Source organism: Styela clava, chromosome 6, assembly GCF_964204865.1.
Source record: "Styela clava chromosome 6, kaStyClav1.hap1.2, whole genome shotgun sequence".
Lineage (NCBI taxonomy): Eukaryota > Metazoa > Chordata > Ascidiacea > Stolidobranchia > Styelidae > Styela > Styela clava.
In genome coordinates, this window is record NC_135255.1 from 10,936,282 (window position 1) to 11,067,192 (window position 130,911).

General features: G+C 35.3%; 5 protein-coding genes and 1 long non-coding RNA gene across 11 annotated transcripts; 2 read left to right on the top strand and 4 right to left on the bottom strand.

Moving 5' to 3' along the window:
- Positions 1 to 17,309: 17,309 nt before the first annotated feature.
- LOC120331328 (uncharacterized) lies at positions 17,310 to 31,655 on the top strand. Its single transcript, XM_078113826.1, has 17 exons — positions 17,310 to 17,436; positions 18,279 to 18,380; positions 18,699 to 18,776; positions 18,907 to 19,026; positions 19,339 to 19,422; positions 19,548 to 19,757; positions 20,489 to 20,581; positions 20,715 to 20,792; positions 20,934 to 20,993; positions 21,076 to 21,117; positions 21,572 to 21,631; positions 21,849 to 21,908; positions 22,374 to 22,448; positions 22,668 to 22,739; positions 22,959 to 23,033; positions 31,129 to 31,209; positions 31,515 to 31,655. Exons 1-17 carry the CDS (start codon positions 17,317 to 17,319, stop codon positions 31,653 to 31,655), a joined length of 1,551 nt encoding a protein of 516 aa, XP_077969952.1. The 5' UTR covers positions 17,310 to 17,316.
- A 17,361-nt stretch (positions 31,656 to 49,016) lies between these two features.
- LOC120331800 (uncharacterized) lies at positions 49,017 to 55,477 on the top strand. Its single transcript, XR_013476640.1, has 3 exons — positions 49,017 to 49,038; positions 51,334 to 51,460; positions 55,327 to 55,477. It is a non-coding gene; the product is annotated as an uncharacterized LOC120331800 (long non-coding RNA).
- A 150-nt stretch (positions 55,478 to 55,627) lies between these two features.
- Positions 55,628 to 69,360, bottom strand: LOC120331799 (uncharacterized). Of its 5 annotated transcripts, none has more exons than XM_039398953.2 (19): positions 69,232 to 69,360; positions 64,504 to 64,608; positions 64,100 to 64,177; positions 63,852 to 63,971; positions 63,462 to 63,545; positions 63,210 to 63,335; positions 62,455 to 62,562; positions 62,189 to 62,266; positions 62,023 to 62,082; positions 61,896 to 61,937; positions 61,654 to 61,713; positions 61,415 to 61,474; positions 61,086 to 61,160; positions 60,799 to 60,870; positions 60,501 to 60,575; positions 59,910 to 59,990; positions 59,556 to 59,607; positions 59,240 to 59,395; positions 55,628 to 59,107 (listed from the first exon to the last, which is right to left on the bottom strand). In XM_039398953.2, exons 1-19 carry the CDS (start codon positions 69,349 to 69,351, stop codon positions 59,076 to 59,078), a joined length of 1,584 nt encoding a protein of 527 aa, XP_039254887.2. In that variant the 5' UTR covers positions 69,352 to 69,360; the 3' UTR covers positions 55,628 to 59,075. The 5 variants fall into 5 exon arrangements, with proteins under 5 accessions (XP_039254887.2, XP_039254888.2, XP_039254889.2 ...); XM_039398954.2 differs by lacking the exon at positions 69,232 to 69,360 and adding an exon at positions 65,857 to 66,344; XM_039398955.2 differs by lacking the exon at positions 64,100 to 64,177.
- A 1,582-nt stretch (positions 69,361 to 70,942) lies between these two features.
- LOC120330879 (claudin-7-like) lies at positions 70,943 to 74,007 on the bottom strand. The gene is made up of 4 exons (XM_039397850.2): positions 73,779 to 74,007; positions 72,890 to 72,981; positions 72,158 to 72,352; positions 70,943 to 71,508 (listed from the first exon to the last, which is right to left on the bottom strand). Exons 1-4 carry the CDS (start codon positions 73,918 to 73,920, stop codon positions 71,230 to 71,232), a joined length of 708 nt encoding a protein of 235 aa, XP_039253784.1. The 5' UTR covers positions 73,921 to 74,007; the 3' UTR covers positions 70,943 to 71,229.
- Positions 74,008 to 77,346: 3,339 nt separating this feature from the next.
- On the bottom strand, positions 77,347 to 93,744 carry LOC120330900 (uncharacterized). The gene is made up of 13 exons (XM_039397886.2): positions 93,591 to 93,744; positions 91,773 to 91,929; positions 91,006 to 91,250; positions 89,486 to 89,571; positions 89,010 to 89,099; positions 88,023 to 88,167; positions 85,512 to 85,603; positions 84,332 to 84,573; positions 83,268 to 83,374; positions 82,525 to 82,672; positions 81,816 to 81,916; positions 80,609 to 80,877; positions 77,347 to 79,861 (listed from the first exon to the last, which is right to left on the bottom strand). The coding sequence occupies exons 2-13, from the start codon at positions 91,895 to 91,897 to the stop codon at positions 78,665 to 78,667; spliced, it is 2,847 nt and encodes a 948-aa protein (XP_039253820.2). The 5' UTR covers positions 91,898 to 91,929; positions 93,591 to 93,744; the 3' UTR covers positions 77,347 to 78,664.
- A 559-nt stretch (positions 93,745 to 94,303) lies between these two features.
- Positions 94,304 to 120,628, bottom strand: LOC120331960 (uncharacterized). Of its 2 annotated transcripts, XM_039399143.2 has the most exons (22): positions 120,490 to 120,628; positions 119,852 to 120,076; positions 119,037 to 119,180; positions 117,817 to 117,991; positions 117,016 to 117,197; positions 116,067 to 116,156; positions 115,069 to 115,215; positions 106,583 to 106,756; positions 105,852 to 105,981; positions 105,249 to 105,332; positions 104,740 to 104,793; positions 104,519 to 104,564; positions 102,658 to 103,807; positions 101,647 to 101,715; positions 100,686 to 100,830; positions 100,054 to 100,244; positions 98,840 to 99,009; positions 98,368 to 98,515; positions 97,625 to 97,730; positions 96,905 to 96,953; positions 96,556 to 96,649; positions 94,304 to 96,077 (listed from the first exon to the last, which is right to left on the bottom strand). In XM_039399143.2, exons 1-22 carry the CDS (start codon positions 120,544 to 120,546, stop codon positions 95,928 to 95,930), a joined length of 3,780 nt encoding a protein of 1,259 aa, XP_039255077.2. In that variant the 5' UTR covers positions 120,547 to 120,628; the 3' UTR covers positions 94,304 to 95,927. The 2 variants fall into 2 exon arrangements, with proteins under 2 accessions (XP_039255077.2, XP_039255078.2); XM_039399144.2 differs by lacking the exon at positions 101,647 to 101,715.
- Between the last annotated feature and the right edge of the window lie 10,283 nt (positions 120,629 to 130,911).

Here is a 130,911-nt window from a genome sequence, read left to right on the forward strand (position 1 = left end):
AAGATCACTGTTACTTTACATTACCTCAATATGCTTGCTATTGTGAATCAGATGGTGAGAAATACCTCTTAACGAAAACTAATGATGTGCTTGTGTGTTCTTAAGGTACCATTTATATTTTGTAAAATTAACAGTAACTTAGTAGTGCTTATTTTCAGGCATTTGTGTAACCAAAATGGCGATTTAAGCGCAAATTTTTTCGTTTCTCAGTAGCTGGAATGCTACTTATTATAGGATAGTCCATATTTTTCCGAACACGATCACAAGTATTGAAATCACAGACTTGTTATACTTTCCAAAGTCATAATATTATTTGTAACTGCTGTTATTACCCGCTTGCATCATCTCTGGGGTACAAGGATAAATTTATCAGTATTAGAAAATTTTCGTGCACAAGTGACGTATTTAGAACACGTTAAATGACCTCGTCAGGAAAAATGTTTTATCTGAAAATTTCAACGACAAAAAAAATATTTGAAAAAATCAAAATCAAAATTGAAAAGTACGATGTATGTGACTTCATCGACTCTTACTCGTAATTGACTTGACAAAAGTGACGTTGCAAATTTTTGGTCAACAAAAATTCGTATTGATTTCAATTAATTTGTCAGATATCCAACTCTGTTTAAGTGCACAAACTTGTAGATACCATCAAATAAACAATCTTGACCGTGATTGACACGTGTGCACATTAATAATTCAACCGTATCTTTGGTGTGGCGCGATTTTAACTATTAATTAGCATCAGTATACTTCGGAATGTCTGCCTAAAGACCGATTTGAGTTCTCAAAATTTCAAGAAAATTTTGAATTTCGGGTAATGGCGGTACATTTAAAACGGCTTTACGTCAATCAACTGTACAAATAACGGATATTCGTTTTGTAGAATTGAGACGTTGGATTTATTTTACACGTTTTAACTAAATTTAATTATGGACAAATTGTATCGAAATTGTTATTTAAAATGAGTTTTCGTAGAAAAAGAGTTGGATTTCAATTTGCTGCGTACATAGATGTTAATACTATTTTCCTGATGGAAATCTTCGCATAATTTGATTCCAAAAATATAAAATGCTTCGATATTGAATCTGTATTTTATATTATTGTCTATAGAGTAAGGGTATATCGATCGCAAATACGTGGTTCATTGATATCATACGCTTGGCAAATGGGACAGTCCTGGAAATGTGTAAAGTATTGGGCATATAATCAGTATGAAGTCAGAAACTCAGTCCGAAATATCAAACGGCAATACCGGCAACCTATCAATATCACAAATATATCACAATTTTCTATATGAATAAATATATATAGCAGAAAAAAGTTACAAGATGCAACAATCTCAGTTTTTCAAAATAATGAAGTTATAATGAAGAAAAGTGGAGTTATTTAAAAAAAAACGTTTCTGAGACGGGTATATCAAACCAGTATTTGATATGTTTCGATAATGAAAATGATTACAAACACCCATTGTCATAAAAATTATGCTTAAATACCATTCAAATAACGATTGAGGGCGCTCCAGAAGTATGTGTACCAATAAGGAGGTAACTAATTTTGTTCGCCTATTTTACATCAAGTTGTGTAAAAGGACTGAAACCCATGGGCAGGGGGGTATATTCACTCGGCTAACACAGTTACACACACAAAGGGAGTACCCAAATGAGGGTCAAATATAATATTCCTTCCACTAGAAATAGTGAAATGTACGTGTGAAGCCCTTTATAGTTGTTGGCATTTGCATTGTCTTCCCGACTTAATAAAATGGATACAAACTCAAGGATTTCAGATTGCAACCAATTAACCTTATTTACCCAAATATGATCAATGGAATTTTGTAAATGATGCCTTAAGTTGTCAAGGGTACTGAGAATCTGTAGCAATAAAAAATTGTTATCACAACATAGTAGATTTAGAAATAATAGAGTTGTTATTTTTCATTGAATTTTTCATGTATTCTGGTCCAACGTTATATCCCTAAAATATTAAGAATGTAATAAATATGAAATAACAGTGATATTGATCGATTTTTGTGCAGTGTTATCTTGATATTTAATTAGTTAGGCCATTGACAAAATAATTAATCCAACTCCCGATAGTCGGACAGGTTTAGTACTCTAGTTTGAAATGAGTAATGTGTTTGGTTATTGTTAAACATTAACTAGCGAATAGAATGATTTTAAACCCCGTTCAAAGATAATAATGTGTATCCTCCGACTCGTAAGGTTTTTCTCTAAAATACACATTGACTTTAATAAGTTGCACAAAAAAATTACCTTGTATTTTACCGTAATTTGATACAACAAAAAAGAATGAAACTCTCCATGAATTGAACTTATTCAAGCACGGACTACCCTTCGGGACGTGATTAGCCCATAGTCAATACTTGACTGTATCAGTGAAACTTATCATTTTTTTATTATAGGATTTTCAGACTAGACGTCATTAAAAAGTAAACTTATGGGGCTACACATAATATTATCAAAAATTGTACGAGAATAACCAATTTCAACAATTGGTGTAGTGGAAATTTCCGATATAATGCTGCAGTCGGATGAGTCGCCATTGAAGCTGAACACTGTAATGTACACAAATTGTGACATCTCACAAAGAAATATTTCTTTGTCGACATCGCAATAAACATTTATTGCAGCATTCTGGGGGGTAAGTTTACCGTTTACGAAGGGAAATATGTTGTAATCATTAAAAACTTTAGATTCCCGTTTAGGGTTTCTCCATACCAATAGACGCCACAAAAGGGACACAAATGGGCTGATTCATATCTGGAAAATTTTTGAAAAATCATTTTGTAATGCCAGGGTGAGGGTATATTTTGATATCTAAAAAAAAAGTTTCTGATTGGGACTTCGCCAAGTAATTTTTACTTCAGGTCGAATTCGGGATTAAATGATTAATCGTACGGCTACGATAGCGAAATTAATGCTTGGATATTTAGGTATAAACAGTCAAATATTCAGATCTGGACCACGCGAAAAAACTGTCAATTAAAATAAAGATCGCCATGATATTTCAATTTAGTATCATGTAAAATAGTAAGGTATATATATATGGGAAACTCTGTGCCATATAGTCCGTGATAAATCTACTCGTCGACATTCGCCGAAACCTAACGCTTACTGCTTTTTATTCGGTCAAATATTAATAACGTTTGTTTGAAGTCGATTTGTTGATTTACTGGTCGATGCGATGTATATATCTCTCTCGACAAAGCAAATATAATGTGTTTAGAATTTATTGCTATGATGCTTAAAAATGAAAGAACTGAGAATCGAACAGGAAATAAAATAAGGCAAATAATCATAAAACCTGTGGTCTAGTATTCGGTCACGTAGTATATACATATTTGGCATTGCAAATCTTCTATGTTATAATTTAAAAAAAACGAAGCAGTAACAATATAATAGATCGGACTGAAATATAAAAACATTCTAAATCATTATTTTCACGAATACTTTGATATATATTTGTTTGTTTGCGATAGGAGTAGGAAAATGAGTTGTCTCGTGATTGTCTGTTCGATATTGCTTATTCAATTTCAATGCAAGCATGTAAATTGCTCACGCTTCTAGTAAGAAATGCATGAATGCAGCGAGTTTTTACAAACGTTCACAGCGCCGTATTCGATCTATGTAAAGTTTTAATTTAATGTACCTCGTTAGCGCCACGTGGCGACTGAAGGAAAAAGATAATTATGATGGTGAAACAAGCAAACCAGCAACGCAGTTATGATTCGGAACTACAGCGCCATCTAAGGGTTAGAAAATATAACAGAAAAGCAATGCTCACTTATATAGATACGAAAGCAAACACGAAATCGTGCGGTAGTCTTCCCATCTCGACTGGTCACCAGATCGCGAACGCGAGCGCGGAATACAACAATATTTTTGTTTTTGATGAACTCAACACACAAAAATTCAAAATGAAAAACGAATTCCATGGAACCCACAGGAAGTTTTGGAAAAAAATAAAAATAATAGCCTTCTAGCGACAACAAAAATCTTTAACCACTGAAAATTTCAAGCAATAGTGATCCAATAGTTAAAATGAAAAGCGATTTTTGCACAACAACCAAAAAAGAATACTAACAACAACATAATGATATTAATAACGAAACGATATAAGTAACTTCGTGTACAATGGGAAATAATGCATAAAAGAGGCCGCAAGTCGAAGAAGCAAAGTATAATATTAAATCAATTAAGTCATATTTGTCAAGATAACTAAAGTTAATTAGGTGCCTCGCTAGGGGCTAAAGATGGATATTGTTCAACACCTTAAGTAGAGTCGTTCTACAAATCGGTGTATATATTATTGAAACGTAGAAAAAGATCCGATATTTTGCTAAGACTAAAAAAACGCTAAACAAATTAAAGGCGCCAGTTTATATGCGATTTTGAATCATAAAAACCCTAAGTGCAAATAAAATCGTATTGACAGTTTGATTACAATACAGTCTGATTTCCAACTATCACCATCACCATGTTTAATTTATTTTATATTGAGCGATTAAGCTTGCTAACTTATAAAGTCCGTAATTCATAATTTACTTCTGTTAAGGTGACTGTATCACATGTAGTGCAATCTTAAGTTACAACTAGCAGTTTGATCATACTTTCCACCTCAAGTATTACATCATAATTTCTAGTTTTTAAATTTAATTTCAGATCAACAAAAAAGTTAAATATTTTGCAAATTATATTAGTAACCGTTCACACGTATCCTCATTTTAATTCACACGATAAACGTAAGCGCAGCTATGAAAATCTTCTTGGTTTCTTTAAAACACAGTAAGGCCTAGAAACACCTCCTATGATTGAGTATAACTTACCTTCACTCCTATTTTTTGGTAATTTCTTCTGTTATATCCATTTTGTGGTTGAATTTAAAAAATATATCCATCATTTCACTCTACTGGTAGTCCGTAATTCATTTGACTAATACTATTCGTTTTTTAAATCTGAAAAATATACAAAATGATGCCACACGCTGGCGGTAGTAACTGAAATTTTACAATTTCAAAGTAGGAACATTACTAATATATTTGAGTTAGTTTAAAATTTAGGCCAGTGGTCCCCAAGCGGTACGTTGAGAAATCTTAATGTATTGTCAATCATAACAGATCGTCGCATAAAAAATTTCACCCACATACGTGCCATTTTAAAAGCGCAGGTGGCGGCCGAGACCTAAACGTACCACACGCAAAAATCTGATGATGTTTTCCCGTATTTTCGTTGTCATTTATCACTGAAAACTAAGTTGCTGGTGTACTGAACTAAACTCGTATTGATGTATAAAATGTTGCAAATGTTTTAGATCAGGGTGATCTAAGGTTGTGGGCTCCGCGGGTCACAAAATTATTTTGGCATTGGTCGCGGGCCACAATAGTACCAAGAATTGGTAAACAGTGCAATACAAAACAAGCACGTCTATTGTGTAAACACATAGTTATCAGGCATTGCCAATCTAGGCTAATGGAATCCGCGTCCGATGTTTAGTTTTCTATCATACCTATATTGTTAGCATATATTCCCGACCAAAACGATAGAAATCCGGGTAACAATTTAGACTGCCCATCACATCTTCAACTTCGCTAGTTGCTTCAGCTAGCCATCATACTAGTCGATTCAGTCAATTCAGTCATAACAACAATATGTCAAACGATTTTTCTAATTCATTTTATGATAAGCAATTTAAAATACGATATTTTGATTACTCTCCGAATGCGCCGCGGGCCACAGATAATGAAGCGGCGGGCCACATGTGGCCCGCGGGCCTGGGTTTGGACCACCCTGTTTTAGACTACTTTAACGATGAGCCTTCCTGCACTCTTACATTAAATGATCTGAAATTTAATCAGTTTCAAGTTTGGTCCTCTTCAAAAAGTCATCGTCGCAGTTGTTGTCAGAGTAAATAGCATTCATGACTGAATTAAAGTCAAGCGAGGCCCCTGTTTAAAATTTTGGGCCTACTGAAGTATGCGCACCAAGATGGTGGTTAGGGTTCAGGTTATGCGACATCTTGGTGCGCATACTTCAGGAGTACCAAAATTCCAAATAACGCGCTTCAAATACGTTAAACACACAAATTCCATTGTCAATACATACATTTTTAGCCATTGAAGAGATTGTATTATTCGGCGAACACAAGTTTTTGGAGACATCATTATCCTTGAAAGTCAAATTTATCTATTCGTTTTAAAGATAATCGTGCGCGCAAAAACAAAACAGTCGCCTATTACAGCTGTCTTCATCAAAATAACGATTAAGTCACAACAGATACCAATCACTTCAAAGAAAGAGGACATAAGAACTAAATTTTTTACAAATTCAAAATTCAGCGCCCAGTAACAAATATCACCAGAAACAATTCATTGATTTGTCATTTAAACATGAGCCTTTTGCTACTTCGGTCAGCACATTTTCAAATGCATATATCCATATATCCCACTTATAAATAATTTGCTCTTCGCTACACGTTTATACGGACGACTAACATCAATCATGCTAAATATTACAAATTAACAGAATCTCTTATCCTCACTAATCCCCTTAACATTTTGTGACATCCTCACTGATATTGAACAAGTAATATAATAAAATTTTCGAGATAAATTCCGCAAATCAAACCTTATTTCAAATTAGCTCACAAATTAGTTAGAATAAACAAGAACCAGAATGACAACTCCTATCTCCTTTCCTGCCCTTCTACTAAAAAAACGGATACGATACCAAAGGAGTTATAATCCAAGTTTACGCAAAACCTGTCCCGGCAATGGTATAAATATTTAGTATAAGTCTCTTGTAATTTTGCGAGTTTTTTTTACTGTTTCGTCTTAACAAACTTAACCACCAATAAGTAGCCTAACTATGATTTGCTTATTTCAAACGAGCTTTGGCTAGCGAAAGAGTCAAAACAATAAATGACCGCCCATGTCGAAACACGAAAGATATCAGATGGTGTATATATTTGTATTTTCACACCAAATATGACTTTAAACTAAGGAAGCGAATGCAGAAGAGACGACAAGGACGACAACTAAAGATTTGATATTTCAGTTTATATATTACCTCCAACAACATCGAATATGTCTCAGTTTCATGTGGTGACATTCGATAGAAATTTAGATTCAATTACAGCATGGTAGAATCACTCATCTCCCACTCTACGCTGAAGCTCTGCATCTTGAACTCATGTCTATAAACTTGGTAATGCCTAGCCAAAATCAATATAAATTTGGGTTTAATACACAATTGCTAAATAAAAAAAAATGCCTAGAAAATGGCGGCCAATAATCTTATCTTATGCTAAAAACCAATATTAAAACTGATACAGAAACAAAATATTAAATTTCACCGAATTTTTAATACAAATTTCAACACGCTACCCTGGCGTCATCTTTTTCAATCGCAATGCTTCATTGATGTATCAAAAATTCTAAATATCAACAACCTGATAACTCCCACGGAGTTTATCGTTTGAATACATCATATCATCTGTTGCAAAAAACATATGACAGACTCATAAATACCCCGGACTATCCATGACGTCACTTTGTTGCCTCGTAGAGAGAACTTTGTTCTCAAAGGTCGGATCGTTCGCCATCTATTGTGCATTTACACGAGAGGAGACGTAACAAACATTGACACTACCAACCTTATTCAAACATTTCGAGAACGATATCGCACGCGGCAGGGGAAATTACGGCGATTTTTCAATCCAATACCGAGCGCTTCGCACGCGATGTTATTGGGACAGTGATCGCCTTGTTTGGCGCCATGACTTTTGCGCTTTTTTTCGTATGAAATTCGTCACGTAAATGACCAACTGACTTCGGATGATGGTCAGAAATTCGTTCAATGATAAGGTGTGCTATTTTTCTCCGAGTAACTGGGTCAAAGACCTTTCCACTTTTTTTGTGAATCGTTGTAACTGCACGCTTGCGCGCTAACCGTATATTTCCTAATTTTTTACGAACGATATGGCGGTAAAATGTATTGTTTCGTGAAATGTGCCCGGGAAAATATATATGCTAAGAAAAAAATGGTGAGAATGATGGAAATAATACAGAAAACAAACATATCACAACTATACAATATGTAATGAACAACCGAGCTTCTGGCATAATTTCAAGGTGTGCCAATTTTGTGTTTGGGATATCTACGAATTGGCCACGAAATAAAACAGCAAAGTCTCTGGCATTGATTTTCGCAAATTTAAATAATTCGGGCAATAACAATCTCTAAAAATATTTTATCATCGTACAGCAACAAATGTTTTAGCGGGATAAATGAATGCTAACATGTACAGGTTTATAGAACGTTCTATGACGGGGATTTTCATTCCTCCCGTTTCTAAATTTTAGGCCATGCAAAAATAGAATTTCAGAGTAAAAATACATTATCAAATGTAAGTGCCCCATATTAGTTCATTATAAAGAAGAATAGTTTCCAAATCATGTTTTGTCAATTATAATATACGCTGAGTCATATTGTTTTATTTCCGTGTGGTAGATAAGACAACGTGTTGTTCTGCTAAGATCAAATAACTCAATACACAATGATTTCGATTGATTGTAAAATCCACGTCGCCGCCCTCACACGCAATCTTTGTTTGCTAATAAAACACAGCCCAGTGGCGCACGTTCACAGAATAGCACGAAACATGCATGGCCCATAGGATTAAAGAAAAAGAACATAATAAAATTAGCACACATAAAATTCAATTATCTGACTGAAAATTGACTCCATGACAGATTTAGGCTTCATCTTTAAATGTTAAAATGTATCAATTCAGTTGAGTGAATATCCTCCGAGTGCATGCCTCTCTTGTACAAATCGTTGATATCTCCTCGCAGGGGGATATTGATATAAGACATGGACGGTGAACCTCTTTATTTAATGGGTTAAAAAATTCTATTTTCATTATGGAAAAGAAGACTGTGTTCATATCCATTTAAACAATATCTGCATCAATAAGGAACTTGCTGTTGCATCGTTTCCTTAAATCTTATAATCCTTGGTTTGTATTATGAAGTTCCGATCTTTGCTAATGTAGGACAGGACTGAAGCTATTGTGCTGGTACTCGATTTTGCGATATTTATTCGCCGCCAAAACACGTATATTTAAGCATATGACTTACTGAAAAACGTGTATAATGATGATTTCAAAAGAGTTAGCAAAAGAATTCCGCATGGGCCACCAAAAAACATGGTTGGTCACTTGTGACCCGCGGGTCAATGGTTCGCCCTGCTATAGGATTTGGACTGGTGCTCTTATGGCCGTAATGAGCCTGCTGGAGTGAATTCAAAAATATATTTCAAATATAATTGACTTAATATAAGCTTGTTACAAAGCTCACAATTAGCCCTTTTCTTCCAACGCATGCCCCGTTTTTGCGGAGTCAATTGTCAGTTCTAATGTCGGCTGACCATTTGTGAGGCAACAAGCATTCTCTAAATAACGATAAGGATATTCCATATGAAATACACCACAAAGTGCCTCACTCTCACATATGGCTTAGCTGATTTTCGACTTTCAATAACGACAACAACAATTGGTCGCTAGTCGCTACACATTTGCGATATACAAGCATATGCAGACCCAGAACTGTTTTCAATCTATAATTTTTCTCTAGCCTGCGGTTTAGCAAAACAAAAAGTTTACAGCTTTCATGTCATCCAACGAAAAACACAGTTCACACATACTTGATTCTCCCTTATTAGTTATGTGGTCACTCATTAGCATCAAGGATGTGAGCCTCAGCTAAATGCAGGATGCGAACTGACCAAACAATCAACAAATGATCCCACCGTATATATTTATTTACATAACCTATCCTTATTCAATATAGGATTGGATAATTCAATTTTTTGTATTCTAAAATACAATAAACGACACGAAAAAAAGTTCATAAAAACATAACAGTAGTTAAGCTAACCGCAGATTAAATATGTTTTGTTACACCACAATTAGGAGTTCGGATTTTCGTGTTTACAGAGATATGTACAAGCAAAGAAAAGTCGCGTTCTGCCACGAAAGCAAATTTATGGGTAGTCAACAGAGGTTTGGAGATAAAATGATCTTCACTCTTTTTGCCACACAGACCGAAGAGGTCAAATTTTGAGAATACCACGAGAACTCGTAAGTCGGAATATCCGATTGATGGAGTTTTCCGGGAAAAAGTACATCACATCGGAAAATCGTGGTTCGAAAACACAGTACACATCAACTAATGAATGATATTGATTTATATCGTCACGGTAAGGTGAATATGGCAATATTGGATTATCTCGGATTACGGCTGCAGGTATTACCAGTGATTTGAATGGCTACGGTGATGTCATTTAATTTAAATGATGAAATACCAGATTCGTATGTAGGTCTGGAAGGAAGCTACTCTAGCTCTATACTACTCTACTCTATGTGCATATGTTTTTTTTTACATAGACTTAAACATTGTGTTCGATACTACATGAGGTTGCAAAGCACGAATAGTAGAATAACACAAAGTCTTACTACAAATAAAGTGGTATCATGGTGGCAGATACGATAAATAATATTATATTCGACTTTGCGCATCAGGTACTCAGATTAAGTCCAAATCTGAAACTTTTACTAGTTGGCTTTCGCTTTGATCATTTTTTTTTTTCATAAAGAAACATTATATTTTGCTGTAAATAAACGGCAGTCAAGTTGAGCAGACATTTGTATGAATCGATTAGAAATGAACACCAGTAAAAAATAAAGAATAATATTTGTAATCTTGTTTTAAATTTAAATCAGCGATCTTGAAAATTATTTTATATCTAGAATGCTGAAAAATAAATCAATTCGACAGCATAAAGATGTAACATTCGATACTTATTGATTATCTACCTCTACAACAGGGGTGACCAAACAATTTTGACTGCGGGTCAGGTATGACTCAAACTGTGTTGAAACGGGACGGACAAATATTTTTGTTAATGCAATACAATAAATTCCTAAAAGTTGGGAAATCCATTCAATTCATTCAACAATATAAATTCTACATTTCTGAAGGCTTAAATTCTATATCGCAGAATAAAGATCAAGAGCACCATAGCAAAACAAATATATATATACAACATTTATAGACAACTACCCTGTGGTTAGCTGTTAGCAAAACAATTGCTATCATTAATATCCGCATGTAAGCAGTACAAAAGTTAACGTGACGTTCGACATTCATTTTAGTACGAGAAACGTACACATCAACAGTTTCGCCGAAAGCACGCGTCACGAGTGTACGAGTGCATCCTTCGCAGAAAACGTTGCGTACCGGTAGAGAATTTTAGCCTATTTAGCCACAGCTATTTCTAGACAATTGTTGATTACTGCAATTAAACTACAACTTCTAAGAAGGTAAAATGTTGATTGACTTATTTGATTCAGACTTAAATTCCCGAAACACAACTGAAACCTAAACAATAGCATTCACAATTGCGAAAACGAGGTAATGTTAGAAACCACGACTAAAAATCTGTCCTAGCGACCAAAGTGTCTGGGCGGATGCGAAAGGGTCTGTTGTTACGTGATTTTTTGCAACCTGCAGATTGGCCAATGTTACAAAATGAAAAAGAAAGTCGATGCTCGGAGAAACATCTCTTGGAAGAAAATTCGGCGCTACCGTAGTATGTGAATCAAGATGGCGGACATCGGAACGTAGTATGTGTACCAGGTTAGGGTTAAGTCATAATTTTATTCCAATTTTTCTTATTTTATTTCTATTACGAGTTCGAGGACTAGCCAGCTGACTCCCGAGTATTTGCACCTGAAATTATGGCGTAACCCTAACCTGGTACACATACTACTTTCAGGTGTCCGCCATATTGGTCCACATACTACGGTAGTATCAAAAATTCTCCATTTTTTCGTATTATTGTGGGCCAGATGAAAGGACGCCACGGGCCGGATCTGACCGGCAGGCCGTAGTTTGGTGATCCCTGATCTACAATAACAAGATTATCTACATAACAAACAGTGTGCTGCATATTTCTTCAATTCATAGCAATAAAAATGAACTAATTTTCCAGGCTATAATGACGTAGGGCGTAGGCAATAGAATCGTCTCATTTTATTCTCAATGACATAGATCAGTGTTTATTTCGGTTTCACCCATAACGACGTAACAAACAAACAAAAACAAAAAGGGAGAATTCGGAAGAGACAAAACAAAGTAAAATTTAAGGCGCGCAAAGCACATCTTCCTCACCGAAAAACAAAATAATTTTGCATTCCAAATGGATGGATATTAAAAAAATTTAATTCCTTTAACCTCACCCAAACGAGTATTACACAAAGGTGGATATGGGAAAATTACATGATGCAAGAAAGCCATTTTATCAGCTTATTTTTAAATGATTTCATACTCTCTTGAATTATTGAATAACCCTATTTATAGAAATTTTAGATTACCCCAACAATTGAACAATACAATAATGATTTCGGAAATAAAATGTATCGAACATCCGTGAAAAAATCCTTTTTCGGTTGCGTACGACTATATATTTTAGTATTCCTAGTTCTCTCGTGTAAAGATATTCACACCAGTAAAACAAGGCGAACCAAAATATTGGAATCCTAGAGTGTATACACTGAACTAATATCGGACGATACACATCCATGTTCGGACCAAGCCTGTGTTATCTATCCACTTTCTAGAGCACGTAATACTCTGGTGTTCTATATATAAAAAGTAATGGTACTCCCGTAGTAAGTGTACCAGGCTAAGGTTAGGCCCTAATTTCATTCGGATTTTCCTTATTTTAGTTTTCTTACCAGTTCGGGGACTGTCTGGATTAGCCAAGTGAATAACCATCCTGCCCATATGCTTCCGTCCCTTTACACAACTTGATGTAAAGTAGGCGAACAAAATTAGTTACCTCCATATTAGTACACATACTTGGGGAGCGCAAAGTAATATATAAATATGTTCTTCAGTGTGCGGGATGGGATTAAATATTTGACAGTAAACAATATTTGCAGTGATTCTTATCTGAACTTGAAGAATAGATATCCCAGAAAACAAAAAAAATATTTGTGAATCAGTAATCATGGTTTCAGAAGACTCACCAATAGTTTATGATATACTTGAATTACATACACTGTTGATTGGTTTACAACTATGTACTTATGCAAAGATGGGCTTCAACAATTTTATTAAATAAATTATGATATTTTTTCAGCCGGTTTCCGGTTGTGCACAGAAGTGGTCCCCAATTTATAAACTCCTAGCAGGTACAATATATGGTAAAATGCATTTCTGTTCATATTTCTTATGAAAACCAAAATTCACAATGGCGTATACGTAGAATTTTGTGACAATATAATGCCGTAGATTAATATTTTTATACATGTTTACCATCTATTATTCAAAATGTATATAACAAAATGCTCTTGGAAAAAAATAGCAAAATTAGTTTAGATAGAAAACTAGTTGAAAAACACATGAGTTAATTTATCGCCGAATATCCACGCCTGGTAGGTCAAATATGATGCTAAAAGGGACTCGGTAAGAGGAAGAAAATCTGTATAGAAAAATATTTTATTTAGAATTATATTTCCTGATTTTCTACCAAAATGCGTCCTTGATTTGATTGTGTGATGGCAGTGCAAATACGTTATTGATAAAAATATTTTTCAAAAACACACGAGTTCCATAAGATGTATGTAGCTTACTAGATTGTAACGATCAGAATTATCGACTTATTACGCTAAAAGGGGTCGTATTTTTCAATGTGTACTGTAAAAATATATATTGAAATTTCCATTCTACAATGCAATACAAATCCAGTGGTCCCCATAATTATGCCGAGAGTGAACTAACTCATTTTCAAGTGTGTACTGTGAGTCCTGGAAATTTTTTTCGTTATTTTTCAGCTCATTAAAATAATGTTTTTCTCATTTAAATTTGAGTATAAAGTTGGGACTACAAATACAAATGTCGCGCTAAAATACATTTGTGCAAAGCGCATTTCTGGAAAACTACATTCCCACAAAACCGTTTTCTCATTAAATGGTCTATTTCCTCATACCAAATCTCCACAGTTCTTTTGCTCGTAAATTAGTTCATAAAGTTGACGCCCAACAAATCGGCTTCTCGAATTCGCGATTAGTTGAAACGGGTTTCTTTATTATGACGTCACAAATTACCTATTTTATATTTCATTTGTGATCTTGTTAAAGAAAATCGACTGATCTTTGATTTGCTGATTTGCTTGATCTTCGCTGTTTATATCATGAAGCTTCGCCGGAATAAAGTGGGAGTCTTCCCACAAGGAGATGGCGGAGGACAACGCGTATTACTTACCGGTAGTACGAAAAAGCGGAGCAGAAGAAACCGCAAAAAGTTGGATACAGTGAGTTAATGTCATTTGTTTAGATATTTTACATGTATATTTTCGCATTGGTTAGCGAACAGAAATTGTTTTCATTCGTATTCATTATGTATAAGGTTCTACGTAAATTTCGTATTGATGATGCTAATCATATATTCGAGTACACTTTACAGTCGTCGACAAAACGCAAAAAAACTCAGGCGCCGATCTTTTGGGGAGCAATTCAAAATACGCGTAGAAAAGTTTGAGGTTCACTCACGCACTTGCTCGCCACTAGGCTCTATATGTGAAAGTACTTAAAACAAGGAAGTGACTATTTACATTCTTACTCTGCATATGCAACGGCTATAGAGTATGGGGATGTTTTTTCGCTCTTAACTGGGCTCTGTACAAGCAACTGCACTGTGTATTTAACAGTTTTTAATGATTAATGATTTTAATAACTTCGAACCAACGAACTTTTAGGCCGCCCTATATATTCAAAGTTACACTAGAGTTCATTCAAATATTTTCTATGAATTGGGGTTTGAATAAACAGCTAGTGAAAAGTATTGACTTGGCTTGAGTATACATTCATATGCTTTGCTACAAGGTGAGGCACAGGGTGTTTATAGGACGGCCTAAATGAACATATTTTTTTAGTTTTTGATCTACAGTCTACATCAGGGAATAAGTTGTGAATTTACACTACCGTACTTTCGGGTGATATTTTTTTCGGCCTGTGGAGTCAGGGACAATTTACACCTGCCTCAAGTCCAAACTTCCAGCCATTTGAAAAATGTCTCCCGACTCCGGATTTACAAACAATTTTGACTCTTACTCAAATTTCAGAAAATTTTTGATAATACAAACTTTGTGTATGCAAGTCTTCTCTTATTGTCTGTTGGGAATGCTTTGTAAACCTGATGCTTTTGTCGTGAATTTCATTTTCAATTGTCACCATTATGTCGCAAATTCTGGCTCCGCACTCCGGATAATTCAGAAGTTCGATCTCAGACTTCAAAAATTAGACTGAAGTTCCTGGCACCATACTCTGGAAAATTTAAAGTTTGGATCTGGTTCCGATTCCGGGGAGTTAGGAAATGCGACTCCGGTTCCGACTCCGGGGAATTTGGAATGCGATTCCGGATCCGGAAATGTTTGTATATTCACCCCAAGCTTGTTGACTTGGCTGCTCAACAGAGAATAATTGAGGTGGAATGTATGGCTGTATAGTGTACACCGGATATTTTTTATAGTTAACTGTACATACCATGTGACCATGTTTATGATAGAATGTGTGAATAAATTGCATCGTGATTTTGGGAATTGTGTGAAGGGCCGCAAACAGTTTTTGATACATTTTGATAGTGTATACTTGAAGCATATTTTTAGATAGGTGTAGTTTGAGACATATATTGTGATGCAATTAAACAGCCGAATGAAGTTTTGTTTTTTTCCTAATTTTCGTATTAATTTTTGCATTTCACTATTATTGCAAATTACTGTATTTATTATGAAAAATCATAAATTTTTGTGTACAACTATACAAAACATTTTTGAAAATGGTTTTGACATGGAAAAATAATGCATACACTAAAAATGAGTTAATCTAAATATATAACCTATAATTGACAAAAATACTACAGAAAAAACTCAGTGTTTTTTTTTATTACATATGTCCTAACGTTTGGCATCTCTATTGTGCCGCCAGCTTACTAATATCAGGCTGATATGATTTTACAGCATCAACTCTAGTTAACGAGGTTACATGATCATCGGTTAATCTAGATTGTTGAAAACGTTTGATTAATTTCAGTAACGCAAAAAAATTACGGTTATCATTTCATGTATGGATCAGTAAATAAATAAATTACTGACTTTACGGACCAGACATTTCGCGACATTTCCTACGATTAGGTGGCATAGGACCGCTTGAGTTATGATTGATATTGATTTTCAGTAACTAGGTAGTTGTATAATAATATACAAACACATAAAAATAGTTTGTTCAAAATTGATCTTCAAATTTGTCATATTGACTGCTGAGCTTATTCTGATCATGTCTACTTATATTGTATTCTTTCATTGTACTGATGAAAATGTGGCAAATTAAACAATGTGCTTCAGAATTTTGAGACATGTAGAAATATTGCAACTCCCATTTTTCTTCAATAATGCCAACTTCTCCGTGTACTTTGCGTTTCATTTAATTTCTGTAGTGTTTTTTTTTTTCAATTATTCTTTTGATATCTAGAGGTGTATCAATAAATGGGTCAAATTGAAAACAAATTTTTTTTTTAATTTTCCAAAACTACTTTCAGTAAATTGTCGTTTTCTGTGTGGAAAACCAGTTTCACTTTAAAAGGTTTAAAAAATGTATCACATTTAAATAAAAAAAAACTTACAAAATACAATTACAATTATTGTTTCAAGCATTTAAGGGTCGCACTGGAATTTCTCTCTTCCGGGTTCAAATCCCAGAGTGTAATGCGAACGGGCGATGCAATCCTCCAAAATATTGTAGCTGTTTACGTATTAGTGGTCGCTTCTATAGAGCCATGTTAAGAGAAAATGAATGCAAAACCGCTTGAAATAAAATTTGATTCTCAGTCAGAATAAGAATCCAATCTAAGCAAAATAATAGGATTAAATTTGAAGTTAGATTCATGGCCGAGTTACTGGTGCGCGCGCGTAAGGATTTCACGCAGACGATCTTGCCTTCCGATACATCTTTTCCAAGCGATTCTCACTGGAACTCAACCAGACGATAGATTTTTTTTTCATTTCATAGAAAATAGCATTGTACTCGTATCTAATGTGAATAACTGCTCAAGTGGCAAGTTGAACATTGCTCATTATGGCGTACGCTTATTATGACGTAATAAGGCGCGTGTTTTGCTAAATATTGTAATTCTGAAGAAACTAGTTAATGAGCTACTATTCGCTGTCGGATACCATGAAACTTCGCCGGAATAAAGTGGGAGTCGTCCCACCAGACGATGGCGGAGGATACGGCGTATCACATACCGGTAGTACCAAAAAGCGGAGTCGAAGAAATCGTAAAAAGTTGGAATCAGTAAGTGAAATACCTAACTAATTTTTGAACGCGTTTCTGTATTGCACTAATTGCTGACAGACTTGGTTTTTCTAGTAGCAAAAATATAGAGAGATTTGCCGAACTCCTCCTTGTCGCAAGGAGTTTCGGGTTACCAGGGTGGGAATACATTGAAATATATGGGCTGTTTGTCCACTCTAATAAATTGATCTCTGTTTTGGGAAAATGTAAGTACACCGCAAATCGTACGGTATGATCGAAAGTAAGCAATAAATCTTCTGTTTCTACAAAAAGATATCCGCAAAATTATCTATCTCCATTTCTCATCGACTCTGTTTCTCAACACAGAACCAGAATTTTATATTTAAAGTAATAATCAGCCACTTTTTTGACAAATCTATGAGAATGAGAAATTTAAGTCTGCAAAAGAAGAGCGAGCGAAGTTACATACATTAGCCATTGCCCGCCAGAGCGTTCCTCCAAATCTCCAAAAATGTTATGCGATTAATTTTCCCATTTTAGTTGAGATCTCTCGAACTTTTTTTGACAAAATCGTAATATTCTTGGCAAATGCATGGATTCAGATGGGTTGTATTATCTAGTTTTTTAAAAAAAAAATTCTGGCAAATCAGAATCTACGCATGTAACTAGTGATTAATTACGCAGTGTTGGGTACATATTACGTAAACCCCGAGTCCCGAGTATCCGAGTCTCGAAACAAGTACCGACAACTTCGAGTTCCATGTAAAGTCGAGTCATATGACCATTCCACGACATATGACTACGTTCAACCAGATTGGAACAATGGTCGTGAATGACATCTTCTTCGGTAATCAAGGTAGTACCTTTATTTATTATTTCAGAAACCAGATGATGAAGAAATGCAGTACTTGAGCGCTGTACAATGCATCGTTGCGTTTGCAACTTGGTTTGGTAAGAAACTGAAGAAAGCCAACAATGCTGTGGTAAGTAAGAATATATTTCATTATGAAGCTGTACCAAAACATATTTTGGCATGGACGCTGATGGGTTTCTCGTCGATAATGATTATAAGATTATAGCTATTATTTGAAAATTTTCATGGAATTTAAAGTTCAACATGATAAATTGATGATGATGCTGTTTAGCGTTTGTTCCAAATCCCGAACCCATAGTTTCTTTTGCCTGAATCTCGCGTGTTTAATTCATTATTATTATTTTTTTATATTACAGTTCTCATTATCAGTTTAATCATCCGATATGGTCGTTTGCAAATTTTCAATCCTAAACTTTTTCATTTCTAGGGCTTGCCATGTTTCTCCAGATATAAGACCAAAGATTCGTCATCGGACCAGAGTTGTGATTTCGAGCCTAATGAGAAGGTATGATATATTATATTCCTTACCCATATATTAATCGATTACATTGTAGATAAGAAAAAGCTGAAATATTTATCCATTATCTATGTCCCTTTTAAAAATAATCTTTCCCCTTTTTCTAATTATTTTTTAGAAGAATGGAAGATGGTATAGAAAACGGAAGAGAAGAAACTGTGGAGAAAAATATGTTAAAGATAACATTGACAAGGAAGCTGTCAGATCTACTTTGGCTAAAATACTTTCCAGTCTGAAGGTAGAGTAGAATACAATTCAACTCCTGTTAGCGTGTTGGTCTCAACTAATGTGACATGGTATTTCAGAGATTGTGGTTCAATACATAATTCCCAATAGAAGAAAAAATATATTAGACAGTTAATGCTGTGTTGAACAACTTTCTTCTATATGTATATGCTACTACTCTGTTGCAAGTGTACAACCCTCTTCGGGGAGAGAGAATAGTAGCAACAAAACTCATTTTATTAATTCGGAAATAACATGATCTTGTCATAAATAATTGTTCTTGTCTATAGTTACAAATTAGGTTCATGTAATTTATTTTTCACAGAAGAAAAAGAAGATCAATGTAAACATGAAAGGAGCGGAGAACCGCGACAAAAAGCATGGAAGGTCACTAAGAGCTATGATGGAAGTAAGATTTACTTAATATTTTATTATTATTACTCATATAAAATAGGGATGTATTGTCAAATTAGGAATACATAATCTATGAATTGAATCCTATCGAATTGTTTCTAACTACAATCTCTATAACAGATTATTACATCATGCTTCCCAAAGAGCGACAAACTGGATAAGATGAAAAACAAAACAATGAACGATGCATGTGACAGTGAGGGTGAGGGAGCAACCTGTTCCCCACGAACACCTTCACCAGCGAAGATGGAAAACGAAACAATGAATGATGCATGTGACAGTGGGGGTGGCGCAACAACCTGCTCTCTTCGAACACCTTCACTCGCGAAAGTAAGTCACAGTTTGTTACTATCAACCAGCGTTGAAGATAATCGAGTGATTGGCCTTAGGTGAAACGGTTCTTAACTAATTAGTCACGCAACGACAATGGGTCCAGCACATTTCTTGTACATACATGATTATGCATCATGAGATGCTCCATGCTCCCGCGCAGGGTAATAGGAATTGCAACAATAAGCGTGTTTCCCAACCCTTAGTATTTTGCCCGAATCGTCGAAACTCAATCTATAAGTAAATCCGAGTTTGATTTTACCTGTTATCCATGAAATCTGAAATGACTCGGACTTGACTTCTGACTCGAAATATCAGAGACTCGGCTTAATTTGCGACTGGGGAGGGGGGAGACTTGGAATGCCAATTTGGAGCTTGCACTCGGATGTGGCGTGATTGACTTGACACGTGATATAATAAGGGTCTTGTATTCAACACTGAGATGAAGCTTTATGAATACGATATACGATGCTTTAAATTTTTCGACCACATTATTCAACTTCGACAATTCAATTAATTCCGAATTCATTATTAAAATTGCCGTTTATTATCACAGAAATACATTATATTGCTCAATGGGACCTCCTAAAGTATGCGAACCAAGATGGCGCACAACCTGAACTTAGGTTGTGCACCAGGTTAGGGTTCAGTTTGTGCGACATCTTGGTGCGCATACTATAGAAGTACCGCTCAATGTTTACCCAATAATTAAATTTTGTTTCCATTAATAGTCTACGGATTCTGGTGGCAAGTTGGTGTCTTCAGCTGATGATGGACCCGCTGATGATCGAGATGGAGATGAGAAATCGTCTGTTGGAAGCAAAGTAATCTAATTATATTATTATACGCATTGAATGTTTCAAATATGTGAATAGAATTGGAGTCATTGGACATTTATGGTTGAATAAAACAATATGATTGAAAATAGCAATACGATCAATTTGTATTTTTACACAGAACTCAGAAAAGAATGCAGATGCGAGTGCAGCGTATGACGATGATTTTTTCGATTCCTTCGATGATTCAATTTCTGCGGTATTGATTTATATTGTATTGAATACGATAACATAATTTTATATTACCTTACTTTGCTCATATCTCCATATTAATCATTACTGTGATCAACATCTTTGTACTAATATTTATTTTAATTTATTTACTACATGCACATTTCAGGATTTCAGCGACTTCGTTACGGATGTCATTGACATCGCAAAAAGCACCATCAATCCTAAAGTACGAATTAATTCATGCATTATAGTCAATACATTAATATATATAATAAATTAACACTATAAACTCTGTATTTTAAACACAGATCGAATCTGACAACAGTAGTGATGTTTCTTCGATTGCAAAGGTATTATCTTTCAATCATTTTCATTTAATCATAATTTATTTAGTAACTCCAGTAGCAGATTTGATTCAAGTCAGTACAGTATGTCAGTCGGTATGGCAGTTAATTAGGCTTACCGCTGCTTGTCAGCAGGGAACCTATTGTATTCCTGTGTTTTATTATTATTTATTTATTATTATTATTTTTTCAAATTGGTCCTACAAACTTGAAATTCACCTCAAATGTGCAGAAGTTCTCAGCTAGCAATAAAATGCAAATTTTTTTTTACGCGGGAAGCCTGTTAAAGCTGCACGCAGCTCTAGTTCAGTATGTTATTCCATGGCCACCATGCTACCAAGAGTGAAGTTTACTGGAGAACCGAAAAACGTTTTTGAGTAATCGCCTGGGTATATCAGTGACATTTAGCTTGAAACCTTTGCTGAAACAAGGGTTCTATCTTATTTATTTCCTCTGGCAGAATATCAACGACTTTGTTTCGGAAGCAATTGGCAGTGCAAAAGAGAATATCAACAAGGAAGTAAGTTGAATTCGAGCATTATATCTTTGAAGACTAAATTTTACACATTGAAACCAATTGAACCAACGTGTTTTTTGGCCATGCTCGTATGTGACATATTCGTTCTATTTGGAAAATATAAAAACAAAATCGCGCACTGAACACATTTTGTAGTTTGATATATTATATTATACTGTTACAACTAGTATCATTATATATTTATTTATTCATTCGTCAGGAAGAAGAGAAGCGTAAGAGAGAAGAATTTTTGCAATCAATTAGACTTGCCATGGAATTGGTGAGTATCAACATTATTATTTAACTATCAGTTGGAGTTACGCAAGACTAACTAACTACCTTTCCTTGCTCTATGCTTTTGTGGAAGTGGATCCGTATGCGTGTGACACAAGGATGCTGTGGCAAGAATAAAAATGACTATACCATTTGATTCAAGAGTCTTGCTGCAATGTAACACAAATGTATTTCTGTAACGTTTCATCTGACCAGTGTAATAGTTGAAAACTGCTTGTTTAGTATTATTATTTAAATATCATTTTTACACAGGATTACACTATAATATATCAATTTTCGAAATTATATGGGATAGAATTTATGAATTGTTGGAAGCAATAATACTTGCAAAAAAATTTCATATTGCTATTCATAATTAAAGTGATATATGAAAAAAGTTTTTTTCCTAATCCAAACTTGCTACCTGACCATCTGAAAGAAATACAGTATAAAACTACAAATTTCTTTTCAGAGAGACATTGCTGGTGAAATGGCTTTCAATGCAATCTGTGGAGCAATTGTTCAACTGGAACATGAGAAGGATGAGGTAAGTTAAATATATATCGTTTGAAACTGTAAGCAGACGAAAGTCAGAGGAGATTGTACAGTAGAAATTTAGGCGTGGTTCGACGAGCATTAGTTAAATTAAATGATTGGAGTACTGATAAAAAAAAAAACAGACAAAGAGAAATGACGACCTAAAACTGAATCTACTCTATAAACTTGGATTAGATTTGAACAAATCTTATTTATATCAAATTTTCAGAATGTTGGCGATGACAATGTGATGGATATTTTGTCTGGATACACTGCATCAGTAGAAAAGAATCGTACCGAGGTTCTATTTTACAGTTCTAACTTGTTTTCTTCAAAACTAACAAAGCTGGTTATATTTTCCTATTAAATTTTAAAATTAATTACATTTCAGATATTTATCAAAATGAATTTCAATTTTTACAATTTGAACACTTTAACATTGTGTATATGATTATTAAAAAAGTCAAGTTTATGGTTTATTGTTTGTATACCCATTCGATAACTTATATTGTTTTTGCAGAAAATGTGCAGAGGAATTGCTCAGTCTGTGGTTCTAGACACGATGGATATTATTCGCAGAAAAGAAGAGGAGAAGGTATGAAGGATTTAGGAAATGAATCAATTTTTCTTAGTCGCTTCCGACACGGTTTGAAAACTCCATTATAAGATTAACGTAGAATATGAAAAAACATAAATAACTAAGCAAAGATAACTTATTTGACATGGAGTTTGTTACAGACAAAGTTTCTTTGTTTTATTTTGCATATATTTGACCCGGGGTTATTTCGAGAGAAATCGGTCATTGCACTTTTGTCGAATGACCGCTAATAAACTACTCCCTTCAAGGCGATTGCACCATCTGTTCGTGGGTAGGAATAGGCCTGTCGGCGGGAACAAAGTCTTTTATCGATTTTTCTTTTCTCTCGTTTTTGTGTTTGTTTATTATTTCAAATCATTGCCAGTCGGCTGTTTACAATTTATTTGTGCTAAGAGTTTGCCGGTTAGTCTGTTAGTAATGCTAATTCATATGCCGTAATGAGCGGATTTATTCGCTTGTCTTTAAGTTAAATAATAGGGTTTGATTTGTTTTCATATTGTAATGTTGCTATTGTTTGCATCTTTAGAATTAAGTATGTTATAAACCTGCCTGTTGGGTTGGTCGTAAACTTTAGCAACCCTCAACCTCAACCTCAACCTCAACATAACTTTATTTGGACGTCTACATTCTACAATACTGTGATCGTTTGTGTCTCTACAATACTGGAATTATTTGTTCTTATCATCACACAATTTCGTCGTTTATTTATTCGTCTATATCGTACTTGTGCATGTAGACTGGTATTTTATCGACTGCATTACATTTCGTTCATATTCAAAGTTGTGGAGTTGTTAATTATCGAGAAACCTGGCAGGTTATACATCAGGGGAAGTTAATAGCGCGAAGTGTCACCGCCCAACACGTTATAGGCTTCTTGTAGAGCCTCATCATAAGTGTTAAGTCGCTTATAATCTACATTTGTTGCTAAATATTGGCTTCGTGACACTCGCCGTTCGTGGATACTTCGATCCTGTGAACTCTATCTTCGATTGAAAGGAAATTTAAGCGTCTCTACATTTATCGAAATGTCGTCGTCTCGGACATCTAGAACATCGTCGTTGAAGTCTGATCAAACCATGTCCGAGCGTAATCTACGTTTAGTGCAATTAAAGTTGGAGCGGGCGAAGAAGGAAGCTGCGCTTGAGAGCGAACGTGTCGAACATGAACTTGAACTTGAGCGCAAACGTGTCCAACATAGACTTCAAATCAAACGAAGTATATTGGATGCCGAAACGGAAGCAGAACAAGCGAAGATAGAATTGGAAAGCGTCGCGGCAAGATCAAGCAAAGGCTCAACGCGGGATGATGAAGAAGAAGATGTGGAATCCTTTACTACCTTATCACCGAAGAGATTGATGGAATACGTGAAGACACCAGGGGGGAAGGGACTGTTTTCTGTGCCAAGTCATGATGCACAAATAATAAATAAACATGATGATAAATCGGAAATATTAGATTTTAATGAGGATTGTAACAGGAGTATTTTCAAAATTGTAAATACGGATCAGGATAAACATTCTACTGCGGAAGAAATTGTACAGCGGCCTATTTGCATGTTGGATCCAGGCATACCTATCCATTACTCAAGCCCGGAGCATGAGGTGCCTGTGACTCAGAAGATATTGGTGAGTCCTATTTTACCTGATAATTGCGAGCAACCACTAGATCCACAGATTAGTGCGGAGCAATTATTGTTGCCTAATTACGTCAAGCCAGAGATTAAGCCTGATTTCAAATCTGCCAAGCATGATATCGTGTATGATGATGTTAGGGCAGGCATGAGGGCGCCAGATGTGGCCAAGCCTTTTGCTACTGAAATGCCTAACATGACACTGAATGCTGTAGCGCAATTGACCAGGGCGATGATGGCGGGCATGACTGATGTGGCAAATATAATCAAGCAGGGATTCACATTACCTCAGATTAAGCTTTCTGTATTTGACGGGAACGTACTAAAATATCCTGAATTCGTTCGTGAATTCAATAACTATATTGGATCATGCAAACTGGACACTGCTACAAAATTAAATTATCTAATATCTCATTGCACTGGTGAAGCAAAGGAAGCTATAAAATCATGTGGAAATTTACCATCAGAAGAGGGATACAATTTGGCTCGTAATATTCTTCATAAAAATTATGGTCAAACTCATTTAATTATTGACGCACATCTTAATTTGTTGTGTGAGGGACCCGCAATAAAAGTTAATGACATTGAAGCTTGGGATAAATTGCTTACTCAAGCAAGAAGCACATTTATAACATTTTCACAATTTGGTATTAGAGCGAATTTGGATGACTTAACTGTACTAAGGAAAATTGTCAAAAGGTTTCCATCTCAGCAATTGTGGAAATTTGCAAATTTGGCCAACGATCGTTATAATGCTGGAGATTTGGTAAACTTCGATACACTGTTATCATTTATGGAATCTGTGTCAAATGTCAATCGATCAGGTTTTGGCAAACTTGCTCGTGAATCACAAAGGAAGAAGAGAGTTGACGACTTGGGAGGTACTCGTAGTAATCGCAAGGTGTCATCCTTTCTCATATCCGAAGAAAACTCTAGTAAGGACATTCCAAAACGTAAAAGTCATGAGTTGAAGTGCATGATGTGTGACGGTAGTCATCGATTGTGGAATTGTGCAAAATTCAAAGAAAAAGAAGTTTCATTCAGACACAGGTTTGTGCGACAGAAGAATATCTGTTTTAATTGTTTGATTCCTGGTCACTGGACAAGCCGGTGTCAATCTAAAATTCACTGTAGAGTGGAAGGCTGTGATCTAAAACATCATACACTGTTACACTTTAAGCATTCAAAAAATGGACAAACAAACTCTAAAGTTGACTTGCGTAACTCAACTGACGACACTCAGTCTGAGAAACATGAAGTCAGTAGTTATTCATCATCGAAGGAGGCCGGGTCTGAACCAGCTGAAGAGACTGGGGCTCATGTTTCATCATCATTTTGTTCATCAAGGGAGACAGCATCACATATTCGTAGGAAGGTAGTACCAGTTAGATGTTGGGGATCGGATGGCCGATCTTGCGACACGTATGCCTTTCTAGATGATGGTTCTGATGTATCGCTATGTACAAATGATTTGATGAAGAGGCTTGGCATAAAAGGTATCAAAGATGAAATTGTTTTGAAAACCTTGGGTGGTGTCGTTAAGACTGACAGTGCTCGAGTATCATTGAATATCCGTGGATTGCGTGAAGTGCATTCAATTCACATCAAAGGCGTCAGAGTTCTGGATAGACTTCCATCCGATCTGGAGATTAACATTCCTTCGAATGCTGATTCGTTAAGATGCAATCACATTCAGGACTTGAATTTTCCAACGCTGGAAAATGCCAAAGTTGAGATTTTGGTAGGTGTGGATGCTCCAGAGGCGCATGTAATTTCTGGAATGAGACGCGGGAAAAAGGGTCAACCATATGCCGCAAGAACGGCTCTAGGCTGGGCGTTGTTCGGTCCTGATGATACTTACAATCAGTGTGATGAATCTCATGTTGACAACGTTTCATGGATTTCTTTGAACAATGAGAGGCTACATGAGCAAATGGAGAAAGCGTTTGAAACGGAGTTTTCAGGTTGCAATGCATACGATACTGCTCCTTCAATAGAAGATAAGGCTGCATTATCAATTATGGCAAATACCATCTGTAAAGTGGATGGTCATTATCAAGTGAGCATTCCGTGGAAAAGGAAAGACGCAGAATTGCCAAATAACATAAAAATTGCTGAGTCACGTCTCAACAATTTGAAGAAAAGATTGCTTCGTGATCCAGAATTGCATGATAAATATAAGAAGAAAATGGAAGAATACATATCGAATGGTCATGCAAGCAGAATTTCGGATAACAAGCTGGAATACACCAAAAAGACGTGGTATCTTCCTCATCACTGCACAGGAGGAAAGTTTCGGATTGTTTTTGATGCTTCTGCTAGATACCAAGACACGTCTCTTAATGACAATATTCTATGTGGACCTTCTCAAACTAATTCGCTAATTGGTGTCCTGTCAAGATTTCGACAAGAGAAGATTGCTGTGGTTGCTGATATCAAAAGTATGTATCACCAGGTTCTGGTCACACCTGAAGATCGTGAAGCATTGAGATTTTTATGGTGGCCAGATGGTGATCTCAAACAACCAGTAGCTGAGTATCAAATGAACGTTCATCTTTTTGGAGGAAATTGGTCGCCAAGCGTTGCATGTTACGCTTTAAAACGAGTAGCTGAAGATAATGCGAACCATGAAGATGAAGAAACCTTGAATGCTATTAGAAAGAGTTTTTATGTCGATGACTTAGAACGATCTGAGCCGACTGTTCCTCTTGCATTGAAACGAATCAAAGAAGTTTGTGGTCTATTAGAAAATGGGGGTTTCCATCTTTCGAAGTTTTCTAGCAATAGCATTGAAGTTATGAATTCTATACCGGAAGTTGACAGAGCTGTTTCATCAGAGAACTTGAACCTTGACAAAGTGTCGTCACAGAAAGTACTCGGACTGTCGTGGAATATTCCACTAGATTCCTTTGTATTTGAAGTCGATATTCAGCAGAAACCACATACTCGGAGGGGATTGCTCTCAATGCTGAGTCAAGTCTTTGATCCGTTGGGTATGCTGGGCCCATTCCTGTTGCCAATGAAGAAGTTATTGCAACGTTTGTGTGCCCAGGATCTCAGCTGGGATGATGACCTTCCTATGGATGCAATTAAACTATGGGAGAATTGGATTGGACAATTATCTGAATTGGCAAAAGTGAGGGTACCAAGATGGCTGCATGGAACTAGGTATGAATCATGCAAGATGCAGTTGCATACCTTTTGTGATGCCAGTGAAACTGGTCTTGGAGCAGTTTCTTACGTAAGAGTTGTCAGCACTTCTGGAGCAGTTCAATGTGAATTTGTCGCAGGAAAATCTAGAGTAACTCCTTTGAAGGCGGTATCAATTCCTCGATTAGAACTGTGCGCAGCGGTGGTTGCAGCAAAACTAAGTGCTATGATTCAATCGGAATTGGAATATAAATTTGAAAGGATCGTCTACTGGACAGATTCAATGTCTGTTTTACAGTACATCAATAATGTGTCAACCCGATTTAAAGTTTTTGTTGCAAATCGAATTGCAACCATTCATGAACTTTCAGAGCCATCGCAGTGGCGTCATGTGGGAACGAAGGATAATCCAGCTGACGTTGCTTCGAGGGGAGTAATGCCTAGCAAATTGAACAAGTGCAACATGTGGTTTCAGGGACCAAACTTCCTTTGTGATTCGGAGGAAAACTGGCCTGAAAGACCAAAGATATTACCACAGGTTTCAGATAATGATCCAGAAACAAAATCGACACGTCAAGTGTGTGCAACAACTGGAAAATCGAAGCCAGCTCTATTCAAAATCTTGGAAAGATATTCATCATGGACGAAGCTATGTAGAAGTGTTGCCTGGTTGTGTCGCTTCAAGAAATGTTTTCTGTGGAAGTATGGTAAGAAGGATAAACCTAAATTTCATCAAATTGGATTGAGTGTTGATGAACTCAAGATGGCATCAACTAATGTCATTCGACTTGTACAAGATGAAGCATTTTCTAGTGAAGATGTGAAACTGACTAAATCATCAAGTTTGAAGAGTTTGACACCATGCTTGATCGATGGAGTAATTTGCGTTGGTGGAAGACTTCAGCGCTCAAGTTTATCTCGAGAATCGAAGCATCAACTGATTTTACCATATCATCATCATGTTACAGACTTGATAATCGACCATTATCATCATCAAGAAGGACACAGTGGTGTATTGCACATTTTGTCTGTGATCAGGGAAAAGTTTTGGATAATCAAAGGGCATTCTGCAATCAGAAATCGAATACGAAGATGTCTAAAGTGTAAAATGATGCATTCTAAGTCTGGAACACAAATTATGGCACCATTACCAGAAGTTAGAGTAACACCAGGAAATTCTCCTTTTGCAAGTACAGGGGTAGATTTGATGGGACCGGTATTGATCAAGTCTGGCCGGAGTGAAGTCAAAAGATGGGCTGCTATATTCACCTGCATGGCTACTAGAGCTCTCCATATTGAAGTTGTCAATTCTTTGGACGCATCAGCATTTCTTGAGGCCTTTGATCGTTTTACTGCAAGACGGGGTTTGCCTTTGGAAGTGTTTTCTGACAATGGTACAAATTTTACTGCATCTAACGAATATCTGAAGGAGGGTGTGCAAAGATGGAACGAGTCGGTTCATCAGAGTCTCAGCCAAAGAGAAATAAAGTGGAATTTTAACCCTCCTGCTGCCAGTCATTGGGGCGGTTGTTGGGAACGCATGATACGCTCTGTCAGAAAAGTGTTAACTGCTCTTGTTGGGGAACGGCAGCTGACGGAGGCATCTTTCTACACATTCCTGACACAAGTAGAAAGGATACTGAATAACCGACCAATCACAGCCGTTGGAGATGACCCTAAGGATTTGGAAGCGTTAACACCTGGAATGTTACTGACTGGACGTCTAGATCCTTCATATCCATCTGATATATTTCTCAAGGCTGATGGATACAGAAAATCATGGAAGTTGGTTCAGTGGATGGCAGATCAATTTTGGAATCGTTGGGTGAAGGAGTATTTGCAAATACTACAGACTCGTCAAAAATGGCAACAACAAAAGAGGAATTTTGCTGTTGGAGATTTAGTGCTGGTTATGGACGAGAACTCTCCTCGTGGGTCTTGGCCTAAAGCTCTTGTGGAAGAGGTTTATCCAGACAAATATGGAAATGTTCGTCGAGTTCGCGTTAGAACAGCAAAGTCGACTTACATTCGGGACATAAGGAAGCTATGTTACTTAGAATCACCTTGATTTGTACATATTTTGATTTACACATTTCGTTTCGAATTGCACCAAATGTTAACTAGTGATGGGAAAGAAACTTGTCTGTATTTTGTTTAAATGTTTGAAAATAACTTTTGTTCAATTCGTTATTTTGAGGCCGGGAATGTTACAGACAAAGTTTCTTTGTTTTATTTTGCATATATTTGACCCGGGGTTATTTCGAGAGAAATCGGTCATTGCACTTTTGTCGAATGACCGCTAATAAACTACTCCCTTCAAGGCGATTGCACCATCTGTTCGTGGGTAGGAATAGGCCTGTCGGCGGGAACAAAGTCTTTTATCGATTTTTCTTTTCTCTCGTTTTTGTGTTTGTTTATTATTTCAAATCATTGCCAGTCGGCTGTTTACAATTTATTTGTGCTAAGAGTTTGCCGGTTAGTCTGTTAGTAATGCTAATTCATATGCCGTAATGAGCGGATTTATTCGCTTGTCTTTAAGTTAAATAATAGGGTTTGATTTGTTTTCATATTGTAATGTTGCTATTGTTTGCATCTTTAGAATTAAGTATGTTATAAACCTGCCTGTTGGGTTGGTCGTAAACTTTAGCAACCCTCAACCTCAACCTCAACCTCAACATAACTTTATTTGGACGTCTACATTCTACAATACTGTGATCGTTTGTGTCTCTACAATACTGGAATTATTTGTTCTTATCATCACACAATTTCGTCGTTTATTTATTCGTCTATATCGTACTTGTGCATGTAGACTGGTATTTTATCGACTGCATTACATTTCGTTCATATTCAAAGTTGTGGAGTTGTTAATTATCGAGAAACCTGGCAGGTTATACATCAGGGGAAGTTAATAGCGCGAAGTGTCACCGCCCAACACGTTATAGGCTTCTTGTAGAGCCTCATCATAAGTGTTAAGTCGCTTATAATCTACAGAGTTAAAACAAAATTTGTTCTTGTTACGGTTATTGTTGTTGTTGCGAAATCGCTTTTCTTCGCAACTAACAGACCAATCTAATTTCCAGTACTAGAAAGATTAAATTCGATGGAAGGCTATTAAAGATATTTTCTCGATATTTCACAAAAAAAATGTTTAATCTTCATTGAAGGGGATCCCCAATAATTTCTAAAAAACACAGTGTTCTGGTGACTCACCATAGCGGTACCGTTGCGATATTCGTGTCCCCATATTTAAGCATATCTGAAAGTTATGGTTCAATATCACTTCAATTTGACTTAATTTAATTATTATTAAAGCGTGAAATCACTTCCATTCTTCAAAAATACAAGAAAAAGGCCCCAGAACAGAATTTACTTCTGCCTTCAACATCGGAATTGGTAAACTAATTGAATACATTTTTGTTTCATTTTTTCACATTGTATCATTATTAGATTCACATTCTAATGCTTCAAGTGAGCACTCTTTCAGAGATTAATACCTTCTTTATAGACACTGTGATGGTTTGAAATTATATTACCTATTGTTAACTATGCAAGACTTTTTTATTTAAAAAACTGTTATTTTATAAAAAGTATTCTGGAAATTTGCATATTTTGAAAAAAATAAAGAACAAGTAACTAGTAACTGATCTCAATAAACAATTCAAATATCAACCATATAATAAGTTTATTAATCGTTTAAGATTCCAATTGCAAAGACGGTACAACCATTTGTTGCAGCCACCAGGATAGAACGTAAGTTTTATTATGTTGTATTTATTAACATAATTCATTTCAAATCTAAATATATTTTTGTTCGGATATTTATTGTGGAAATGTTCTAAAGTGGCGTCCAGTCCAGTAAGGACAGAAAGCGGCAATAATCCAGGATATTATATACGGCGGCACGTCGAATTTTGATTGTGCTAGTCGTGATTATTTTACAAAATTTATTTTGTTATGTTTTATGTATTTTTTGTACGGCAATATTCCCAACATCCTAACGTTATAAGTTGTTTATATTTTTTATGTAATTTTTCAAAAAGATTTACCCCATCTGACCCGCCATTTGCCTTTTGAAAGTGATAAAACGTATTAGTTTTATCGAAGCTCCCAATCACGGTTATATTTTTATTTACCAAGAATTTTTATATTTTCACATAAGAAAAAAATGTTTATCTGAGACGGTATGACAATACAACTCAACATATTTGGCTGCTTTGTTACAGTTATCTATGATCCTCACCCACCAGTGTGCTTCAGAATTGGTTACACGTGGCATATGTGCGTTTTTTATGATTCTTTATAACAGTCAGAGCATTTCAAACAGGTTTATCATGGCAAATATTTTTTACAAATTTTATAGTCAACGAATAGATTAAAGTCGGAAATAAATAAATGCGACAATTAAATTCCCGTGTTGTGACAAAATCAATTATATTTTATAAATGAGAACTGATGTTAGTTATAAGAATTAAATTTCAGGCGGATAATTTAAAACATACTGTATTTTCAAACGATGTTAACGTGAATATGTGATGTGGCGTCCTAGTCCACTATGTATAATCTAAACACATATTTCTATTTTATGAATAGGATATTTTCTTGGAGTGTGTACTATTTGTCCTTATAAAATCCGTTCTACGAGGTAAAATAAAAAGTGCCATAGAAACCAATTCTTGAGGCATTATCGGAAATGCCGTCACCAGCGAATAAAGTACATTTGTTCTAGTTTTGTAGTCAGACTATGCTTTGTTGTCCAGGCAGTTTGGCAAAGTCCCGTTCGTTTAGAGATATGTCTTACTTTAGATATTAGTAGTAGTAGTAACTTCGAACGATTGTCAAAAACCGGCAAGCGAGGAAAGTGAATCTTGAGTTTTGGTATTCTGGTAATATCCAGGATGTAAGTTTTTGTTAAAATGATTGTGGATGCGGCCATAGCGTTAAGATGGTATTTCTCTACTGGAATGATCTTGATTATCCCGTGAATGGATAAGATGGCTATAACAGTCCACTCTTGATTTGGAAATATTCAGCTGATAATCGTTTCAGACGCATGAGTGTAAATTGCGGATCACTTGTGAGAAATTAGGTAAACCACTGAATGAGGTTGGAGATTTATGTTTTTACCATTAAGAGATTCATTCTGGTATGAAGGAAAGCCGGTAAACGTTATATTCATTTGACGAACCTTGGCCTCTCGCTGGCTTTAAACTCCCGGGTCGGGTGTGGGGTTTGCTAGTTTGGTTAAAATGCAGTTCGGAACTATTCTCGTAAGGAGACTCCTTGTAATAAGACAAATGACATTGAATTTTAAACACCATCCACCACACTGCACCATGCGGCTGACAAATTTAACTGGTTGGCTATTCCCATACCCGACCGGGACTGTTAACTGCGCGAGAGGCCATGGGCCCGTGGTTCGACATACAATTGAGTCGTTTCATCGGCTTTCTTTTCCCGAAATTAATGTCTGAATGCAAAAAATCGAAATCTTCCGACATCGCTGGTTGGTGCACTTAACCAATTGCACTGCTTCACCTTTTGTGTTTATGTATTTGGAATGATTCCTAGGCTAGCTTTTCCCACGCCAGGAGTTGGCTGGTATTTGCGGTATCCCTGCCGCGGTTAATCAAGAAGATTCTAGTACCGATAAAGTGACTTTAGTGATAACTTGACTTGATAGTTCAAACCAGTTCACTCAGCTTGACTAATATGGTACAGGCTTTGTCTTCATTAAATTGAGAGTACATTATTTATAACACAGGAATTAGATGAATTGGATTGACTTGGCTCTAGCGAATGAGATTCCAAATTGTTTGTACATAGATACCAAAATGATATAAAGTTCACAGTTTATGTATATATGGGACTATTAAACTTATCCTGAATATTTGGCGTTTTATAGTGTAATATTTTTCGGGGTTTGCCTTTCTATAGTTTGTAAATTTCAAACTGCTCGGAATGACTTGGAAGTTTCCGATTTTTCAGGACAAGTTGAAATTAGACTTATTGCGGAATAGAATTATGCAAGGCATTTGAAAATTATCCGGATTATTGGAAAATTCTTATTCTTATATATTTGTGAACAATATATTTCCTTGATCATTCACAATAATTTTTATTGGCTCACTGAATTATTAGTACCTATTTATCACATATTTATGTATATTAATAATATATAATATAAATGTAGTTCTACTAAATTTATACTATATCAAATCAGAGATTTTATTATGCAAAAAAATGTGGGAAAAAATTGATATTCAGAAAATGATACAACAACATAAGATACTTCATTGCAAAATAAGTTCATAGTTCAGACACCAAAATGACCAAAATATTCTGTCATATTTGTAGCAAAACGTGTTCGCAGAAGCACGGCGGATTCATTGAGGATCATAGATAACTGTACCATGCATTGAGATTTTGTGAGTGCAAACTATAATCACGAATTCTCTTTTAGCGAATGAGTAAGCCGATTCCATGTATTCATGATCCGCTATTTACTTAGACGGTGTGTGGACATTCTGCTGTCATACCATTTTGGGATATACAGTATATATAATCTCAATTTGTTGAAATTGAAGACCCTAAAAATAATATTTATATAGAAATATATTAATTAAATAAATCATTAACGATAGTATTAATTTTGAATATAAATAGGGACTTGTTGGGAATATTGCCTTACATGTTATTGTTTCTTGATATCTTATTATTTTATTGTTTTTGTAAAAAGTGTATATCAAATTTTTAATGGTGAACTACAAAATTGCTATCATTGATTCGGATTAATGCAAAACATGGTCTTTCGATAAATCGTGAGACACGAGGCGCCGCGTGAAGGCCACCATTTCACGATCTAATAAAAGATTATGGTTATTGACAGCATTTTTTATTGCCTAATCTGGAATATATATATGAAGAAACTTCGTTCTCACTTCTGCTGCGCACAGACATGATTCGAATATTCTATTCATGTTTAAATATATATCATATAAATATATATTTATATCATGATGGGGATTTTTAGAGTCTAATTTGTGTGTTTATATTACCTTTTTAGTGCTATACCCTTCAACATAAACAACATTGACAAATTTTGAACTCTTAAATTTTAATAATATTCAATACTTCTATCTATTTCTCGTAATGTGATTATTAAAAACTGATTTTATTCAAATGTGTTTGTGCAATTTGTGGCGGGGGATATTTTCGACTAAATAACCTACATAGAACATAGTATGAAAAGTAGTCTACGGAAAATATACAATACGTTCTCGTAGAAAAGTTCGTTACAAATGACAGTAGAACAAATAGGCAACTGTCATGAATGATAGATTTGTTATTCGTTTTAAAGTTGTTTGACTAAACCAACGTAATTCAAAAAAGTAAAAAACTTTTTTCTGAAACACGGAAGTTAACGACTAAGATCTATGCCTTGAAAATCTAGTTTTCCAATACGCAGTTAGTTCCCACCTTCAGATATGTGGCTTCCAAATAGAGAACAGCTTGGGGGAACAAGATATAAGCTGCATGCGTGATGTTCTATAACTTCGAGGTTCGTGAGAAGAATACAGCCATCAGCTAATGTCTGCTGGACGATCGTGTTGTATGTTAAGGTTAAGGCTATACTCGGCAGCGTTAGTTTCATTTCAAAATCGAGCTGAAAGACAATTTAAAACGAGAAGGCAATAATTATGAGATTAATTGTTTTAAAGTTGAATTAGGAAACAAAACGAAGTACCGTTATCAACTTTTTCCACCGAACTGTGAAAGAAATATACCAAATGGCACTGGAAATTATGACAAAAATGTAAGAAATGTTCCCTGATTTAGTGATTTTAATCATAGACACTAGGTTGTGTTCTAGAAAGTATTTCGCAATATCTATTTCCGTAGTCGTGCCAGTCTCGCGATAGCGTTTGATTTTATAAGCGCAGATTCCTATTTGGTTAAAAAAAACTGGTTTCTTATCCAAAATTTAATAACAATACATAATTGCATGTATTATTTGCATGCTTTATACCACGCGAGTCCCAAATATATTTTATTGAGTCAACTTGGCTGTCTATTTCGACTAATAATCTGGCATCCGTGAGTTTTCCCGCAGGTCGCCCTTTTCTTTCTGTGTTTTAGTTAGTGCACTTTTGAGCTCAGGAATGTTTTATTTGTAAATTCATTTTTCATGTTTGTTATTTTGTATTTAGCTATTTATTTACCCGGGTACAGGGGCAAAAATACGTTTAGGTTAGCTGGTTCGTTATGTGACCTAAATTATAGTGGAAGTGTTCTCATTACTGCTGTTACTGGCTCATCAGTTGTAGAATGAACCGGAGTTTTTGTGATGTAAAATGATTTTATTTTGCACATAGCACTTTATCATAAATTAGTTAGATATACCGTTACCCATACCGTGTGTGAAGTCATGATACCTGATGTATTTTCTTAGTTATATATTTCTCATCTGATAGTAGCCGAATATTTCGACTCTAAAACCCAAAAACTAAGATTTTCCACGAAAACAGGCAATATTTCACCTCAAAAACAGCCGCCCGATCGACGATTGTTGACTCAAAAAGTAGAAAGAACACTTCCCTACTTTTATAGACGCCCATCAAAGCAAGAAAATCGACCACAGACAACGCTCTACAGCGGAGCACCGCGCTTGTGTGCATCGAAACCGCCTGTATAAGTCCAACAGTGCTGGATTAATCATTGGGGAAAATATGCACGTGCTTAGGACACCACAGCTATTTTTATAGACGACCTGCAATATGATACTAAGCAGTACATTAATTTTAGTAGAATAGGAAACTGATTGGTCATAGCCTACCTTACATTGATTAGCTTATATTTCACTATGATTAAAGATGGCGTGTGGCCTCGACTTAGTTTCATACTGAATAAAAAGGTACATAGCACGGCAATTTACTGCGTTTCTTATTTAGTGCCTGCGGTAGAATGTTTTACTTGTCGCGTGGCTCTTAAAGGTGGGTTATCACTAGGCTCACTATCAGGGATGGCCAATTCGAATAAAGTATTCGAATGTATTCGAATATCTCGTCATTCGAATATCGGAATTCACGTTCATAAGAATATCGGATATTTGTGTGACGTCACACATTTTCGACGCCGCTTTCAAGACGTTTCCGTTGAATGAAAACATTCTCAATAGAAACTTGCGCGTTATTGTTTTCATCACTCATCAGCGTAATGTGTTTTTTAGGCCCGTAAACGCCTTTACGATTGTGTTATTTTCTCTAAAACGAAAATTTTCCACAAATTTGTTCCACGATAACGATAACATTTATTTTATTTTTGTACCCGCACGGAATTGTGAATCTGGTAAATACGTTCATTGGCGGCGAGTTTCTAAAGACAACGCATCTTTTTTGATTGAAAAGCGGCAATTTAAAATACTGAAAATAAAATCGTAAACAATATAAGTTTTATTGAGGCCCGCGAAAATTTAAAAAACGCTTTTCTAGGCAATGAAAATCGCAAAATTTTGTGTGCCTCTGGCACACATTATGTTTGGTCGGCGTTTAGAAACATATCGTCACTAATTGAGGGCGGGATTTGCCTGATTATCCATTACTTTAAATTGCCGTCGAATATTTTCGTGTTAACACGATACAAGGTTTGAAACGCGACTTTTTCCCGGGTTGTGAGGATGTATATAATATAATTAATCTAAAGTATATCTAAATAAATTATACTCTACACTTAACAGCATTTTATATAATTATTTGAGATTTTTCTAACGGCGATAACGAGTTGGCAAGATTGCAGAAATACGTATTAAAATTAAATATATCAGGCGGTTTATCCCGTAATTTTAAGTCACAGATCGCCGTGGACCGAATAGTAATGTTTTTTTTTTGACGTAAGAAGAAGCAACCGCGAGTTACGTTGGACACATTAATATAATATATAAAGATATTTTAGAATCTCGTAGTTGTCATGGATTGAATATTTTACGTAACAGAATGATCATTATACGCTGAAAAGACGGCTCATTTAACGAGCGCGAAATCGCGGTGGGTGTTACAGGCGGCAATGGGAATTTCCGATTTCGAAAATCCTAGCTGCGCGCTGGCAGTGGTGGTCATCTATTCTCTACTAATTTATTTCTAATTCCAAACACAACAATATGTTACACATAATAACAATATGGTTCACATAAATTAATATACAAATATACTGGTAGGTAGTAGAATATCCCAGGCCTAAATATTAGAATTTTTAAAAGCATAATGGATTTTCGATTGTTGTTGCCTGTATTGCCAATAAATTTTATTACTCTCAGAAAATATACACAATTATCTGAATACAAGTAGTATTTTTGTCAATAGACTTAGAACTCCTTGGCTATCTTTTCATATGGTCATTTGTACAGAGTGAATAATTTTAATAAACTGACTGTGTCACAGGTTGCTATTATTTTTTATTGATAGCTATAAACTATCAATTACTTTGTGTACATATACTGTTGGTTTGTGGCTTCATTCTGATATTTCTATTGAAGCTTATTTCCTAATTTACTGGGTTTTAATCAACTAAAACAAAAATGGGTTATTTTCGATTTTAGAATGTATTCGGAAGTATTTGATATTGAAGACCCTAAAAATAATATTTATATAGAAATATATTAATTAAATAAATCATTAACGATAGCATTAATTTTAAATATAAATAGGGACTTGTTGGGAATATTGCCTTACATATTATTGTTTCTTGATATCTTATTATTAAATTGTGTTTGTAAAAAGTGTATATCAAATTTTTAATGGTGAACTACAAACTTGCTATCATCGATTTGGATTAATGCAAAACATGGTCTTTCGATAGATCGTGAGACACGAGGCGCTGCGTGAAGGCCACCATTTCACGATCTAATAAAAGATTATTGTTATTGACAGCATTTTTTATTGCCCAATCTGGAATATATATATGAAGAAACTTCGTTCTCACTTCTGCTGCACACAGACATGATTCGAAGATTCTATTCATGTTTAAATATATATCATATAAATATATATTTATATCATGATGGGGATTTTTAGAGTCTAATTTGTCTGTTTATATTACTTTTTAGTGCTATACCCTTCAATATAAACAACATTGAAAAATTTTGAACTCTTAAATTTTAATAATATTCAATACGTCCATCTATTTCTCGTAATGTGATTATTAAAAACTGATTTTATTCGAATGTGTTTGTGCAATTTGTGGCGGGGGATATTTTCGACTAAATAACCTACATAGAACATAGTATGAAAAGTAGTCTACGGAAATATACAATACGTTCTCGTAGAAAAGTTCGTTACAAATGACAGTAGAACAAATAGGCAACTGTCATGAATGATAGATTTGTTATTCGTTTTGAAGTTGCTTGACTAAACCAACGTAATTCAAAAAAGTAAAAAACTTTTTTCTGAAACACGGAAGTTAACGACTAAGATCTATGCCTTGAAAATCTAGTTTTCCAATACGCAGTTAGTTCCCACCTTCAGATATGTGGCTTCCAAATAGAGAACAGCTTGGGGGAACAAGATATAAGCTGCATACGTGATGTTCTATAACTTCGAGGTTCGTGAGAAGAATACAGCCATCAGCTAATGTCTGCTGGACGATCGTGCTGTATGTTAAGGCTATACTCGGCAGCGTTAGTTTCATTTCAAAATCGAGCTGAAAGACAATTTAAAACGAGAAGGCAATAATTATGAGATTAATTGTTTTAAAGTTGAATTAGGAAACAAAACGAAGTACCGTTATCAACTTTTTCCACCGAACTGTGAAAGAAATATACCAAATGGCACTGGAAATTATGACAAAAATGTAAGAAATGTTCCCTGATTTTAATCATAGACACTAGGTTGTGTTCTAGAAAGTATTTCGCAATATCTATTTCCGTAGTCGTGCCAGTCTCGCGATAGCGTTTGATTTTATAAGCGCAGATTCCTATTTGGTTAAAAAAAACTGATTTCTTATCCAAAATTTAATAACAATACATAATTGCATGTATTATTCGCATGCTTTATACCACGCGAGTCCCAAATATATTTTATTGAGTCAACTTGGCTGTCTATTTCGACTAATAATCTGGCATCCGTGAGTTTTCCCGCAGGTCGCTCTTTTCTTTCTGTGTTTTAGTTAGTGCACTTTTGAGCTCAGGAATGTTTTATTTGTAAATTCATTTTTCATGTTTATTATTTTGTATTTAGCTATTTATTTACCCGGGTACAGGGGACAAAAATACGTTTAGGTTAGCTGGTTCGTTATGTGACCTAAATTATAGTGGAAGTGTCCTCATTACTGCTGTTACTGGCTCATCAGTTGTAGAATGAACCGGAGTTTTTGTGATGTAAAATGATTTTATTTTGCACATAGCACTTTATCATAAATTAGTTAGATATACCGTTACCCATACCGTGTGTAAAGTCATGATACCTGATGTATTTTCTTGGTTATATATTTCTCATCTGATAGTAGCCGAATATTTCGACCCTAAAACCCAAAAACTAAGATTTCCCACGAAAACAGGCAATATTTCACCTCAAAAACAACCGCCCGATCGACGATTGTTGACTCAAAAAGTAGAAAGAACACTTCCCTACTTTTATAGACGCCCATCAAAGCAAGAAAATCGACAACAGGCAACGCTCTACAGCGGAGCACCGCGCTTGTGTGCATCGAAACCGCCTGTATAAGTCCAACAGTGCTGGATTTTTCATTGGGGAAAATATGCACGTGCTTAGGACATCACAGCTATTTTTATAGACGACCTGCAATATGATACTAAGCAGTACATTAATTTTAGTAGAATAGGAAACTGATTGTTCATAGCCCACCTTACATTGATTAGCTTATATTTCACTATGATTAAAGATGGCGTGTGGCCTTGACTTAGTTTCATACTGAATAAAAAGGTAGGCCTACATAGCACGCGCAATTTACTGCGTTTCGTATTTAGTGCCTGCGGTAGAATGTTTTACTTTTCGCGTGGCTCTTATCACTAGGCTCACTATACATCCCGCTTTAGGCGGGACAGCTTTTTAGCGTCTTGTCCCGCCAAGTCAGCCAAAAGTCTCGCTTTGGCGTTCAGTCATCCAGCATAATACACAAACATGTTCTCATTTCTGTGTAAAGAGGCGCTAGCCTACTTACTGAAGGTGGGTGCGTTATTGCGTTTGTTTACCGCTACCATTGTTAGCAAACGTATCGCATGTAAAACCAATACTTTTTGGTCTAAATTCGAATTATTTGTACCGGTATCGTTAAGGTCAAATCCTATCTATTTTTCGAACTGTACCCGATATTTGGACAGAGAATATGCTCATGAACTCTCGATGACAATATGATCAATGAAGACAGCCGGGATAGCTTTAAATGTAGGTCTATGTAGTAAAATCAGAATTTTCGACGCTTACTGTTTACATAAGGTGGACTTAGTTTTCTATTTATGAAATTTTCAACCGCTTCAACGAAAATCTACAGCAGTTCGAAAAAGGCCTTCGATGACGTATTTCTAAGAACTTATTCCAGATCTGCCTTTATCGCGCATTCGCGAGTAGAATGTTTATCCTCTGTTTTTGGCATTTAATTCTAGTTTCTCATTGCGTAGTTTCATAAAGATTGAAACACTAATGCAATGTAAAACAGAAATGCTAATGCACAGGAAGCTCTGACTGTAAGGGAAACAAGTAATGACGTTTTATCTAATGAACGTACCGGAACTGATTGTAGCGTAAGTTTTTACCACTTTTTGTCTTGCTCTGCAATGTAATATCCAGTCCAAAGTATGATGCTATCAAGTCACACTGTTATATAAGCCAACTTTACACACTGTTAAAGTTGCAACTTGAGCGTCTGTCGGTTCATTCACCCAGAGAGTGATACGTGATACCAGATAAACGTAGAATCCTGATAATGGTTTAGTTTTTTATTCATTTCACATTATGCTGAACATCACTAATCTGTCTGGTGATATCCTTCTGAACTCGTGTATGCTAATTATTTAATTTGTATACTTCATGTTTTCCAGTTCACACTGATAATAACAGCACAGCCCAGCTGTCATCAAAAGTACACTTTGAGCTGATCATATCAGGCCGTGAGACGAGGCCCTGAATCACGCCTAGAAAGTGAGTTTCGTAGCGCACATCTGGAAACTATATAAATTCTTTAGTTTTGTATGAAAATGAACATACTGAACGCATTACAGCTTGTTCCTACTAACGAAAGTTGCACATTTTCTATAAAACATGCTTCAAAAATCCTGATGCAAAAATTAGATTTAAGGAGATTCCCCGAATATCAATGACCATAGGTATACAACGACACGGCATGAAAGGTTGCATTCATTTTATAGAAGCCATCAAACGCATCAATTTTATGCGATAAAGTCACAAATTAACATCGTGAGCACAAAAACACAAGTAAATCGGTTAAAATCCTGATGCAAAATTGCATAATATATAAGGGGATTCCCAGAAAATCAATATCCATAGGTTTATAACAACACAGCATAAAAACTATGCAATTCAAGAGTCCTGGTGCGCACTAACACAAATGTATTCCTGAAACGTTTCGTCTGACCAAAATCAGACTTCCTCAGACAAGCAGTTTACAACAAAGTACAACATACATTTTTATTTTATAGAAGCTATCCCCCCCCCCCCCCCCCCCCTTTTTTATGCAATGAATTCACAAATTGACATTTTGAGCACAAAAACACAAATGAATCGGCTATTTCTCACTGATAAATTTACACGGAAAAGTCAAGAAAATAAAATGAATACATACAGTATGTACATAACATAGTGAACAAAAACATTACAATTAGTCTTTTTACAGTTTATGTGGCTGTGTAACAAAGGCAATATTATTTATAGAAACAGAACTTTCGATACTAACAGATGTCTGAGAAAAAACTAATAAATAATATTTATTTAAATAACTTCAATATCTAATTCACTTTCCTCTGAATTGCTTCCGAAATGCTTATTCTCGAAAATCGACTTTTTCTCTACAAGCGTACTGTGGTTTTTGCAGTCGATACAAAATTCTGTGCAAGTTAGATTGTTTTTGGCACACGTGCATAAATTATTTTGACACCTATTTTTCTGACACTTGCAGTTTGCAAACTCAAGAACTGATTTGGGGGCTGGAAGTAGATCCATCAATTTGACCCGTAATACACCATCATCAAGAACCCATCCATGGCCAATAAGTGGTGAAATATTTGGCTTTGGTCCTAGGCAACAGTGATGAATTTCTGCATGGTAATTTGCCCTCAGAACATGCTTCTTTAGTAAATCACTGTTGGGTGGAAAAGTATAATCCATATATTTGCCAGTTTTGAAAAGACGTGCCCTAGTATCATTTACATTCTTTATATCCTCTCCATACAGTGAACAAACAAATTCCTCAGCTTTATTTATTAATGCCTCGTTAACGTCAAAAGATCTTCATATTTGAGAAAAAACTCAATGGATTTTGAGTCCTCCAACATCAGTTTGATTGGTAGTTTCATGCGCAAATGAATGCCAAAGTATTTAAATATGCATAGCCCATCTATGCTGTTCGCAACTGTTATGAATATGATTCTTATACACCTTGACGGTTTTCTTCAAGACTTTTTCTTCGATCCATTTTATTGTCACAAGTATAGCGCTGATAGCAGCAGCGATGATACCCTGCGTTAGGTTGGATTGATGGAACATTGCCGTTTTTGTTTGTAGCACAGTATTTTAAAAAAATAAGGAAGAAAATCATATTTGGAACAACATAAGTGTTTTTCGACAAATAAAAATAGCACTAAATACTGACTAATACTTCTCATACATAATGCATTGCCATTTTATCTGATGTACTACAGTCCTGCAGTGTTTCCATACTAGGATATATCTACACTGAATCTCGATAAATCACACAGTCTGAATTGCCCTGTATATTTTGAAACATCAACTGTCAGTCTACAACTTGATACATGATTTCTCACCTCTCAATCGCTTCATTTCTTTCAACTCCTGCATAACTTATCATTGGTGCCCACATTCTTGTCGATTATATGAATTAATACCAACTGACATCAGTAAAACTGGTTACTTTCACACAAACAGCCATTATTTTCTGAATCAAATAATATGCTGTAGCCTATATGATAGTATAAGTCTGCTGAATAGTCAAGAATCGTCATTAAATTAATTATAAACTTTCCATACAAGCATGAAAATATCGTTGTATCGTTCATACTTCGCGAAAGCGCTCCGTCAAATCTCGCAAGATTCAGAAACCTAAAAATCGGCAAGCGTGCTTTTTCTGTTCTGCATGCTTTTCCTGATTAATATGACCATCCATATAAAACGTTATGCATTTTTCTTTGTTTAAACCAGAAAACAGTCAAAAACAGTATAATATTCCAATAAGGTATTAACTTATTGCGACCCTGCAGGTGGTCACGAGACGCGCAAGAAAAGCATGGGCCGCTGAGATCATCTCCAGTATTTTGAGCGGGCACAGTAAGATTTTGAGCCTGGTGCCAAGTTACCGACGACTTTTCATTGTAATGTAAATTCGTTTCGTTTGAGGCGTCGATCACCCACAGAGGGATTAATATGATAAACCCGATGAAAAAGAAAGAGCTTGCTTAAAGTTGTGATTCTATTTTACAGTCCAGATTTAAAAAAGAATCACTGTCACAATTTTGGATATCTCTTGATAACGAATACCCATCGCTAAGTAATCGAGCAATGAAACTGTTGTCCGTATTCTCAACCAGTTACTGCGTTATGCGAAAAAAACATTTTCATCACTAGCTTTAATTAAAACGAAGCAAAGAAAAAGGCTGTGGTCAATGTGGTGATAAAATAAACTACTGATTACTGCTGTACGCCGCTGCAGAGCTACTTGTTACAGAAACTTCTTTGAGGCCTCGTTTGCAATCTTATATTGGAAACGAAACAGTAGCAAAATTCTCGCTAGAGTTAATTGTGTTTGTACATGTTTTTCATGTAAGCTGTTATATGTGTGTCTTTCCTACGCTAATGGGTGCCCAGCACTGCATTTCATTACGCAAATATATGGTATTATAGTTTATGTTTCACCCATTTTAATTTTTTGCCGGCATATTATTTGATAGTCTTCAAGTGAAATGTTTTTAAGTATACATTTTTTTGTCTAGCTAGAAGCATATTGAGTGCCCGACATTGCATTATATTACGCAAATATATGTTATTATTTTTTGCCGGTCCGCGAGTACATTTAATTATTTTTACCGGCCCGCCAGGGTAGAAAGTTTGGGAACCACTGCTTTATAACACCTTCTCAAAATAACTTGACTGATAATAACTGAAAAAGACGATGGAAATGATACTCGCCTCAACGCAAAAGCGATCAGTATATATGAGATTCATCCGATCACGGGAATCCACCTACAGCTGATCAAATTTTATTTGTTACGTCATGCAGAAGTCTGTGTTCATTGGCCACTGTTACCGGGAAAGCAGAGAATATAGGACAGATAGTAACACATATCTCTTGTAGTGGAAGCGTCTTTTTTTGTAAAACGTTCAACTTTTGGAAATGGAAACAAAGTATTATTTGTTACTGAATTTCTAAGGAGCATTTTAAAATCATTTTCAGACAGTTCCCTTATGTGCGCTACGAAACTGAAAGATAAACGGCGTCGTCTCGCGGTCTATATTGTGTTGAACGATGTTGGAGTATGACTAAAGAAGAGATGAGATTCCCAATTCAATCCAGTGCAATTTTCAGAATGAAAAAAAAAAACGTTTGGGTTCATCCAGAAATAAAGTGGGCCCTTGCATATTAATGGATATATTTATACAGAAGCTTGTTTGGAATGACAAAGCACACCCGTTAAGGTCAATGCCATATTTATAACACGAGACATCAATTAATGGAGATTTGTGAAAAAATCATTTATTAACATAAATGAATTACATATGATAAAAGCTTATATTCTCTTGCTGAAATGTCATCGACCAAAAAATGTTAAAAATAAATAAAAACTTGACTTGATAAACTGCGTCAGGTGGTAATGTTGTTTTGGGCTGTGGGCAAGAGTTTGCATGGACTTTAACATAATTTTGAGCCTGAAACGATCCTTCAGATTATAGGTCTTCTTTTAGTTTCGTGGAGACATCAGAACAGGTTAGATGAGAAAATATGATCCATAGTTTTCTTCTTGTTTCATGCTTCAGGACATCACTGTGAATTCTGCAGTGTAATGTTTAAAAGCACATACTGTACTGTAAATATATATATCATATATGCGAATTCTATTATAGTCTTTATATACCGAAAATATAACAAAAAGGACTGGTTACAGAATCAGAAAAGCAAGATAAATTCACATAAATCATAAAATGTAGATGATTTGAGACGGAAAATAGCCCGCTATGCATTATTTCACTGGAAAATATGTTACAGCAAAAGGTCCAGCACAGAGATCGAGTATATATTGACCTCGATTTGTTAAGTGTACTGTTATTTCTAATAATACAGCAATATTATTTGAATATACTGGTATGTATTTAAACCACTGTACCGCTTGTCAAATGCACCGCCCAATAGAACTAGCATACAGTTTAAAATAAGTACAAAGAAAGCTATAATTGCCTATGACCTGATGCAAAATTACGCCGACAAGTTCTCAGTACTACGTCATCAACGGAACATACTAATTTGCATTCGATTTCGGCAGGGTTGACTTTTAAAAATTCCAATCTCGCAAACGAAGTCCACTTTATGCAAGCGGTAAATGCCAAATATCTTGAAAAATTTTATAGAATCAAATTTACCACAAAAATGTTGGCGTGATAACCAACTTCTAAGACTAAATTTATAGGGGGTTTTGGTTTATTATCAGATGTTTTTCGTTTTATTTTCAGTGTATGATATAGTTTCAATCTGTAAAAAAGCGTAAAGTATATAGCCGCGCAAATTTGAATCCAAGATGTTGTATAAATTTAGAAACAGTAAGTCACAGCAGCATTCATTTGGCTACATTCCTACATACTATATATAGTTCGTCTGTGACATCCTTTTTCTCCTTTTCTGCTTGATATATGGAGTTTCACAGCTCATGTTGGTTAGAGTTACTTGCTAATTTACTGTTATACATTAATTTGGAAAGAAATATAAGCGATTACGGAAGGGAATACAAGAGAGAAATGCAAAAGACGAACTATTGCTTGTTGGGATGGTTGGCATTCCCGAAAATATTTCGTGCCCTAAAAACTTTGCAACTGCATTACTGTCCGTATTTTATTCTACATAAGCTCGTGGATCGCTGTTCTCAGCTAGGAACTTTATCAAGTCTCGTAACAGAAGTAGTCGAGTAACATGAAACCAGTATGACGTGTTTTTCTTTGAAAGTTACAAATGATAAACCCAATGTCCAATCTGTATCAGCGGTAATGCAGCTGCAGAAGTCTCACTGATATAGAATGCAAAAAGTGATTACATATATTTGTCGGACTGATATTTTTCCAAATAGTGAATCTGTCTGTACATGTTTAAAGGATTTATTGTTGTGTATTTTTAAAGGATTTATTGTTGTGTATGGCTCGAAAAGGTTACGAATCACTGATATAAGAGTTGGCTAAATCAGTGCTTCCAAAACTTTTACAGTTTGAAGCAAGCCCGGCGCTTCTCTGATCCTATGCAATTTTTCAAAATGGTGAGAATTATACGTTTCACTAGTGTTAATAGTTGTGTTTTGAATCAGAAGTATGAAATGTACATTAGATATACCGGTAGTACTCTGTGTGTGACAATCGAGTATTCTTTGCAATCCCAACTTTGCGCCCCACCTGCAGCGTCCAGACCCCGGTTTGTATAGCTCTGCGCTAAATATCTAGTATTTATCATTTGTTATCATCGGTCTGCACTTGTCTTGAGAAATTAAATATGATTTTCACATGTAACTCGATTATATTGCTATGAATGTTATGTCTCCAACGTTTTGTTTGGACGGAAAAATTAGTGCAAACTGGAAATTCAAACAATCACAAGTAATATTAAGCAAATGCGGACTGTCATCTGCATTGTGTATATTTTGTGATCAAGGTGTCAGAAGCGTGGTCGGTTCGTCGCGATCCAGAGTTGACCAGGAAAAACGGGACTAATTAAAAACGTTTGATCACTAATTAGCGTTTTCGTCCACTCTTCACGCGGGAAGCCACAAGCGACAACGCCCTAGTAGCAAACGTAAATGATGGAGTGCGGTCGATTTTGTGTGTGGCTGGTGCTAGAATATTACCCCAACTCTTTACTACGTTGTCTCTTCGGAACAATATTCAGGTGAGCTCAATTATAACTAATGTTTCTACTTTCTACTGCTTTCTCTTTTGATTGTATGAAAGATCAATTTATGGGGCCCAGTGCAATGTTGTTGCCCACTATCTCAATGTTTGTCCGTATTGTTTTTTATAAACTTGTTGGAAAATCTTGTTGATATAAGGGGAAATCTCATTTTACCTTTAAAGTGGAATACAAAAGTAACCCAATCTAAGATTCATTTTAAATTGATGAGTTAGTGAAAAATAAAAAAGTTGATAGAATAGCTCTGCTGTTTTATCTGTCAGCTCTTGGATATTTTCGAGATCATCGCGTCGGTGAACTCCCCACGTATACTAGTAGCCAAACGCCATGATCATCACTTTCATTACATTTTCAAATTCATGGATTTATATATATTTACCATTGCTTTTATATTTTAGCTATTGTGGCTAGATTTAGTCTCGTTCCCGCCATTAGAAGGGCTAAAGTTCTGCAACAGTTTATTATTAATTAATATCTCAGCATATCAGATGCAGAAGTTCAAATGTGCAAAAAATAATGGAGATACGAAACCGAGGAAAAGGTTTACAAGTAGATAATATTTAAACATTTTATGGATTTATATAGTAAGGTACAACATTTGCAGCGGTGTATCTATACGTAAAATCGCGGCCATGACAAATTTTGAAAATGCGCCCCCTTGATCGTTGGCTCCAAATTTAGACTGTAGTTGAATTGGGATACTTGTACGTTATTATTTAATTGAAAATATGGCGATCATGTTATATACATTTATTTTCAGCTTTCTTGAACACTTGTTGAAAGTTGACAATGCAGTAGACTACTTCATCAATAAGATAAATTCGTCTGATTGAGATGGAAGCCTATCGAGTCTGACCAGCAAAGCAAGTATGTTATCAAAATCTTTTGATTCTTTTAGCTTAATTTGCATATTCAGGTTCAATCTAGCACATTTTGTACAAATCCCCTCGTTGAAAACAAAACACCACCGATAACGCTCAAAATAACAAATTAGTAATTTTCTGGATAGTGTTCGGGTTAGGAATGCAGATTCCGCTGGAAATTCTGATTTTCAAATCGTCCTTCAAATCATACTCTTGAAGTACGCGTACCATGATGGCGGACACCGGAACGTAGTATGTGTACCAGGTTAAGGTTAGACTATAATTTTATTCCAATTTTCCTTGTATATGTTCGTTTTATTATGAGTTCGGGGTCTAGCCAAGTAACTCCCGTAGTATTTGTACCTAAAATTATGTCCTAACCCTAACCTTGTATACATACTACGTTCCATTTTTGCATTATTGTCGAGTGCTCTTTACGAAATATTCCAATCTAATATGCTAAAACAGTGCTCTTCGATCTTTTACTACATGTTACATCTGTTCAATTTTTATTTTATCCGTATATAACTCGCAAATAACAAAAAGTACTAAAATAATATAAAGTAGAAACATTTGTTTGGTGAAGTCATGATAGAAGTCTTACTCTGGTCACAAAATACTATGTGTGCTAAATTTATAACTATAGCTTGTACTCGGAAATTTGCGAATATCGTAGCCGTAGACTTTTCTGTATATCTTTCCGCCAATTATTTTTTTGCATAGTAATTAATTGTTAAATTGGTAAATCTCGGTGTTTAACGTGGCCTGTGCGCGTTCAAAAACACAATACTGGCGGAAAATATATTTTGATTAGGCTATAGCTGTCTACTGGGGGTGGTCAAATTACGTCCCGCGGGTCGGCCCAACCTTGCTGAAAATCATCTTATACCAATAGTTATTTGTATGCTCGGGATCTGACTTAGTATACACTTGGGTATATTGTATTCTTGGTTGAATATCCCTGCACTAAGAAGTCATTCCAAATAGGCACTATTTGTATATTTTGAGGAAATCTGCGACAAATTATCTTTTTTTGTATAGTATATATAAGCTTATCTTATGGCAGAAAGATTGAATTTCTCTTTTCCTCTGAAATAATTTCAAAATTTAATATATTTCACTACCGATATTCAAACTTCCACGTTTAGCTGTTTAAATACTTATCGATCTTTAGATCGGTAAGTATGTTGATAGGTATTTGTCTGTTTGTCTGTTAGATGCACGCGATATCTCACGAAGGCGTGGTTGAATCTGCTCCAAATTTTGCATGTGCATTCATCATATCTCGGACCAGAAGCCTATTGATTTTGTGATGAATTATGAATGATGTCGTATAGTTAGCGAGTTATTAATTAATTAATAAGTTATGGGACACGCGATGTCACTATAGAGTCATGAATTGAAACCGCTGTTTCGATCGATAAGTCTTCGGTCTCCGACCGATATTCTCGTTTGCCATTTGTGATTAATAATATAAATTAGAAAAAAGTTGTTTGGTGAAATCATGGCAGAAGTCTTACTTTTGTGACAAGATATTATGTGTGCTAAATTACTGGTAACAAAAAACGTGAAAATTGACGTCGATTTATAACTATAGCTTTTGCTTAGAAATTAGCGATACTAAAAAATTATTCCAAATAGGCAATATTTGTAATTTTTGGGCAAAATCTGCGAGCATTTTTTTTTTATGTATATAATCTTATAGCAGAAAAATTGTATTTCTTCGTTTCTCTTTTTGTCAGTTTAAGCACCAATGCGCGCTCATATTTTTTTATTGCAAAGTCTATTAGAACCACGCCATTTCATTTTGTAGAATCGCACCATCGATTTAAGTAGTCTGCAATACTGTAATTTGGCATTGAAAAAGGTCGGAATATTCATTCTGAACAGCCCACTAACTGGACCAATAACCAGTGAATATGGTGTAATGAGTATGGCACTGTCTATAGCGATGTTTCTTAACTTGGGTTCGATTGTACCCATAGGGTTCAGGGGAGCTGTATCCGGGGGTTCGATGAAGGTTCTCTGAAATAATTTTACGAAATCTTTCCTTTACCCAGCTTTTTACTTATGTAAAATTTGCTTTATTCCACTGCAGATACGCGGACTTCCACGTTTAGCTGCTTAATTTGGAATTCGTGATAGGCATAAATAGGTCATTGTAGCAATTTACGATTACAACTTTTTATTATTTTTGCGCCGCAATCCAAAGTCACCAATGGTTGGAGCTATAGCTGTCATACCATCGATATACGCCACTGATAATTTGAGAATGAACTGAAAATATATTTATTTTCAGCTTTCTTCAACACTGATTGAAAGTTAGAAAGGCAGTACATCATTTTACCAAAATAAATGCCTCGTCATTTGTCTGGTATTCATCACTGATTGAGATGGAAGCCTATCGAGTCTGATCAGCAGAGCAAGTATGTAATCGAAATCTTTTGATTTTTCAATATGATTTGCATATTTGGGTTCAATCTAGAGATCTTTTGAACAACCCTCTATATATTGCGCAGGTAAATGATAAAGTTTCAACTTGTTCTTGACCCTAACTAGATAGTTACAAATTTGAAACTTGACCTAGGTGTTTTTTTATCAAGTCTCACATTTTTGCATTATTGTCGAGGGCTTTATACGAAAGATCCCAATCTAATATATCAAAATATTGCTCCTGAACCTATTACTACATGTTACTTAGTTAGTACTTAGTCGTAGTCGAGTCGCAAGATATCATGTGTGCTATATTAACAAACTACGTCAAAATTGATGTTGATTTATGACTTTGTCTTCTGCTTAGAAATTAGCGAATAACGTAGCGCATACTTTTCAATATAATTTTCCGCTAACAATTATTTTTTGCATAGTATGGTTTCTATTCGCTCAAGTAATTTATCTCGCTGAATTCGTGGCTTGAACAGACAAACACTTTATGGATTTAGTTAGTCCCGATGTTGAACGTGACTTATGCGCGTTTATAAACTATAAACGGGCCGTGATATTTATTCAAATCAGACTATAGCTGTATACCAATTGTTATATGTATACCCGGGATCTGACTTGGTATATAGTAGTATAGTATACCCGGTTGAATACCACTGCTCTAAAAGATCTTTTCTAATAGGTAATATTTGTAATTTATTTTGGAAATCGGTGCCAAATTAACTTTTTGTGTATATTGAGTACGGGTTTATCGTCTAGCAAAAAAAATTATTTATTCGTTTCTAAAGTCTATTAGAATCACACCATTTTTATTTCGTTGAATCGCGCCATGTATTTAACTATTCTGCCCATCAAAACTTCAATTTGGCAATAAAAAAGAGAGAAATAATCATTCTGAACAACCTACTAACGCGACCAATAACCAGTGAATATGGTGCTTTGAGTACGGCACTGTCTATAGCGGTGTTTCTTAACTTGAGTCCGATTGTATCCCTGGGGTTTGGGGGAGCTGTTCCGGGGGTTCAATGAAGATCCTCTGCAATATTTTTATGAAATCTCTCCTGTACCCAGCTTTTTACTTATGTAATATTTACTATATTCCACTGCAGATATGCAAACTTCCACGTTTAGCTGCTCAATTTAAAATTCGTGATAAGGCACAAACATGCAGGACACTCCAAAAGTCAAGAACGAAGGGGTCAAGCGAGAGCATGCAGGACACTCCAAAAGTCAAGAATCAAGCTGGCATGACGCAGGGACAGGTGGCCGAAGCAAGAGAGGGGGCCAAAATCGAAGGGGACAAGCGAGAGCACACTCCCAAAGTCAAGAACCAAGGGACCCGAAATCAGAGACATTATTAGGGTTACAGGATCACCAGGTAGGGAAGGACCAGATGGCCAAGGGAAGAGAGAGAGCCGAAGCCACTAGGATCAGCAGGTGAAGCGGTAAATTAGGTGGCAGAGTGAAATTATCGGAAAGCGTCGATTGATCCGGATCAGCAAGTAAAGTGAAACAACGGTCAAGATAAGATCTGACAGCAGTCGAGAAAAGCTTGAAAAAAAAAGCAGGGCAGTCAAGAAAAATAGAATCCGGAAAAATCAGGGCGAAATCAATATAATAAAATGGGGTGATTATAAAAACAGTCGAGAAAAAATCAAAAGCAGGCCCACTCCAGCAGTAGAGAAAAATAGAAACCAGAAATCAGGACGGAATGAATAAAAAATCGAGCCATATTGTTTATTGTACGCACCACCTAAAAATCACTTGTAAAACTAGTGCCTACTTCCGTAGGCACTAATGAAGAGACGCAGTAAATTTCGCGTGCGATGTACCTTTTTATGCAATATGAAAAAACTACCTTGAGGCCACATGCCATCTTTCATCATGGTATATATAAACTTAGGCTATGAGCCAATCAGTTTCACTGCTTGGTATTATTATTCTATTGCAGGTCGTCTATAGAATTTATGTGGTGTCCCCTTTTCCTTGGTGCCCTAAACACGTGCTAATTTTGCCTAATGATTAATCCAGCATTGTTGAAACTATACCGGCGGTTCCGAGGCAAACAAGAGCAGCGCTTCAGTGTAGGGCGTTGCCTGTGGTCGATTTTCTTGCTCTGATGAGCGTCTATAAAAGTAGGGAAGTGTTCTTTCTACTTTTTGTGGCAATCGTCGATCGGGCGGTTGTTTCAAATATTGCTGGTTTTCGTGGATAATCTTAGTTTCTGGTTTTTAGAATCGAAATATTCGGCTACTATCAGATAAGAAATATATACCTAAGAAAATACATCAGGTTTCATGAATTCACTCCCGGTATGGGCCATTTTATTTCCATCTAATTTATGGTAAATTGTTTATGGTAAATATTTTTCACATCAGAAAAACTACGGTTCATTCTGCAACCTCATCTACAACTGATGAATCAGTGATTAGAACGCCTGTTCTATAATTTAGATCACATAACAAACCAGCTAACCTAAACGCATTCTTTTACTTCTGTACCCAGGATCAGTTTTTGAATTTCGTGCAAGTTATAACTGGGAATATGAAGTGATATTGTGTGATTCAATGTGAGGTAACACCAGAAATACTTAAAAAGCCCGATCCCAATTAGGCCATTCAACCTTTGTTGCTTTGACTTAATTGTAACAGTAATGGACATCGATGGGACAGCTTATTCCGGCGTTTACACATGGTATAATCTATTTTTTATATGACCGTCACTCCAAATATTAGGTGAATGAATAAAAAGAAAAATGAAAAATCAACTTACAAATAATTCCAAAGCTCAATGACAGAGGTGCAGTAACTCACTAAACACACAGAAAGAAAATAGCGACCTGTGAGAGAACACAAGGATGCCAGAATATTGGTCGGAATAGACAGCCAAGTTAGCTCAATTAAATATATTTTGGACTCGCGTGTTATAAAGCATAAAAATAATTAATGCAATTGGTATCAAATTTTGGATAAGAAATCAGGTAATTTAACCAAATAGGAATCCATTGCGCTTATAAAATTAAATGGTATCGCAAGACTTGCACGACTACGGGAAATAGATATTGCGAAAGACTTTCTATATCACTGGTTCTCAACCAGTGGGTCATGGCCCACTGCTGGCCATAGAAAGATTTTGAGGTGGTCCACAGAACTACTAAAAATTGCTAGTTTTATTTGTATCACTATCCTTAATTTTGATTATAGTACCAATGATTAGTGATGCTGTTTTCTGCTGCTGGATGGTAATTTACATTCTAATTATTTTGAGAAGTGTTCATTTTCGCAGAACGATTCTGATTTTTCTTGTAGTTTTTGCCTTGAAATAAAAGTTAGTGGGCCACGAGAATTTTGTGTAACGAAAATGGGCTCCGGAAGAAAAAGGTTGTGAACCACTATTCTAGATTCTAGAAAACAACCTAGTGTCCATAATTAAAACAAGAGAGCTATGCTCAAATATATGGACACGTAGCGCCACCCAATGGCAATAATTTTGATGACGTCATAGCAACAACAAAAAAAGTAATAGGCTTCTGAAGAAAATTTTTATCTTTAACCACTGAAAATTTCAAAGCAATTGGTCCAGTAATCAAAGAGAAAAGCGACTTTTTAAAAACGTGTCAAAAAACAAGAACAACAACAACATAACAACAACATAATATTGAAACGATCGCTATGTCCACTACGTGTTCAATAAGGGACCATTTCTTACATCTTGGTGATAATTATCAGTGCCTTCCAGTATATTTCTTTTACAATTTAGTTGAAAACGCTGATAAAGGCACTTTGCTGTGCCTATTCAACTATATAACACTTAATCTCATCTCTAATTATTGTTTTAAATTGTCTTTCAGCACAATTTCGAAATAAAACTAATGCTGCGCAGTATAGCCTGTCTCAGCCCTAAAATACAGCACGATCGGCCAGCAGACATTACACATTAAAAGGAGCTGATGGCTGTACTCTTCTCACAAACATCGGAGTTATAGCACAGTAGGCCTACGCATGCAGTTTATATCTTGTTCCTTCGAGCTGTTCACTATTTAGAAGCCGCATATCTGAAGGCGCGAACTAACCGCATATTGGAAAACTAGATTACAACACATAGATCTTAGTCTTTAACTTCGTGTCTCAGAAAAAAAAAAAAAATTTCAAGTACGTTGGTTTAGTCGAACAACTTTAAAAATGCGAATAACAAATCTACCATTTATGACAGTTGCCTATTTGTTCTACTGTCATTCGTGACGAACTTTTCTACCAGAAGGTATCATATATTTTCCGTAGATTACTTTTATACTATGTTCTATGTAGGTTTTTAATGGAAAATATCCCCCGTCACAAATTGCACAAACACATTTGAATAAAAACAGTTTTTAATAATCCCATTACGAGAATCATACAAACGTATTGAATATTATCAAAGTTTAACAGAGTTCAAAATTTATCAATGTTGTTTATATTGAAGGCTATGACACTAAAAAGCTATATAAACACACAAATTAGACTATAAAAATCTCAAATATGAAATATTTAAACATGAATAGAATCTTCGAATCATACCTGTGTGCAGCAGAAGTAAGAACAAAGATTTTATATATATATAACAATGAGAAACGACGTTACTCATTAATATATATATTCCAGATTAAGGAATAAAACATGCTTTCAATAACTAGCTATCTGTTTCTATAACGATATTTTATAAGATTGTGGAACGGTGGCCTTCACGCGGCGCCTCGTGTATCACGATCTATCTAAAGATCATGTTTTGCGTTAATCCGAATTAATGAAATCAATTAGGCAGTTTGGTGGACCATTAAAATATCTGAAATACACTTTTTACAAAGACATTGAAATAAAAAAAATATCAACAAAAATAATATGTAAGGCAATATTCCCAACCAGTCCTTTTTCTATTTAAAATGAATGCTATTGTTAATGATTTATTTAATTAATGTATTACTATATAAATATTATATTTAAGGCCTTCAATATTAACAAATTGGAATTGTGTTCTAAAATGGTACGACAACAGAATGTCCACACACCTTCTGAGTAAGTAGCCGGTCATGTATCCATGAAATTGGCTTACTCATTCGTTGAATATGAATTCGTGTTTATCGATTGCACACGCAAAATTCCAACGCATGTCACAGTTATCTATGATCCTCAATGAATCCACCGTGTTGCTCTAAACATGTTTTGTTTGACATATGAGAAATTTTTTTTGGTCATTTTGGTGTTTGAAATATGAAATTCTGTTGCGTTGAAGAGCACCACGTTGTTGTATCATTTTCTGAATGTCAATTTTTCTCCCAACTTTCTAATTTTTTTTTATTAATTAATGAAATCTCCGATTTGAATGGTTTGATATAGTGTTTGATTGAGCTACGTTTATATTATATATTATTAATATACATAAAAATGTGATTGCAATAATAAATCAGTGATCTAAGGAAAATTGTTGTGAATGATCAAGGAAATATATTGTTCGTGAACATAGGAATAGAATTTCAAATGCATGGGCTAATTCTATTCTGCAATAATTTTAACTTGTCCAAAAAGCGGACATTCATAAGTCATTCCGAGCATCTTGAAATTTACAATTTATAGAAAGGCAAAGCTGAAAAATTATTTCCAATAAAACACTAAATATTCAGAATAGGCATAATAGTCCCATATATATACACTATGAACTTTATACCATTTTGCTATCTATGTACAAGATGGCATCTCATACTCTGGGGCTAAGTCACCAACCTCAAAATCCTATTCATCTAATTCCTGTGTTATAGATAATGGAGTCTTAATTTGGCGAAGATCGACCAGGGACGAGCCTCTATCACATTCTTCAAGCTGAGTGGACTGGTTTGAAATATTAAGTCGAGCCATCACTAAAGTCATTTAATCGGTACTAGATTTTTCTTGTGTAATCGCGGCAGAGATACTGCGATTACCAAAATCGTCAACGTCAACTCCTTCCGTGAGCATAGCTAGCCAAGTAATCATTCCAAATACATAAACACAAAAGGTGAAGCAGTGCAATTGGCTAGGTGCACCAACCAGCGATGTCGGGGGATTTTGGTTATTTCGCATTCAGACATTAATCTCGAAAAAAGAAACTGATAAAACGGCTTAAAACTATGTCGAACCACGGGCCCAAGGCCTCTCGCGCAGTTAACAGTCCGGTCGGGTATGGGAACAGCCAATGAGTTAACTTTTTCAGCCGCATGACGGAGTGTTAGGGATGGTGTTTTAAACACAATGCGGATTTTCCTATTACTAACAGTCTCTGCATGTAACTGCATTTTAACCATTCTAGCAAACCCCACACCCGGCCCGACAGTTTAAAGCTGGTGAGAGGCCAAGGTTCGTCAAATGAATTTACCGTTTACCGACATTCCTTTATTCCAGCATGAATACCTAAATGTTGGAAAACATAAATCTCTCAACATCACTCAGTGGTTTACGTAATTTCTCGCAACTGATCCGCAATTTACACTCATGCGTCTGAAATGATTATCAGCTAAATATTCCAAAATTAGGAATGGGCTAGCAACCATGTTATCCATACCGCGGAACAATACTGCAATCATTTTAGCAAATACGTTTATACTGGATTTTGTCAGAATGCCAAAAATTAGGATTCAGCTCCCACGCTGGCCGGTTTTTGAGAATCGTTTTAAATTCTAATAATATTTTCTAAAGTAAGAGAAAAATCTTGAACGAAAGAGGGACTCTGCTAGGCAGCCTGACAAACAAAGCAAAATCTATGACTAAAACTACAAAAAATGTACTTTATGCGCTGGTGACTTAATAATGCATCAAGTTAAGAATTGATTTTTTACCTTGAAGAACATGTCTTAAAAAAGCAAAAGGTACTCACCCCAAGTAAATATCCTATTCACAAAATAATTTGTGTTTGGATTATATATAGAGGACGTGGATACCGCTTCACATATTCACGTTAAGATCGTTTAATAATGCAGTATGTTTTGCATTATCCGTTCGACAATTAATTTTCATAACTTTGGCCAGTACCTAATTTAAAATGTTTTGTAATGTATTTTGTCACGGCACGGGGATTGCGTTTATTTATTTCGACTTAGATCTATTCGTTCACTATAAAATTTGTACGGAATTTTTTCAATACTACACTTGTTCGAAATCTTCTAACTGTTCAGAATCATAAACAGCGCACATATGTGACGTGTAACTAATTCTGAAGCACAGTGATAGGTGAGGATCATAGATAACTGGAACCAAACAAGCCAAAAAATGTTGAGTTCTGTTGTCATACCATCTTTGCTAAACATTTTTTTTATGTGAATATATCAAAATTCAAGGTAAATAAAGATATCACCGTGATTGGTAACTTCGATAAAACTAATACGTTTTATCACTTTCATGACAAAGGGCAGGGCATATGGGGTAAACTTTTATAAAATGTATATGAAAAAATGAATTTATAAACAATTTATGACGTTAGAATGTTGGGAGTATTGCCGTACGAAAAATATACAAAATATAACAAAATAAATTTTTAAAATAACCACGACTAGCACAATCAAATTCGACGTGCTGTCGTATACAATATCCTGAATTATTGCCGCTCTCTGTCCTTACTGGGAGGACCTAGAATTAGAAAAATTTCATTCCGATTTGATTATATGCATTTTAACAATAAATACTGTCTATGCAATAATACACTTTGTCTGAAAAAGTTATTAAATTATTTCTATATTGGCATAAAGAAGTAAATCTTACATTTTCCAGTTGCCTTTCTCAGCAACTCTTCCTCTTCTTCGCGGGTAATAACCTGCATTTGAGGTTTGAAAACCGCACGTTTTCTTGTCTTTCGAACTATGATGTTGGAAGTTGGAAACGGAACTGAAAACTCCGCAAAAGTTCCAGAAAATTCAGCTAAACATAGAAATTATATTATTAAAATATGTAATTCACAACTTTTTCAAATAAAATCTATGTAGGCTACTTTAGATCATTATCACAATAAATATCCGAACAAAAATATATTCAGATTGGAAAAAAATTATGTTAATAAATACAACATAATAAAACTTACGTTCTATCCTGGTGGCTGCAACAAATGGTTGTACTGTCTTTGCGACTGGAATCTTGAAAATTGAACAATAAATAAACTATTATATGCTTGATATTTGAATTCTTTATTGAGTCCTTGTCCTACGTTTTTTTTTTAAATATGCAATTTCCAGAATATTTTTGAAAAATATCAGTTTTTTGAATAAAAAAAGTCTTGCATAGTTAAAAGTAGTTAATACAATTTCAAATTATCAAAGTGTCTTTAAAGAAGGTATTTATCTCTCAAAAAGTACTGCTCACTTGTGGCCTTAGACTGTAAACCTAATAATGATACAATGTGAAAAAAGTGAAACAAAACAGTATTCAATATGTTTACCATTTCGGATGTTGAAGGTAGAAGTGAAATCGGTTCTGGAACCTTTTTCTTGTATTTTTGAAGAATGGAAGTGATTTCACGCTTTAATGATAATTAAGTTAAGTCAAATTCGAGTAATAGTGAACCAGTATCCAAAAAACATCTAATTCTTTGAATAAAACAAGAGAGATATGCTTAAATATAGTGTCCCGAATATTGCATCGGTACCGATACGGTTATTCACGAGAATACTGTGTTTGCTGAAATAATTGACGGGCAAGTGGTGGTATGTAATAGAAATTGATCCCCTTCAATTAGGATTAAATAATTTTCTCGAAAAAATATCGGGTTCCACCATAATTTAAAAAACAACTACTGTAATTGCCACTGGCTTCTATCTTCAATATACTGACAAATTGATTTGGGCGAAGAAAAGCGATTTTTCAACAACAACAATAACCGTAAAAACAACAACTTTGTTAACTCCATAATACTCGAAGTCTCTTTGCCCAATTCATCCCATTTTTATAGTCTACCTTAATTGTGCAATGGTATGTTCTCCAATCGGAAACAGCTACAAAAAAATTGATACATTTCCTAAATCCTTCATACCTTCTCCTCTTCCTTTCTGCGAATAATATCCATCGTATCCAGAACCACGGACTGGGCAATTCCTCTGCACAGTTTCTGCAAAAACATTAGAACTTATCAATAAGTATACAAAAATAAATCATAAACTTTACTTTGTTATAATTATTTCAATACAAAATGTTAACGTGATATTTCAAATTGTAAAAATTAAAATTCATTTGGATAAATATCTGAAATGTAAATATTGCAAGAATTCAATAAGAAAATATTATCGCCATTTTTTGTTTAAAGTAAACAGGTTAGAACTATAAAATAGAACCTCGGTACGATTCTTCTCTACTGATGCAGTGTATCCAGACAAAATATTCATCACATTGTCATCACCAACATTCTGAAAATTTGATATAAATAAATTTTTGCTCAAATCTAATTCAATTTATAGAGAAGATTCAGTTTTGGGCTGCGACCAGTTTTCTTTGTCTGTTTTTAATCAGAACCCTAACTATTTAACTGATACTCTCCGATGTACGCTTGTAACTCTGCTGTACAGTTTCAGTTAGATTTGTAACGTGTGTAAGGAACATTTCCAACACTTATATAACTTACCTCATCCTTCTCATGTTCCAGTTGAACAATTGCTCCACAGATTGCATTGAAGGCCATTTCACCTGCAATTTCTCTCTGAAAAGAAATTCGTATTTCTTCCGAGAGTAGTGAATAATATCGTAAGTTAGAAAATTTGGTTCTGAAAGAAAACTTTTGCCAGATATCACATTAATTATGAATATTAAATTTCTTTGCGCATTCCAAGTATTAATGCTTTCAACACCTCATAAATTTCTGTTCCATAAATTCCGAAAATTTGATATATAACAGTATGATCCTGTGTAAAAATGTTATTTAAATAATATCCGAATTATTGATATTATACTCACCAATTCCATGGCAAGTCTCATTGATTGCAAAAATTCTTCTCTCTTACGCTTCTCTTCTTCCTGATGAATGAATAAATAAATAGATAATGATGATAGTGAATTGGTTTAATATATATCAAACTACTGAATGTGTCCCGTGTGCAATTTTGTTTTCATATTTTTCGAATAGACATGGCCAAAAACGCGTTTGTTGGTTCAACTGGTCTACTTCGGAGATATATTGCTCGTATTAAACTTACTTCCTTATTGATATTCTCCTTTGCACTGCCAATAGCTTCTGCAACAAAGTCGTTGATATTCTGCAATAGAAAATAAATGAAGATAGAAACCTTGTTCCAGCAAATGCCCAGTATATTTCATTCTTGGTAACACGGTGGCCATGGAATGACACACAGAACCAAATGAACTGACTCAATTTGAACGTGCAACCTGTTACTAAATAAATTATGATCAAATGAAAAAGATTGGATATAATAAATACCTTCGCAATCGAAGATATATCACTGCTGTTGCCTGATTCGATCTGTGTTAAAAATACAAAGTTTATAATGTTAATTCAATATATATTTATCTATGGACTATAATGCATGAAATATAATAATGCGTACTTTGGGATTGATGTTCCCTTGAGCAATATCAATCACATCGGTAACAAAGTCACTGAAATCCTGAAATGTGCATGTAGTGAATAGATTAAAATAAATAATAGTACAAAGATGTTTATCAAAGTAAAGATTAATATATAAGATATTAGCAAAGTAATAAAATCAATACCGCAGAAATCGAATCATCAAACGAATCGAAAAAATCATCGTCATACGCTGCATTCTCATCTTCATTCCTTTCTGAGTTCTGTGTAAAAATACATATTGATATTGCTATTTGCAATCATATTGTTTTATTCGATCATAAATGTTCAATGATTCCAATTTTATGACCAGAACTCCAATCTCTTGGTGTCATTTCCGCGTCATAAGAGATTAAAAATTTCCATTCAAAAATTTCATAAACATTCAATGCGTAAAATAAAATTAAATTACTTTGCTTCCAACAGACAATTTCTCATCTTCATCAGATTTCTCATGTCCATCTCGATCATCACCGGGTCCAGCATCAGCTGCAGACACCAACTTGCCAGAATCCGTAGACTATGAATAGAAACAAAATATCATTACTGGGTAAATACTTAGCAATGGAATATATGTCTGTGATAATAAACATCAATTTCAATAATGAATTCAGAATTAATTGAATTGTCGACGTCAAAGAATGTGGTCAAAAACTAGCATAATATATATTTCATGAGACCTAAAGAGTGTTGAATACGAGACTTCATATCGCGAGTGAAGTCAGTCACGGCCGTGGGTCATCCGTATTGGGGTGCCAAGTACTGTTGCCAGCTTCAAATTCGAGTCCTCCCTCAACAGTCTTAAGTCGAGCTGAGACTCTTGCTATTTCGGGTCACAAGTCGGGTTCGAGTCATTGTAGATTTCATGAACAACAATGAATTCAATAAACATGAATCATACTGACATTTGAAAATTCCATCCTGGGTTAAAGTCAACATTTTTTAAACTCAAACTGTGATTTAATTATATATCGTGTTTCGACTATTTGAGCAACATAATAAGGGTTGGAAACACGCTTACCGTCGCAATTCTTATTACCTTGCGCGGGATCAAATTTTATGGGGCATAATCGCCGTAGCGTGGCTAATTGGGTAAGAATCGAGTCACATAGAGTCAATGACTCGAGTATCTCCAACACCGCTTAATAGTTACAAACTATACTTTACTTTTGCAGGCGAGGGTGTGCGTGGGGAGCAGGTTGTTCCACCACCCCCACTGTCACATGCATCGTTCATTGTTTTGTTTTTCATCTTATCCAGTTTGTCGCTCTTTGGGAAGCATGATGTAATAATCTGTTATAGAGATTGTAGTTAGAAACAATTCGATAGGATTCAATACATAGATTATGTATTCTTAATTTGACAATACATCCTTATTTTATATAATTAATAATAATAAAGTAATGAGAAAATTCTTACTTCCATCATAGCTCTTAGTGACCTTCCATGTTTTTTGTCGCGGTTCTCCGCTCCTTTCATGTTATCATTCATCTTCTTTTTCTTCTGTGAAAAACATATTACATTAACCTAATTGTAACTATAGACAAGAACAACTATTTATTTTCATTGTGTTTCTTAATTAATAAAATGAGTTCTGTTGCTACTATTTTCTCTTCCCGAATGGGGTTATACATTTACAGCAGAGTAGTATCATATTTATAAAAAAAGGAAGTTAGTCAACACAGCTTTGACTGTCTAATATATTTTACTACTATTGGGAATTATGTATTGAACCACAATCTCTGCAATACGAAGTCACATTAGTTGAGACCAACACGCAAACAGGAGTTGAATTGTATTCTACTCTACCTTCAGGCTGGAAAATATTTTAGCCAAAGTAGATCTGACAGCTTCCTTGTTGATGTTATCTTTAACATATTTCTCTCCATAGTTTCTTCTCTTCTGTTTTCTATACCATCTTCCATTCTTCTAAAAAATAAATACAAAAAAGTGAAGATTTCTCTTAAAAGAGACGTAGATAATAGATAAATATTTTAGTCTTTTATGTCTACAATGTAATCAATTAATATATGGTTAATGAATATAATATATCCTACTTTCTCATTAGGCTCGTAATCGCAAGTCTGGTCCGATGACGAATCTTTGGTCCTATATCTGAAGAAACATGGCAAGCTCTAGAAATGAAAAATTTTAGTATCAAAAATTTGCAAACGCCCATATCTGATCATAAAACTGATAAAGAGTAATATAATTTGAAAAAAATAATAAGTAAAACACGCGAGATTCAGGCAAAGGAAACTATGGGTTCGGGATTTGGGACAAACGCTAAAAAGCATCATCATTAATTTTTCATGTCGAACTTTACATATTCATTAAAACTTTCATATAATAGCTAGATCTTATAATCATTATCGACGAGAAACCCATCTACGTTCATGCCAAAATATGTTTGGTCATTGGTACAGCTTCATAACGAATGATGAAATATATGTTTTCTTACCACAGAATTGTTGGCTTTCTTCAGTCTCTTACCAAACCAAGTCGCGAATGCAATGATGCATTGTACAGCGCTCAAGTACTGCATTTCTTCATCAACATCTGCTTTCTAAAATTATAAATGAAAACAATATCTTGATTACTGAAGACGATGTCATGCACGACCATTGTGCCAATTTGGTTGCACATAGTCATTTGTCTCCTTAGTTATGACAGCAAAAAGGTTTTTAGCGTTCAAGCTCGAAACCATAACATAGGTATTTGTAAAATGGGGAGCTGAAACAAGCACTGGTGATAATCGGAAGATGTTCATAATAGGGCCCCCTAGTTTCCTTATTAGTTATTAATATTTTTTATAATATTGTTTGGAACATAGCTCAAGACAAACATGCACCGGTGTGGATCAAACCACGATGTTTTGTAGGCCATGCATCTTACAGTTTGGTATTGCTATTGTAGCCTTGATCCGCTATTCTTTTGTAGTCTGGAAAAGTTTATTCTCACGGATTTGCCAAAATATTTAGTGGATGATTATTACTTTAAATTTCAAATGCTGGCTCCGTGTTCCGCTTTGTAAAAATGACATCTTTCGGGAATATTTTTTCTTGAGAACAAACAATTTCTTCCCTACTTCTGGTTACACTGCACCCCGGGACGTGCCAAACTTTTCTGTTGCCCAAGGCGAGATTCTAATAATGATAGCATCTAACTTCGAAAATAATTCGGAGGGGATAAATAGATTATAAATGTTGTTATGCATGAGAATGAAGAAATCGAAAATAAATTGATAGTGAAATAATTGTGTTATTGCGCTAAATCACGCAAAGACACGCACATTGGCGCGAAAGGGCAGTAAACCATTGCTGCATCATCACAATCAGTCAAACAAGACTATATATAGTACACTTGAGGGCCGCTTCAACTTAAATATTAAACACATCTAGAAAAACATGTGTAATAACGCGAACTCTACAGCTTGGAGATGCTGCCCTCTACAGCGTGCTGTCCTGGTCGGATGCCCCTATGATCGTCTCTCAGGCTGCCCCAATCTGCACGGTCTCCGATGAACTTAATTTTCATAAAACAGCTATGATTGCGCTCTGATGTATCACATTAGATAGATATATTTTAATATCAATTGTATATATATTTACACCAATTTTTTTTAGAGTGGACAAATGGCCCACATACAGTCATATGTTTTTGTGTTCCCATCCCGGTCTACTCGGAACTCCTTGCGACAAGGAGGTGTTCGGCAAAACTCTGTATATTTTCGCTACTGGAAAAACCAAGTCTATCAAAAATTGGCGCAATATAGAAAAACGCGTTCAAAAAATTAGTTTGGTATTCCACTTACTGTATCCAACTTTTTACGATTTCTTCGACTCCGCTTTTTGGTACTACCGGTACGTGATACGCCATATCCTCCACTATCGTCTGGTGGGACGACTCCCACTTTATTCCGGCGAAGTTTCATGGCATCCGTCAGCGAATATAAACGAGTAGTCGCTCACTGACTACTTTCTTCAGAATTACAATATTTGGGGAAACACACGCCTTATTACGTCATAATAAGCGTACGCCATAATGAGCAATATTCAACCCGTCAGCGAGTCAGTTATTCATATTGGCTACGAGTACACGGCTATTTTCTATGAAATGGAAGAACTACGGTTGTCGTCTGGTTGAGTTTCAGTGAGAACAGCATGGGAAAGACGTATCAAAGGGCGAGGTATTTGTAAGAAATCACGCGCACACCAGTAACTCGCCCATTAATTAATCCGGCTTCAGACTATTTTGCTAAAGTTTCATTCTTATCCTTACTGGGAATCAAATTTTCATACGCCGATTCGTATTCATTTCCTCCTAACGAGGCTCTATAGAAGCGAACACTGATACGTAAGGAGCTACTATATTTTGGAAGGACCGTTCGCATTACTAACCCAATTCAATACATCCTGAATGAGCTTGTGGGCATGTGGAGATTTGTCCATAAGAATTTTCTGCGATGACAACATAGTTAAGTACAACACCAGGCCATCGCGCCGATGTGTGCTTCGAAGCAGATATTTGTGCCAACGATTTCCGCGCGAAAGTATTGCTTTGTTCTCGAAAATGTCTATCGCCGATATTGCGAAAATATTGTTGGGAACCGCCCACTCTGAACTAGGCACCATACAAGAAACTACAAAAAACATGAGAGTGTTCATTGGAAAGGCTCTGTGTAAGAAACTAATCAGCAGGATGCCGTCTACTCACACATTCTATCATAGGCATTGCATGTATAAGCAACCTCTAAAAATATCAGATATACAGCCATACATTCCACCTTAAGTATTCTCTGTTGAGCAGCCAATCAGCAGGCTTGGGGTGAATATACCCACATTTGCTAAAAACTAGACCCTACAAAAGCAACTAATCACAAGCGTGGTGGCGGTTATTCGCACATTCTATCTTAACACTAACCTACACATAATGCAAATACCGATAATCACATGTTCATTCTTACATTCACTCTAATCTACATAAAAACAGCGATTTTTTCCACATTTGCTCATAACGATGCATTGGACTGAGGACTACTCAAAAAGGTGTTCATTCACAATTTGCTCAGAATTAGGCCCTTTTAAGTAAAGACAGCTACTCAAAAGTGTACTCGTGAAGTATGCGTACCAAGATGACGAACACCGGAACGTAGTATGTGTATCAGGTTTGGGTTAGGTCATAATTTCAAGTACAACTACTACGGGAGTCACTTGGCTAGTCCCCGAAGTCGCAATAGAACTAAAATAAGGAAAATTGGAATTAAATGATGGCCTAGTCCTAACCTGGTATACATACTACGTCCCGGTGTCCGCCATCTTGGTACGCATAATTTAGGAGTACACTCAAAAATACACAACCAGAACGCTGCTATGTAAAAGAAATCAACAGCAACAACACATTTTTTCTAACTGGTTTCTATAAAGATTGAAAGACTAAAAAGATTTGCTGTTTATTCCCATAATTGCTTCGAACTGTGAGAATATGATTCGAGAATATGACTACGTTATTCCGATCTCTACTGCAAACTGGACTTTGAACAAGAAACTAGAGTTGCGGATAGGGCTGGGCATTTCGAATCGAATAGTAAATTATTCGAATCGGTTCAAAGCTAAATTTCGAATCGTCGCCATCTTGTTTTTTTCTTTCCGCCAATGATCTAGGTGAATTCCTCATTTTTTGTTCATTGAAGTCATAATTTTTCAACGCAATTCTAACATATGACTATTCTCTGTAGTGAGTTATTGATAAAACGTGTTTGTTATTGTGTGTGAAGGCTCAGTAATCTAACTGAGTGATGTATTCTATGTATTCTTCAGTAATTCATTTGTTAAGAGGACCAATTACTATCGCATACAATTATATATTTCCAAGTATTCGAGATTCGATTCGAAAAAATTATTGGATTCGATTCTGAAATCACAAGGTAATCGAAAATGCCCAGCCCTAGGTTAGTCATGTTTTAAATGATATTAAAGTCACATCGAGAATTGCAATTCAAATTCCCCGGAGTCAGAGCCTGGTCGAACTTCCAAATTCTCAAGAGTATGATGTCGGCATTACAGTAACTTTATGATATAATTTACTAACTGAACGGCCGTAATTTTGAAGGATTGATTGAATATTGTATGTATCTCTGCTGTGCCATTAAATTCAAATTTGCTGTTTTTTTTTTGTTCCCTAGCATAATATCATCATATGATATTTATGAGAGAGAAAAATGTCCTTTTTTATTTGACCTTTGACTTCGCCCACCGCTTCAAAATAAATTTTAACCGCCAGTGTTTGGCCATTAACTAGAACTTTTCAACAAGCCGTCAGTGGGAAGCAGAGGTGGATCGGTTTGGCGTCAGTGACACATTATATATGGGGGGTTAAATTATGTAAAATAAGAAACATTTCTAAAAAACAAAAAATTGCATGAAAATGGATAAGATATTGAAGTTGGATCCTTAGTCGCATTCCAAATTCCCCGGAGTCGGGGCCTGAGTCGAACTTTTAAATTTACAAGAGTATGGTGTCGGCACTGCAGTCGGAATGATGATAAACTTAATGGTGATATTTGAGATAATATTTGACCATGCATTCTCAACATACAATTGGAGAATTCTTGCATACGATAAGTTTTTGTTATCAAAAATTTACTGAAGTTTTCTAAAGAGTCAAATTTTTTGTAAAACCGGATTCGATGCCGGAGACGTTTTTCAAATGGCTGGAAGTTTGGGCTTGGTTAAGTGCAAATTTTCCCTGATTCCACAGGCTGTTATCCCTAATGTGGGCTATAAACGAAGAACTAAAATGTATTGGGGGGTTCGTTGACATCTTCTTATACAGACCCTGAATCTCACCTTATATAAATACAAATTCATAAAAAATATGTGAATGAACTCTAGTTTGACCTTGAATATATAGGATGGCTCAAATGTTGGCTCCTTAAGTTATTAATTAAATTGATTAATCAAGTATATAATCAATATTAATAACTGTCAAATACTCAGTTGTGCAGTTGCTTTTACAAATCCCAGTTTAGATCGAATAAATGAGTGGCGGTTTCATAAGCAGAGTGAAAGTGTACTGTGGATAGTTACTTCCTAGTTTTAAGTAGTTTCACATATAGAGCATAGTGTCGAGCAAGTACGTGGGTGAACTTCAAATTCTGCTACGCGTTACTTAAAATAAACGGACTCACTGTATCCGACTTTCTGCGATTCCTTCGACCCCTCTTTCTCGTACTACCGGTAAGTGATGCGTAGTGTCCTCCGTCATCATCTTGTGGGAGGAATCCCACTTTATTTCGACGAAGCTTCATGATATCCCAAAGCGAAGATCAGCAAATCAACGATTAGGCGATTACACAAATTAATTATAAAATAGGTAGTTTGTGACGTCATAATGAAGGCCTTTAGTTCGACCAATTGCCGAATTCAGCAAGCCAATTTTCGGGACGTCAATTTCAAGATCGTCAAAAATACCAGATTTAGGAGCAAGGGAATTATGGGAATTTCCACTTTCCAGAAATGTACTTTTGCACAAATGTAGTTCAGCGCGAGCAGCAAGTGTATATGAGCTTTGTATTTGGGCCAAATTTAGATTCGGATAACACTATTTTAACCTTTGTCTGAAAATTTTTTAGTGTTTAAATGGGTGAAAAATATATATATATATATATATATATATATAATAAATTGTCTATAGCCGTAATGCGTGACATTTTACCATTCTTCTTATAGCTTAATCGCCAGTCAGGCTATTGTCACTAAATTTAAAAGGCCGTATTTCCACAGGATCGGTGCTTCAATTTTTAATTTTACTCGCAAGCAAAAAGTTCAAGCCGCTACGATCAGAAACTTCTCATGTTATTATACTGCTAATTTAAAAATATCTGCATTGGTCTCACTTGGCCTTAATCGGATGCTCTTATCTATTTTGTGAGGAATGCTGAAATTTCATTTTGTGAACAAAATCTTGATTACTTGTTGTTTTAGTTAGGTCAGCATGTAATCATAATTCATTCATGCACCCCGATGTACCTGGTGAGTTACCCAATCCCAGGTTGACACCACATTGGCCCCGTAGGCTAAGGTGGATGCAGGGGCCTAATAACCCGTTCTCGGAATGTCGTGATATAATCAACAAACCCGATCTTGTTTTTAAGAGCTGTAAGATTTGCATGATTTTCAGAAATGAGAGAGGCCGTTGTTAAAGAGTTCGATACAAATGAAAACCTGCTGCACGCGAGCTTTTCAAGAATTAATCATATTGTTCCGATTTCGAGTGCAAATTTACTCAATTCGACCATACTCGAACATGTTTAATAAACCATGCAATATGAACTCAGAATCAAGTTTCTCTTGCTTAAAATAATTTAATACTTGATACACTGATAGATACTATCAACCCCAGGACACTTGCTTAGATTATATTTATTGTCAAACCACGGGCTCAGTCTTTAGAATTCATCATGGAAGTATATCTCATAAGATTTCTACTTTCGTTTGAAGGAATTTTCGATCAACAACATATTTGTGGTTTCTTGTCACTACTTCAAAAAGCATTCATCAAATGAAAAATATCTGGGCAAGTTTGGTCACATCTTCAACGGAACCGTAAGTACTTGAAGCAGCAACTATCTGTCAACTATTCCTATTTCCCCGCCAGTAAATAAAAAGATGGGGTCCACTTGCTTTATCCGAGCTCATGGTATACGCAATGTTCAAAATCGGGAATGTGCCATTTCATCATCGGTCTCCACTAAATCGCGAGACTAGGCCAAATCCTGGTCAAACCACATTCATAATAATGCTTTAAATCGCTTTTCCGTCTAAAATTCACTCTTAAAGCAACAACAACGTCGCTGTTCCACCGCTCAACAATGGACCTATAGTGATTACATACAGTAGTTGAGAAAGCATAACCATGTAATATGAGTAAAAGTTCTACATCACCTACAGCTTACAAGTTGAAAAAATCAATAAAATTTATGGGAACTCTGAGCTGAACCAACTTTAATAAAGCTCGATTTTACTAAAAGCTATAAAACATAGCAGTGAACATGATAATTAGAAAAGATCCAGTGGATGAATGATGAAATTATACATTCTACTTCTTCCGTATCTGGGGCAACTTTGCTTTTTCAATCGTAAGTTCCATTATTCTATTTTAAATGGAAACAAGTTTATATCGAAGTTTAAACATATTCCCCAGGATCCTGCTTTCTTTCCGGCCTTCCACGTCGAAACGACATTGAGACACTTCTTCCCAAGCTTGCTACTCTTCTCACACTTTGTCTCTGGTACCTTGTGACCGGGCTAGACTCTCCACAGCTTCCGCACATGATGATCAAGCCTCCAAGTAAAGTCACTGCCATGCCGGTCCAACCGATGAAAAGCGCAGCACCGAATACGAATCTTTGACCCACAATATCTGCTGAAGCGATGTTTGAAAATCGCATGTATTCATTCAGAATCTGCAAGAGAAAGTAGTATTGTTACGTCACGTTTTGGAGAATTTTTATGTAATTATAATATATATTACGGTAACTTCTGGAACCCGACTACCATTAATCATACAATCACTCTATAAGTTTCCCCAAAACAACAAGTGATGCTATGGGACACCATTATCCATGAAAAACGCCCCTATTGATTACAATGGAAAGCTTTTTATTTTGCTAGTGTTTGTCATCCGCAAAAATGTGTTTTTGGCTTCACTGTATTACGCAATATGAGTGCTGTACAGGTATAGTAGTTTTATCACAAGATGATGACTTGAGACGTCTGAATGTAACCAGTTTTGATTTATTGAGCATTCGAAAGAGGTGATTGATTACGTTTGCTGAAATAGCAAGATGGTGAAATATAGCCGGACTACCAGAAATTTGTATCAGTAATTCTGAACAGTAATACCGGTACCTTTCCGTTTGTCATCACCATTTTGTGCCATTTAAGAAACGGTCTAGCGAACTTCAGCGCCATTCGAACTCGTTTACGTCTTTGAGGTCCAAAGAACCGTAACGAGCATTACTAATGCTGGTATCATACGCTTCAATAATTTCTGTGTTGGATACGTTCATAATACTGGACCAGACTCTAAACAAATTATAAGCTAAAAAGTACCTGATGTGAAAATGCTGAAGCAGCTACTCCAATGCAGACGCCGGAGAGAAGAAAAAATCCACCAGATGCCATAGCAACCCGATTCTTCACCAGTTGGTTCCCTTCAATACATGTTGTACACTGTAGTCCGAAAATTGCTGCAAGAAATCCTATAAATCCGAACAAGTTTGCACAAATTGACATTCCTCTGGCGATCTGAAAAATATGATACCATAAAAATGTAGTAAAGTAATGTTGAATATATCGAACCAATTCAGTTACGCGTAACATAAACACTAAACGAACTTTGATGCCAAATTTAAAGAGTACTATATACCACCGAATGCTGATATCGATATTTCGAATAAACCAATGAAAAAGATTGAAACAACACTTGACACTAATCTTTTAACGTCTGTTATCTACAGTAAACCATGAGCATGGAAATAATTATAGACGAAGGATGAAAATAAATGGAAAGCTGCAGATGTTTTGTTTTAAAACACAGCCAAACATACATTGAATAAGGCAATGTAACATTTATTGGTATTTGACTGAATGAAATTGGCTTGTATCATTCCATTCAAAATGTAGTTATCAAGCCCTAATTTATGTATGTCATATATATATGTCATTGAACAAAAAGCAATGTATGTTACAGGTAAGCGAATTCTAGAAATGCTAATTAAGACAGCGAAAATCATGCAGCGGTATTTCCGCGATGTGCAACAATAATTTTGCGCTATTTTATACCTGCAAGGATTGTGGTAATCCAATAAAGAATGTGTCATAGTCATCACACTGCCATGTACCAGTTGGGTACGAAATACATCGGATCCATATACCTGGAAAGTGAATAAAGAAAATGTGAATAAGACAATATTAACGTTTAGCGACTAGTAATACAATACTAGCGTCCGTGGGACAATGTCAATTTTCACTTTAAATAGAAAGTGCGTGGGTAATTGACCCAGATGAAAAGACCGCTCCAATAATGGGTACAATATTGTATTTCAAAAGTCGCGCAGTTTTGCTCAAGAAGTCTGTGATGTCAACTTAAGTTGTTTTTTTTTGTATTTCACAAATTCACGCGGGTGTTACATAACATTTATAATATATCTTCAAATGGTTACACTATTACGCATTAGGACTTCATATTTCAGTAAACGGGGACTATATATACTGATAAGGAAAGAAGCAACCACATAAAAACTTCATTTTGTTGTGAGCATCTGAAACTCAGATACATATTACGTCGCCAAAAAGAATAAATGATAACTCGTTTTCTGATTTCAAAATTCAAACAATAAATTCTTTTTCACTAGTATAACACTCTTCACATAACTACAACAGCAATAACACATAGGTATATATGTTGAATTATAATACAGTGCATTGAATGATATATATATGATAAGTATTCATTAGAAATTATACAACAAAATGATATTTTTTGATATATGCTTGTAGATAATATTAGTAACGGCTATTTTTATTACGCAGTAAAATCTCAATTTATGTCATATCTTTTGAAGCGACATTTGATTTAAATTTGCCATAAATTATACTTAACAGCACAGAATAACTTGCAAATTTACCATTCAACATTTTAAGATCATAGCTTAGAAAATATTAACTATACCTTGATGTCTTATGATAGACTCCAATACTTCTCCTGATGGATCGTTTTTTCTCCAGTCCGGTAGAAATGTTGACACCATTGTACATAATCCTCCAGCGCATGCTATCAATACGCCGATAAGTTGTAAAGTACCATTAGCCATTGTAGAGTTTTGCTAGTTCTTTCAAGAATAACTATAATATATAGCAAGTTAAGAAAGAATTCTCTTTTCTGTAATCGAAAATAAACAACATTTTGAAAGATCGTCATCTATTCCAAGTGTATTTACTTCTGCACTGCATGAAACTAAACTCATCGTGATGAAGTCCGTTCCGGATAGTAACTTCAAGCAAAGCATTTAAGCGTACTACTATTAACTAATCTACATCACAAACCTCTCCACTCATAGCCGTCTGAGGGTTTCGTAACGAATACTTGGTACTTCAGCTTAGTTGTTGTGCTTTTATAGTCGACAATTCCTATCCAATAGCGTGACCGCCGCTCGCTCACTACTTATTCAAAGAGCGAGTCAGTTGAATACGATTGACTGTGGGGTGTACTTTATAAAAAAGAAACAAACGCAGTACACCTTTTTACAAATGTTCTGAATTGCGAAATGAGAAAACAACAACAATAGTTCGCTGACGACATAGATACCTGAGTCCAAGACGAACGTTTTACGCCCGCGCATCTTGTTGTTTTGAGTACATAACAATAGATGATTGGCTGCTTTTTTCTCTTTTATTCTATAAAATACTATTGAATATGTCACGTAGGTAAAATTGCGAAGGTAATCTATGAAAATTTTGGTAATAGTTCTATTCATGATGAGAGGTGGAGTAAGAGCCGCTGATGAAACGCAGCCTGTGAGCCGAGACGAACAAAAACAACGCTTCACGGAATCACAAAAGTCTCGTGAGGTTCGTTTTCATAGGCACATGAAAAGGTTCCAAAATTTTTCCCATTTTTGGTGATATGAATTTGTCGTCACAGTTGTTGCTTTTATTCTTCAGATGGATTCTCATATCGACTGTCATTTTCTCAATTGTACGTAAGCCGCTAAACTGAGATTCGGGCGCAATGTTTTAATCTGACATATTGTATAATCAATAGATCTATTTTAAGTGGCCCGATGAAAAGCAAAAGGAATCGACTATTTGATTCATATTGTTTAACAAATTATCGACTACAAAAGTATTTAAAAAAGATTATTCGAAACCATCTTATTGTTTTTGATAATGTGGCATTGATAATGGCATTTTTAAAGGGTCATCGTTAATCCAAAACACTGAGCACGCTGCGCTCATTATAAACCAAAAAAATGTTTGAGATAAAAACTGAATCGCCATTATATTGCTCGGTCAAATTTTGATCAAATTACTGAAGATTTCATTTCATTCATTCGACTGTAACGAATTCAGCTGACCTCAGACTAATATTCCCCTCCAAAGTTATTCATTACACTTCAAAAACTTCCATTCAAATGGAATAACATAAATTTGCAATTACTGACGGATGCGAATAATTCCTAAGTAGTAACTATTGTTGTTACTCACATTTTTAAATATTCCATCCTTCCATTACATGTGAACAGATGCGTCGACAATCAATAAATATAATTTTAATGAGATTTTTATGCAAATTCAATTAATTCAGGTCGGCATATAATATGCCTAATCAGCAATTAGCATTTTACCAAATGTGTTTCGAAACGAAATATTATGCTACCATATGTGGTAGCCTCTTTGATTGTTTCAAACGACGGTTATACATGATAACACACCAATCAGTAGGCAGTCGCATCCGATTCTCCAATGATATTCTAATTCCTAATCTTTCACTCTTACTGACAATGAAGAAAATATGGAACGAATGTATTTGAATTCAGGGGAGGAGGTAGTAAAAGAAATAATTAACCCAGCATGACAATTTAAGAAAAAAACATTGTCCTCATTGTGTGGGTATTGAGAATAGCACCAAATCGAGACGCTCCCATTGTCTTCAACCTAAATTACTATTGTTTTGTTGATGTCTAATTATGAATCTTAACATAATAAAATAAAAATGACGTGTTCATCATTAATTCAGTTCATCCTTCCCTTGTGAATTTGGGAGAACAATGAAGTAGCGTGTGGAGTTATTGAATTGCCGTCTAGCCTTTGATATCTGACGAACTTACAGTCTCTGTCATCACTGTTGTTTTGTCGATCTCACATCCGAATCACGCGGTAGTCCTTTCGACTCTTCTATCGGCATCCTAATCATCCCCGTTGGTGTGAGCGAGCTAACCTAATATATATGACGCCACTATATGGTGCGCAAGCATACGCTGAAAGATAGGATTACGTACAAGGTCGATTAATCATTAGTCAATCAACAATATGTACCATGTTGTCTGCATATTTCAAAACGTCCCAAACTGAATTGCCTCGAAAAGCCATAAGAAACTAGTGGTAAAGGGACCTATTGTGCAATGACGATAACTCCCACAATGAGCCCGACGATTGCCTGGCCGTGAAGAAGCTTATACACACGCTTGTCAGCAAACTATTGACGTGACTTTGAAAGTGTGCAGAAAGTTGTCCCCGACTATAAAGAAGTAAAAATCCAAAAATGAATTTACATACGAAACCCAAATAATTTTGTGCCATAGAATAGTAAACTGCTTATCATCACAGAGTGGTTAATGTAGACCAGGGTGTAGGCTAAACGCTGATTGGCTTCAGTGACCTACTGATCTTCATCGCCGGAGCAGCCGGTTCGCTGCATGTTTAATCTGAATCGACTTTCCTCTCCCTCGGAAAAATATGGTATATACTGAAATCTTAATTACATTTTCTCACGGTCGACACATGGGTCTAAGGCTAAGCGTTTGAAACACACATGCCATCGCACCGCAGATTAATGGCACCCCGCGCGGATCCACAGCGTGTAAATTGAAAAAGACGGGATATATGGTAATTGTGAAACGTCATCGCTAGACTTCCGTCGTATCACAGAAACGTAATTTGGAAAAATTCTCTTGTCATCAAGTCCATGCATCTGAAAACAAAATAACTAGCTAACTAATCCCATGTCCGACATGGACTGATAACCGGATGAAAGGCCGTGGTTCGCGATATGCTTCAGTCGTCTTATCAGCTTTCATCTACCACAGAATTAATATGTAAATCCTACCCTACACACCGATATGAACTGGTAATCGGATGAAAAGCCGTGGTTCGCCATATGATTAAGCCTTCTTATCAGCTTTCCTCTACCCCGGAATAAATATGAAAATTCTACCCTACCCACCGACAGACTAACCGCTAACAAATGAACACCCCATTAAAGCACTTTCGGATTGGACAAGGAATTGAAGAGCAGAGGCTGTCGCAAGATTCGTATAAGCCTAACGAAGTCATATTCCGTTGATGAAAAAGAACTTGCAAGCCAACAGTCAATATTCGATCCATCACATTCGTTACTTTCAATAGAGATAGATAAACAATCCATCATCTTTTTATACATTCTTATAAGATTGAGTTCCGATGAAGTTCTGATATTCGCGCCTTGTTGTGTTTCTCCTCTGACGTAACACAATGACAAATAAGACCAGTAGGAAATTTATTCTGTGACATTTTGAGGTTCAACAATAACTGCCGAATTATAAGAAAAACATCTTGGGTAAAAGCACCAATAAAAAAGCTAGAATGGCACATTAGAAAGAAATAAGAATAAAAAAATCAAAAATATCCAACATATAATATCAATAACAAATGGAACTTTTAACAGGTGTAGTATAATGCGCGATACACTGCTTTGTTTATCAATGATTTCCTAGTTATCTTGGGAAGAAAAGTCGATGAGAGGCGAACAGCTGTCTCTCGTCCAATTATCGATCCATGTCGGGTGTGGAAATGTGTGTCTAGTTATTCATTTCTGCTGCATGGACTTTATATACACATATAATAATCCTCATCTAATAATCATTGTCAGAAAAGAGGTTAACTTCACGATCTGATAAGATTTAAATCCAAAGAGAGATGGAAAGTTTTAATGAACCAATTTACATGGAAGATTCAATGTTCAAATAATCAAATGGAAGATGCACTATATCTCATTTCAACTTTAATTTATGAAGATAAGTGCAATTACAGTTTTTTATTTGTCAATGTACAGTAAACAACTTTAAAAATTCAGTGTCATAAATGTCTAGTTATATTTAAATGAAGGTTAACATTTACAGTTATGCTCGATACGCACCTTTACAATGAAAATCAAATATTTTAGGAGAAATCTTGGTTTTTGTTATTGAATTATATTTTTTAAATCCTAGCGGGATTTCAAAGTATACGGGATTGCCATATAAACAGTGTAGCATTATATCAGTGCCAAGGATTTGTTTATTTATAAGAAAATTATTGAGTGCTTGGTTTATAAAGGAAATTAACTGTAAGAGACGACTGGGATTTGAGATTATGTATGTCATGATTACAAAATACATTATTATAATGAGTTGCATGCATATAGATGATGAGGTGCATACAAAAGACATTCAAGAGAACAACACTAAACTTTCAGTGGATAATATGTAGTTCTAAAAATATGCACCGAAGAAAATAACATTAGAACAACACTACAATTTTTGATTTATTTGATTAGTTGATTTATAGTTTTCACAAAACGAGATTTGAATTCAAAAGATATTATATCAACATCAATTCGCTTGAAATTGAAAAACCTAAACAAATTGGTAACAAATAATTTGACTACCCAAAAATTTAAGTTAACAGCAATAATTTTGATGAACTTGACATTTGGAACATCATTTCGATTTAATAAATTCTTACTTTGCAACAATTTGAAATTAAAAATTGATTCATCATAGGTATACAAAGAAAAATAATAAAAAAGCGCTGGAACTTTCAAAAAGGAACTTTTGGAACTTGAGGGAACGAGAATGGTTGAATAACACACGGATTTACGTGTTGTTGAAACGGAGTTGACGGTATTGGCAATTTTAACCCGTTATCCGAGTTTAGAGCAAGTAGAGGAGGATGCTCTGTACTATTAAATACCATACTGTTTGTTGGAACTAATATTGTACTTGGAACTTGTATTACGGTTTGAGCTCTCACATGTTGATTTAAAACTTCATTTGTGTATAGATTCAAGGTAGTAAGAGCCCTGGATGGCAAACCTGTTGAGCTCGTTTGATTGCTTGTATTAGGCAGCATTGTTTTACCGTCAGACAAAGTCTCGCCCATGTTAAAACATGGAACGGAATGCAACAAGTTTTTCGAGCCTGATATTATCGTCGATTTGTTAAGTCCATTGTCATGGAGACTAGGCAAAACGACTTTATTTGGTGGATTCACCTTATGAAGCGGATCTTTTTTTAATTCTTCTAAAACAGCTGCAACTGAGGCTTGCGAAGCCGCGTTACATTTTGCAAAATTACCCTCGTCCATATTTTCAGGCAATCGAATCGGAGACATTAATTGAACAGGTGCAGTTACCATGAAAGTATCAGCACCTGGTAAACGATGACCTGCCCAACCTGCCATCATGATTTTTGCCAGTAGTGGATTAGAGTGAAGTAGATTCGGGTTAATGCCAAAAGGATAGTGATGATGAACCGCAGAAGGTGTTTGTGTTTGTCTATTAAACCATAAACCTGGCATTTGTTTTATACCTGGAGGAAGATCGTTATGATTCGAAATTTCTTTATTTGGAGGATTTGCCCACATTGTTGAATCAACGTCCATGTATTCAGAAACTGAATCAGCGTAAATTATTGGTTTTGCCAAATGCTTCGCAGCTATTTTAACACCAGAAAAATCAGTAGCCATACAATAAATCTTCACACCACTTCCATCGTTTGGCTTATTTATATTGGCATCATTTTCAATAGCACTGTCAGATTTTAATCTCGATTCTTTATCAAGTTGTCCGCTTTGCTTTGCGTTAGATGTTTTATCATGGGACGTTTTGATTGTGTTCACATTATCGGTTTCACCATCATTCTGTGGCATCCTTGTTTCTGTTATTTCCGAAGCTTCATTGTCATTTCTTCTCTCTTTTCCACCGGGAATGGCAGATTCAATCGTGGATAGTTTTCGCTGAATAAGAAAAAATGTGTTAAAACCATATGTCACATAATTAGGGCTGAGCACTGCGAATCGAATATTCGAATAGATTTGAATATAGAATGATTCGAATCGATTCAGAACAAAATTTCGAATCACCGCCATCTTGCTTTTGTTCTTTTCATCCATGGTCGAGGTGAATTACCCAGTTTTTTTTTATTGAAGCCATATTTTTTCAATGCGATTCTGACATATGACTATTCTCTGTATAGTGATTTATTGATAAATAGTGTTTCTTATTGTGTGTGAATGATCCGCAATCTGTCTGAGTGACATATTCGATGTTCTCAGTAATTCATTTGTTGACAATACCAATTACAATAAAAAAAAGTCGCATACAATTACATATCTCCCATTAGCTCCCCAAGTATTCAAGATTCGAAAAAAATATTCGATTCTGAAATCATCAGGTATTCGAAATTGCCCAGGCATACACATATTACTAAAAAATCGTGCCCCAATCTATGTAATCCCCATGTTAAGAACACTATGACTACAACTTTAACAGCTATGCCAGTCGCCATTTAGTTTAACTAAATTAAATAATTTGAATCCATTAGACGCTGAAGAAATTTTTTTCGCATTCTGACTACTGAAAACAATTCCATGACCGAAAATCGTTTTATACAAAGCAATACTATTATCACACTTTTATTTTTTTATAGAAGTAATATACTATTGATGACAAATAATAACAAAATAGTTGATTAGAGCACATACCTTAGAATTCCTTTTGCTAGTAGCATCTAAATTCTCTTGACAAATAGGATGCTTTTGATTTTGATATTTTTCATCAATTGTTACAGAATTGTTATTGCAATCAGTTGAAGAAGATTCATCAAAATCCTTAGATGTTGACGACTTTTCTGATATGATATTATTATCTTCTGATGATGTTTCTGAAGTTTCTTCCTTTTTGTTTTTGCAAAGTTTTGTTTTTTTCGAATCTTTTTCATTGCTTGATTTCTTCACCTTGGATTTAGTTTTTGCTGAAAGATATTTTATTGATTTAGTAATAGAAGTAGGAACATGATCATTATAGACAAGTATAGATTGTCTGTCACAACATCATAGTTGCAGTTTCTAAAAAAAACTACTTTCAATCCATTAGGATTAAAAAAAAAATTTACGACTGCTGACTCTGGTTGAAAAAATTATGATTCAGACAAACTCTGAAAAATCAAATTTTAATAATGAAAGCCTTTTTACTTATCGATCTTGAGATCGGTAAGTATGTTGATAGGTATTTGTCTGTATGTCTGTCTGTTAGATGCACGCGATATCTCACAAAAGCGAGATTGAATCCGCTCCAGATTTTGCATGTGCATTCATCATATGTCGGACCAAAAGCCTATTGATTTTGAGCGAATTATGTCGTATAATTAACGAGTTATTAATCAATTAGTTATGGGACACAAAGTGTCACTATGGAGTAAGAGCGCTGTTTTAGGGTATCCCCTCACTTTCGATCGATAAGTCTTCGGTCTCTGACCGATATTCTCGTTTAATTCTTGTTGAGAATACTTGGTTAACTTAGCGTTTTAAGTTTGCCAGAAATTTAAACTTTGATCAATACAGTTGCAAGTCTGTAATCCGACAGTAATTTTGACTTCAAAACTCATGAAACATGAATTTCACAGCTGATCTCAAGCTTATTTCCAGACAAAATTTTCGACTGCGATTAATATTATCTAATGTTTATCATTCCCTCTATTCCACCAAAGAGGCACTTCACTTCGAGTCAGTTAACTTAACTTAAAAGTTAAATTACTCAAAAACTGCTATTTAGCTGCCATGATATCCACCAGCCAAAATAGTTTAGAGAAGGGACGGTATTTACTTTATCACATGCCCTATAAGTATTTTGTCTAGTATAGCAATTTACTTAAAAGTGGCAAATATATATCAACTACCTAGTAAGACATACCTTCAGTTAATTTCTGCTTTTCTAATAAATTTTTTCGACGATCAATTTCTTCTTGTGGAAATTGAAATAAATCAATAACTTGATTTTCTTCACAAATACCACTGAAAAAACAATTAAAGAAAAGTTTTAGGACTCATGCAATTTTGTAAAGTTTGAACACAAAATGATCACATCATACTGGTTTTCCGCTCAAGTGATTCATACTTATTTCAAATATTTACTTGAGAAAGAAATCCAAAATCAGGCATCAATCAGGGTAATGAATATAGATAAAAAGAAGGCTGTAGTTTTGCATACTTTGCATTTTCAAACGCTTGGAAAAATGGAAATATTTGGCTTTCCGCCATGCTAACAATTAAGCAGGAGTACTTGAACCACGAAGTTAGGACAGCATTTTGATATCCATACCCGAGAGAGAAAAGCCGATCATATGGTGAGCTATGGCCTCTTATAAGGTTACCAATCCTTATTGGGTATGGTAATATTCAACCGGTTTTTCGTTTTGAGATGCATGATCTTGATAGTGGTTTGCGAGAATTGTAATTGGTCATTGTGCACATGCTTGGAATTTGTTTTGAAAATGAAGAATTCAACATTATTTCTGGTTGGCAAATGTAAGTTACCAGTAGATTACAGAACCTTTTTTCGGAGAGAAACACCATTTTGGTAACGGATACTTTGAAATTCATGACTACCACTTTTGCCTCACCTTATTACATTGTTAATCCATATAAATGATTGTTCAGGATAAAGTCTTTGATTAGCTAGCAATGTGATAGAAGAATATATCCATCTATATCCTCCGGATTTGTGCATCCACCTGTAGTATGGTGTTCTGACATGTCCTTTAGTCAATACTGTCAATAAAAAAAAAACATGGTTAAATTGGACGTTTCCCTGACCCTTGACCCCAGAAAAATTCTCCTTATGCTTCACTATTGCAAAAATTTATTTTGAGTGTGTTTTGGAGAGTTGGCGCTTGCAAACTGGTTTACATGTTCAAAAACCATCATTTTTGAAAAAAACTTTTCAACCATGTGATGCCAGCAGGTACTGATAGCTACTTTAACCTATTCTTTTCTGGGACTAATTTTTGAATATTATACCTAAACTAAAACAACTCGGAAAACAAGACAATTAAATTATTTGATTTACAACTAATTTTTGAAACACACACAACTAAAAACTGACAAATAACACATAAAGCCACAAAAGGTTTACACCCGTGCTGAAATATCTTTTTGAGCCGCGGCACAAATTGCAATTGTCGATTGGCATTATTACGGATGACATTAATACATCCATTATTACGAGAATTAATGAGCGAATCAATGCTAGCAGAAACATCCATGTAGTATCTGCATCATTTTCATATTACTGTATAAATAAATAATAATAAAGAAACATTAAAAAATTTCAAAACAAGTAATATACACATAGAATAAAACTTACATTCAATGTGACATTTCTTTATTTTATTGACATCTCCTGCATGGATACTGTGATAAAAACTTTGTCCTACGACATCCCGCACATTGTATCCCAACATATCTTCAATTCTAAAAGAACAAGCGTATAATGAAAACAGAAAAAGCATGATTATAATAAAATGCTATATTTAGTCTAAATTCACAATTTCAAGACTTGGAATTTTTCTTATTGAGTCCAATGATACATTTTAATCATCTGAATATACAACCATGTATCCACAGCGCTTGTGAGATCATAAGGAACAATAGAGTGCGCCTCAAACATATTATTGCAAATAAAAACTGACTGATGTCGCCACCACGATAATAGCAATAACATAGCCAAATGTAAAAAGAATTGTAGGTAATGTCATATAAAATGTTTGAACCAGGGGTGTGCGACATTTTTCGTCAGTGGGCCATATACCCAACGTCAGACATCTAGCTGTGCCACACAATTAATAGCGACAAGAGAAATAAAAATATTGGGTACCCCTGAAGTATGCGCACCAAGATGTCGCATAACTTGAACCCTAACTTGGTGCACAACCTGAGTTCAGGTTGTGCGCCATCTTGGTGCGTATACTTCAGGAGGTCCAAATATTGTCTATTTTTACCCACATGAGCACCTTTTCGAACAAAAATCCTGTCAAATTATGATTTTATGTTTGATAGGAAAAAATCTGAGTACTGACAAGGGCAACACCAAACAGCTTGGCAGGCTGGCTTGTGGCCTGCGAGCCGTCTGCTGAACATCCCTGGTTCAAACAATTGCACCGAATGTCATTTTCGAAGTATTATTAAATGAAAAAAAAAAAAATTTTTTTGGGTGAAATATCGAGCAGTCAGAATTCGAGGAAAATTTGGAAAAAAATGAAAGTAATAACCTTTCATCTACTTTTTTCATTCCGAATTCTGAAAATTTGAAATTGAATCATTGTTTTTTTAAAACCCAACGAGAACATTTTAGCAAAACTATCTACTTTGAGTCCAAAAAATAAATACCACATTCGACTATGCGAGACATAAGTAATAATGCATACTCACGCTGGATCGCAGTATGTAAAATTTAGTGTTGGATTCACTCTCATTGTAAAAATGTTTTCATGAAGTGGGAGTTCGCTTAGACTATATGGTGGCAAGGATGCCCCAAAACCAATCAATCCAATTGGATTATGTGTTGCGTTAGAATCTTTTGATAAGTTATTGCAATCAGATCTTGTAGTGAGGTTTTTTGTTCCATTTCGTTTTGTTGGTGGACATTGTGATCGAGTACACATGTGGACAACCTGCAAATAAATATTGCATTGAAATTTACGAATAATATATAAAATATAATTGGCTGCTCATATTAGTCTGTATGTTATAATATCATAATCATAACTATAAAATGGCTGGGGATCTAGCCAATGGATTCAGCTCCAGCGCCTCATTTTTTACCCTGGAGCTGGGATACAGCTTCGTAGGCATTGAATGATATTTTCACTGTGATCAAACCATGAAAAATGAAAAATATCTGCATAAATACAATTTTGGAAGTGGGTTAAACTCTACATATCTAAATAAATATTGGACATTAAATTTTAAAAAACTTGCTATTATGACGTTTTAGAACATCAAAAATATGTAAAAAAAATAATTAGAAGGTTAGGAGCTCCAGGAGCCTGGTAGCTCCGGCCCCATCTGTTTCGGTGAGTCTGGCTCCAGCCCCGATGCCACGAGGTGTTTGATGGCTTCAATTTCAAGGCCATGTGTGAGCGTTACCACCTAAATGTATGAATCTGCTAATTTTGGAAAACTCATGAATTTTCTAGTTTGTCATAGACAACATACATTCCCACAATTGCCTATATATGCATATGATAACAGGTTGATGAATTTTCTTTTCATAAGGGAATCTGCTCAAAGTAAGGCCACACACACACGCATAGTCAAAAAAAATAGGAGATTGATCAATGAGCAAAGTTATGGGTGGCCACTGAAGTTGCATGAGCTCCTGAGCTTTCTAATCATTATAAGGTAGAATTGCGCATTAATGAATACGGATTTATGTGAGACTTAATTAAAGCAGTTCTTTTCAAGAAAAAATAACTGGGACGTTGTGAATTCCAGTTAATTGAAGTTCTTATGAAACTGTAGTTTTTGCATTTAGTACAGCACAGCTGCTGCGATTTGAGATGTTAGTTCCAACGTTTGTTTTTAATTGAAAAATGCATTCTTTGCTTACCTTGTAATAGGATGATTTGGGAGTTACACCTCGTTTTGTGAGAGTTGATTTCATTCTTATAAAGAAAGATCGGATACAATTCTTCTCTTTTTCTGTAAAGCATCGAAATGGAAAAAAAATGAGGCGTTGTATAGTTTAGATCATGGTGGTCCAAACCCAGGCCAGCGGACCACATGTGGCCCACCGCTTCATTATCTGTGGCCCACGTCGCATTTGCGCGAGGGTAAACAAAAAATCACATTTGGTGTTGTTTCGTTATATAAATTACCAGAAAAAGCTTTTGACATATCGGTCTCTGAATTGACTAGTGAGGCAAATAGCGATGTTACAAAATGTGTTTGGCTAGTTTAAATGTTAACTGGTTTTATATTTTTTGGCGGGAATATATGCTAACAATATAGGCTTAATAGAAAACTAATAAATCTAATGAGGAATCTATTAATTAGCCTAGGTTGGCTATGCCTGATAACTAAATATTAAGATATAATTCCTGCTGGGTGTTTTTTTTACAACCAGTCTAAACAGTAAAACATGCTGCTGCCTGTATGTCAGAAAATTTAGTAATTACCTTCCTTTATCTCAAATTTGGTATAACTCGGTAATCAATAAATCTGCAGTTATTTTGTACACATGAGTTTGAAAAGAAAGCTGACCAATTCACACAAAGGTTTGACTGGATATGGGAGACAAAATACCACAATGCTTGCTAATATGTCTGCAAGTTGTGTCGGTGACAATCTAAAACAACATTTTCTCTGCGATGAAAAGTTTGAAATCTTACATGTGTATGTAGATATACATGTGTATGTAGATATAGTAAAATTGGTACTCCTGTAGTATGTGAACCAAGATGGCGGACACCAGAACTTGGTATGTGTACCAGGTTAAGGTTGGCCAAAATTTTAGGTCCAAATACTACGGGAGTCACTTGGCTAGTCCCAGAACTCGTAATAGAACTACAATAAGGAAAATTGGAATAAAATTATGGCCTAACCATAACCTGGTACATATACTACATTCCGGTGCCCACCATCTTGGTTCACATAGTACGAGAGTACCGTAAGATTTTTGCACGTTTTAGTGAGTTCTCTGGTGGTTTTGGCATGTTTTAGCTTGATAAATGACAAATAAAGATGAATGTGCTGGACAATAAAAGTGTTTGTTTTGTATTGCAATGTTCACCTATTCTTAGCACTATTGTGGTCCGTGAACAATACAAAAATAATAGTGTGGCCCGCGAGGTCGTCAACCTTGGACCACCCTGGTTAAGATATTGAGAGATGGGCAAAATCAAAAATCTTCCTATACAGTGCATGTATATGCTTTTCGCTCCAAACTAGGCTCTGTACAAGCAGCTAGCTACTGCTACGAAGAGCTACTAACCAAGATCTTTCTAGTTCGACATTGCCTACTAAATTTATAACACCCTGGGTGAGGTGGACGTGGGACTCGAACCAAAGATTTCAACCTGCGATGCCTTCATAGCTACCCTAAGATGGATTTATTTCACTTTGGCTCGGTGTTGTGGCACATCATGCTCAGCAGTAGGAATACGCTCGCCACTGCACCTATGATTACCCTGTGTGAGTTTGCAGGTTCGAATCCTGTGGGGATAATTATGTGCAAGAGGATTGCTGGACTCCTTGTAGCTGTAGGGTGCTTTAAGTAAACACTTGTCACTTACGAGTTACGGCTTCCTCCACCATCAAGTCCATGCATCTGGAACTAATAACTGGCTAACTAATTCCATACTCGACATGGACAGGTAACCGGACGATAGGCCATAGTTCGACATATGATTAAGCAATCTTATCGTCTTTCCTCTCCCCCTGGACAAATATGTAAATCCTATCAATCAATCCTCATCGATTGCTTATTGCTGGACAAATAATGAAGCCTGTTATGGTGCTCAACGATGATTTTTAATAATATTAGGCTGCTTGAAACAATATCCGCTACAGACAATCTGACGTTCACACACAGGAATGTTTAAAACGAATAAATATTCGAATTGGTTCGAAATTAATTGCATTTAACATTTTAAATTATTGAATAAATTGAATTGAAGAATAATCTTTTTGGACAATTAAGCCTACAAGAACAACACCAAAAAGGTTCTCGTTCCGTTTGTGAAAACTAACGATAGTCTCCTTAACTTTAATAAATTTTCGAATATATATCGATTTCTAAATGTTTTTCGTTAAAAAAGACTCATTTTAAAATGAAATGTATTATACACATCCGAAAACAATATTTTACAATGTTTTCGGAATAATAAATTTAGGCCATGCCTGCTATATGTAGAATCTACCTTGCTTGGATGAAGTGGTTAAAGCGATAGACTTTAATGTCATTGAAAGTATAAATCTCGGGTTGAAATCCGATGCTTGTCACCTGACCCCAGATGCTATTAAATGGGTAGGGATACCCGAACCAATGACATCTGGTCATTCCAAACTGAAGAAAATGATTACACTCAATTTGAAGTGGCTACAAATAATTCACAATTACCTGGTTGCTTTTTTGTATTATTATTGCTTCCCATTGTGACATCATCAGTTTTTGAAGGAGACAACATAACGCTAAGATGGACGGCAAGTTCATTACGATCATCAGGATATGTATAATCAAATATACTACTTCCAATCATTTCAACCTGAAGCAGAATGAAGCAAGAAAAGTAAAACATTTTGCGTCAGTTGAATGCAAGAACTAGTATAGCCATAACCCTCATCCTTTTACACATATTACAAGCAAATATCATCATACTTGACCGAATGAAAAAAACTGAAAGCCAAACTTTACATATGAACAGTATATTATGACTAAGAACAAATAAAATGGGTTGCATTATGTTTATGCAAAATATATTTTGCAACAAGGAATGTTTGTTAAATTCAGCCATTTATATTTAGAGATATACATAGAACAGGGGTGTGCAATTGACGGCCCACCAAGCCATTTAGTGTGGCCATCATCATGACTCAGATCATGCCCCATCAAGCATAACCGAATCTGACAGTAAGTCAGAAAATTGCTCACATGGGTGAAAACATAATGTTTTTATGCTCTTGTTACTGTGTTAAATCTTCGCTATTTTGTTCGGGGCATTATTACTCTAAGGCTAAGCGATAGTCGCATTCTCTTCTCTTGCATGCATGCATATACTAAATTATGTGCGTGGCCTGGCTAGATGTCTGAAGTTGGTTATATGGACCACTGACAGAAAATGTAGCAAACCCCTGACATAGAATAAACAAGTAAAACACAAACATTTGAACTCTAAAGCACAACTGGTTTCAATGTTAAACTTAACTATGTTGATATTGGTATTAAGCCAAATTCCCTACATCTCACCCAATCTCAATAGGGAAAATGAAACCAAGAATAAATAAACTAATAATTCAATATTTAAGTCACTTTGGATATCAATATTTTGACCTGACTAAAGTAATATCATCTCTGATGAATTGTTGTAAAATATATTTTTGTACATACTTGTGATAATCCAAGAAATATAGAAACACTTTCAGAAACATATAAAAATCTTCCTGAACAATTTAACACAAACATAAATCCATCGAGGCTCTGAAAAAAAAAACATTTGTAAAAACAAAAAGATATTATCTAATTATAAAGGGCAATTAGTTCAGATTCTATTGAATCAAAATGGAGAATATACATTTTTCCCATAAATACAACTTACACTAAATATACAGGGTGACTAAAAAAACAGTACTAAGAAATTTCATGAACAAAATTATTTAACCTATGAACTTCTGTTTGTATGAGTTTGAGTTTTTGTTTATATCCAAAAGTTTCGATAATCCAGGATAATCAAAAGCTATTTTCTCTCTGGAATATATTCAAAATGGCCTGGGTTCATACTGTATGTTATAAACACTATAAATACCAAAATGGAATTCAACTCAAATCCAAAATATAAAACAATAAGTTGACGATTTTTTGCTTACTTGTAATATACGTGATCCTAGTTGTTCTTCGATTATTTTAGTCATTGCAACCTGTTGTAGAGCAGACTTTACTGACCTTGAGGCATCTGAGTCATTAAACAATAAATAAATAATGATTTACTCGCTGTAAAATCAAATCTATAAAACCAGGAATCAGAAGAGGCCAAAGGTCAATTGCAGGTTAAACTAGATGGCGAATTTGCATGAAGTAGTACATGTAGATATTTATAGTAGTGTGAAAATAGGTTGTAAGCGATGTCCAAAATGAATTAAATATTCAAATACAGGATGTTAGAAAAATTTCGCCATGACAACGTTAAAAAGTGACTGTTAATAGGCGTCAGTCGCGAAATATTCTAAGAACATCTAACCATAATTTAATACTGTAAAAAGGCATCAGTCGTTAAATGTTTTAAATAGCATTTCATCTGAACTTTTGTTGATTTTGTGTTACTTTTTTACCACCCTGTACATTCAAAATTTCTGATATATGTATTTAGAATATATTTGAAAGGAATCATTGTATTATCATTGTGAACTATTATTATAGGCCATTGACACTTGATGCTTCAACAAAATATATAGTATTTTACACTATTACTGAAATATTGAACAATTTATATTTAAACCAATGATTATCAAACTTTCAAGATTCGTGGCCTTTTCTCAAAAACTTTCAACACTCGTAAACCACTTCTCACTATAAAAATACCTAGTTTCGCTTTCTAATCTTTTCCATCAGTTATTCTATGCGTCATGTTTAATAAGGAAAAAGCTAACATGTGAAAGCAAAAGAATAAATGCATTACAGTTGATGAAGAAAAATTAAACAAATCGCAATCACCCAGTGAAAAAACTTTTGCTTGTGACCCTAGTTTGAGAAACCCTGATGGAAACTAATCGGCATCAAATAATTCAATTTCTACTAATTTACAATGATTTCTGCTTTCGGGCCTGATATAGTATACCACCACATGCAGGGTTCTACTAGTGGACGTGGCTCAACAGTTTTTAATATATCATCCCTTGACCCCATCTGACTATTGTCATCCAAAAATTATGTCACCGTGACGAAATAAGGCCCATGCCAAAAAATACGAACGTTCGTCTGAAACGCACAGATTTGCCCCCGACATCAAGCAAACTAGGTTGCATATAAATGCATACTCTCTCTTGATTTCTTGACATATTGATCCCGATAAGAGACAGATCGCTGGTGTAAGAGAGTTCGTTATCATCGGCGCGGACACCATTTCGAGTGATCGTAGCTATACTTTGACAAGCTCTATGATGTCGCAGTGACATAATTTTTGAATGACATAGTCAGATGAGGGTTAGGAATGATATACGCAAAAATGGTTATTAAGCCACATCAAAGTACTTGTGGTACTATACTATACTAGACCCAAAATTTTCCGATGAAGATGATATAACAACAGCCATATACAGCAAAACGCAGTTAATTAACAATACAATCTTATTAAAGATTGAAATCACAAACATATAATGTAATGCCTTACCTTTTACTGTACGGTTTGGAGGTGGCCCTTCATTCACTAGATTCCATTGGGGTTCAACACAAAAGTTGAATTCTCTCAATTTTAAAAAACTCATTGTGAGACGAATAATTGAAGCTTTATCAAGTTGACTCGACGTCTCAACAGGAATCGGCAACAACTTTGCCAACTCATAAAATTCATAATTTTCTTTCCCTCGTCGTGTACGAGCTGCATTTCTTGACTTTAATTTTCGTATATTCAATAACCTGAATGCATTTCATTTTTTTATCAATTTTAAAGATTTCAGAGCTGGCGAGTAAAAAATCAAGCTTCACCGAGAGGAACAGAAAATAGCAGTTTAAAAATTTTGATCCATATCAGTGGTGTATTTTTATACAGTAGCTTACATACATTCCTATTGAAAAATTTTCATTACATAACAGAGGTTAAGTCTTCATCAATCCTAGAATTACCGTAAATCGTTGTCTCAGTGTGTGGTAATAAATGAAATAAAGTAAACATAATTGGGCTTGTTTATAGTAGGGCTTAGTTGTATCGAAACAGCAGTCTACCTGCAGAAAAATTCATGTCACTATTTTGCACAAGATTAGTCTTTCACATTTCATGATTTATTTTTCGAGTAGTTTTTTAGATTTCGAAATCACCTTGTTCTTAAAAATGCCTAGTGGCCTCCGTGCTAACGACCACTGGAAATATGAAAGCAATATACTTCATCACACAATAAAGATCTTGATAACTTATTTGGAATGAATGACAAAGTATCAAACCTCTCATTTCTAGCATGTTGTTGATGACAATGAAGATCTGTAAGATTAGATGGAGATGATTCATCCTTTGTAGAACTTGATTCCTCCACAGGATTCTTAGATGATTCATCTTCCACCAACATCATCTTTCATTTCAGGACATCTAAGATCCTCAAATCTTTTTTATAGAAAAAATAAACTTTATTCCATGCTTCTTGTATGGCATAAATAGCTTGGATGGCCAATAGTAAATCTTGAAAATGAAACAAAGGAGTAGGATCAGTTGATCTGACTTAAATTGAGTGTATTTTGCCTACAGTGATTGAAGCCCCTTTTCCCGAGTTATCTCTTTTTTATATGACGCTTAGTTGCGCCTTTTTCCCTGTTATAGTGGCCTCTGATATATGATGACTTGTAGGTTGTTACGTTTTTAAGTTAACAATTTAACAAACAATCCTAATAACAGTCTATAAAATAGCTCATATAAGCTCAAATTTTATTGAAATTTGAGCTAAGGGCAGAATTTTTTACAACCAGGAGTCAGGAATCTGGTCCAAATTTTTTCCAGTGAGAAGTGAATTCCACCTGACTCTACAGGCTTGATATCACTATATCCAACCCTAAGAATCCATAAGCGCACAAGGGAAGAATAGGATTCAGATGGAAATTTAATATGATCACTGATTTTCTAATGAAGATGAGCAAAGTGCAACTTTTCATAAAACTATAGTAATTAATCAATAGTCTGCCCTCGATTACATCATCATATATACATGAAGCATCATAAGCTGTTAAGTCTGCACATTGTTTGACTGATATTGACCAAATATGTTGGTGGAACATAGCACAGTAGCAGATTGGCAAAGATTTAACGGGAAAGAAAAACAGGGTCAAGTGTGGTTGTTGATTATCATTATTACAGTATTATGAAATCAGTGAATTGTTAGAATTGTACAGGATTGTGTCAGGGATATAATGCTGAATCAAAACATTATGATTACAATACTTATAGCCTATATCTAAATTGTTGGCTCAACTTTTCTATTGCAAGGATAGAATAGGATTTACATATTTATCCCGGGGGAGAAGTAAGACGATGAGACGGCTTAAACATATGGCGAACCACGGCCTCTCGCCCAGTTACCATTCCGAGTCAGGTATGGGATTTGTTAGTTATTTGTTTAGGAAGCATGGACTTGATGGTGGAGGAAGCTGTAACAGACCAGCAGTTACGTGAACCACCCAACAGCGGCGAGGAGTCCAGCGAACCTCTCGCACATTACCATCCCTGCATGGGATTCGAACCTGCGAACCCACGCAAAGTAATCAGAGGTACGGTGGCAGCGTATTCCAAATGCCTAGCACGATGAGCCACACCGCCACGAAAACGTTGATGACCTGCAAATAAAGTAGAGAAATGCCAATATTTTTCTTTTTCTACATCTGCATATTCCAGTATTCTGTCATTCTACGTTTGCAAAGAAAGCAACTGGTCTACCATATGTCTCTGGACTCAAGAATAGTACTTGTTAAAAACATTCCAACGGACTGTTTTGCTGTCAGTTTATTGTCAGACAATTCAGCAATTGCTGAATTGGGGAAAAGGGAGGGTGACCCTATTGTCTGCTTGTTGAAATATGCTTATCTAATGACGGTACCGGTACGGGAAGTTCAGAAGTTTTGACGTCTGGCAGTCCTGCAACCAGGACGTTCAGACGTCTGTGTTCGGCAAGACTCTCGTGTTAACAAGGGATGTGATCCCAACAGTACCGTACTGGCACGACAACAGTTAGATGCAAGCCACTCAATTTATATGGTACGCGAACCATTGAAACTTACCAGAAAAACAATTGTTGTATTCCAGTCTTCGTTGTCCCACTGCAGCACTGGTAATGTCAACCACACATATTCCATTTGATATATGGTGTATCGGCGCGTTACTGCCATCTGGTGTACTTGTGTATCTGGACAAAGAGCCATTGAGCTGCTCTCAGTCAATGAGCATATATACTGTATATGTTTCATGTCATTGTTTCACTCAAACGACTCCTGCGCATCTAAACTATTATTAATTTATAGTTCGAAAAACGACGATTTCAAAGAGGTCTATTTGTAAGATTTCTTCACACCATATGCAATTCGTAAATCTTTTGGGTTACTCCGTGGACACAGGTAGGTATCTCACGTACTTTCGAAAGGGATTGAAATTGAAGCGGTATTATATTAATGCAGTGTTTCCCATACTGTGTTCCGCGAACATTTTCCGAGTGTTCAGTGGAAAAAGGATAAAATGACGACTAAATTGGTCGCCATGGCGATCTCGGGATCGTAAAGTCGCCGCCCAACTGGCGACTCGGACTAACTTTTTGAGGGTAGTGGCAAAGGTCAACTCTTCTTCTTCCATCTCTTGTTTTACTTTGAAATGCAAAAAAAAACCACTCATGTTCCCTAAACTCGATTCAGCAGATAACTAAACGGCAGCTGTAAAATTTCAGCAAGTACTTCTATCTCCATTGTTATGCAAACACTAAGTAATAGAAATAAACGACATAGAAAGGTAAAATGAATTTATTGATTCATACTCCCAGCATTTAAAATAAAAAGCATTAAAACTTTTATAATAAATGCAATATGTGAAATATTCAATCATTTTTTAGTTATTCTGAACACAATCCTGTCAGTTTTCGGGGTGCATTTGGCAACTCGCCAAGACGCACTAGTAGCGCACCCTTTGGGAACCGCTGCATAACACCATTTTTTTTTATCAATCTCACCCTTTCATTTTTTAGTGTTCCGCGAGGCGAGATAAAAAGCGTAAGGAATTTTAGTAAGTGAATCTCATGAACATTTACAAACGTGCCCCTTACAAATTTGTGACGAGCTGTGAGAGAACTTTCCATAAGGCAAACAACAGAGGCACTGTTTCTGGCAACAAAGTTGTCATGAAATCTCCTTTATTCATTGCAATTTTACTGCTGCAAACAGCCATCCAGTTGAATTACATTCAAACAACACTATCCAAGCAATTATCAACATTCATTAAAGGGCATCAAGATTGTATGGCACATTAAGCTAATTTACAATAGTTTTGTAGCAAAAGTATCAATTTGATTATCGTAAGTAATGTATCCACAAGTGGAGATATGAAATCATTCATTTTATGTAATACCATATTGTTATTATTCATGTCAAAATAATAATCCTAAAATATGAGAACCTCAGTTATTTGCAATTTTCATAATTAGACTCCATTATGGCTAAATGCCTGATCTATCTAATAAGTGAAACATTCAAATGAAAATGTTCTTTGCCGGAAGATTGGAAGAAGAATTGAAGCAGACAGCAGAAATTGTAGGGCGGAAAAATGAATTTAAAAACTAGTTGTATTAAAATATATAAAACAATTGATAATAGAATGTCTTTTGAAACACGATTGAAAATTGAATATTGCAAAAATATGTACAGAAGCAAGAATATGATATGGCAGTTGGAATCAATCTTCATATGCTTGAGAGCAATAACAGCTTGAATCATTGATTAGACTCTTTGATTCAACCTCAAAAAATAAATACATACACATTCCATTTGACCATAAAACAATTATATATATATAAACAAAGGCGTACAAAATAATGAAGGTTGACAATTGGCAAAAAAAAGATATATGAATGAGAGAGGATGCTACACACACACACCAAAACAACATTCGATTGTAACTTTTACTTTGTGGAACTTTTTTCTGGAAAGCTTTTAGAAAAAAATTACAAAAAGTGTACATGGTGTAACATAAAAAAATGTATATAAAAAAACAAGAGAGCAATGTTTAATTCAAGTATATGAAGATGAAATGACTTATATACCCATTGCGTAGCCAGGAAAATTCTAGCCACAGAATGTTAGAAGAATAGCGCCATAAGCCATATGGAAGAGTTTCGATGAATTTTAAAATCCAGTAAAAGTTGGGATGAAATTACTGGCTCTACAGGACTCGAGAGAATATTTGAATTAAAGTTAAAGCCTTCTGGTAACTTTTCATCTCCAAGTACAGAAAAGCAATTTTCCACAACAACAACCACTATAGGTACAACATTAGTTTTAAATGGACACTCAAAAATGGTCATAAAATAGAATGTTGGCAGTTCGTAATATTGAGCTCACACTAAAACCCTATTATCGTTACTGGTAATGTTGTTGTTTTTTCTGATGAATTCCAAGTTCGATTTGTTGCAACTCCATTGCGAGTTGAAGGTCTTCAGTTGGATTTGGTGGTTTATTCTGCTGTAACGCAGTTTCCTCCCGATGGAGAAGTTTTGAATTAGAAGCCGCCTGTACAAACAATTAAAAATATTGTACTTCATTACTACTGATTCATATGGAAATATAATTTCAATATGGTCGACATCCGAGACAAGTCCCTGGTCCAGAGTACAATGACTAAAAAGCATGGTATAATGACCCAATTAAAATCAAGAACTTGGCAATAAAATATGCGTTATTGACCCAACAAAAGAGACCAAATTATTCTCCTAAAGTTTAACTAAGGGAAGGTATCAAAGACTTTTTATTATTCATAAAACTGTATAAAGTAAATGAATAATAACAGTATTAATCAATTCTATAAACTTGAATAAAATTATAATAATCAGTATATAGATTAAAATATTACCAGTAACATAAAATCCAAAAGAAAATAGGTTTTTGAGTTGAACTATTTTATATTACAGGGGTATCCAACAAAATGAAAAATAAAAGATTATGACGGAATAGAATTATAATAATAATATAAGTACTATAAGCAACATACCTGGGTAATAGATATGCTTCTACTTGGCACTGCTCCTGTGGCAGCAGCGGGTATACAAGGATGATTTTTCAAGTTTTGTGTCGAAAACGACTCACTGAAATGAGGAAAGTGCTTACTAAAATTATACTAAACTAATGTGGAAAAAAGAGAAATAACTTGTAAATCAAATTAAAAGAAATATCAAGACATATAAAAATTGGTAAACAAATAATAGTGACGCACGTTGACTAGGTTACATCTAAGCAAAACAAGATGATTAAAATTTGTATTCATTCAGTATAATATGCAGTATATCTTGTATATCTGTCTACTAGTATATACCGTAATTTCATAACATTTTTGAACTTACCGACTTCTTGGAAACGAAGCAGGGAAATATGAAACAGCATGCATGTTCTCTGCAAAAGGATAATATTAAGGATAAATTACATATGACGAAAGAAGAGACGGCAATAGTGATCTATTGAATATTGCAAAATGAAGTATCAAATTTATCAGTACAGATAACTCATAACATGAGGTGTATATATGGATTGCTCAAATAAATTGTTTTTTAGAAACAAATTATTCAATCGATTACAAAATTTAGTATTGTATTTGAAGATGGTAGAGCTCGGCTATTTTTTTTTATCAACTCAAGAATCCGATATTTGTGACCCTAATTTTCACTAAACATTTTTCTGTTTTATTTCATTTCATTCTATACGAGCATTTAAAAAGTCTTCCCATATTAATTGTGTTCAACATAACTAGCGGACTTGTGTAGGCTTGCACTTCAACTCTAAAATATCACAGCAATCTGCATATATAAAAATACGTGAAATTGATTTGCATTTTTGCAATCTTGCGAATTCGTCAAATTATAGTAGTTATAGTTATAGTACAACAAAATATGGATTTATTTTAATCCATGGAATCACTTTGTTATCTCTCTTTGAAGTCGATTTTTTCAGGTAACTCAATGCTCAGCTGAGGCAATATCAGTACCAATCCTTGTCCATATACTTGAACATTGCCGTCTTCCAGTTGGGGAGAAATCATTGTAAAATGCATATAATAATACACTTACCGAATGAAGAGTAGACACTCCTCTTGATTGCTGCACTTTGCTTTTGATTCGGAACATCATTTGATGCAGCTACAGAATGTGTACTTACATCAGCATTGGCATTCACCTTGAATTTTAAATAAAAACTGATTAATAAAATACTTCTGTATTTATTAGAAGTGCCAATAGCAACGATATAAAAAAATCATATTTTTTTTTCTACCAGAAGCGGTGTTGCCCCCGAAAAATGAAGTACCACTAACCAAATCAAAATGAGATGTGCTATGCAACAATTTTATTTGTAAATGGGTTGAAAATTACGAAAATTACCAATAAAAAATGGAAATTTTGCTCGAATTTAAGGCAACTTTCTCACGTAGCCTACTACTGAATTTGTTATCACTTTCAACAAAATGTTTCAGCTATAAAACAGTTTATCTTGTATAAGCGCAGTTATTATCAAAACTGTCTCGGTCTGTTCCATTAGAAGAGTTTTATCATAAAAAAGACTAAAAAGATCAACAAATTACATTAAGCATTGATTACTTCATTATTGTCTCATAAAAGATAAATAATAATACATATTGACAAACATGAAAGTTCTTGAAAATACCATCACTATTCTTACACTCTTGCCTATATTGTGAGCTGCTCAGGTACGACCTAGGAGACTGTAGTGTGCCATGCGTACCTTAGTTTGGGAGCCTATGTATGAGTGTATATTGTATTACAGTTCTAAAACAGATATATATAAATGACAATACCTGAACCGAATCTGTATTACTTGGTCTCGTTCGTACAGATCTTGCAATAGGTCCATATTTTGATACAGTAGGACGATCACTGAACGGTATCATTTCATCATCATCATTATTAACAGCTACAGCATGGCCTTCCTTATCCGGTGGTCCACTATTGTGAAAATGTGAAAAAATTATATTGAGTATATTTCATCCGGAATGATTGAACATGATGGCCGGAGCTGGAGTTAGAGCCTTGGAGCCGTGACATCTCGGTGGAGCTGAAGCCAAGCTTACCATATTAGATGGAGCCGGATCTACCAGAAATTTTAGTGGCTTCAGCTCACCATCTAATTATCTTTCACCATTTATACTTACCGATACCTAATGCAAATATTAAAATCTATCCTATTAAGCTTAGAATTTTTTTTTACGAATTTCATTTTCTAAGTTTAACATTAGCTGTGATAAAATAGGACTAAGATATTGTGCCCACCTTGAATAATAAATCAAAGCTTTCAAAGGTTGACTGGATTCCGAAGACGATTCAGCATTCTTCATGTCATCGTTTTTTTCCAACATAAGTCTATGCATCTTTGTGTCATCCAATGTTCTTTCATTACGAGCATGAGATGGATTTATAATGTCTGTACCCCGCATTGTGACCTGAAAAGAACCAAAAAGGACTGATTTATGTCTATAAATTGCAGATGGAACAGTGGAAATAATATTCGTTAATGGTATATGCATACTTATTCGGGTTGTACAATAGGATAGGATAGGATTTACATATATAACCTGGGGGAGAGGAAAGCCCCATATGACGAACCATGGCCTCTCGTCCAGTTACCATTCCATGTCGGGTATGGGATTAGTTAGTTATTTGTTTTCTGAAGCATGGACTTGATGGAGAAAGCCGTGACCGACCAGCGGTTACGTGTGTCCAGCAATCTACTCGCACATAACTATCTCCGCCTGAGATTCGAACCTGCGAACCCACGCAGAGTAATCAGAGGTGTGGTGGCGAGCGCATTCCTAACGCTTAGCATGATGAGCCACACTGCCGCGCCGAATATCCTATCAACTGGTTTCAAACGCGCCAGAGAGCAAGTCAATCATATGAATATGCTATTTGCTTTCTTTTTAATGATAACAGATCAAATCAAAACATTATCACAACAGATCTTGAGATAAAAACAGAATAGATAAAGAGTGTCAATCTACGAACACACTTCAAATTTTTTCACAATTTCCCATATTCAAATCCTCAAACTTCAAATCAGGGGTGTGTAACTCGCGTTCCGCAGTCCAAATGCGGCCCACAAGAAAAACTTGTGCAGCCTGCGGAGAAGCGCAACTTTTGAATGGGGTGCAGCCAGCAAAACGAGTTTTTAATTTAATCTAGTATGTGTGAGTAATTCCAATCCCTCCAATCTATACCTGAGTCCAATTTTTTATCCATGCCTAGGATGTTTCAATGTCCTTACAGTTAGCTCATGCGAAACGGACAACGCATGTCATAAAATCAATAACCAAACTTTTGTGCAACCACTAGAAATCCTATGTTAAATAAAGGTGCGGGCGCCGTGCGGCCTGTGGTTTCACCCAGTTATTTGTATCTGGCCCTCCTGCATTAGAAGTTGCACATCTCTGCTGTAAATAATTAAATTCAACAAAAAATGCATGTAAATTTATTTAAAACATACGCACCTGTTTAGTTCTTGTATCTATTTCAGCAATAACATCAACAACATTAGATGAATAATCTTCACATTGCAAGTTTTCTGGCAAGACTGTAACAGCAGTCTGTAAATTGAGTAGTGGTGAATAACTTTGGCAGTTCCAAACATCATAAAACCTTTCTGCATCTGTACTAGGCATGACATCCGGTGGTGCACAAACTAAAAAGAACAAACATAGATTATTAGACCAACAGGGCAGACCTTGTATATTGTGAGCCAGAAATAGAAATAAGAGATACAACTATTCTAAGCCAGAGTTACAAACACTTGAATTGATTGAAATATGAAACTCAAAATCCACCACAATTTTATCTTCATAAAACCTAGAATACATAAATATTTACAAAAAATGTCTTGCAACCAGGTGGGTTTTCAAAGGCTGCAATCACAATGGATGAAAAGAGGCTAATATTGGTTGTCAGTTAAACTATGCATGGACCTGGCAAACCTCGTTAGTCGTTACCATAAAATTGTCTCCACCTAAGAATAGCCTTAGCAATGAAGATTAATGTAAACAACATACCAATAGAACTTGATGAATTTGAAAAAAATTACTGGTACATTTGGCTAGCTGTATATAAAAAACGGCAATAAACATACCATCATCTTTTTGTTGAGATTGATTGTGAAGTAATTTATCCAAAATTTGTTCTTTTCTTCTTTCTAGCTGAGCAACAGTAGCATCGTCAATGGACTTCGGGATAGATAATTCAGAAGCGATGTCATCACAAAGAGATATTTGCTTCTAAATGAACAAGACCAATTAAAATTAAGAGCTTGACTAGTTACGATATGAGCTTTTTTAACAAAACAAAAACAGTAAAATATATTGGCAAACAAAAAACTGAAGGTTTAATATACAAAACTAAGGTTAGAAATTTTGATAAATTTCAAATCCGACGTGTCGAAGGGTCTAGCATGCTAAATAATGAACAGGTGATATGCTAACATACTTTGTCTCAATAATAATTGTTACAATCATCTAAAAAAGGCCAAGCCTATTTTATTTAATCAACTTTTCTGGGGAAGAAAAACCTTTTCGAACAATTGCAATATTGTCATTTCAAAGAATAAAAATACTCAGGAATTTTCTCAATAAATGTATCAAAATAAAAAAGTATTTTCAAAGCAGGGCTGATTTTTTTTTTTTTTGAATAAAATCGGCCTCTTCAATCAAGTTGATATTATTTTAATTCACTATATTTCAACTTTAATGCAATCATTTTCATAAACAATAAAATTGTGATTAAAACAATAAAAAAGAGATATAATAAACAGGTGTGCAAAAAGCAGGCAAGGCGCGGTAATGAATACCCCAAATATAGCAGCTATGATACTATTTAAAAAAAAGATAAAAAAAAAAAAATAATAATGAAATATAACCATATAAAAGCGTCGATCATTAGTCATTACAATATTCCCTGAACTCGCTTGCTTCAAGCACACCTAACAAAAATGACAAGCACATTTAACTGAACAATGATATCAAAAATGTAATTTTTAAGTTTCTTCTTTATATGAATCCTGTCGTAATCTTAACGACAAAGTCTGAAAGTCTCACCTCTCTTGCATACGTTATATCTTCGAAATGAACCACTGTGGGCACATAAGGCAGCGTCACTGGTATCATCTGAATTGCAGGATATGGAAAAGAAATTCTGCAATATGTGTGTATGTGTGCGCCTCTTGCACATTGATTGTTGATGTCACATCGTCTTCAAAATTGATATATATGAACGCATACACACACACAAACACACAGGCACCATATACATACACTCGCTATGACACATAACCATGATGGTAGAAAATTATGTTGATGACAAATTCACATGGTATTGCGGAAATATAACGAAAATCTTGATTTATTTGACACATTAAAAGTCACATACCTTTCACACCATGTGACACATTATTAATGACCATATATGAAGCAATTAACCAGTGAATTCATCACAATATTCTTTTCCAGAAGCAGAAGTTCACATAAAACTCTATTTAAACATATTCTGCACAATATATCCAAATTTGTTCACGTAAACAAAATTCACATCTGTTCTGCATAAGAAATTAACCCCCCAAGTCCCAATAACAGCAGAATATATATTGTGCAAAATATGATTTCAGAGTTATCAACATGCAGACCATATTATAATCTGAATGGAACTGGTAGAGAGGACTGGAGGTATATTTGAATAATTAGATGATATTGAGTGACCAAACATATTAGATCAACGTAAGTGAGAATATTTTTAAATATTTCATATTGAATCAGAGCATTATTCTAAAATAATTCTTTAAATTAATGTCTTCCAAATATTACACCCTTTTCAACGTCACTATATCCAGTTACATTCAGATTGTTTTCCCACATACAATACATTTGTAAAGTTATCATGGATGAGGCAATTGCAAATCCATTCATTTTTCAATGTATATTAGACGAATTTTCTTTCAAATTTCTATAACATATAACAGCCATTTGCCATACTATTATTGTACCATGAATAACATTACAAATATATTATAAAATAATTTTCTTAAGCGGATGCCATAATAAATAGTTTATTACCTGGGATGGAACATGAACCATTTGTTGATCGATGACTTGATATTGTGTGACTGGAACTACAGGAATCATCACAGGTGTATTTGATGGCTGATTTACAGGAGACTGTGTCATCATAAATGGACTTGGACACGGCACAGTTTGAGCTATGACTTCTTGTTGTTGAAAGTTATTGGAAAACACCATGTTCATTCCTGGATCATATATATGAGTGGGGGTAGCTGAAGGCGGGGGTTGCTGAATAATCTGTTGTGGTGCGACCACTGCAACTCTAGGATCTCGAACTTGCATGGGCGAAGATTGGTAAACAGGACTTTGTACGCGATACATCTGTGAGCGATCTATCGGTTCATTTGTAGGTGCATGCTGCGGCTGTATCGGATAGAACCCAGATGAACCCATGTTTTTCGGAACAGTGTTAGTTTGCATGGGATATGGCGGCGGCGATGGATCAACAAGGCGATTGTTGATGATTCCTGGTGTAGCCATTGCCCTTTGTCCCATAAATTGTGTGCGAGTCATCGTGTCTTGTTGCCTACTTGGTATTGATTGTGAAGTAAATGTGTCGACTGGCCTTGACAAAGTCATATTTTCTGTCATGGATTGACTGACATTGACAGACGACGGTCTCCCCATTTGCTGTTGTTGCGCAACCACAACTTGCTGACTAGCTGACATCGGGTCGGCATTTGGTTTCGATTGAAACGACAAAGTAACAGTAAAGTGTGGTAAATTCTGTTCATACATGTTCCCGGATTTTACAGGCGGTTGTTCGTTTCGTGGTTGTAAATGTTGCGGCATGGAATTGTCAATCGGAATCGGTTTTCCTGTTGGTATATGTGAATACTGCTGGTTGGGAGGAGGTCCGTATGAATACTGATTATAAGTCTGATTGTAGTTGCCTTCAACCCCTGCGTGTTGTTGTTGACGATAAGGATCATATCCATAATATGATGGAGGCGGTCGAAAGTGCTGGGGAGCTATTGGGACATGCATTTGTGGAGAGATTGGTCGCTGTTGCATCATGGGTGGCTGTTGAACAGGTAAATGTTGTTGATAACCACTTTGTTGTGGATACGAGTAGACATGATTTCCAGGTACAGGCTCTCCTTGTCTTGGTTGTACTGGTGCAATAGGAGGAGTGGCTCGAATCCTAAGGAATGAAATAAAATTATATTTGTAGGTGTGGTGGTCCAGCAGTTAGAGCGTTAGACTTGACTATGTTTGGCTTTGCAGGCTGGAGAGCTGAAACGTGATGCCCACACCTCAGCCACGACGTGCTTGTAAAGAGCCTTGTTTGTAGTGTGGAGGTAAAACGTGATATAAAAATTTTTTTAAATTCTTCAAGTTTGTATAAAAAGTTAGCCATATTACGTTTGTAATTTGCATATTAAGTTATAATGTGATGCACAAATATATGGAAACGAAGGCCAAAACGAAGTAGTAAGGGTCACAGTAGTCACAGTAGACTACCAGTACCGCAGTCTTCCCGACTTCACCTGACCATAAGCTTGCTAATGGGAATGCAAACGCGAACTGCCACAAGGTGCGCAATTTTTTATTTTATGACATCATCGCAAACAAAAAGCCCATGAAAGTAATATGCTTCTTCTTGTGATAAATGCAATCTTTGACCACTGAAAATTTCAAAGCAATCGGTCCAGCTATTTTTTTATAAAAACAAGATACGAATTCTAACAACATAATAACAATACGATCCATATGTACACTTCGTGTCCAATAACCATGATTATGTTATAACTAAAATATAACCGCCCCTCTATAGTCCATCATAACAGCCCCTCTATAGAAAATAAAGATACTTTCAAAACTTTCGTAACTAATTCATTCTATAATTTTTTACCCTGTTTGTCTATGATCAACCTCTAGAATCCGTTGTTGCACATCAGCTGTAGAAAAATACAGATAAACTTGAGAATTAATCGAGTAGTATTTAGTTGCTTATTTAATTACCATGGTTCAATTATTCAGTAATAAAAAAAGCATTGACTACAAGTCTACAACAAGAATTAAATACAATTTGAGTAATAAGAGAAAAACAGAAAACCTAACTTCATCACTTACCATTGCTAGCAGGTGTTGCAGGTGATGCAGCGTTTGGTTGCCTCTTGTCTCTAGCTAAGAAGTGAAATACAAGGCATATAAATTTACATGCATTTGTTACATTTTCATGGGCAATGATTATAATTTAGAGAGCTAGTATTTTAATGAATAGTTGACTATAGGAAAGTCAGTTCAACAACGGGGAAACCAGAAAGTTTTGGGACCCTTCAGTCAACATTCGAATATGTACCGATTTTCCGGACCGGGTTACAAGGCAATATCAATAAATTGCTTGGGATTGCACTTGCAAAATTTGGAGCAGATTCAACCTCGCTTCCGTGAGATATCGCGTAACATACGAAAGTGTTTAACAGACAGACAGACAAACAGACAAATACCTATCAAGTAATAACTCTAACTATCGGGTATGTCTCTGTGATGTTAGGATTGTTATGTACTACTCTAAAAGTAGAGGGTTGAAATTGCAAATGAAAAATACCACCATTCTCTGCTTTATATATATAATTTACCTGGATATCCAAGACTGGCCTTCTTTCTTTTGTTACGGTGATGATGCAATTCTTCTTCAGAATGAGCGAATGTGCAAGAAGAACCTTTAAAAATATATAAATCTATTAGGGTTGAGCTCAAATTGTTAAGTTAATTAATTTCAATAAAATTTATCTCCAAAAGAATTAAATAAAAACCATTTTTTTTATTATTGAGTGGGGTACTGTTTTGATAATTATATTTGAATTGATTCACAAACATGATTTGAAGTTCGCAAAAGTTCGATTTTCGCAATATTCTTTGAATCTTGTATTCCAGTTCGAATAAGAGAAAGGCAAATAAGAACACTTTTAATTTTTGAGATAATCCCAAAAAACAGCATTCTCGGACTAGCATGATTGCAGCATCCACACGTGTCCTATAAATCACATTGAACTGTGTGAATCGTATTCAAATGTGAAACTGATAACAAAATGTTTACAACAAAACACTTTTACAATGTGATGCTAATATGCTGGAAGCATTGACCTGGGTTCAGTGGCATATATAAAAAAACAATAACCAAAGTGCAAAAAATTGCAGAAGAATTTTCAATTGCAAATGAATTACTATTATTCAGCTACCTCTTGGACATCTCCCTTTACTTTTGATATCTCTACAGAATGATGTTTTGAATTTGGCAGTCTGACTCGGCGATTCCTCATCATGCCATAAATCATGTGGTTTATGACTCTTTGAAAATATGATCAATTCCTGAAACAGTAAATGAGTCAGATTTTGTGATACGAAATATTTTTGTGAACTAGATGGTACTTTGCGTTATTATTTCATTATTTTCCCGTCTTCAATGCTATTCGGTAAAAAAACTCAATAAACAGAAATCTGAAATACCGAAAGAGCTGAATGGTAGTGCCTTGAATGCAGTTGAAAGCTAATCGAAAAAATATAATCATATCAAGGATCTCATAGTGGAATTCCTTTTGAAAACCATGAAAATATTTCTGGCAGCATTATAAATGTTTTTGGTAATTCATATGCATGGGAATCGATGTTTTCGCAAATGTTCCCTGCAGAAAGAGCATGAATTGACACTATCCTTATATGATTGCTGCATGTGTAATGCTTATAACTACACAATATCAACGAAGAATTATAGGATTGCAGAAAAATGCAACAGTGAGTTTCTTATTGATGATGGCATTGAATAAATCTACTATGACCCACAGTGTTTTCATCCATAATAAAAAAAATTAAAATTTTGGCCCATACATTAAAAATACTCTCTCCATCTCTGCACTAGTAGGCTGCAGGACATCTTTTTTAGTTTGCAGACATGATGGTAAATAAAACTGACCTTTATAATGAAATTAACAGACTGCAAGCAACTGATGAGAAAATTCCAATCGTTATTATGAATGTCTTGTGGTGACAGCGTACTTTCCGCAGATATTTTTGCCAATATTTCAAAATGCGGTATCAGACTCTTTAAATTTGTAGAATCACTCGACTTGATTGCATTATCTAAATCCTGAAAAAGAAAAGAAAATGATCATTATTAAACAGTTTTGATGTTGCAACTAGTGTATTACGGTTTGTTTCAATATGATTTTACAGTTTTCTCAACAGAATACTGAATTTTAGCAAGCATGGGTTATGCATACAAATGATCAAATATAGAGCTCGACCGATATACCGGCCAACCGATATATCGGGCCGATATTGCGTGTTTGCCGATATATCATATCGGCCCAACCGGCCGATATATCTGGCCGATATATATCAGCGTTAGTCGCTTTTCCACGTTCTAAAAAATGAGTATTTTTCCCCGGGAAATATCTGCGCCGAGCGTTTTCCTTTTTCACGCTTCTCTCATTTTGCCTTTCAATGAACAGAGAGTTCTCTTCTATATTTCTCTCTTCGTGCGGCGCAAAATCCTCGCCTTCGAATATCTTGCGTCCCCACCAGGCTTGCACGTAATCGACAAAAATCAATTCCGTAATTACGGAAAAATTGATTACGTAATGACCCCGTAATTGCGATATTTTTTCACACGTTTAAACCTATCATAAAAACCATTTGAATCCACTTCTTTTCCGAATGGGACATCGAAGTTTGGTTTTCATATTACCGACAGTACTACACGCCGGCGACAGATGTAAAAGACAAATACCAAGGAGTGAATTCAAATTAAATTTATTCTGATTTTTATCTTGTTTAATTGTGTTGGCTTTGATTTTCCTTTATCACGTTCGCAAATTAACCGTCCCAATTTTATGCGATCAATTTTATCATTACCGATAATGGTATACGGATACTTATGAAACGATAGTTGCCTCTTTGAAAATCGACTTTCGTATTGAATAAAAATTTCAGGTTTCTAAGTTATTAATCAACGACAAGCGTATTTTCTCGTTTGATTATACTTGCGCTTGCCTCGCGACGAAGACTTGTTATTGCTCCGTTTTTTTACATTATCCGACTTTGCTACCTAGTTAGCATTTTATAATAATTATTGATGCTGAATTATTGACGATATTCCGATTACCAAGCTCCATTTTATATCAAATCATTTCGCGGCCTAAATGTTATAACATTATTTGCGATAAATTTAAATCAAATAATAATTATTTAGCCGGCGATAAATTCTTACCCGTAACTTGTTGTAAATTAATGCTAATAAATTCTATTTTGTTTTTTTATGCGCTGTGATTTGTATTAATAAAAGTGATTGAGTCGGGAAAAGAAAGTAGCCTCCTCTCCTTTTGAGCGCTTATAGCGGCGGTAAAACTCGTTTCATGTCTGTTTCACGGAGAGAAAGAAAAATACGCCTTCCGGAATTACAATCAACTATCACACATTCTTATTTATCATTATCAGCGCCGAATAAAAAAGATACCAAATCATGAAGACAAAAAAGTCTGTCGGTGTTAATTGCGTTACGGTGATAACGCTTATAATAATATCGTTTTGACCGTGAAACCAAACGCTCAAACGGGGTGGCAACGCGTCATGCCGGCTCAAAACGGCTGCGAATACCGGAACTCTTCTACTTGTTAAACTTCTTCTACTTGTTAAACTTTTACAATCGACGGAATTGACTGCTTGGAAGGAGCACGTTTCAAACGCGAAAACGCTCTACCAATAATTACGACTTTACTTAATTTGTAACTTCCCTTCCGTAACTCCAAACAATTCCGTAAATCCGTAAATTACGTGCAAGCCTACTCCCACCTGCTACTGTATGGATCAAAATGGACTTCTATAAGCTTTTTACTGACTGCCTTTTTTCTCTTGTGCATTAATGTGTGTTCTTATTATTTGCTGCGAAACTTTTATTAATGATGCAAGCACTGTGTAGGACTGCTTTATTTTTCAACATAAACTTTTGATGACTGAAACTGAATGTTTCTTTCTATTTATATCGGTATCAATATCGGTTATCGGTCACTAGTTGGCCGATATATCGTTATCGGTATCGGTGCCAAAAAGTGATATCGGTCGAGCTCTATCAAATATAGAATGAGGAATAGTTGGTATATGATCATATTCAAACAATTTACATACATTTTGAAATTTTAATTTTAAAATACAAAGAGGCAGGAGAGTTCACTACACAAAAAATTGTACTGGGTTGGCTGTATGCAGTGTTCACTATTAGCGCACTTTTTTGCGAAAATTGCGAAGCACTTTCGCAACTTTTTTTAGGGACTGCGAAATAGCACTTTTTTCCGATTTTGAAGAGAAATAGCACTTTTTTTCGATTTTGAATGGAATAAAAATTCAAAGTTGACAAATGTTTTTGTGTGCGTATTAAGTTGACAAATAAGTAACATACTAGTACTTTTGTAACTCAATTCTGCATATTATAACGATATTTACCGGAATTCTAACCTATGTGGTGAAGACATGGAAGATAAAGCTTTTGCGTTAATGGCAAAATTCTTGTTTATAATATGATTATTATACAAGCACACCGATTCCGCTTCGACCGCGAAAACGCTCGGCGGCGTCTTTGAAACCAGATGTCCGATAGCAAGGCAGTGCGTTTCTCTAAACGAGAGTGGTCATGTGACTGTCAATGACATCGATGAATTGTGACCAAAGTACACGATTTTCTAGTACTGGTTTGACAGGTCTGTGTTCTCTTCTTAGTGAATTTACTGGAGCCATTCAGAAATTTCTGTACTCGACACAGACATTGTTTAGTAATGGAATGTAAACTTGGGCCATTGTTTGTTAAATTAGAAGAAACTTTTAGCAGCATCTCACAGATTTGCAAAATCGCCAAATTGACAAAATACATACGTAGTATTAACATTTAACAGCCATTTTATTGTAACCACGAATGTTAAAAGCAAATGGCGTTTCGCGGAATTTTGCGATATTCAGTATTAGCTAGTCTAGTCATTCACGATAAATCAAACTCAGACCAGAGTCAAAAATCAATCTAAACTATTTCCTCATTATTATGCGAGTAGGGGTGGGCAAAATCGAATATTTTTTCGAATTGAATATTTTTAACGAATAAGGAATATTTTTTATGCACAGCAGGAGTCTAGAACGTCGGTCGAAAAATTAGCAAGGAAGCCTTTTCTACTGGTTAATTTCGTTATAATAGCTAATTGTTTTTGTCACCGCAATCGTTTTGGCCACTATATCCTGGGTTTGGCAATCCAGGCTTACGCGTGCGTTCACATCGGCAACAGCTGTTAAGGGCATCAACGACAAATTTCAAAACCAAAATAAACATTTGCGTTGACTTGATATTACCTATCATCGTTTGTAAATTTACTGTCCCAATTTTAAGCGAATGGTATCATTATTATCGATGCCGGAATGCAAATATTTAATACGATAATTAACTTTTATAATTTTTTTATGGTGTCTGTATTAATTTACAGATAAATCTCGCAAATCTGAGATTGTGCCAATCCTGAATGTTGATTTAAACTGGTGATTAAATAATTCGGCAATAAAGGCATTTCTGCGTGGCCATAAGACGGGATGACTTTAATAAACAGCACTTCTTAAGGATATTTTACATATGCGACTAATGCTAAAAACATTGGGCTCGAGTGCTCTGGTGCCTAATCAGGCGCTAATTGCAACTAATTCAACTCAAGTTTCAACGACTTTTTTCATCTTCACGATATGTTATCTTTTTTTATTCGGTACTGATAATGATAAATAAAAAATGTGTAATTGTTGATTGCAATTCCGGAAAACGAACGAATTTAACCGCGGTTAACCGCGCATTGGAAAGCAAAACACAATTTATTAACATTACTTTACAATGAGTTACGGGTAAGAATTAACCAGACGGCTATCGCTAACATGTAGAAACAATAAATTTGAAACGATTTTGTATAAAGCGTGTCCACATCGTTTTTGTAAATTTAGAAACGTCGATAAGTAAGACAAGTAAATAATGTATTTTATGGAACTTTCATGAGATATTGGTGAGAAATATTATTTTGACCATGTCGAAATGCCATTATTGCCGATTTATTCACGTGTTTAGTTACTATCAGTGTTTTAACCCAAAGCTGAGTTACGTAAATACTTAACACTGAGTACTCAAGAGATAACCAATTTGCGGAGTTTTTCAATTATTATTTAATACGAAAGTAACACAGACACGATATAAAATTAAAAGCATAGAAATGTCAACTATCTGCTTCACAAATATCGCATCCCGGGGTCAGTAATAATATTATTGTTCGCTTAAACTCGGGACGGTAATTTACGAACTGATACAAATCCTACACAGAAGATAAAAATCAGAACAAAATCAATTTTCGTTGTGAATGCGCTCATTAATAGTTGTCTTTAAAATCTTCGCCGATGTGAATTCACAATTCTATCCGAAATATAAAAACCAAACTCCGATGTCCGCCCTTACGTGAGAATTAATATTTGCTAGTGAATAAAAACATGCTTTAATATAGTTTAACAACACGATCGCGGCGACAAAAAATTTACTGCAGCCTTCGATTATGACAAAATTATGAAATAATCATTGAATGGCAATAAAAATTTAACTTTATTAACAATAATTCTCAAGTAATAGTTTCACATTTTCATGATTTTGATCGTCGCTACATGCGAGCGTGTTTTTGTACATATAAACCATGATGACACTACTGACATCTGCGAGTTATAGATCTCTCCAAATTTAATTTTCGCGATTTTTAATGTTTCATTTCTAGATGCGGATGCCCGCTGACTACGGATAAATGGTCGATGTTTAAAAATAGGACTTCGGACCGTTGGGCAAAGAAAGGCGGGCTACACGTAACTGCGAAATTTCGCCGTGAACGACCTTACATTTTAGTTATAAACGCATTACGTCGTCGCGAATTGCAGTTTTGGTGTAATGTTTTAACTTCCCCCTAATCTCCCGTTGAAAAAATCCTGGCTGCGCCCCTGCCCGGTGATAATTCTAGCTAAAATGTTACAATTTTATTTACGGAATTTGCAAATTCACCATTTTGATAATCACGCCCTAATTATTGGTGCAAAAATACTCAAAATATCACGAATTTAATCATTTCCGATGTTACTAGGCGCAATTCATGACGGCGACAGTGTGCGTTGTTACATCGAAATTCACGATTGATTTTACGTTATACTCTTGTTCACGATTTCAACACTCCACCCGCCATGCATGGCTGAGTGGAAGGTTCACATTTTCGAAACATTACTTGGCCAAGGATGGGAGGGATCACTAACGAGCTAATTGAAAGCACATTAAAAGGATTATGACTTGTCATTTTTTTCTAGTTATAGCCTGTACATGTTATACCTTGTGTGGGCTCTCGGAACGTCAATTTAACTTTTAATTTTCGACAATCAATTGTATGTGCGGCTCCTACATGAAACGGCTAATTCATGCTGCCAATATACGGAGTTTGAAATCTGGGATATTTATTTCGAATAGTCTATTTATTTTGACTCTTCTAAAATTAGGAAGCTTTGTTGGTACCTTTTTTGGCGCAAAGTATGAAATTGAAACGATACGAATATTTTGCCCAGTCCTATAGGCGAGGTTATGATATTAACGCAAAGAATATTTGTAAGCATAGCACTGGATGGAAATATTTTGCACCAAGACTGTTTGCAGAAGTTGATTTATCGAATACACGGAAAGTATTTATTTATCATCTCACTTGCGAACATCGGGGTTTGGGCGGAATTATACGATTATGTTGTTGTTCTTAAATAATAACTTTTTCGATGAATGTTTATTTTACTTTTGTGTATTAATTATGATATGTTGAGTTTTCGTTTATTTCAAATTCGAAATTGTCCGGAATACTCAAACAGGTGTAATATTGATAGTATAGTGTAATCGAGTAACCAACTTAGAAGTCTTTAGAGATGTCTAATGAACTTGATGTGTTACGGGTGTCGTAACCCCCGTTTTTTTATTATTAAATTTGATTGTTCTACCTTCCGCTTATAAAACAACATCGTTATACGGTCATCTAAGGTAACTCTCGCGACCAAATCTTTTTGTTCTGTATGGCATCACCTTAGCGCCATTTATTACCGACTGAATTTTAATTGTGATTTATGATAAGTTATTTTCTGTTAGTTGGCGCTGATAACGTGGCTAATTTCTTTATAAACATTTTTAATATGTTTAATTTTAAAATTTTAAATTTTTTTTAAGTATGTTCCTTACGTCTCTGCTATAATTGACAAGCGATAGCACAAGATTCAGCAGCAAATGATAAGCAAAGCTATTTTATAATCATGGGTTGCTTAATAAAGATTTGCTAATTATGGCAGGATATAAAGAACATGGCCTGAAATATATAATCAACAGAACGATGTTTATTTTTCAGTCGACGAAAACCCTTAATAATAACGATTGCCGAAATCGCGAAAAAAATGAATACGGATTTTCGATTGTGATCAGATGACTGAGAGGGCACATCTCTGTTCAAGGCAGATATAAAACGAATACCATGTTGCCGAAAAGCGGTTACGTGTTATCTTTCTTTAGCCAATCAAAATAGTGGTAATGGTATATACAAGAGGTTTCTAAACTTTACAAATTCGGAACGCAATTAATATTAAAATTACAAGTAATGGTGCATGGAAAAACGAATTTGATTTTATTGAAATTGAAACGCACACACATAAGAGATTTACATTTCATGAACAACTAACCGATGCTACATGTGAGATTTGTGCACATGAACGATTATATATCGCGATTATTTATGTGAGAATGCGTACTTCTCTTTCAACTTTAATTTCCAGGATTTCGGCGTTCACGTGGTCGACTAAAAAAGATTTATCAAATGGATTGGTATTTCGCGTCCACTCAAAATTATTTGGGAACCACTATCATGTCATTCGTTTATTTTTTAAATTCATGTTTTTTTCAAGAATCACCCTGTTGTATTTCCTGTACCTTCGCAAAGGAAAACTCTTTGGTGTCATCATTACTATTAGTGTAATTGAAAGTGGCGTTGAGATGCGAATATTTCATACTAGGCCTGCAGCATTAGAGAGAGCGTTATTTATAAATGCTGGAAGTACATGGCATTTCTAAAAAAAATTGCAAATATATGATGTTTTCTACCCGATTTGAACTCACTGGCACGCAAACCAATGCAAGTCGATATTTGAAAATTACAGGTCTTTGAGACAGTATAATATAAATTAGGCCAAGCTAGCTCATGAAAGGGATTTCAAAGTGATCTTGCATAATATTTCGGAAAAAAAATCTACGATAGAAAGTAGGTCACTCTATCTATAAAAACAGCGGTACTTTCATGGTGATCTTGCGTTATTTCCCAAAGAAAAACTGGCCGGAGAAACATGACGTTAACCAATCTCTTAAAAGGGAAGAGGGCGGACTACTTTCAAGCATATTCTTTCGGACGAGGAAGCGTGTTATACTACAGCGATATTAGTGATGGGTCATGGGGATGTCATTTTGCCCGTGTTTTGTACAAATGATCCCCCTCCCTAGCTATGGCCGGTAGTAACTAATATCTGCATGTATCAATCGGTGTCTGTTAGATGGAAGAAACAAGTTTGCAAGGCTTGTCTGTTCAGGCGGGAGTGCGCTTCGTTACTGACGCTGGTGGTTGATTGCACGAAACTTTTATTCCCGACAAGTGTGCTTATCAGGTGTCCTTTGATGAATTCGCTTGTTTTTAACAAGAGTTTAAACGAAACTCCGTTAACGGAAAGACTTCAATTTACAATATTAACGGAGGGAGCGCTTTTTCGAGTATCTATGCTGTTTGAAATGAGTTTAAACGAAAGCTAGGGCACCTAACTAGTTAAAATCAGAAAAAGCACTTTCGCACTTTTTTTTTCGACTGCGAAGCACTTTCGCACTCATAATTTCCTTAGAGTTAACACTGGCTGTATGTCTGTGTAACCTCTTGACTTGGCAAAAGTTTTTTAGATATAGATATTTCCCGACTGGAAATTATGGATTGGCTTGAACTGAACAGCCCCCAAGTTTTGTGTCAAGCACTATTTGCTGGTGGGTAATATACCACCATAAATTTATATAGTTTTAATATAGCTGTATAACCTGTAACTTTGCTTAAAAAGAGGCTCCTTTACTTCTGAGTGCATGCTTAAAACCTCACTTTAGGCAATACTCCTGAGAAATCAGAAGATAATGGTGATGGCCCAGTAATATCTATCAATATAGAAGGAGATACTCCAGTTCTGCATTGCCTACCAATTTATTACACCCTGGCATGGGATTTCAACATATTGAAGCTGCAATGCCAACGTAGGTACAATAGACCATTGCACTCGTATAGTAATCCAAATATACAGTAAAGTAGTAATTTAATTCACCTGAATGCATCGTTGTAAGGATTCTCCACTTTGTAATCTATCTATTACAGATTGCATGTGTGATTTATGTCCTTGATCTCCATATAATAATGCACTCCATTGATCGGGGGCAATTCGAAGACCAGCTTCTCTCGCTATTTGAACAACCTAAAATATGAGAAAAATAGAGAAAATTGTTGTCACTATTATTTTCTACTTCCTATATTAATAATAGCATGTTTATTCATTATTTTTCCATACATTGCCATTTTTTATATGTCATAAATAGATATTAAATCAATGATTAAAAAATTTGATATTTTGAGAGTAAAGTGGATTCCAAAACATAAGTCCAGGAGTAAACAGAGCAGATTTATACACAATATTCATTCTTCTATCACAGATGAGTAACCTATATAAACCAAATGGTATGCAGGTGTACGAAATATCTCATGTACAGGGTTATTATTAACTATTTTCCGTATTTTTGGCCTACTCTGTATATAAAGCAAAGAATGTTTTTAAATTTATAGTTCTGCAAGATGATTGCTTGCTACCATTTGGTATTTGGTGACAGGAACCTTAGAATATGCATGGATAGCATAGATATACCAAATTTTAGTTTGCTTACTCTGGCAATCGCATTTTCAAATTACAGCTAATTTTTCACTGAACATCAACTGTTGACAGCATTACAAAAGCGCAATTTTTATATTTTCAAACATCAAATAACGAAAATGTTGATCTGGAAACTGCCGACATAATAAAAAGATGTCAAGTTTAAAAAACGTGGTAATGTGTTATTGCTTATAATAAGATAAAAGTGAACAAATGTAGTTTATCACATTGCAAATTTTCAGACATTCAAATTGGTGACGAAAAACATAACCTGAATTTTTAAATGGCATATCAATCAATATTTTCGAAAGCCTATAGAATAGACAGTAAGGTTACGTCAGTCTACTGCTACTACAGGTTTCCTGCTTATTAAATTTTTTAACAATAGAAGACAATCTGACCTGTGCATCATGTTCTCTTCTTAGCGCAGGATAAGTTCGATAAATTTCTTTCAATTTCATTAGTGAGGAATCCTCATCTCTCTTTTTCACCTGCAGCATAGAAAATAAATCTTTACTAAGGTGTAAAAACAAGACAAGTAGTAGAAACCCCAAAATAAAACAAACTAAAAAATCCCATTTTCGGAAAATTGATTGCTAAAGGAATCGGATATTGAAATTAATTTGAAAATTCATTTTTTTAACATTTTAAATTCTAAAATTTAAAAAAAAATTGAATAGTTGAAAATATTGAAAAAAAAAAGTAAAATTAAAAAGTAATGAATTTTTTGCTTCAACTCCCTTGCAAACTCAATCTCAATGAATACATATTGATTTCTATGTGTTATTTATTAAACATCATTCTATTTATTATAAGTAATCAACAATACATATTCAAAAATACTATTTCACAGTGTATTCGAAATAGTGGATTATTCAGTTTGGACCAGTGGCTCTCAAACAGTAGACAATTTTTGAGGGGGCGTGAAGTTAATCAAAAATAAAAATATTTGTTACATTTGATATTGCTCGCCTTATTTTGGATATTTACATTTCAAAACTTTTCATTTATTTCATTACTTATGTTCCATCAATGTATTTTCAATGTGTTTTTCAAATAAAACTTACTTTTGCCTTACTATCTGTTATTTGTAGCTTATTGTTAGCTATTTTTGACGTGCGCCACAAGACTTGATAAATTCTGAACAGGTGGCTTAAAAGGTTTGAGAACCACTGGTTTAGACCATTCCTAACTATTCCCAAATCAGATCAACCAACTAGGCTACATATTTATTTGGGGAAAATTTGCTCTGAGCAAGTTCACGTGCACTCACTCAGAAATTACTAATATTCTATCATTCATATTACCAAATAGAAGAAAACAAAGTAATCAAGGTTATTAAAATCTCACCACAAAACAAGAAGCTCTGTAGAGCAACTGTACGACATGTCCAATACTTGTTTTGGATGCTTGAGAGAATTGTTGCTGTAATTTTTGAACAACAAACATAACAAGAACTTTTCTAGATAATTCTGATCCATCTTCTAATGCTAGAAGTATCAGTTTTAAAGCTTCTTCTTGCATTGCAGGCCCTAGTAGGCAGAAGTAGGCAATATTAGTCAAGAATCAAGATATCAGTACATTAGAATCAGAATGATGGCGCTTGATAAAGGTTAGTACGCCTGAGCTCACTATGTGGCGTGGTTATTAAGATTAGAGCCCGACCGATACAGCCTTTTTAAAACTATACCGATGGTTTCTAAAACTGGGCCGATAAGCCGATACCGATGTTTCCTCACATGAAAAGATGGCTACAAGTACAAAGCCACACTCTGAGAATACTGTGTTTTTCCTGCTGAAGAAATGAAATCTATAATAAAATCATTCAAACTCATGCAATGATGACAAGAAATTAAATAAAAAGTACAATTTTCTACCACATTTTATTAACAACCTGAAAGTTGAATAAGCCTAATACAAAAGAATTTCTGGACTCATCATCAAGATTATTTATCTGAAACAAATACCTGGTCCGCTATCCCTATAACCAACCTGGAATAATAGTAATTGAACCTAACAGCTCAACTCTCCCCTGTTATAAAAAAAAAACATTTTTTTATCCGGTCCGACCAAAATGATTTGAATTGAATGAGATGGATAGATTTGAACTACCTTCAAATACCAGACTGACATTATACAAATCCTACTTACCTAGAAACTGGCATCCCCTTGCTCTTACTGCTGTCCATAAATTTCCTGATAACGTAGCTGGATTCTGATGAGCAAGAATTAGTTCAGTTGATGCTCGTTCCCCAATTGCACGACAAGATCTCAACATTTTTAATCTTCCTTCTTCCAATGCAAGTTGAGATTGTACAAGTGTAACCTGTAATATTAATAAAAATATTACAACTATGATAAATTTTAATTTAAAAATATTAAAATGGCTACCTGTTGGTCAAATCTATATGTATAATATGCCAAGTGATTTTAAATTTCTGTTAGCATGAAGAAGTATTTGGAAATTGAATGATATTGAATTCATATGATGCCTCTTCATGCATTTTGCTCTGATCAATGCCCTATACGAGCATACACTGATATCAAACCATATGTAATGGATATATTTTGGGAAGGAACAAAATGTTTCCGGTTCAGTATTACCTACCCAATTTACTATACCTTGGGTGATGATATGGAAGCAATAACAGACTAATTGAGTATCCTAAATACATTCTAAAAAAATCTTTCTGAATCTGGAATCTCGAATACATTCATAAATCCCAAAGAACATGAATTTTATTCACTTCTGTAAAATCCATGTACTGTACTTCAAGTTGGCACTGATTCAAATCGACCGTGGAAAAATTGGTGCGCAATAGTCGTTTTTCTAATAAACACTATTCGGACGTTGTGATATTCGAATATTGAATTTGGCATCCCTGGACAGGATGGAGCATTTGAAGCAAAGAAGTATAGACTATCTAAGGGCTTGTGTCTTTATATGTAATTCAACAATGCAATTGTGAAACTTTCATTTTCCATACTGGATTTTCAAAATATACAGAATCAGCACTATCAGGAATTGAGCACTATAACATATGTTTAATTATTTTTAACGAAGTAAATGAGTCTGTGAATGATTATGAATTGCCATAATCATACCTCATTATAGCAATTGCTAAATAAATAAAACAGAAAGACTCCAAGATTCTAAAGCTAACTATACAGTAGCGGTACGATATTAAAGTCCTAGTTTCTTTTGTAAAAGTTAAGTGAACAAAAAGAAAGATATAATAATGGATATCCTGCATATGCCTTTATTAACTCCTGTAGTGAGAGACAGTAAGACCAGACAGCAAAAAACAAAAATTATGTATCAATGATAATGATGAAAAAAAATAACAAAGTGCACAATATAGGCAACATACCAATTTTCTCAGCATTGGTTTCGTTAAGTCACTTTCATTTGGTAGAATCCCATTTTTTATATCTTGCAGATGTATGGCAAGACCTTCTACCAGGTGGCAACATTTTGTATAGCTTGAATAGTCTGCACCAAGTTTTGATGAAAGCTGAAAAATGCATTCACTTGGAATTCATACAAATATGGAAAGATCTTTGACTAATAAGCAAATTCTCTCTACATATGTTTTTGATTACAAAGATATTCAGAATTGTTTAGGAATATAATCAACAAAGATTCCTCATTACACAGTAAAATTGATTTTTTTTACTACCGATTCAATGAAAGCAAGAATAGGTTATAGATAGAAGTTTAAATAAGTTTGCCATGTGAAAATTGCCAGCATTATTAACGACATAGCTTTGAAATGCAACGATGATGGTGAGTGTACAAAATTTTGCAAATTACAATGTGGAAAAAAGCATTTTTAATCTGTCGCCGGCCTCCTAAAACAAACGCTTTTAATACAGGAATATTCATTTGCGTCTTCCCTCTCTAATTATCTTCAGCATCTCGCCGAAGCCAATTATATAATAAATCGATATATATATATATATATATTCGATATAATTTATTAATATAATATATAATAACCAATTAAATGTTGGCAAGGACACATGATGAACCTATATTCCATTTCTTTTTTCGTTGTTTACTATTAAAAATATATCATGGACTTTCGTTTTAGAGGTTTTTTAAATTACTAAGATTAACTTGAAATTGCATACCATAATTTTGTTATTCTTTGATTTAGTTAAGCTAAATACAAATACCACAAACCTTTTCTGGATCTTTGGGTCTATAACTAGCACTTCGACCCAAATTATTCTGATAGATCACAAGTTGAAGAAGGGCAAAGTTCACTCCAAGAGTTGAAAGGTCAGGGGGTGATGAATTCAATTCCTGAGGACAACCTTTAACTTGTACCTGACCAACACATTCTTGGCATATTGAATGACTGCACAGCAATGTTATGGGGAAACGCTTCGGTTCAATAGAAAATTCCTGGTAAAAAAATAAAACAACACACAGAATTATATAGGATATTTAAAATAAGACAGGTAAACAGAACAACGAATTCAATCCAACTGGACGAAAATCCGAAAAATGATGAAAACATATATTTTGAATTTAACATGTCTAACATTTTATTGAAATACCTTGTTGAATATGGCTTTGAACTTTGATCGAAAGGCTAGCTTTTTCTTTATAATTTTTCAATTAAATTGTTTCAAAATTGATTGAAATAACACAAGTATGTCATACATATAATATAACTAGTACTCTCCCTCTTCACATAGTGGAATGTGGCCATACTTTCAAGATTTTTTTTTATCCTTCAAATATTTTCTGATAGCACACATATGGAAGGACTTGGAATTTAAAAGTTGATCCATATATTATGATTTCTACATTACCTTATTGCAATTTGCACACGTAAGAAAATCTGTCCACTGAAATGGGTGAAGAGGCATTTTTGACAGGATAAATGTGTAATATGTTATCTATTATCAAACTTATAAATCAAACAGGCCTACTAATTTATCCATCTGAGATATAATATCTATTTTTGGCATGAAATATCTAAAGAAAAACAATTAAAAAAGCAAACTTTTACAAAGCTAAGATAATTGCATCTAGGTGCTACTGTGTAGCCCTATTCAATATAATAGAACACTTTGAGTCAGGGTTTCGGAGCCTGGCCACTAGGGAGGCACGAAGCGGTACTCTCTGGGCCACACCCAAAGGACTTCAATTTCTTGTCAAGGAATTTAGGTAGGCCTATAACAATGGTATCATTTTGCATGAAAAAAATTGTACAAGAAAACATTACGACTGAAGATAATTAGATTAGAACTTAACCCTCTACCACACATTCACAAAGATTTATAATTTGAATTTACAAGTTTTCGGCCATCAGGAAGCAAACATGGAATTTCCGTTTGAAATTGCTCTTTAACATCCTCTCTCTGATAATAACTTAAGAAAACGTTTGTAAAAACCCATAAGTGAAGTTCAAGCACCTAACAGACGGGAGTAGAAAATTTTTTAAAATGACCATACAGAATGGAAAAAATGCTCATATAAAAGGATATTAGTGGGTTAAAATGTAAGAATATTACAGAAATTTGGAACAATGACTATTTAAGGCGATAAAATCAAGTAAAAAGGATACCTACAATATGAACTTTTCGGAAAAATATTCAACATGAAAAAATAAACTAGAACACATACAAAATGGAAGAATTTGCATAAAATTTTTATCGAAATTATTTCACTCAAAGACTGAACAATTTAGAATTCGTTTATTCACACTAATAGTATTTTTCAGTTGAGGACGGGAATAGTATACAATTTTGATGATAACTCACAAACTTGTCTGTGCCGCATAGTCAATCTAAACGAGTATCAAACGAAAAAAAAACCTGTGAAGCCTGTAGATAGGGAGCCCTATACAAATATTGGCAAAAAGAAATTTAAATTAAGAAGTGATAGGTGAAGAATACCAATAAAAATACAGGTTACAATAAGATTTGAAGACAATATGATAAATAAGACAAAGTTTGATAAAATGACATACAATACCAAAAACAATGCCAGAACATACTATACATTAAATTACCGGTAGGTAGTCTACTCCCGAAGTATGTGAACCAGGATGGTGGACACCGGAACTTAGTATGTGTGCCAGGTCTTGGTTCACATACTTCAGGAGTGAAAAACCTGAATTTAGACAAACTAATGGGTTTTTTTTTCACAAAAATGAAATAGAACATTTAATGTTTTATTGTAAAAAGAATAGCATTGATACTTAAAACTTAGGGATGTTTGGAACAAAATACAGAAATATTCATTTCACTATAGACATTTGTATAATCAATTCGGGAGCTTCTCAATAGCATCTATGTAACAAAAATACAGTATATAGAATGAGACAAATGTCAGATATGCACAAATTTCATGAACTACTGTGGATTTAAAATACAACGCTAACTGCATAGAAGATAAATGATCTTTTGGGATTTGGGTGGAATTTGTTTATTTTGATTGTACCTATAGTTCTTGGCCACTCAAAGATCAGAACTTTTGAACAATGATAACAAAACATTAAACTTTGCAAAGCGCCTTGTAGCTGTAAGGAAATATACCAGACAGGTTTCAATATAGGTAGGTTGATACGATACGATCAAATTTCAGATAAGGATTTTCAGCAATCAAAAAAGTTTGTTTGAATAAAAGGAAAGAGAGCTATATATTGGTCATGAAGAACAAAGCTTTCAATACTTGATTACTCGACCAATTATAATTCCAGCTAATATAGCAACACCAATTGTCCAGTTTCTATTGGATAAATCTCCATCAGAATTTCTCTCAGGATGGGTGGAATCACATCTCATCGCCCTGTTTTCTACTTCTGGTCTCTCTGAGATAGTGGAAACTACTTCTTGAATAGTTATAGCATTTGAATCTGCAAAAGCAGTTGAATTTCCATGGTAACTTGAATCTGTTGAATGAGCATGTAATTGACTCAATTCTTCTGAGTTGCTTACGGCTGTGTTTGAACTTTCCAAAGGTGGAGAAGAATTTTGAGATTCTTCATTTTTAGGTTCCACAGGGGTTCCATGCATTTTTTCCGAGATATTATCAGTTAACGTTTTGGCAACATAAAGATCCTTTGGCCTAGTGTGAGCTTCTGTATCACTATCACTATTTGAAATACACAATTCCGAATAACTCAGTGGTGAATTACCATGAGGTAATAATATATTATTCATTGGAATAAAAGGTTCTTTTGGTTTTGTATTAGAATCCCCATCACTGTCATTTGATTCTGACTGTGGTAAAGTTGAAAAATCTGTGGAAGCTTCCGTATCACTATCACTATTTGAAATACACAACTCTGAATATCTCAGTGGTGAATCACCGCGTAGTAATGATAGATTATTATATGGATTTAAAAGTTTTTTCGGTTTTGTATTAGAAGCTGCATCCCTGTCATACAATTCCGACTGTTGTAAAGTTGAAAAATTTGAATCAAAACGAGCTGTAGTGTCACTGCTTGTTCCAGTTCTGTGAGATTCGACGGATTGTTCTTTCTCTTCATCATTATTTTCTGCATTACTAATATTGTCACCAGAGGCATAACGTTCAGTATGCTCTCGTATTGTAGCAGACTGAGATCTTTGCGACACATCGTTATTCAATGGTAAATCCCCTATTCCTTGTTGAAGTCTTCTCATATCCTGTCTTGTAGCATTTCCATTAGGATTTACCAGAGGATACGGATTTTGAGAATAATCCAATGAAGGGTTGTTCTGTTCACTACGACTTGATGACAAATTATCATCTCTTGTACCAATGCTCAATGGAATATTCATTGTTAAATTGTCAGATACAGATGTTACTGTGCTCGGGGACGACAACATTGAAGGTTCTATTGACGAGTCAATGGTATTTATTGAACGTGAATTTTGATATATATTTTCTTTTTGCATTTGATCTGACAATATTACACTTAATAACATGCTTTCTTGTGATTCCTCATATGCCGGTGGTTGTTGCAATATCTGTGGTTGTTGCAAATTCAAACTTTGTATAAAGCCAGAATGTTGGCACTCTGGAAATATACCTAAATCAATACCTTCCATTATCTTTTTAGCAACATCTTCATGATTGGTTTCTACCAAAGACTTTAATAAACGGAGAGAAAACTTTGAATATTTTATAACTTCATCCATGAGCTTGTGAACTGCCAAGACATTGCCCTCTCTATCGTGAACCCGATCAATTTTTTCAATTTGCATTGGAGTGATGCAACCATTAAAATATTTTAAAAGTTCCTGAGCATTCAAATATTCACTGAAATATGTGGGGTTTTTCTTTCCAATCGACTTTATTTTTTCTTTAACTTTTCTGTCCAATATGGAATGAAATTCATCTTCTCTGCTGTTGGCCATACTGCAGTACCGGTACTGTCATAACTGTTGAACTTAGATATATTACTGCAGCTAACTTATTAGGCTATTACTAATAATAATGAAAAAAGAGATGCATATCAGCATTTTCTGACATTACAGTATCACGGTACCGGTACTCAGTACCGGTACCGGTAAATGCAGAAATGCGAACAGGTTGAAACCGGATACCGGTACAGGTAGACTACCGCCGGGTTGCCAACTTCTGAACTTAGTTAGACCGGTGTCATCTTGCCACAATTTCAGTACTTTAGTGTTAAACCGTAAATATATACTACTACGTTAAACCGTTCCGGGACACCGGAATATGAAAATTGTCTTGAACTAAAATATAAAAATAGATGCGACCGAAGCTTGAAAAACACGAATGACCCCAAGAGCAACTGTGCGCGCTGAGCGTCAAAGAGTGATGATCGTGCTGCGTTATTTTCACAAACTCCAAGCCTCCAAATAATTTTATCATAATTAAAGAAACTTGTTATATGTTGAATCTTTGGGGCATGAATGCAAAAAAATACTAAAGCGTGGTAAAATAAATCTACTTAGCACAAATCGCAATGGACCTTTCCCAGATCATCGATACCTTGTTTACTTCGTGACATTGGGCAATCCGCAAGATGCAAAAAGTGACGTAAAAATGCTCCCTTTTCGCATCCGCTCAGACAGATTTTCAAACGTGGTCGTAAACATTACCTCGTTTTATGTTTTCGCGTATTTGAACTCTATTCGTTAGTTTTCAGTTGTGTTTTGCAAACTTGAATATAAATCAGATAATTCAATGATCACTCTGTCTTCCTAGGAGTTAATAAAAAATTAATGTAGAAATAGCTGTGATAGACTAGGCTAAAATGCTATACCGGTACTTTTAAAAAACAGATTGTTTCATTCGATGAATCATAAGGATAGTTTAAAACACATACCCCATTTACAGCTGCCAACTCGCAAAAGCACTCTTGAAATTGCTATGAAAATTTTCGGGGGTCGAAGTTCGGAAGAAGGTCCATTTTCCACGGGGTCTTACTACTTACTGAATAGAGCGCGAAACAGCGCAAAAGAGCGCGAAACAGCGGAGAAGAGAGAGAAACATTTTTCTTTCATTATTTATTAGCGTCCGTTAAATTTTAAACAATTCGTTGGGAAACAGTATACAGTGGCAGGGAATGATCACGAGTTTACATCAGTAATCTTCAACATCTTTAAATAATCCAACTCCCTTCCACTTTTATATATAATACTTTTCACTATCAATACTATTTAGAATTACTGTTAGAAGTTGTCGGCGGCTAGCGAATTATATTCGAATTCGGCATCGAATCATCGAGTTCGCATCAAATATTAGAAAATCCTGTTTTTTGCCGGTTTTTGAAGTCCCGTAAATCATAAAGTCCCGCTTTGTTTCTTTCCACTTTTCTATATAATACTTGTCACTATCAATACTATTCAGAATTACTGTTAGAAGTTGTCGGCAGTTCGCGGATCATATTCGAATTCAGCATCGAATCATCGAGTCCGCATCAAATATTAGAAAATCCTGTTATTGGCCGGTTTTTGAAGTCCCATAAGTCATAAAGTCCCGCTTTGTTCCCTTCCACCCTTATATACAATGCTTGTCACTATCGATACTATTCAGAATTACTATTAGAAGATGTCGGCAGTTTGAGGATCATATTCGAATTCGGCATCGAATCATCGAGTTCGCAACAAATATTAAAAAATGGGGCTCGTTGGGACATGGGCACAGTGGAAATTCAGTTCTCACACTCATACTATATCCGGAATCCGGTCCACGGTTTGATGCTTCAATCCGCCCCTCGGTGAGTTACAACGTCCCCGCGAACGGACAACAGACTTATAGAGCGACGCAAGCTATATATGAAGTGAAATTGGTTTTAGGGGGTTGAAAGTAAAATTTTACCAATTCAGTTTTTTCTTTTTTTCTACTTTAGTCTTTCCAACGTGACAAACCACCGTCTGATATTTTTCAGCTATCGTCCAATGTGAAATATTCAAAACGTTGGCGAGCGGACGTGCCCTCCTAATCTCGACGTGGGGCATTCTGAAAACATTTGTTTCCTATGGGGAACAATGGACCGGGGTTCAATGGGACACTCTCAGCTGGGTACAATTCGGCATTGTTTGATCTATTAAGACGATTAGGTGATTAGAGGCCTAGAGATGCGTTATATTTTGTGTAATATTAGGGTATATTTTGACTCATGTCCGAATCAAAATTATTTTTCAGATTCTGATTCGAAAAGGAAATAATTTAATGTGCTTACGGATTTTTTGGAAAACTATCTGAAATATTTTGGTTGAACATTGATTTCAAGAATATAAATTTGAAGTCTCTCCGTTTTTAAATGATAATGCTGATTCTTTCCTTTTTTTAATGTGTACACTTTGTTGACTTTAACAGAATGACCCATTGTGCCACAGGGTCTGTCCGAATGTGCAGTACAGTGGGACACTTGACAAACGTTTTTCAAAGCATTTTGGTGGTAAGATAAAGATGCTTTAAAATCGATCAGCTGCACTTGGAAGTCTTCGATGTCCATCCATTCAAATACAAATAAGTTTAAGTCTTCGGTGCACTCGGGCTTGATGAGAAAAGAAAACAATGAATCAAATTGCTTAAAATCTCGAAATCTATTGGAAAACTGAAACGTTAGAGCCCCCATGTACCTCAATTGTATATCAATTTCAATTATATCAGAGAGAGAGAGATTTATTATTTGTCAACCAGAAAAACAAGTATTGCAACAGTAATAAAAATATACAATAATAAAGATGTTCGGTATAGACCGGGAGGAGCGATAAGACCATACGGTCATCAGAGTCAGCTCCCCCCATATTCACTATTTTATATTATGTATAATATTTTTTGCTTCCAGAGGGATGTCACAGTAATATATAAGAAGACAAGTGAATGATAAATAAAAAAGTAAATATTTATAATAGCAGTGGCGGCGCGTGGTCATTTTGACAACCGGGGCAAGCTACTGCGGGACCAAGTCACCCCCATCTACGGGGACAGGATGAGCGCTGTAAGTTCTCTCATCATTTTATGAGTATAAAAACCATTCCATCGGTAACAACCAATCGGCAAAAGCGACAATTTTTAACGATAAGAAAGTGTCTTTAAAACCGGTCCAAGTCAAGGGATTAATAAATATAGACATAGTTTATTTTGAAACCTATTTCAAAAGGAAAGGCAATATTTACCCAGATAAATACAATGACATATTAACAGAAACTTCGGGAAAGCAGACAAAACCTAAAATAAGGTTTAAAACGTTACTATGGAGAAAGGAAAGTTAATGCAAAGATAAGGACATGCGTCGCTCACTCATAGATATATATGCTGCTAGACTTCTACTGCTTGAACATATATGCAACACGCCGCGATTTCTTGGAAGCAAAATGCTCAATAACGCGTTGATTAAAGTCATGCATCTCAGAAATAACGTCTCTGTGAATGGATAAACAGCCAAGGAATTTAATCTATCTTGCTTCATTGTGTTTCTGAGATACGTTTTAATACGCTTCAACGTGCTGAATGTTCGCTCTGCGTCGGCGGAAGAAATAGGCGTCGTCAAAATGATGTCCAGAAATTTTGCAGACGCCGCAAAGGTAGTTACTAGAGTGTTATCTATGAGGAACCCATAAAGCGCGCAAGTTGATGTGATGTTCAAAAAAGTTTGATTGGTGTATATACATCGCAATTCATTTACCAATTTACCCACGTTTATCATGGGGTAAAATTTGGAGACAGTAGCCAACAAATGGATGGGAAATTGACGTGCAAATTTTGAAAAATTTTTGGGGTTCATCAAAGAGAACGCGGCAAGGTGTTCAGTGCGCAGACGATCGCCTATTTGATTCACCAGAATGTCACAGCATTCCTTTGCAGACAAAATCAAACGCTGCGTTGTTTGCCCGCGGCGTAAAGAAGCACTCCATGTGTCGTCGTATTTTATTGTATCCCGGATACGAGATACAGCATCGCAGAAGTTTGAAATACACGACTGCACAGACGCTCCATCCATTAGCCTTGACTGCAATGCGCCGTATAATACATCCACGTGATAGAATATTGTGGAGAAAAAAGCGAGAAAAAATGAAAACTCACCATCTTCTAGCAGACGCTTTAGACCTGCCGCCTCCCTCACAGAGCGTTCGTCCCAAACCGGAGAGCTCTGAATGCCATTGAAACACTCAATGAGCTCAGACCTAATTTCGGACACGCCCTGCACCACGCGTGATTGGAAGTTCCAACGTGTTGGTGCACAAGCTGGGAGACGGCGGCTACATATCTGGCGAAGGAGGTCAGAGCGCTTCGGCGAAACGGAAAAAAAATGAAGAAAACCCCGAAACATTTGCAAAAAATATACGGACGAGAGGGGTATCAAGACACATATTTTTAATAACGAGGTTAAATTGGTGTGCATAACAATGTAAAAAATGCGCATGAGGAAAATCTTCTTTTATATAAACTTGAACACCATGTTTCGACCCACTCATGACTGCCGCGCCGTCATAAGTTTGAGCTATCAATTTTGACTTCGCGTTGTAAGGCTGTAACACTTCTTTCAGTACAGCCGATATCTCGCAAGCCGTGCCATCAACGATTGGTACAAAGCTGTGAAATCTCTCGGTAGGTTTACCATCTTTCGCAAACCGAAAAATCACAGCCAGTTGGGAAACGCACATGATGTCAGTTGTCTCGTCAGACTGAATCGAAAGGAACTGGCAATTCTCAATTTCCAGAGCCAAATGTTGTAAATAAATTTTTAAACATTGAGTCGAGCTTTTTCATTATTGGTCAGTCCCTTATCAATTTTTATAATCCATATTGCCCACATATAGAGGCAGATGTCCCAGATTCGTATGGACTCAACGTAGGAAGAGAATGTAGCATTTTTCATCAGTATATACAATAATAATGATTTGGGACGTATAGATGCAAGTTTAAACGCAGAAAATTGGATGCAGCAATTCATATCAACATATACAATAGTTATGATATGGGATATAAATCCTTTAGATTGGATTAATAATATAAATGCAAGTTTGGTTTAACATAGAAAATGAATGCAGCAATTCATATCAACAATGAACGCACGCCTTCAACCTACAGCATAAATTGTTTAATTTTATAGGCCAGAACTAAACAATAAATTCAGGAGAATAACAACTTGATGGTCGATTGAAAAGGCCTTCAGGTGTTTGAAGTATCGAAAAGTTGCATTCTGGATGTCCCGTGTTTAGACATCCAGTCTAGATACAAATCCTTTCTATGCCTCAAAAAGACCCAACACCGTTTGCCCTGGACCCGGCAGACGAAGATTGAGTTCGCTAAGATGCGTGGTGATATCCGCGAGAAACATTAGTTTTACAAGCCAGTTTTCGTCCTCCAGTTCAGGGTAAGCCTTTCCTTGCCCTATCAAAAAGGCTCTTGTCTCAACTCGACATTCGATAAACTTCACGAGAACCTCACCGAGACTTAACCATCTGACACTGCTTCAGTGTTGTTGATCTGATGCACATCATGGTATGCACATTCCATCTCTTCAAGAAAAAATCGAAACTGTCTGTGTGTTGTAGCAGAGCGGGCGACCCTTACCACGATCAATCAACGATGAGCCACGCTGCCGCGCTATGTCCTTACTAAAATGGATATGTCCTTTCTAAAATCGCTATCTTCCTACTAAAATGGCCATTTTCCTACTGAAATAGCGTTGCACCTACTAAAATGGCTATATCCGCTACTGGTATGCCTCTACTAAAATAGCCTTGTTCTTTCTAGACCGCAATTCCGGTTTGCTTCTATTAAAACAGGGATGTCCTTACTAAAAATGCACGTACGCTATGTTCTTTCTATATGAACGTTTGTTCCTTCTAAATTGCGATTCCGATATGTTCCTACTAAAATGGCTATGTACGCTATGTCACAACTAAAATGGCTATGTTCCCTCTAAATCTAAATTCACGACCCCGATATGTCCCTACTAAATTGGCTATGTTCTTTTCGAAAAAAAAAATCCGCCATGTCCCTACAAAAATGGCATTGTGCGCTATGTCACTACTAAAATAACGATTTCCGCCCTTTACTTACTAGAATGGCTATGTCCGCTATGTCCCTATGAAATGGCTTTGTTCCTTCTGAAATGGCGATCCCGATATGTTCCTAGTTCCTACTAAAATGTCCGCTATGTTCCTATTAAAGTGATAAGAAGAACCCAATATTATCATGTTATTGAATTTGTCAAGTGAGAAAGATAGTATCACACTTTTTATGAAATCTTTCTGGAAGACAAAATTGCTTCCGATTTGCGTGTTTTTTTATTTGAGGAATAATATGACCACGTCAATATGGAAGAATATTACCTTATCGTCTTATTGATTTGATTGTAACGATGTGATAACGTTAGTACTCATTTGATGTTACTTGATTAAGGCGATGAATAGTGTGGCATTGGAACTTGAAACCCTAGTAGATTGAAACATTACTTACATTTTGTGGAATGACGTTATGTCAATATTGTTGTTCATATACGTACTATTGTTAAATCTAATTTCGCAAACCGGTGAGGATCTGAAAACTTGACGTTTCTGGCGTTTGTTTTTCTTTCAACGTCGAACGAATGGCCGTCGTGACAACGAGACATTTGTACGATTGGACTTTCTAAAACGGTTCAATCGGTTGATCAAACATGGTCTAGCAATTGATGAATGATAAAAGCAATTGTATTACATCGTCAGTTGTAAATATTAATTTGATATTGCGCTAACCCGTAAAAATGAAAGTTCACTTGAGAATTCATCAACAACTCTAGCGCGGGGCGGGTGCGCGCCAACCCGAAT

Excerpts from the sequence above, each read along its gene's own strand:
- LOC120331328 (XM_078113826.1), top strand. The coding sequence starts at position 17,317 with ATGAAACTTCGCCGGAATAAAGTGGGAGTCGTCCCACCAGACGATGGC. Across the intron at positions 18,777-18,906 it reads ATTTCGAGCCTAATGAGAAG|AAGAATGGAAGATGGTATAG; the intron begins GTATGATATATT and ends ATTATTTTTTAG. Across the intron at positions 21,909-22,373 it reads TTAGACTTGCCATGGAATTG|AGAGACATTGCTGGTGAAAT; the intron begins GTGAGTATCAAC and ends ATTTCTTTTCAG.
- LOC120331799 (XM_039398953.2), bottom strand. The coding sequence starts at position 69,351 with ATGAAGCTTCGTCGAAATAAAGTGGGATTCCTCCCACAAGATGATGAC. Across the intron at positions 60,871-61,085 it reads TGGAACATGAGAAGGATGAG|AATGTTGGTGATGACAATGT; the intron begins GTAAGTTATATA and ends TCAAATTTTCAG. Across the intron at positions 59,608-59,909 it reads TACCTTCAACATCCGAAATG|ATTCCAGTCGCAAAGACAGT; the intron begins GTAAACATATTG and ends TCAATTTTCAAG.
- LOC120330879 (XM_039397850.2), bottom strand. The coding sequence starts at position 73,920 with ATGGCTAATGGTACTTTACAACTTATCGGCGTATTGATAGCATGCGCT. Across the intron at positions 72,982-73,778 it reads GTCTATCATAAGACATCAAG|GTATATGGATCCGATGTATT; the intron begins GTATAGTTAATA and ends TTCACTTTCCAG. Across the intron at positions 71,509-72,157 it reads CTTCAGCATTTTCACATCAG|ATTCTGAATGAATACATGCG; the intron begins GTACTTTTTAGC and ends TTTCTCTTGCAG.
- LOC120330900 (XM_039397886.2), bottom strand. The coding sequence starts at position 91,897 with ATGATGTTGGTGGAAGATGAATCATCTAAGAATCCTGTGGAGGAATCA. Across the intron at positions 85,604-88,022 it reads TAATACAAAAAAGCAACCAG|AAAAAGAGAAGAATTGTATC; the intron begins GTAATTGTGAAT and ends GATGCTTTACAG. Across the intron at positions 82,673-83,267 it reads AAAGAAATGTCACATTGAAT|TATTGACTAAAGGACATGTC; the intron begins GTAAGTTTTATT and ends TTTTATTGACAG.
- LOC120331960 (XM_039399143.2), bottom strand. The coding sequence starts at position 120,546 with ATGCCTCTTCACCCATTTCAGTGGACAGATTTTCTTACGTGTGCAAAT. Across the intron at positions 117,198-117,816 it reads AAGGGGATGCCAGTTTCTAG|GGCCTGCAATGCAAGAAGAA; the intron begins GTAAGTAGGATT and ends TCTGCCTACTAG. Across the intron at positions 96,954-97,624 it reads GAGTGTCTACTCTTCATTCG|AGAACATGCATGCTGTTTCA; the intron begins GTAAGTGTATTA and ends ATCCTTTTGCAG.